This window comes from Cupressus sempervirens, chromosome 11 (assembly GCF_028749045.1).
Source record: "Cupressus sempervirens isolate cs-2001-9-10 chromosome 11, ASM2874904v1, whole genome shotgun sequence".
In the NCBI taxonomy this organism is placed as follows: domain Eukaryota; kingdom Viridiplantae; phylum Streptophyta; class Pinopsida; order Cupressales; family Cupressaceae; genus Cupressus; species Cupressus sempervirens.
The window spans coordinates 542,075,708-542,219,886 of NC_143128.1; the positions used below are offsets into that span (position 1 = coordinate 542,075,708).

At 35.9% G+C, this 144,179-nt stretch overlaps 1 protein-coding gene across 2 annotated transcripts; it reads left to right on the top strand.

Annotated features, from left to right (window-relative positions):
- The first annotated feature begins 19,907 nt into the window (after positions 1-19,907).
- Positions 19,908-103,248, top strand: LOC149530774 (uncharacterized). Of its 2 annotated transcripts, XM_089809613.1 has the most exons (7): positions 19,908-20,586; positions 22,553-22,582; positions 40,975-41,073; positions 55,656-55,830; positions 97,733-98,000; positions 98,156-98,210; positions 102,682-103,248. In XM_089809613.1, exons 1-7 carry the CDS (start codon positions 20,458-20,460, stop codon positions 102,754-102,756), a joined length of 831 nt encoding a protein of 276 aa, XP_089665739.1. In that variant the 5' UTR covers positions 19,908-20,457; the 3' UTR covers positions 102,757-103,248. The 2 variants fall into 2 exon arrangements, with proteins under 2 accessions (XP_089665739.1, XP_089665740.1); XM_089809614.1 differs by lacking the exon at positions 22,553-22,582 and having other exon boundaries at positions 20,034-20,586.
- Positions 103,249-144,179: the final 40,931 nt, after the last annotated feature.

Sequence of the window (144,179 nt, forward strand, 5' to 3'; positions counted from 1 at the left end):
ATCTTATGAAAGATTACATCAAGGGGATTTGATAATGGTGTATAATCCCATTTTAGTTGAGGTAAATTGTAGATTATGTATGAGAAATAAGCTAAAACTTTGGGTGATTGTATAAATTTGTTTAGAGTTGAGGATTAAAATTCCTTTGCTAGTCCTTGGTCAAAATCATGGCTAGGATTGGGAATATATAGAGATTGAAGATTAGATGGAGGATTGGGATTGGAATTGGCATTGGCATTGGAATTATATGGAGGATGGTATTATGTTTTTAAGCCAATAGAAAATAGAATATTTCTTTGTAGGTAAGCCCTTTATTTTGACATTGATAATCATCAAGTTCCTTTTAAAGTTATTTAATCTTTTTAGAAAATTCTTCTTCTTATTGAGCGAGTTATGATGTGTCAAAGACACTAATGACTTTTTTAAGGTCCTCAGTTGTCAATTTGAATGCTTGTTGTTGAGATACTACAACACATTGCGATGATGTAATACCTTAAGATGTAGGATCTTATTGTGATGATAATGTGAATTGATCTTGTAATGTAGGTATAGGGACATTCAATATGTATGGGCTAGCCTGACATTGCACTTGAATTTTCCTAACCATTTCATGAAACCGGTCAATATTCATTATGGTTGAATGATGTATTTTGAATTTGAATTAGAAATTAAAGTGGACGAGGATCTAAATTGATAATGGATGAAATGAAAGATTCAATAATCAATGAAATATGATGAACTTAAGACTAGGAACAACTTTGGATTTTGTTTTCATTGGATCAGCCGATATATTGATTGGATAGATTGACTTGACTGAGAGGATTAAGTGATTGATTGATTAGATTAGTTAAGAGGGAGAGGCCTAAAAAAATAATTTTATTAGGTTGATTAAGAGGGAAATGCCTTAAATATTGATTGGATTAGGATTAATGATGAAGGTTTGAGATGTACCTTAGTGAAAGAGGATCCTTGTTAAGTGCAAACAATAGAAATAGATGATGAGGACAATTTCCTACTAAAAAATATAGATTGATTATCGTGAACAAGACAGGATAGGATGGGATATGATTGATCACCCAAGATAGGTTGTTATCTTGAATTGATAAGATTGGATTATTTTCTAAGGATGGGGTTCTTTCTAACACTTTGATAAATGTCCAAACCTGGGATTAATGATGGAATTTTATTGAAGGAATGATAATGATTTGGTAAGGACTGGTTTTGGATTTTAATGATTTTGAAGATAAGTCCAAAGGAATGATGGTTCTCCTAAATCCCAAGTGGAAGATTAAAAAAAATATTGAATTGGAAGATAATGTGATTAAGATTAGGATTAAGAATGGATAAAATTTGGAAGAAAAATTTGGGATGCTTGAATAGAGGTGAATGACTAATTGATAATTAGGTTTTGGATGAAGAGGTGATATGGAATAAATAATACGAGGTTGACAAGTGGATTCATTAGGTTGATGAGGTGATTGCATTGAAATGAAGGAACATTGGATTAAGGAAGTGGATATTGATATGGACTATGGAAGATAATTAGGATAAAGATTTGGACCTTGATGGAATGATTAGAAAAATTATGAAATTATTAGGATGATTAAGATAACTTGGATGATTAGGACCTTAGAGTACTAGGAAAATTGATTAGAACAATGATCCTAAATGATAAATTATAAATGAAAGAGATGATCATGCTCGGATAAATAATTGGAAGGATTTAAAAAGTGTTTGGGATAAGAGATATAATGATGATGAGGTTGTTGATAGATAAAAGAGATGACATGAAGATGACATGGGAAGATTGACTTGGAGGAGTGTAGGGGGAAATGTGAAGCAAGGAAATAAACCTAAGCTCATTACATAACCTAACACCTCAAAATGGGAGTTAAGGAAATTGATCCTGTCAATTACAATTGTAAGGTAACTAGATCTAAGAAAATTAGTATCAACCAAGTGATAAAAGAGCACTAATGCAAGAAAATATCTAATGACTACATATTGAGAGAAAGAATGAAAGACCCTTAAAACTCCAGTGTAGCAAAAGATATGAAAGATAATAGATTTAGAAAGTAAATATGCTGAAATAAAGAAAACAATTAAATGACTCACCTTGAAAATGATGAGGAATATTGCATATGATTTTATGATGTTTGTGCAGCTCAATTCAATAAATGGTCCTAGGCCCAAACCTAAAACTATGGGATCTCCAAAACCTAAAAATCATTCAGTTGTTTAATAGGGTCAACTTTTGTCAATAGGGTCAACTTTATAGGGTTGCAATGTGTCCCTACTTAGCAACGCCTAACCATGAAATGATTTTTGAATCTCTGAAGTTTGATGAAAAGGGTTTATGAATCTATAACCCATTTTTCCTTCCAAGATCTGCACCCTATAATAAAAATGATTCTGTTTTGTCAATTGGGGTTTGGCTTGGGCAAACCCTAGTTAAGGAATTAACCTTGAAATTGAAATAATTCAAATGGTAGAAATGTAAAGTAAATACATGAATTCACCTTACAATAGTAGGATCTCTCAAATCAAGTGTAATGAGTTCACTTTACCAATTGAATCATATCAAGAGGACTATGAATATGAAAGAAGAATGAAAGTAGAGACCCTCCCTTGATGACAAGCTCCACTATCATCAATGAAGGAAGCTAGATCTTGAAAGGTTGTAGCATGAATATGGAAGATAGATGATGAAGTCCCCAAATTAACTCCTTATAGATCATTTAAAGCACCTTGAATGAAAGAGACCTCCTCTCCAATGGCTTGCAAGAGGATCTTCTTGAATATACTTGAAGATATCTTGAGTACTTGAAGCCTTAAAGGCTTGAGTGCTAGTGCACATGAAAATGATGATATGTTTCATGGATAAAAAATGAGGCAAATGGGTGGGCTTATAAAAGACTTGAAATAAAAGTTCTCTCAATGACCAACCGAGCATCAAAATTAACATCTCAAATTCACCCCAAAATAGGGCCATAGAAAGGAACAAAAAATGGGACCTAAGTAGGGACACATTGCATCTTTGATTGGATATATAGGGATGCACTACATCCTTGATTGAGTAGGGACACACAATATCCAGGATACACTACGTTGCTACTAACAGGGTCTCATAATCTCTGGGAATCCTTCAAGGTCCCATAACAGGTCCCAATTTTGAGAAATAAGGTGCAAGTTTCAAGAAATATTTATTTTGGTGCGAAAAATAGATTGTAATTGATTGGAGGAAGGAAAGGGAGGACCCAAGTGGATAGATCCTATATTGAGATTTGTACCATGAAATAGGAATACTAAGGAGGATCTATTAGGTCCTGCCCTATTTTCATCTAGGAGAAATGAGAAGAAATGAGAAAAAATGGAAGAAATACAAATTAAATGCAAGTCTAGCATTAAATATCACTAAACAGGTCCTAAATAATCATTAAATTGAAGTGCTTCCAATTTTAGATGGTACATTTGGCCCCCATTTTAGCAAGAGTATGTACTCAATCCAAACTCTTGGTAAAGTAGAACATAGTAAATGAGATAGTCTTATCACAATCAAGGAGACAAAGAATCCATCAAGCCCTGAAGGGATTGTGTATTTGATAACTCCAAGATCATAACAAGAGAGAAATCACTAGCCGCAACACAATAATGGGTATGATTATTTCATCCAATGAAAAGTGTACATCTCACTGTGAATCATGAAGGAACATTAAAAATGTGTTACTCGTGTATGGGATTTGGCATGTGCTTGAATGTGTTACCCATATATGCGATTTATCATTTATCTATATGTGAAAAAGAAAGAGAGACCCAATCTTAAGGATGTTCACATCCTAAATTGAAGGTGTGCATAGAGAACCCATTCCTTAGGATTATGTGTAATTCATAAAGGGATTCACAAGATGTTATGCAAAAAGGTGATGAAGCAACAATGCATAGATTTGAGGATAACAAAGAAATCATATCAAGTCCCCAAGGCTAAAAATACTCTAAGTCATACTCATAATCCATATTTTCTATTCTATGATTACAAGTAAAAGGTGAGCAGGGTGTATGCCCCATATTAAAGTCATTGCTAACTCTTAAACATGAGCAATGACTTTAATAGAGTATACATACATCTACTTAGAGATGTTTCCACTATGAAATGCCCCCAAGAAAAGATAGATCAAGGGAAATAATCAGATAACATATAGACTGTACAAGAGGTATCTACTAACTTTGGGGTTAGCATGATCATATGATAATATTTAAGTATTATATCAAGTATGAAATATCATCATTCTCCAAAGGAAGTAGAACTGCAACAAAATGGAAGAAAGACACCTAAGAGTTATGAAGAAGAGTATTTTTGGACTACCATAATGGAGACTAAAAATAATTAATACTACCATGTCCCACATCCAAGAGGACAAACACAAGGATGTAATTATGAACACTAGCACATGTACAACATAAAAAATAACAACATATAGAAGAATTGAGATACATATACAAGAGTGATACGAAAATTTGATTCCTTTATCACCTCATGCCAATGTAGCAACACGGATCTATAAAGAAATCTAAATAAACATATAGAAATAACAATACATGTAAGCACGTCACAACAAGAAAATACACAAAAAGATACTATGCTAGAGCACTCACTCAAATATATTTTCCCCCTCCCCAATCTTGCCATGTAGTATTTAGAGAAGGTGGATAAATTGCAAGAGGAGCAACATCCAATATAGTAGGCACAATGGTTAAGTATGAACAAGGAGCATTTGAAGTTCACTATGCTCGAGACTAAGTGCAAGTAGAAGTTGTTTTGAAAGCATGTTATGAAAATCATTATCAAGATCAATAATCTCATCATCATCATCAATAAGATAATCTAATGTATCTTCTTCATCAAGATTAATAGCAATAGAACCTAAAATATGAATATAAAATTTATCTATCTCATTATTATGATTAATTTCCTCCGTAGACATGGGCTAATTAAAGGAAGGAGAAGAAGAATGGGGAGCATGCACAAATGGCTTAGCTTGAGCTTAATGCTTCTTTAGATAATCATAGGAATGTTAATAGCATTTAGTTTTGGTTGAAACTGGTTGGGAAGAAGAAGGATCAATAGCCATAGGTCCTTGCCTTCGTTAGATGGGATAACAAAAGGAATGAGTTAGGTTAGAAAGTAGAAGAAATCTAACCACACTAGAAGGATAATTAAATGTAGGAGGTGGCGGGCCATTGCAAATGGAGAATTCAAAGAAATAGGTGTAGAAGGTATAAGAAAAAGACCATGAGTAATATCCTTGGGCATACTCAACCCAATAATTTTATGACATTTATGAGATTGATATGATTGGAAAGGATAATTAGGAAAATTAGGAGTTGTAGTAAGAATAAAAGGAAAAAAACAAGTTGAGGGTAGCACAATGCCTATGCCTAGAAGGATGGTAAAGACTATTATTGATCGTCTCAATCTCATCATCATGAGGGAATTTAATGCACTAATAGATAGGAGAAGCAATGTATTACATGGAAGTAAACCAAGCTTTAATTATAATTTATCAGAAGTAGGAATGACAACAAAGGTACTATTCACCACTTTACCATAGAGTTCAACAGTTAAGGAAATAGAACCGTGCGGTGAATACAAGAAACCATTACAAGTAAGAATCCAAATATCAATTGAATCATAAAAATCATGGAGCAATTATTTAGAAAACAAATGCTCCTTAGTGATAACATTAACCATAGAAGTAGGATCAATAAGACAACCATAAGAAGGGTACTTAGCAACCCTATTAGAAATATGAAGAGGACTCTCAAGAGCAAGAAAATTATTGAAATCATCAAATAAAATAGTAAGGTCTCTAACATGCTTAAGAGAGAGTTTACGCTTAGGTTGATAATGAGATTTATATGGAATCTTAGGTTTAGGTTGAGGTGGAGGTTGAGGTAAATGTTCCAAAATGTTAATGGCATGGTCATTATCTCCCCATTATTTATCACAAGTGATGTTTGTATCAGATGAAGAAGAAGGTTGAGAAATCATATTAGTAGTTTGTTGAGGTAAAGGGTTGGTGTATATTTAAAGATTTTGATTGGGAGGTGCCACATATTTTTTTCACTATCATAATTATCAACACATAGAGAATTGGAATCAATCAAATCTTGAATCTTATGCTTCAAAGTATAACACTGCTCAATATCATGGCCAGGATGATGATGATGTTAACAAAAGGCTTTGGAATCAAAGTGTGGACTGATGCGGTAGAAGGAAGAAGTGGTCTAACAGGAGGAAGTGTGATAATATCAACACTTAATAACCTTCCCATTATTTAATGCAAAGACTTAAAGATAGGATTAAACTTATAGCTCATCTGAAAAATAGAGGAAGAAGCAATGACACTTTTGAATGCAACAACAACTCATTTATTAACTGTATTTGTGGCTTTATTGACATTGACAAATTTGTTAGGTTTTTGGAGTTTTTTGTGACTAGCCATAAAATCACTCTTATCAAAAAGTACAAGAGCCATTGGAGTGGTGCTCCCAAATTGGTTCACTTGTAATTGATAATGATGAAGTGTTGCACAAAGTTGTGAAAACGAGGTAAACTCAACAAACAAAATCTTATCTCTAATGTATTTTTTGTAAATTATCAATAAACATATGTTAAATATCAATATCATGCACATGATAAGAGATACGAGCATGCAAATGCTTGAATCTACTAATAAAATTGATCACTCTATCCTTGGGACCTTGTTTATAATGCATCAAATCAGTTAAAGACACTTGAGGACCAATGATATTTTGAAACTGTTAGATAAAAGTATTAGCAATTTTGTGTATTAAATCAATAGAATAAGATGGCAAAGAACAATGACATTGCAAGGACTTGTCATGAAAATTACAAGAAAACACCTTGGCTAAAGTCCTTTGATCACAAGCATAATAACTACACAAAACTTAAAAAGTTTTAAGATGAGTCATACGATTGCCTTTACCATTATCAATATCAAGGTAAAGCATATCAACTTGTTCAGGGGCAACAATATGGATAATGTCTAAGGATAAAGGGATAACCATATCACATGTAACTACATTGAACTTGAAATGAATTAAGGATAAAAGTTGTTGTTGTGAGGAAGAAATAATTCAAGCAAGACTAATAATAGTAGTCATTAGAGAAAATAGTTAGCAATGATGTATTCAACACATTGGGAAGAGTGTATGAATTAGCTAGAATAGAAAGTGTTAAAAGTGGAACAGTAGGAACCACAATAGTAGGAGGATTAGGATAAGTGCAAGAAATACTATTGTACGAAGGTTGTGAGATAGGAAATGAAGCATGCAAAATACTCATGCGTATGGAAGGTATAGAAAAAATCATGATATGAGGATTGGATGGTGAAATAGAAGTAGTCACGATACAAGGAATATATGGAGGAATGCTAAATAAAAACATGGAAATAGGCAAGGAGGGCTCAACATTAGTGACAGGTGGAGATATTCTTATCTAAGATGTGGCTTGTGCCAAAGGCTTAACAAGTCAATGGATAAGGTGAGTAATACTACATGAAATATTGACACCATGCTCATCATTATGTATCACTTTCTTAAGGGCATCAAAATTAGAAATAGTATTGGTATTGTGATTCTCTCGAATAAGTCAATCACTCATCTTCTCAATCTTAGTAGCAAGCTTAGGAACTTGTTAATTTTGAACTCTTAAAGCCTCATCTTCATCATGAGATGAATTGAGAGAGTAATTCTCCATGGAAGGATTAGGACCATGGGAAACCATAGGGCCAATAAGGTTCCTGAAGAGAGGAGAAGAAGATTTTGGATCAAAGGAAGCCATGAGTCTATGACTTCTCCTAACAAGAAGGCTATAGGTAGGGCTTAAAGTAATAAAGTTCATACACCAAGCAAGGCATGATATGAAATAAATCACAAAGCATACAATGTAAGAGTTAAATAGTTAATATGTTCACCAAGATAACACAAGCTAACATATAATTGAATGCAACAATATAACTCCAAAATGAAAAAGAAGGGCGCAATAAGTTGGGTTCACCAAAAATTTGTTAGGTGAACACACAATTTCACTCTAATGTAAAGGGAAATCTAACACCAAAATAAAAAATGGAAATATCACCAATCAAGTTCACCAAAGATGTGTAGGGTGACATGTGAAGCAAGCAAATAAACTTAAGTTCATCACATAATCTAACACCTCAAAAGGGCAGTTAAGGAAATCGATCCTTTTAATTCCAATTATATGGTAACTAGATCTAAGAAGATTAGTGCTAACTAAGTGATAAAGGAGCACTAATGCAAGCAAAGATCTAATGATTATAAAATTAGAGAAAGAATGCAAGACCCTTAAAACCATTAGCAAGAGCTATGAAAGACAATAGATGTAGAAAGAAAACATGGTGAAATAAATAAAGCAATTAAACGAGTTAGCTTAAAAATGTAGAGGAATATTAGATTTGATTTTCTAATTTACGTGAAACTCCAATCAACGAATAGTCTGAACTCCAAACCTAAAACTACGAGATATTTAAAACCCAAAAAATTGTTTAGCTATCTAGAAAGGTCAAATTTTGTCAATATGGTTGACTTCAGTAGCATGGTTTACTTTGTATGGCCATAGTGAATCCCTTTTCAATAGTGCCTGATTGCAAAACAATTTCTAAATCTCTAAAGTTCAACAAAAAGGGTATACCAATTTGCAACCTATTTTCCATTCCAAGATATGTATTCTGTGCAATAAAAAATGGTTTTGTTTTGTTGATGGGGGGTTTGCCTTGATCAAACCCTAGTTTAGGAATTAATATTGAAATTGAAATTGGAATGCAAAAATGTAAATGAAATGCATGAATTCACCTTATAATAGTAGGATCTCTCTAATAAAATGTAATAAGCCCAATTTACTAATTGAATCAAATCAAGAGGAACGTGAATATTGAAGAAGAATGCAAGTAGAGACCCTCCCTTGATGACAAGCTCCACTATCATCAATGCAAGAAGCTAGATCTTGAAAGGTTGTAGCATGACTATGGAAGACAGATAATGAAGCCCCCAAATAAACTCCTAAAATCTCCTTGAAAGAACCTTGAATGCAAGAGATCTACTTTCCAATGGCTTGCAAAAGGATCTTCTTGAATGTATTTGGAGATAGTTTGAATGCTTGAACACTTGAAGGCTTCAGTGCTAGTGCACCCAAAAATGATGATATAAATTTGGGATGTGAAATGAGGCAAATGAATGGGCTTATAAAGGCACCCGAATAAACTTTCTCCTGGTGGTCAATCGAGCATCAAAATTAACACCTCAAACTAACCCCAAAATAGAGCCTAGGAAGGGGACTAAAAATGGGTCCTAAGTAGGGACACACTGCATCCTTGATTGACCACGTAGGGATCCACTACGCCCTTGATTCAATAAGGACTCACTACATCCTTTCTAACCAGGTCCCATAATCTCTAGAAATCTCTTGGGGTCCCATAATAGGTCATAATTTTGGGTGCAAAAAATAGATTCCAACTGATTAGAGGAAGGCAAGGAGGACTTGAGTGGATAGATCCTGCCTCAAGATTTATGCCATAGAATAGGAATATTAAGGAGGATCCATTAGGTCAAACCCTATTTCATTTAGGAGAAATGAGAATAAATGCAAATAAAATACAATTCTAACATTAAATATCACTAAATAGGTTCTAAATCATCATTAAATTGCTTCCAAGTTATCTATATATATATATATATATATATATATATTTTTTTTTTTTTTTTTTTTGTATTTGAAATGTTTTATTTTTTGTTGTTGAAATTTTTGAGTTTATTTTTTTTATTTTTGGATTTTTTATATTATTTTTTGGGTTTTCAAATTTTATAATTATTATTTTTGTATTTGTGAGATTTTATGATTTTAATTTTTTTTTCAATTTAAAAATGTAAAACACACAATGAAATTATGCAAAAGACAAAATTTCTAAGGTTCAATTTGGTTGATTTGTCCCATTTTTATTTTAGGTCAAGAAGGTTTGAAATGTTCAAGCACAAAAAATACATGAAAAACCTATATTCAAGTTTCAACTAGGATGTACAAGGTGAACTCAGGGATGCCCTTGATATACACAAAGAACGTGAGACCCAAAACTATATGAAAGAGAATGCTACTAAATAGTCGAGAGGAAACAATAACCCAATCTCCAGCTTCACTTCCCAAAGAAATAAAGTTCTTTCGAGCTTAGCCAATATTGATAATATTATACTTTCAAGAGGCATAACTTTATATTCAAGCCCCTCTATTTATACTTCATGAGAACACATAAGTTGAGGTTGTCCCCTAGAGTGATCACTTCTCTAAGAAAGCCCCCTAAAATAGAAAAAGCAAAACCCTTTATTTGTGTTCCCCTCAAATTCCTTGACAAGGATGAAAGAGGAAAGCACAAATAAGAAAATCTTAAGGATTAAAAGATAAAGGGGTTCATTTTAAGCCCAAATCCAAATGTGGATGATTGATTTTAAGCCCTTTTTTCCAATGTAAGGAAGACACACCAAACAAGTTGACTGAAAGAAAGAAATGATTTATGATGAAAATAAATATGAAAATTATCACTTTTTAGAATGCAAATAAGAAGGTTTGGAATATGTCCACCTTAATTTCATGCTTTTCAATTTTATTTTATTTTATACTCCTTTGACCCACTATGATGAGCTCCAAGTTGCCTTCACAAACTCTAATCAAGTGTATGAAATCATGAAAAACTATGATGATTAAAATAAAATACATTGCATTAGTTGATTCCACATGAATTAACAACTCACAATTGATTGATTTTATCATGCATTGAACTATGTGCGAATAAAGTGCAAGTTCATCACAAAATACTTTTCATTGATTTTTTGCTTTTGACATAGTCAACAAGATCTGATTTGTTTGCTATCATTTTGGTCCCAAAACATAAATGCAAAGAAATGACCCTTACCAAAAATCAGAGAGCTTCCAAAAATGTAAGAATTTTAGTAGTATCCCTTAATTCAAACCCCATAGACTTAATTTACCAAAAAACACAAGTTTCCACAAATTGACTTTTTGAGACATATTTGATCATCCAAATAAAAAACACAAAGAACTAACTCCCTGTATAATTCTCAGACCTTTCCAAAAATGTACTATTAAAATGAAAAAATCACTAATTTGTGACCAATTTTAAAATTTTTTAATTTTTTTATGAAAGATGGTAAAAAAATTATAACTCGCAAAAAAATGATCATAAAGAAATGATGTTTGGACTGAGACATCTTTGACTCATCCCAAACTTGCAAAAAACATTTCAAAGAAAAACTCTAAGTTATTTGCAATATATGATCAATTCTTTCAAAAACCTAGGTTTCCCCCTCCAACTTAACCTAAAAAAGGGTTAACCTTGAAAAATCAAAGAAAAAAGAGATGCAAATCAAGACATGGATCCCACTAAGTGTACAAAGTGTATGTAGTAAAAATATCCACCCACTTGCTTTAAGTAGAAATACCAAAACATCAAACAAAACCACATTAGATGTTAGTCATTTCTAAAATGTAACAAAATAAGTAATTCTTACTACAACCTCTAATGAGCTAAAACAAGGGCACCAAATAACCTTATTTGATTTTCTCTTTAAGATTATTGTGGGTATTCTCTCCCGACTCAATGAAATGAAATCTATTGTGCAAAGTAGTTAGAAATATAAAGACTGAAGGATTTGAGAACAAGCATGAGAAACTTTCTCCAAATCTTGCAATGATGTGCAAGTGCAAGATCTATTGAGGAGATAATAAACAAGCAAGATGATGCAAACTAACTAAGAATAAAAATGCACATCCAAACTAAGCTATAAAGTCAAAACTACACTACCATACAAGAATTGAAACCTAAGTTAAGAATGAAAGTGCAACAACTATGCTCTAGAATTGAAATCGTGAGATGTTAATGCTTGAATGCTAGCATGCTAAGTGCTCAAGTGCTTGATGATTATTCTTACAATATTATGAATATGATGACTATTAGCGTAATAAAGAAGGAGATGTTAATGGAAAGAAATGAGTAGTTGAGATTAAGGGGCAAAAGAATGAAGGGGTAAGATGAAGAGGCAAAAGTGCGAAAGCTAAGATTAAAAGACAAAAAAGAATAAGTGGCTAGGATGACGAAGCAAAAGAGAAGAAAATAAGATTAAGAGGTAAAAAAGAATGAGTGGGTAGGATTAAGAGGCAAAACCATGCAAATGTCAAAGATTCCAACTTAATGGAGAAAAGAGAAAAAAATGAAATGATAGGGGGAGAAAAAAGATAGAGATGCGGCTACCTTGGAAAGGTGATTGTGCACATGATTAAATAATAACACAAATTTGATGCACTTAAATCAAGATTAAGAAGATGATTAAGGTGTAGACAATAATTAGTGAATCTAAGAAAAACAGGTTTAGAAGAATGTTAGCCAAGTGAGGGTAATTAAATAAATAAAATTTATTTAAACAAAGAAGACAAATGAATCATATACTAAAATACTTTTAATTTATTAAAAGGATAATATTTAAATACAAAAGGGGCAATGGATTTATTTAGTTTAAATAAATTTAATTAAATAAATAGAACAATATAATAATATAGCTAATTAATACAATCAATTATAATGTTAAGGACAAATATTAAAAAATAATAATATTAGAGTGTAAAGAATAATTTTAGTTGTCAACATTAATAAGATAATTATGTTCCTCGATCATGTGTTGAGTACTTGTACCAACTCAGATGGGAATGGGAGAATATGCTTACAGTCCATAAAGGACTTGAATATAACATAGTAACCTTGTTTGTATGAGAGGTTGCAAATGCCGCATAAAAGTCACTAGGGGGGTGAGGTCTAGAGAGTCTGCCAAGGTAACTCTAGAGTTGACTCGTGTGATGACACTTCCCTATATGCATCTTAGATTTTCTACATATTTTGGTTGACTATGGGATTAGTTGTATCGCCTTTGTTGTAGGTGTTCTACTGGTCAAGGTAGAGAGCTTTTAGGATTCCTTACCTAGGTTTTGTATTATTATTGATCTTGTGATTTAATATCCAAGTACAACATAATATTATCTCCTTAGCAAAATGGGAGTGGACGTTTGGTCCCATGTGGCTAGGTGGTAGTGATCTTATTACCATTGAGTTTCTGATGTACTTGTACCAGTGCTAGATGATCCTTGTAGCAATTACACTTTCTCACTCATCATTATTGGAGACTTATTTTTATCTCTCATATATTGTATATTGTTTCATGTATCCTTGCATCAGTTGTGATGCTTATGAGATTTGTATTATATTTGTACTTGGATTATTATTACATATTTTGCGACTTGTGTAGCAGATGTTGTATCATTGTGTATATCTTATGGTATTAGTTGCATCTATGTATTCATGTATGTGATGACGTACTTGATTTCTATTCATGGATAGGAAACTTTGTGCGTGTGGTTAATCTAAATAATTAATTGACAGATACACGATTCTATGTTATGGAACCCTTTAGAAATATGATATGTGTTTGAATTGCATGTATGTGTATGTAATATATTTCATTGTATTGCTTCCACATTGTTATCATTATCGTTAAAAATATTTGAAGGAAAAAAAAATGTTCTATAAACTTAGTAACATGTTTAGGTTAATGTCTTCTGGGTTCTTTAGCGGGACGTTACAACCTGACCCTTTAAATCTTGAAATTAGGCAATGCTGAAACTAATAACCCAAACTATTCTAAATCCTTTAAACTCCATGAAATTCACAAATTTGGACTACCACCTAGAAGGTTAAGTGTCTTTATCCTTGTTCTTTGCTTCAGATGCCTAAGGGTTTTCATCTGTGGTCTCTATTTGAGATGCGTAAGGCTTCTGTCATTGTTTGATTTTATATGATATATGTACACTTCCCAACAATGCGCTTTAATTTCAATATAATCACAAATATAATAAACTAACATATTGATATTTTACATATGTACATCACAATTTATCTAACGAAGCTTATTTGTCCTTTTAAAATATATACTTGTAGAATTTAACTAATGCATATGAAATAATCAAATGCCATCTTGGAAAATATTTGAAACAAGCATTTTTAGAAATCATTAGTAATAAAAAGAATTATAATTGAAAAAAATAAATTTAAAATTGAGTGTTAGAAAATAAGCAAAATTATTAATGAGACAGGGTAAGACAAAATGCACTAAAGACAAAACAAAGTCAAACTTTTTTTTCCCAAAAAAACTCACAGTGATTTTTTTTCAAGTTTTTTGTTATTTTTGATTACAAACTGTACAGATCATTAAATGCTAATTTTTTTCTGAAAAATTCATGACGTTTTATGTTTTGAAAATTGGTCATCTCTACACTTTGTAAGGAGGATAGCCGTGTCCCACATTAATGTGCCACTCCTCCACAAAATGGTTTTTAAAATGTCAGCAATTAGCTTCTAGTTCGGAAAAAAAATAATGAACTTGAGAATGAAAAGCCGCACTTAGAATCTGTGACCCGAAAATACCTAACGTCAGAGTCTATATCTAATCACAAACTACCGCTGTTTTTGCATATATCGTGCCCGGGAAGTATTCTTGTGAGAACAAAACAATTGATATGATATGATATGATAGATTTTAATGACGTCCACGAGACTAAAGTAGTCTATGGGACCTATGCGATCACCCTCCCGAGTCAGGAGCGGAACTAGTCAGTTGTAAAGTTTTGGATAACTTGTCTCTCCTTCTCTGAAGTTTGGTAATCAAATCCGCTGCTCTCTTCACTTGATCTTCCTTGAATAAATAGTTGAAGTCCTTGTTCTGCAATATTTTTGTATAATCAAATCTGATGTCATTGTAAGCCAGGTAGTCGTTGACAAAGTGCTACTCTGTCTCAACTATTCTCATATTACAAAATAAACATGTTCTGTCTGCCCACTCTTCCTTTGGAACTTGCCACCGACCAGTTTCACATCGCAGTTGATGTGAACTAGTTCTAAGTTGTGTCATCAACATTTTTGCTTTCCAGTTAATAGGTGCTCTTATATAGGCCTTTTCATCATGACTATAAGTGGGATTAAATTATTTAATGTAATAGGATTTTTTCCGCCCTATGCGTCTTGTCCACAGAATATTGTGAAAATTTTCATTGACAAACTTTTTTATTTTTGTAATGTTATCCGGGCAAATTTGGATGTTGATATCCCATTTTCGCATCCATTTGTCATTTTGCTTCATCCATGTGCTTTTTCGCCTCACAAGTTTTTCCTCTATGATCAACTTGGGCCAACGATGTGTTTCCAGACCTTGGGTTTTCTTTAAGTAGCTTATCATTTGGACCAAAGCAACGGCTTCTAATGGATAGGAACCCACCTCTGCCAAAAGGATCTCATACGGAACTGTGGTCTTGACTTTAAGATTGCATGTGATGAAGTGTTTTTGAATTCTTTCTACTTGCTGCCATTTCTGTTCGGAAATACTACCTCCCCACACTTCACATCCGTATAAAATAACCGGAGTGATCAACAAACCAAAAAAAAATTTCATGGTCGTCCAATCCCATAATTCTGCGTTCCTGCACTTGTTTTGTAAAGAGTATAATGCCTTCCAGCCCCCTTGGATCCTTTTTGATCTGCAAGTATCCTAATTGAATTTGTTATGAAAATCGATGCCCAAGTATTTGTACTCTTCCACAATCTCAAGTGGGCTATTTTCCAATAGAAACTCGTCTTGTATGCTCCTATTCTTCTTCAGCGAGAAGATCATAATTTTGGTTTTACTAGTGTTAACTTGCATTCCTACTTCATGACAAAAATTTTCTAGTGCTGTCAAGTGCTCTTTCAAACCTTTAGTTGTTCTAGCAAGAATTATGAGATCATCTGCATATAAGAGCAATCTTATCACAAAGTGGGCTAGTTGCACCCCCTCACCATTGGTCTTGTTTATCCATTCTTCTAACTTGTCAATATAGAGCCCGAATAATGTTGGAGATAGTGAACACCCTTGCTTAACCCCGATCTTGCTATTAAAATTTTCTGATAGCCCTTCTGTCATTCTGATTTTAGCTTTGACCTGCTCATATAATCTGTAAATTGCTGACCTAAGTTCTTTAGGAACTTCCAACTCTTCCATTCTATCCCATAATTTATTACGTGGCACTGTGTCGAATGATTTTTTAAAGTTCACAAAACAACAAAAAGCCTCGTTCCCCGAAGTGTCCCAAACTTTCTCAATCAAGTATCTAAGAGTGATGCCATGATCTATAGTAGAGTGCTTTGGTCTAAAGCCCGCTTGCCCTATTGCACATTTGCCTTCTGTTTCAGCCTAGTTGCTGATTTTTTGTTCTACCAAGCTGCCAAATAACTTGCCAAAAAGTGGATTGATCATGATGGTTCGGTAATTAGAAGGATTATTTATATCTCCACTTTTGTGGAGTGGGATCACCACACTTGTTGTCCATTTTACAAGGAAACCTTCTCTATTGACAGCGTTGAAAATTTTAGTGATGTGTGGTGTGAGGGTTTCAACACCCCATTTTAAGTATTCAGCTTGAAGCCCATCTATATCTTGCGCTTTACCGGCAGCTAACCTCCTTATGCCTTGGATAATATCCTTTTCGCTGAATAACTCCCCTGTAGTCTTTGTTTCCATGGTTCTACGTTCTCCTAGATCACACTCATAGAAAGTCTTGGCATATTCCAGCCATTTGGTTCCTGTTATGTTGTTCTCTATTTGAGTTTTTCAATTCTGAAGTTCTTTCCAAAACTTTCTGGGGTTGTTTTTACCAAGATTAATCAACTCGATTCTTCTCTTATTTACATACTCTCCTTTCTTCTTTTTAATCAGCTGATCATACTCCTTTCTACTTTCTTTATTTATGTTCTTTTTCCAATTTCTTTTTACTGTTTTGCATTCTTCATCAAACCATGGATTAGCCGGAAAAGTGTTCTTGGCTTCTCTTGTGGCCTTAGATCTTTTACACTCCTCCAGTGCTTTAATGATAGTAAGAACAAGATTATCCTTGTCCATGAAATGTTGTTTATCAGACTCGGGATGGTTTCCCGGAACTCTAGATAGCCGCAAAAGAGAGTTTTGGAAAGTAGCATGGTTTTCTTGTGTCATTAAAACTTTGTCGATCGAAATCCTCTTCCTCTTTTGTAAAGGTTTTGGGACAATATGTTGATCTTTAAAGTGAGTGGCCACCCTTATCAAAATGGGGTTATGATCAGATTTTAGCTCCATGGGGTAGTCCTCTATCTCAAAGTTAATTATCTTTGCGACATATTCTTGCGAGCATATTACATAGTCAACAACACTTTGTCCATTGTATCTTTTGCATGTGATTCCACCTGATTTAGGCCACTTTTCCAAACCATTACATATGACCATGTTATATAGGCAGCATAAACTTAGTAATTCAACACCAAAATGATTAATCTTTCCCATGCTATCCTGCGAAGATCTTTCCCATTTTTGTGTCCCTTCTTCTTCAAGCCAAACTGGGTTTCTGCTTTCATTGTAGCTCTCCTTAAGATTGAGAGTTTGGTTGTTTGCTGTTCTAGCATTGAAATCCCCTATTATCATTATTTCCCCTAGAGAGCTAAAGGCTGCTATGTCTTTTTTGAGTGCAGCGAATGGGTCTTCTCGATCCAATCTATGCTTTTTATACATTTTTGAGCCTTTTGGGGTGAAGTAACAGACAACCACCCTCGTAGTAATCTGATTCTCTATTATTTTAATCCAAATATACTGCTTATTTACATCTTCTTTCTCTAAGTTTACAAATCTGCTCCAAGTTTCTTTTATTAGAATGGTGATGCCTCCATGCCATTTACCATTATCTATCTTTTCATTCCATAGTGATACCTTCTTATACCCTTCAAAATCTGGAACCCTACATCCATCATGCTCATGTGTCTCGGTAAGCATAATGATGTCATTATCTTTAGCTATCGGCCCTAACCTAGGTCCTCTTCTCCAAGGATAACCTCTACAGTTCCAACTAACTATAGTTAAATGTTCTTGGGTGGGCTCGAGTTCCTATTTATTGCGTGTGATTTTGTCGCTAATTTGGGATTTGCCATTTTGTAGCCATGCCCACTTGCCATTTTCTCTCGCTGTTTTCACTTTTTCCCATTCCTTCCTCCTTTCTTCTTGCTGAGTTACGGTGAGGTCATCATCAAGATATATGTGTGTGCCTCTAAGAAACTTCCTCTTGCCGAAAATGCTGTTTTTACCTCTTGTATTCCTCATTGTCACTCTAACATGTCTGTCTTTGCCTCCTCTAATCCATTTTCCGATTCTTTGTGCTTGTATGGTTGTTCCATACCAGTCTAATTGGTCTTTAAAGAAGTCTTTAACTAAATCCGTTGTTTTCTCCTGTTCTCCATAGTCTCGTAGTCCTTTGATGATAATATTTGCTGCTTTCTCATTTCTTTCTTTTTCCTCTCTAATTGTCTCCGAACTTGCTTTTCTATGTTGTCAATAGGAGTATTTGCTGGTCCTTTTACTATGTTAGCCCATGATCTAACTTCTTCAATTTGTTCTCTGAGTTGATTCTCTTTTATTTCCATATTGGCCATGGCATCTTGTATATTTTTCATTTGCGGAGTTTTATCTCTTTCCGTAGCCTCTCCTTCTCCCATAGTACTTGCTGCTGTCCTCTTTTCTCCTACTTCTTTCTTTAACAATATTAATTCATACTCTCCCTTTTCCATATTAAATTGCAATTTTTGAATTTGTTCTCTAAGTGACTTGACCTCCGCTGTCAATTTGCAGTTATCCTCAGTAACTCTTTTCATTGTGATACTTTCTATCTGGCTCCTCTCTTCAAAGGCCCACACCCTCTCCTTCATAGCTACCAAATCGTTTACAAAGATGTCTGGATACCACGTCATAGGTGTCCTTGTGGGGCTGTAACTATTTGGTAGCCCATCTTCCACTGTGTCTATCACCTGAGAATTATTTGTCTTCTCTTTACCGTTAGTATCTCTGATATTATCAAATCACTTAATTGTTTTAGAGATTTCAGTCAGTCTCATATTTATTTCTGCCTCCCTTGAGCTGTCTGAGGTATGTGGAATCAGTTTCGGAAGTAAAGTTGCTAACTTCCCTCTTTTTGCATTTTTAAACTTTCGTATCTTTCTCCACCTAATTATTCTTTTATATTGCTTGGCATTCACATAGGTGTAATTTCCTCCTATGGGCGGTCCACTGGCTTGTGAGAAGCTCAAAGTGTTTGTGGATAAATTACCATTTGTTCCTCCAAGATTGAATGAACTTGCGTGTCCGGCTGAGGGTCCTGGAAGAATGAGGAAGCTCCCTTGATTCCACTTGATGATGCTGCTGTGCTTTAAACTATCCCCGTATGTCAAGACCAAGCCATTGTTTCCAGAGATGTCATTGTGTTTCGTAGCTTCTCCCAGATTAGTTTGTTGTTCTGCTGTTACAGGTGCCCTGACTATCAGATTCTCTACCACCCTGTTACTGACAGATCCTGTGTTTTGCAAGGTGGACCCACCAAGTTCTAGGTGTGTCTCTATTATCTTTGGTTGATCAATCAATGATACTTGTACAAGTATCTTCTCTGCAGGTGTTTTTGTGATTTCCTCATTTGTTCCTTCCATGAGGGCACACTGGTGCCTTGATATAGATTCTTTATGTTGTTTTACCGTTGTAAATTTACCAAAGCCAGGAGCAATAATAAAGGAAGCCCAAACAGGGGTACACTGAAATGTAAGAGGTAAAAATAAAAGAAAAGGCGTACCTGGAATCTACCTCTAGAAGCTCGCAAATATGGACCCACTAGTAATAACAAAGCCTTTAGCACTAGTTGAATGGGCCCACTGGTTGTCAAGACTGCCGACCAAACCAAATCTGCCCCTGCACCGATTGCCGCTGTTGTCGACCCTACCTTGAGAGAAGAAACCCTTGATACCTGCGCTACCTATGTAATGTGATCCTGCCTACGTAATGCACCTGTTTTATCCGCTCCTTTTATCCCCTACTGCCTACTGCCTACTCGTTGCTTAGCAGCATTCTTTGCCAATTTGGACGAGTCCGATTCACCGTGTGGACGAGTCCGATTCTCCTCTGTTACAATATGCCTATAGTCGAAATACATTTTGAACGGTTTGCTTGACTTATTACTTTTCCTGAAAATGAACCGGAGAATCAGAAATTGCTTGCTTTCGAAGAGATTTATGACATCAGATATTTCCAAGTTCTCCGCTTGTGCCATTTATTGAATACTAACTTTGCTGTGAATTTGTGGGCAATGACGAGAATCGAACCAACGTGCATACCATTTTAATTTATCAGTAGATTTGCTACTGAAATTTGAGGCAGCACGAAACGAAAACGAAATGTTATAAATAGCTTTTTGTCTAGGAAGAGAGAAAGACAATGCTGCTTGGAAGATTGAAGGAGAAAGCCACTTATCAAAGGAACCCTCTATTCAGCGGCATCTCTTTTGCATTCTTCAATTCGACGGTCCCATCCCAAGAAAAATGGTGGAAGAACCAATGGGGTGCTGTAAGTACAATTTTTGCGTCTTTGTTTTTTCCAACAAATTTTGTATTGCATTACCACTCTTAAAGAAAGCGAGTTTACGAATCCCTTTGCTTGGCTCATGGTTACACTCTATATTGGTTGAAGATTACCAATTACTTGAGCGTCTATAACCTAAAGATCCACGTTTTCATTTTGCCACTCCGTTTTACTTTAATCAATAATGACTTAATAAGCATAGTTGAACATAACCAGCTCAGAGAATGGTATTAGCATGTATTTTGAATTAAAATTTTCCCAATATGACTTAAGTTGATTTCTTCTATTTTTCTCTTCTTTTGTAAATGATTAATGCGGGGCTAGAGAATAAAACTATTAGATTTGTGATTCTTGAATGCTAATACAGTGAAAGCTCATTTTTAAAAATTTATGTAAACCCTAAATTTAATCTAACTGAGACAGGATCAGTTGTCAAATCCCAGTAATGCAAAATTGAATCAAATATCTGCAAAAATTCTTGTAGGGTATTTTCCCACAAGGTTGATTTTACCGTGAATAAATCCACAAAAGTCCCAAGGGATGTCCTCCAGCAAACCCAAATCCTAAAGCATGCCAGTTTTATGATGGATGAAAGTAGGAAGGTGTCGATGATCCCTGTTTGGATGTCTAGCAAATTGCTGGACCAATATGGCAGAGTGGAGTAGACAGTCTTAGACCAGCGAGGGAAGATCAATAAACAGAAGATTGCCAAGCTAGCCTTGACGCAGAATAAGAGTTGACTTGTGGGCTTCCTTAATTTTTCCTGGGATGAAAATAATTGCAGGAGCTAAATTTACATAATATGAAAGTATAATCTTAACAGCAATAAGAAAGAACCCTTACTAGTTTGCTTTAAGGATGCAAATGGCCTCAGTTATTGCTGTAGGGGGTCATGCGCTAGAGTGTTTTGTAGAAATGATTCAAATTGGTTAGGATAATAAGGTTTAAAACAATTTATAGGTTGATTATATATCAAGTGGGAGGCAATGATGTCACACCTTGTTCAAAGAAATCCCTAATATCCAAGACTACAGAAAGAGAGCCTTTAAAGCACCACAGAGATGCCCAAGGTGCGAATTGTGGTGATGCCATGAATACTTCAAAGGACACCACAGATTCTTTGAAATTCATTTGATGGCATCACAGATAGGTCCTGGGAGGTATTAAAAGAGCTGAAATGATCATACAGAGTAAGAAGGTGAAACCTATTTCCTAGGTTGTTATATGACAAGTTGGATATGCCTAGGAGAATGATTGAAAGCCATGATGCAGCTTGGTAAAATGACGGTGGACATGCTTGCAACAAAGTTGCTATGTATGTTTAAGAGTCATCTTGGGGTTTCTATCATTAGGTCAGAATACTACGAAATTCTGATCAGAATATAAAAATGCCATAAACAAAGTACACACAAATCACTCAGTTAACACTAAGGACTGCAAAAAAGAATACTTAACTTTTTCTGCTAGACAAGGTATGCATTTGCATATGTTATCTAGTTGAAGATGGATGCAAGTTAATCGTGCTACTGAAATGTAGAAGAATGATATCAAACATAATTACTGTAATTTCTGGAATCAAGACCTTTGCAGTTAAGAAATTTTTGTTTATGAGGGAATGTGTTGAAGTTGTGCTTACGACCACAGGCATGCGAATATTAATGTTTTCACTTTTCAGATACGGTCAAAGATGCAAACTGTTGCTTTTATAGAGCACGTTTTTACAGAACATTTATTTCATTTTTAGTCTCTGTTAGTGCCTGGAAATTGCTATTACAGAAGTGTTATATACTGTTTAGTGATGAGGAATTTAAAAAATAGTAAAATAAATGCATCCATTTGTAAGCTGTCTTTGTTTATTTAAGTCATTGTCAAACATTTCCAGGCAAATGTGTTTTTAGTGTGGCAAATGTTTTTAATTTTTATTAGTCATTTACATTAAATTTGTGTGCAGGATGTACCTGGGAATAAAGATGCATCAAAGGTATGCTGTTTATGAAATTTATTACAACTTTTAGTCTTTCCCACCCATTAATATGTAATTTATGCATGCTCGATGAAGTGATTTGCAAAGATATGATCATTTGATGTAGCTTGTAGCTTTTTTTCCAATTGTTTATTTGATTATAGTATGTACTGTAAAATTCTTATCATCAAATATTCATTTTAATATGAAAAATATTGAGGATTGTTGTCCATTGCTTGAATTTTTATGGGTGGTTTTCAATTCTTCTGAATTAAAATCATTTTTGGCCATTGTGGATAATCTTCAACCTTTGTTGTAGGTATGAATATTATTCAAGATTGGGTAATGAATACAAAACAAGTTTATGATCTATCTCTTAATACTAATTTAGTTATAACATATGAATTTTAAGTGGTTAGTCTTCTTGATAATAGTTTAATATACATACATACATGCATGTATGTATACATATATACACACACATTTGTATGCTTTGACAACTAATAGTGCATCAAATAGTAAGACACTTTGACATCGAAAGTATGGGCACCTAAACATAATTTACCTTTCTTAGTTAGCTTGCGATTATGTTAAAAAGGAATCACTTGACATAGAGTAGGAATTCCAAGGTGTTCATTAAGCTTGCCAAATAGGGAAATAGAACAAAGATGGATATGCTTGGAGATTCTGAAGAATCCTATACCTAGCCCAGGTATATGTTAGGCATGAATGCTTGATATTGTTGTATGGGGGAGTTTGTTAGTCTACCAGAGAGATGATTGAGTGCTTATGTGTCGCATTCATGACTGTGTTTTTCATTAATGTCAACATATCAGTTTTCTGGATAGTTCAGCCAGAGTTGCAGAGGAAAATTCGTTCGGGGAGGTTCGTGGTCAGAGAGTTATGTTTTGCATACTTTGAGGAGAATTTAGGAACATGTTTTGATGCCATGTCTTATGTTTGCGGAAAGAGATATGTAGATTTGCATGAGTTACAAAAGTTTTTGTGGAGATTGCTCTCAGAGTGAGTTTCTAGTGAGTACTGGTAATTGTGTTTTATCTTTTTGGTTAGGTTGAAGATCGATTAACGGGCTTGGATTATGGTAGAAGACATGTTCAGGATGCTATGGTTAACATGGCAAAATCAGATTATCATTCTGTGATGAGTTGTGAAGATTGTTCAACGTGTTGCTCATAGGGGGCCGACTATTGTTAATATCATTCTGGGAAGTGTTATTTGTGATGTAACATACAATGTAATATCTTAATGAGGTCCTATACTATTTATTGTAAATTGAGAAAGCCTCAAGGCCGACTCAATACTTGTTTTAGGACTTGGTATAAAGGAAAGTTTGTTTCCTTAGTTGTAAGTGTGGGATTAGATCAAGTAAGATCATTATGTTGCATATAGGAGCTTGAATGCGAGTTTGGCTGTGATCTGAGCATAAATTGATGTTGAGGATGTACTATGAACTTCAAAGGAACTATTTTGGCAAAGGAGTTGCCATTTAGTTAGTTCATGCACTTGGATATGCTATCCTAAAGATTGTTTAGTGAAGATAGACTTGAGGCTATTTGAACAATGGGTTCAGTCGTCCTTCTTTCAGCTACTAATAGGGTTGGTACAACTCCTAACAGAGTTGGAATCTCTTGTTAGGGATTCAAAGTCTCCCAATAGGGACTTATATGTACTGATTGTATTTCATTGGCTCTTAACAGAGTACATCCTTTCACAAGGAACTTTATATTAGCGCATCATCTTGCAGGCATTGTTCCCACCGAGGTTTTCCCTTTGATAAGGGGTTTCCTAGTTAACAAATTTGGTGTTATTGTGCATGGTTATCTTTTTGTTGTTATTGGATCTTTTGATTACATGTTTCAGATTTGATAAAGTTATTAAGATATGCTTTGAGCACATAACTAATTCACCCTCAATCAGTTATCTTGGTGGACTTTACTTTCTAACAATCAAGTCCTTGAAGGAAAAGTTTAACAACTTAAGGAGATCTATGGCAACTTCTTATTTCATGAAAGTAAGTTTGAAGTTTGATGGAGTATGTTATGACAGTTGGAAGGAAAAGATGAAGACTTACTTGATGTGCATGGGTCTAGAATTTTGGTTAGTTATACTTAAGCAAAAGACTATGATAGATGGAAATAAGCTTGACTCCTGTGAACAAGATGGTAAACATCTGTTTATGCAAAACATGCTTGCTAAAGAAGCACTATTGTTAGCTCTTCCAGAATTCGAATATGTAGAGGTAAAAACTTTTTGCACATGAAATTTGGCTTAAATTGTTGAATATGTTTGAAGGTGATGAATATGCAAAGAAGTCTAGATTGCAAAGTTGGATATGTATGTTTCAAAGTGCTAAAATGCAGGAAGATGAAATTATAAGAGAATACTTTAATTGGATATATGAGATTGTTGCAGGAATTAGAAGTTGTGGTGGAACAAAGATAGAAGATGAGATTGTGTGGAAGATTCTGAAAACCTTGACACCTGCTTATCATCAGAAGGCACAAATGATTGAAGAAGTTATTCCTTGCACACCTAACTTTATCAAATAAACTTTCCTTGGAAAGTTGTAGGCATTTGAATTATGGATAAAATAGAATAAGTTACTACCTAGAGTTGAGATTGCTTTTAGCGTGCATAGAGACAAATTTACACTTACAAGAAGTGTGAGTACAAGTGGAGATTATGCTAGAGTGAAAGAAGAAGAAGACAAGAAGATTGATGAAGGACTTGCATTGCTTATGAAGAGGGAACGTAAAGGTAAGAAAATTCTTGTTTGTTTGATATGTAAGGAACTTGTTATTTATTCATCTAAATGTCCTAAGAGAGCAAAGAAGAACAAGCCTTACATATCTAGAATTTCAAAAGATTGCTTCTTTGTTAATGAAGATGATGAAGTTGATTTTATGATGGTAAATTTCCTAGATGATAGTGACGATGAAGATGATGAGATAGGATTTTTTGCTATTAAGGAAGAAAGTTATGAGAAAGAAGAAGTAAGAGAAGAAAAAGCCTTGGTATCACATGTTGAAAAGAAAAAGTCTGATTGGATTATAGATAGTGGATGTTCTCATCATATGACTGGAGACATGAACAAATTTGTTGAATTCAATAGTTATGATGAAGGAATAGTTAGAGTTGGAAATAATGCAACATGTCACACTAAAGGAGAAGGATCTATTATTCTTGATGAAAAGACTAACATTGAGGACGCTTACTTTGTAGATGGATTGAAACATAATATTTTAAGTACTGGACAACTTATTGACAAGGGATATCAGTTGCAGTTTACAGAGAAGACTTGCATTATCAAAGATAAATATGGCACACTAATTGGTATAGGTACAAGAACAAGAGGAATTTTTTTTTCTTCAGTTGGACCCTATTGAAATGACATGTTTAGTTGCTAAAGTGGATGGCAGTTGGTTATACTATAAGAGATTTTGTCTCATTGACTTTGATAACATTGTGAAGAGCAGTGCTACACTTGCAATTAGAGATTTGCCTAAGATTGTGAAACCTTCTAATATGATTTGCAAAGAATTTGTGATGGCAAAGTAGAAGAAAAGCTTATTTTCAAGAAGAATGTTTCTACTACAACGAGGTTGGAGGTTGTGCATACAAATTTGAGTGGTCCTACAAGGACAAGAGCATATAATGGTGAAAGGTACTTTATGCTTCTTATTGATGATTTTACTAAAATGATGTGGGTAGCATTTCTTAGAGAAAAGTTTGAAGCTTTTGAAAAATTTAAGATATTTAAGAGTAGAGTTGAGAATGAATCTAGTTTGAAGATTAAGTGTTTGAGATCAAATAGAGATGGAGAAATTATTTCAAATGAATTTAACATCTTTTGTGAGGTTAATGGTATAAAGAGACAATTTTCAGCTCCTAAGACACTGCAACAGAATGAGATAGCAGAAAGAAGGAACAAATCAGTGACTGAAGCAACTAGTGCAATGATGTTTGAGAATAATGTATCACATATCTTTTGGAGAGAAGCAGTGAACAATGCAATATGCACAATGAATAGAGTGTAGATTAGACAAGGCCTAGCAAGACATCTTATGAACTTTGGTTTGGACATACACCTACTGTGAAATACTTTAGAATCTTTGGAAGTAAGTGCTATATTAAAAGAGATGATAATATTGGAAAGTTTGATTCTAGAAGTGATGAAGGAATGTTTATTGGATATTCATTGAAGAGTAAAGCATATAGATGTTTAAATCAAAGATTGAAGACTATTATTGAGAGTGCTAATGTGAGAGGTGATGAAAAGTCTAGAATTCAAGGAATAATGCTTGATTCTGATTTCGATGGAGAGACTAATCAAAGGACTAAGAATCTGAATGTTAAGTGATAATTTTTTTATGAAACTGATACTGATTTACAAACTGAATTACAAAGAGAAGAACCAAGAACTAAACCAAGAGAAGAAATCAAAATTGGACAAGGAACACCTAATGTAAATGTTGCAAAGAATCACCTTGTGAACCAAATCATTGGAAGTGTAAACAAAGGAGTGATGACAAGAAATAAGGTTAGTGAAGAATTATGTTTAATATCTCAAGTTGAACCTAAGAGTGCCGACGAAGCTTGTAAAGATGATTATTGGATAAAAGCTATGATAGAGAAATCAAAGCAGATTAAAAAGAACAAAACTTGGGAATTGGTTCCTAGACTCAAACGCAAGAATGTTATTGGAACTGAGTGGGTATTCAGAAATAAGATGAATGAGCAAGGTAAAGTAGTGAGAAACAAAACAAGGTTAGTTTGCAAAGGTTATATTCACAACAAGAAGTAATTGATTTTGAGGAAACTTTTGCATTTATTGCTAAATTAGAGGTAGTTAGAATGTTTTTGGCTTATGCAGCTAACAAGAATTTCAAGGTTTATCAAATGGATGTTAAGTCAGTCTTTTTTAATGGAGAACTTGAAGAAGAGGTATACATTGAACAACCTGATGGCTTTCCTTTAACAATAGAAAAGGATATGGTTTGTAGATTGAAGAAAGCATTATATGGACTGAAACAAGTATTTAGAGCTTGGTATGCAAGGTTGGACAAACATTTGATCGATTTGGGATTTGTGAAAGGTAATGCAGATAGATTGTTGTACTTAAGGAAGAATGGAGATGGTTTGCTATTTATTGTAATATTTATGGATGACATCATTTTTGGAGGTAATGATGAAGTTAGCAAGACAAATCCAGAAGAGATGAAGAAAGAACTTGAGATGAGTATGATTGGTGAGATGAAATATTTCTTGGGATTGCAGATTGTTTAGAATAAAGATGGCATTTTCATTTAACAAACTAAGTATCTTAAAGACTTATTGGCAAGATTTGGATTGGAGAATTGTAAACCTGTTGGAACACCTATGGTGACTGTATGTAAGTTATCAAAGCAAAGATGAAGCTACTAGTGCATTGCAAATGAGATACATATCTATGGTTGGAGGATTGCAATATTTGACATATACTAGGCCTAACATAGCTAATGCATTTGGAATTGTGGCAAGATTTCAAGCTGATCCTAAAGAGATACATCTTGCAATAGTAAAAAGAATATTTAGATATTTCAAAGAAACTTCAGATTATGGGCTATGGTATGACAAATCACATGATATCACATAATGTGCATACACTGATGCTAATTGGGCAAGAAGTGTAGATGATAGAAAAAACACCAGTGGTGGAGCATTGTTCTTGAGAGGAAGATTGGTTTCTTGGCTAAGCAAGAAATGAGATTGCATTTCACAAAGTACAACAAAGGCATAATATGTAGCAGCCACAAACAATTGTAATCATATAATTTGGATGAAGCAAATGTTGAAGGATATTGGAATTGAGTTTGCTGAGCATATTATCATACATTGTGATAACACAAGTACAATTAACATGTCAAAGAATCCAGTGTTACATTAAAAAATAAAGCACATTTTAATTATCACATTTTGAGAGAAAAAGTAGCAGAGAAAGAGATCAGGTTGGAGTATGTTAGCACAAAGGAGCAGATAGCTGACATATTTACTAAGGCTAAGGATACATTTGAGTACTTGAGAGGTATGCTTGGGGTCATGCTCGAACCTTCTTCAAAGTAGTTGATGCAGAGATTGCATCAGTCCAATATAAATCAGAGCACTATTCTTTTGTTTGGATTTGATGCTTGATGCTTCTTCTAAGGGGGAGTCTCTGTGTCTGAGCAGAGTCATTAAGGGCTCTTGGTAAAGGTTTTTAATAGCATCTTTGGGCATTTGAGCTTTTGTAGATTGGATTAGAGATGATTGAACTTTGAGAATTGGCATAATGACATCCTTTGTCATTGATGTCAATGGGGGAGAGTAATACATGAAAAACCTTCTTCGTGCATGAGGGAGAGTAATATCTTAGAGCTAGCGGGGGAGAGATGTACATTGCTGAGGAGAGAAGAACACGAATAAATCTTTACAAATTGTTTGTTTACATTCATGGGCAACATGAATAGGGAGTAAATGCAGATGACAAAGAAATATATTTTTGGTATTCATGGTACTTTGATGTTTTTCATCATATGTTGCCATCAATGGCAAAGGGGGAGATTGTTAAGCATGAATGATTGATGTTGTTGTATGGGGGAGTTTGTCAGTATGCCAAAGAGATGATTGAGTGCTTATGTGTTGCATTCATGACGGTGTTTGTCATTGATGTCAACATATCAGTTTTCTGGATAGTTCAGCCAGAGTTGCAGAGGAAGATTTGTTCGGTGAGGTTTGTGGTCAGAGAGTTATGTTCTGCACACTTAGAGGAAACTTCAAGAACTTGTATAGATGCTATGTTAATGTTTGCGGAAAGAGATTCAAATTTGCATGAGCTACAAAAGTTTTTGTGGAGATTTCTCTTAGAGCGAGTTTCTAGTAAGCGAGTATTGATAATTGTGTTATATCTTTCTGGTGAGATTGAATATCGTTCAACAGGCATGGATTATGGTAGAAGACATGTTCAAGATGCTATGGTTAACATGGCGGAATCATATGTTTATTCTATGATGAGTTGTGAAGATTGTTCAACGTGTTGTTCCCAGGAGGCCGACTATTGTTGATATCATCATGGGAAGGGTTATTTGTGATGTAACATGTAATGTAATATCTTAATGAGGTCCTATACTATGTATTGTAAATTGAGGAAGCCTCAAAGCTGACCCAATACTTGTTTTAGGACTTTGGTAGAAAGGAAAGTTTGTTTCCTTGGTTGTAAGTGTGGCACTGGCAATAGATCAAGTGAGATCATTATGTTGTATATGCAAGCTTGAGTGCAAATTTGGCTGTGATTAGAGCAGAAATTGATGTTGAGGATGTATTGTGAACTTCAAAGGTACTGTATTGGCAAAGGAGTTGCTGTTTAGTCACTTCATGCACTTGGATATGTTATCCTAAAGATTGTTTAGTGAAGATACTCTTGAGGCTATTTGAACAGTGGGTTGAATTATTCTCGTTTCAGCTCTTAACAAGGTTGGCACAACTCCTAACAGGGTTGGAATCTCCTAACAGGGATTCAAAGTCTTCTACCAAGGACTCATATGTACTGATTGTATTGTGCATGGTTATCTTTTTGTTGTTATTGCATCTTTTGATTACATGTTTCAGATTTGATAAAGTTATTAAAATATTCTTTGAGCACATAACTGATTCACCACCTCCCCCACCCCCCAGTTATCTTGGTGGACTTTGCTTTCTAACAATATATGCTTGTATTAATGAGTAAGGCATTGATTATTGGCACTAAGTAGTCCCTTTGATGATCCTAGTAAGAAAATGTAGGTGCTTTTCTTGAAATCAAAGTCAAATGTTATTAAGGAATTTCAAAATTTTAGATCCTTAGTAGAGGAAGAGTTTGGATGTGACATCATGACTCATAAACTAAAGACACCAAGCATCTCCAAGATAAATATTAAAGAGTTAGAAAGCAAGGTGAGGACAAGTTTTTGTAGCTTAGTATTTATCTACTTATCATGCATGTGAAAGACTCCAAATTCCAAATATTGTACTTAGGGTTTGAGTCTGTCTGCCTCTCTTTGCCAAGGTTGAGGAGAATATTTTGCCAGTTGCATTTTGATGCACTTCCATCTCGGCACAATGAGGCCTCTCACTGCAATGTTAGGTACCATCATTTGCATGCATTCATTGAAGCCCTCCATGACCTCTCCATTAGGATCTGCATATGATGGAAGAAGCGGTAACAAGGGTTGAGGAAATATCCCGCTACATGAATGGGTTGGTGGAGTTGATGGCTTCACCTCCTATCAATAATATCCCATATGGGCTGAAATTTTGGGGATGATATTCTAACATTCACTGAGAATAAGGAAGAAACCTTAAGTATATTAGACAATTATTACATAGATTGAAAGAAAAAGAGTTGATTAATTTGAAGAAGTGTTCATTCATGAAGGAGGAAATTGTGTATTTCGGATTTGTGATTTCTGCTGATGGGTTGAAGATGGATTCTGAGAAGGTAAAAGCAATTCTTGATTGGTCTACACTTGAGAACGTTGGGGAAGTTAGATCATTTCATGGATCGACAAGTTTCTATAGGAAGTTTATCAGAAATTTGAGTTCAATTTGTAATGCTATGACTGAGACAATGCAAGGAGATAAAAAGGAATTCAAGTGGACACATGGTGTTGATAAGAGTTTTGAGACTTTAAAACATAAGGTTGTTGAATTACATATGTTAGCTTTGCTTGATTTCAATAAAGTATTTCAAGTGGAATATGAGCAAGTGGTAATGCAAGTTAGGAAGGTAAACCTGTTGCTCTCTTAATGAGAAACTGAATGATGCTAAAAGGAAGTATTTTGTTTATGATCAAGAGTTCTATGCTATTGTTCAACCTTTGAAGAAGTAGAGACATTATTTGATTCCTAAGGAGTTTGTGTTGTACACTGCTCATAAGGCTTTATAGTATTTGGGAAGTCAACATAAGTTGAATCAGAGAAATATGAAGTGGGTTGAGTACTCGCAAAATTTCACATTTGTGATCAGGCATAAGAGTGGAGTATCTAACCGAGTTACAAATGCATTGAGCAAAAGGTCTTTGTTACCCAAGATGAAAGTTGAAGTTCTTAGCTTTGATGAGATGAAGGATTTGTATGAGACTGACCCTAATTTTTTTGAGGCAAGGAGAGAGTGCGGAGGACCAGTACTAGATCAACCGAGCAAGTATGAAGATTATCTCATTGAAGAAGGTATGTTGTTCAAAGGAATTTAGTTATGTATACTCTATGAAAGTTAATTTGATAAAGGAAAAACATAGCGGTGTCTTGGCAGGACATTTTGTTATAATTAAGACATTTGGTTTGGTTAAGGAGAAGTACTATTGGCCTTAGTTGTACAAGGATGTTCGGAAGTTTGTCAAGTTGCAAAAGGAGTAAGTTAGAATATTGGGTTGGATACACCTATTTCAGTACCCAAGAAACCTTGGAGTGATATTAGTATGGATTGTGTTCTTGGCTTACTAAGGACATCAAGAGGGAGTGATTCTATCTTTGTTGTTGTGGATAGATTTTCTAAGATGACACATTTCATACCTTGTAAAAAGACTTCAGATGCTATGGATATTGCAGATATTTTCTTTAAGGAGATTGTTAGATTGCATGGATTACTGAAGAGCATCATATCCAATAGAGATAGTAAGTTTGTTGGTTATTTTCAGAAGACTTTGTGGATAAAGATGGATGCTAAGCTGAAGTTTAGTTCTACATTTCATCCACGGACTGATGGTCAAACGGAGGTTGTGAACTGAAGCTTGGGTAATTTGTTGAGATGCTTAGTTGGAGATAAACTAAGTAATTGTAATTTGGCATAAGAAGAGTTTGCATACAATAATTCTGTGAATAGGAGTATTGGGAAGACACCTTTTGAGATTGTTACTGTAATGCAACCTAGAGGTATATCAGATTTGAGGAATGTTACTGGTGAAACAAAGAGAAGTGTTGAAGGTGATGAATTTGCAGAATTTATGAAGTCTTTGCATGAGGAAGCGAAACGTAAGTTGGAACAAAGTAATTAGAATTACAAGGAGAATGCATCTAAGGCAAGAAGACATGATTTTTGAAATTGGTGATGAGATGATGATTCATTTGAAGAAGGGTAGATTTCCTGTTGGCACGTATAGTAAGTTGAAGATGAAGAAGTTTGGTCCTTGCAAAATCTTGAGGAAATTATGAAGTTGAGTTACCTACTGACATGGATATATCTCCTATATTCAATGTTGTCGATCTGTACAAGTATCATGAATCGGATGATGAGTTGACAATACCTATTGATTATCCTAAGAAGCAAATTGGAGAGCTAGAACAGATTTTGGATCAAAAAGTTGGTAAGAGGACAAGAGGAAAGGATTACTTTGAGTATTTGGTAAAGTGGAAGAATGGGCCAGTTGAAGATTTTGCATAGATTTCTCAATTTGAGTTGGATTCAACTCATATTGTGACACACTCATGGTTCAGGAGGATTTTTTTTAAACCCTGGTTGTTTGATGCAGGAGCATCTTGGGTTACATTGCTATCGTGCTTGGTTATCATCATGAACTTGTTCGGTGTCTTTGTTGTTGTGGCTCGGTGGATGTGTTTCTGTTTTCGTTCACAAAGTGGCTTGGGTTTCTTGTTCATTGAGTGATTTATGTTCTGTGTTCACTAAGTGCCTCGATGACTCTTTGTATCTGTTGTTCGGTGATGCCTTGTTCTTCTTTCACCAAGTTGTCTATTTGGGTTCTTATTTGAGAGCCGACCTTTGTATTCAATTCTTGGTAGTGATTTAATGTATTGGATCAATGATTGGGATGCGTGTAGACTGTTTTTTGGTCAACCTTCTCGAATATGATGATCTAGAAACTTCTGTAAGTTGCTTTGGCAAGTATAAATAAAGGGGTTGAGTCTTAGGTTTAAGTAGGAAAGTAGCATAGGAGATGAGGATTAGATTTGGAATCTAGAAATTGTGGATCATGTGTGATACAAGAAAGATATGTTCTGTAATTGAATCTTCGTATTTGGCCACAACCAGGAAGGCCTTACAACTTGGCATGTATGAAGTAAATTGCTGAATCAATAAAGATCTCTTGTTCTCTCCTTTCTAGTGTTGTCTCTTGGTTGATTTGCTTCCATTATGTAACTTTGCGAGGTTGCATGGTAACTAGGTGAGCCTTTGGCCCTAGTTATCATCCCGCCTTGCATCATATATATAATATACATATATTATATATATGAGATACATTATATATAAATACTATCTATCTATCTATCTATATATATATATATCATTTACTACTATTATCATGCAGCATTATGATTATTAAGTTTATATATATATATATATATATATATATATATTATCTATATATATATTATCTATATATTAATAATTATCATATATTACAATCATGTTAATACATTGAGCAAATATCAATTGTAATATATGTTAAAGCAATAATTAATGCAAGTTAAGATATTAACAAGAGACATGCCTCTTTATATCATATATGTATGTATGTATGTATTCAAAGAAAGAGTAACTTGAAACACACAGAAATCAATAAGGGTTATTACAAGTTACAATAGAGATGTATCATATCATCTTAAGTGTAAAGCATAACATTATTAGGGAGACGTAAATTAAAATGAAAATTTCCTAAACCTAAATCTGATCAAACTTTAATAGATACATAGATACATACATACATACATACATACATATTTGTATGCTTATAGTGGAAGGAATAGATTGGTTTGGGATTCAGGATTTGACATGATTGGTGCATTGTTTCTTATGGATCATGGTGAGTTGCACTGCAACTCCAGACATAGTGATGTTTTTATCAGAGGTTGATTTAGGATCTTAGTATCATCATACAGATTCTGATAGCTCGAGAAAAATCAATCTTTTGGGAAGGGGGGACTACAATGTTTCCTTCTAATGCGACCTTGGCATATAAATAATTATTAAGGTCATTAAAGTTAAATGATTTAATTTTTTTATTTTCTCCCCCAAAAATTAAAACAAAAGGATAATATTTTTTTAAAAAAAAATTGTTCCCTCAGAAAGTAATACATAAGGATAATACTATTTAATTAGCTTACTGATGTATTAAAGTGGCTTAATGGTGAGTTAAGTGAAAAGTTAATTAAGTTGCTTTATTTTTGTTATTTTCCAAAGTTTAAATCAAATTAAAGAGGGACAATGAAAAGACAAAAGAAAGGAAAATGAAGAGATAAGCAGAGGGTAAGCCAAAAGTCTTTGCAGTTAGTTATAAATGGTTATAAAAAAAGAACGAGAGGCACATTTCGTTTATGCTTGGTTATGCTATTTCTTTGGAGAGCTTGAGAGTATTGGAACTTGAGGACAAAAGTTCCTAGGATTTCTTGCGAACTAGACAAAACTCAGTTCTAGTTGGAGGGTTTCATTCGAAAATCTCATAGAAGCTTTTCATAGATAAGTATAAATTTTTTGAAGTCCCTTGGAGAGGCAAATCCACAGGATCTAAAAGTATTTTTATATTATAGATAAAGTACAAACTATGATGTCCCCTCTATTGGTATAAGGAATGAATGCTGGAACTTGCAACAAATCATTAGTACAATATAGAAAATGCATATTATAATATGTTAGCTATATGTAATTAAATATTAATCTAAATGCTACCCTTGTCTAACCCATCCTAATCCCTCAAAAGAAATTCTTCTTGGATTACCTAATCCCTTGATGAACTAATTCTCGATTAGGCAATCATCATGTGAAGAGTGTTGCTCTAGGCCTCTGGGATCTCTGCATTCATTGCAACAGTACATGTTAGAGATCCCACCTCTAACTAAGTTTCTAATCTCTGACATATGCATATGATTGACCACTGCAATATATATTGCCCATGAGAGATTCTCTACAAATCTCTCCCTTAGAATTCCTATTTGGGATTCAACATTCATTCTAGAATGTCCTCTGTCTTTGAGCTCTCTTTCCTAGAGAAACTTGGCATCCATAATAGATGCCCTTTACCAAGATGAGCTTGGTCTCTACAAGAAGTACATAGTTCTTATCTCATTCCGCTATCACATAATTTTTTAAAAAGAAAATAAATTTAGTATACCTCTCTGTTGCCTTGTGTTTACATCTTACTTTCTCTATAGTTTTATCCATAATTCTAAGAATCATAGCAATTCATGCGATTTGATTCAAGCCAAATGATTTTTTTGTGAATCGGTAAATCGAATCAGTGATAAAGGGTTTATGAAATAAGTTACTAAATTTCAAGGATTTTTTAATTTCCCAATTTATGGCCGATTCGATTTCGATTCATGACCAATTCACGATTCGATTTGGCCTTTCCGATTCCGATCTGATTCCAATTCTTGTTACTTTGGTTTTATCAGAATAGTAGACTATCATATAACAACTAGTCCTCTGATGGTTTTAGCTAATTGTCACTATTCCTTCTATATTATAATTGCCATTGAGTGATTATTCTGTGGTCTACTTTGTAGTAAGGTATTTACTATCCATGATCCTTAGTTTATAATACTGCCCATGCCATTATCTATATTCTCTGTGTGTCACCAAACATATTAGCGCTAACACCTTTTCTTTCGTGTTACTTGTTTAGCATGGGTCTTCGTTGCGAGGCTGACTCCACGTCCTCATGTAGTTTGCGATCTCTTCTACACGTCAATAATATATTTGGGTTGTGTATGTTTGTTTTGCTTCTTCTTGACTTGTCCGCTTACGTTCACTTGTTAGACTTACTATATTTTTTATTCTATATTTAGGACAGAGTCTATCGTTTGTGCGTATTGGAAAGTGTCCACCTGTTGCCTTAGCTTGTTGTGGATTAAGTCTCCTATCCACATTGGTAAGGATTCTTATTGAACTGTATTGCTTTTCTTCTATATGGCTTCTCCCTATTGGTAGATGCTTTGATGATTTCCTACGGTACCCGTCTTTGCTATGATATGCGTATATGGAGTATTTGTTTGTTCTCTCCTCATATATTTAATCAATGGTAATTACAACTGCTTCCTTGCGTGACATATATTTTATTTGCGGTTTATCTTCCTTAGATATCTTCAAACTGATATGGTTCAATGATTTCTCTCATCATATATCCCCTTTTCTCTCTCGATGACATTGCAAATATATACTCATCCAAAAGGTATGAGTCTCTCAAACATTGTGAATATTTGTTAATGTGAAAACATAATATAGTAGGGTAACTATTAGCTAAACTAGAGATATCTAGTTTAATTGTATTTATCTAATTATCTTGTATTAGTTATTTGTTTAGTTATTTAATTGATGTCTATTATAAATATTAATTTATTTATATTGAAAGTGTGATTTTCCTTTGATTATATATAAATAATTACCTATTTTGTTAAATAATTATTTAATATATATCTAACATATATATTTGTTTATTCAACAATCAAGTAGCTATTACATGTGTAAATCCCTTTAATTAGTTACAATTTGAGATATCAATTTTGATTTAGTATTAGATTTCCTTATAGAGGGGATATTACACAACATGAGACCATTACAATCTAATTTAATAATCAAATTACGACAAATTCGAGCTCCTTACAAGCAATCACACTAGAAACAACATTTGGAAGACCAATAGTCCCAACTTAGAATCCACCTTTTATAATGAAAAAAATACTATTATGGTAAAATAATGAGTGTGTTATAAAACAAAGATCATAAATGATCTACATATACAAGTATACACAAGAATGTTTCTATAACAAACAAAGAGAGAGAAATAGAAAGTTTCCATACCAAACAAAGAGAGAATATGGAAACATAGAAGAGGAGTGACCATTAGAAATAGAAGTAAATCTATGGAAGAGAGAGAAACAAAAATAGAGAGGTTTAACTCTAATACCCTCCCTTAATGGTCAACCTAACTTCAAAACAAAAAAGCTGCAAGTGAATCCTCAAAAGGAGTAGCAGACTCAGGCTAATCAGTGAGCTTTGCATGTTCTGCAATATTGGCCTATGACTGAGACTCTTCCTGCTTCCACTATTCAAAAGCAATGCAAGTCCTGCATTCTCAGATGACATGACCAAATTTGTGGCAGTAGTTGCACCGGATTTGCTTCTTGGAGCTATCTTGAGATTGAGCGAATGCCTAAGATGTGCCTTTATCCTTATGAAAGGATTTGGCTGAAAATGCTTGTTTAGAGGAGGATGAAGTAGCATTGTTATCAAACTGTTGTTTACAATGGTCCTACTGCAGAAGTTTGGTGCACAAATCTTGAAATTTGAGGTCAATAGTAGTGGTAGTAAAGCGTCTCAATAAAGTGCTCATAGGATGGTGGTAGACTTTTTAGAGTAATGACCATGATATCCTCTTCCTCCATTGTACGACCTCCGGCCTCAAGCTAATCTCTGATATCCTTATTCTTTAGAAGATGTTCTTGTAAGGACATGTGCTCATCCATAATAATAGAGAATAGCTGATTCTTTAGTAAAAAGAAAGAAAGCTCTGCTTTTCTTTGATGTCGTGTGGAGATCCTTCAATGTTTTCCAGATCTCTGTAGCTATCTTGCCTTAACAAAACTTGAGGCAACTGACCATTAGTAATTGCAAGCTTAATAAGCATAATCGCTTCATGATTACGCTCATCAAACTTCTCTTGAGTAGCATCGACTATGGTAGGATGAGTCTTGGTACCCAAAACAAGTGCCTCAAGGTGACGACACTCGAAAATCGTCAACATTCTCTGCTTCTAGGTGTTGTAGTTCTTTCCATTGAATTGCTAACTGCCTTAAAAGAGAAGGTTGGTGAGAGATGTCATGACGTGTTTTTTAATGCAAAAAATTGTGTATCTGAAAATGCATGAATTTCAAGGTAGATTAATAGAAGACCTAGAAAAAATGAAAGGACACCCAAAAAGAGAGCTCAAAAGACCCAAAAAAATTCTAAAATTAGATTTTGAATCCACTGGCTCAAAAAACGAGGCACCTAGAAAAAATGGAGACCAACCTAGTTGAGATTTGCAAAAACCCACAAAACTTGCAAAAAGTTTTTCCTTGCAAAAAGTTTTTCTAAACGGCGAATAATCTTAAGAGTTTCATAGGAAACCCTAGCTGTTTTTGGAAAAAACAAGAAAGTGCAGGTTTGACTGTAAAAATGGTGGAAAAACAAATACTGCTGGACAAAAACCAGAGACAAATGGTTTAAATTTTAAAACACCCTAGATACCACCCTTTGTAGAAGATTTGCAGAAACAAAAGGTCGGAAATGCCCAAAAAGGTGGTCACAAAATTGCATAAAAAAGGCTTACAAAAAAATGTCAAATGCAAGCCCAAAAATGCCAAAATACCAGTCATTTTTCAGAGGAAGCTAGTCATGCAGGCAAGGGAAAGGCAGATGACACATGAGTTGCAAGAGAAAAGCTGCCTAGAGAAATTAAAATACATAAACCCTAGATGAATTTTAGAAAATATCCCTACGAACAAATTTTTGAACACACCCAGGCAAAGGATGTTGAAAATCTTGAGTCTAAAATTTCATGAAGAAATTAAAGATTTTCAAAACCTATTTCAAAAAATAACTGAGAAAATTTCAATAATGAAATTATTATTTTTTCAAAAAAAAAGCTCTGATACTGTATTATGGTAAAATAATGAATGTGTGATTAAACAGAGATCATAAATGATCTACATATACAAGTATACACAAAAATGTTTTCATAATGAACAAAGAGAGACGTAGAAACATTCTGAAGAGAGAAAGAGAAAGTTTCCATATTGAATAGAGATAGAATATGGAAACATAGAAGAGGAGTGACCATTAGAAATAGAAGTAAGTCTATGGAAGAGAGAGAAACAAAAATGGAGATATTTAACTCTAATAAAATACAACCAATGGAAGACCAATAGTCAGAACTCAAAATTCCACAAAGTTGTTCTTTGGTTTTGACCTAGGGTCTCCACAATGAGGATTCATTGCTTCAACCAAGCTAAACTTCTTGGACAGGATCTGAAAATATTATTAAATAATTGTTGGAGAAATTATGAATGCTATTTTGAGTCTATATTTTTATTGTGATCAAATATGATATAGGAATATTAATGAAAGCTTTTTGAACTGAAGTTATGAACTCTGTATTGAATGCATTAATGTGAGTTTATAATTTTTACGGAAGTAAAAAGGAAAGATTTGTGTATGAAGATTTGTGATTTTTCCGCTAAGGCTTAAATCAAATTGTTGAGGTACATGAAACCAAATAAATCTGGAGATCATGGGTTTAAGCTGGGAGAATTTGGAATACATTACGGGCTGCCATTTTAAGGGTAAGGCATGGAGGGAAGAGATGATGGAAAAATTGAATCCAAACCCCAAATCAGTCTGAATACTGCCCTTGGCCACTACATTTCTCCCATTACTTAAGGTGCATGGTTGTTGGTCCAGATCACGGGCTCAATAGGAGCCATTTTTAATGAGAATGCACTCAGATTTGGAGCCATGGAGTGACTCACATTAACGTATCTGCCCTCATTGTTGTGCATAGGAAATATACATATGAAATCTGGAAACTTAATTACAGTTTGCTTTTCATAGCAGAATGTCTATGGCCTTGCCTGCAATATTCACAAGGTAATAGAGGTGTTGAGGAATTTTTGTTCAATTCTGAGCAAGTACAAAATTAAATTGAAGGCTGGCCATTTGTTCTTCTCTTGGTGTTGAATTTCTGCAATCTAGCATTATGAGAAGGAAATAAGGATTCATGGTACCGTAGATTACATACAATTCCTTCTACTGTAGAGATGTCTTGTGCACAGTCATATCTTTGGGAGGAGATTGGGGAACAACCAAATCCTCCAAGATGTAAATTTTTGTTTGTTTTGTGAAGCCACTGCCTGGGGACCGCTCGTCAGATGACTGTAGAGAACTGTTGTCCTGTCTGTCAGAAGATATAGATACCAGACACTGAACAATTAAAAGGGACAGCAAACTCCTTTACCCATTTGGTCTTTAGCTGATATTCAGGTTTTGGCTTTATAATTACTTGCAATATGACAGACCATGTATCATATATTTTGTATAAAGTTTCTTTATAATTACTTGTAATATGACAGACCATGTATCATCTCTATATTCATTTTCTATCAATATTTTGTTTGCATCTTTTTAGTAATTTTCTGCATTTTCTAAAGCTTTTTGGATGCAGGTCCATAATTTTAAGCAAGCAACATTTTTTAGACCCATCAAAAACTACTATTGCTCTCTCTTTTAGAGAACTAATATTTATAATAATCAAACTCTGTCTTGTAATCATTTTGGAAATTATTTCATCAAATGCATTTTCATTCATAGGGTGATTCTTGTTTGCATCGTTGTTTACTGTCAAATGCAGACTTATGGAAAATATTTAAAACGAGCACAGAGGGCTGAAGCAAAGAGAACTCTGAAACGAGTCCAGGCTATCAACAAGGCTCCAAAGAAATTATTTCAGGTTTTGTCACTTCTGATGTTTGTTTTGTGATTGATCGCCTTGCCTATATGCATTGTGGCTGTCTTTGACAAAAAATTGATGGAAAAGTTATTTTCTTTGGTTTAATGATCCATTTAGCATTTTCTTTGATGATTTTCTTCTATGTTAGAATACTAGAAGGATAACACTTAATATTAGGGTATCGTTTTCTAAGAGATTGTATTTTGAATGTGGACCTGAGATAAGCGGAATTTTATGTTCTCATATTCATCTGCTTCTGTTATTGCCCCATGTTTTGAAAATGAATGAGAAAATGTTGAGAGTTGATTGAAAACTAACAAACCCTTTATATTCAACATTTTGCAAATGCAATGAAAAAATCATTCTTTTGACAAATCTCTGATTGCATGTCTACCATGGTGTTTACATTTTGTTTCAGTATTTGGTTGATAACATGTCAAAATTAGTTATCTACTTGATTTTAATCCTACCAACTTATTACAGAGATAATTGGTAAAATCTTTGATGTATTAATGAATGAGCAAGACACTCATAGATAGCTTTCAAAGACAATGTTTATATTACAAAACAATCGTATTTAGAAATATTCTAATAATGGAGGAATAAAAGAATATTAGAAACATTTAAATATTTATAAGATACACAATATTGAACATTAAAAGATGAATAAATAAGATACTCAAAAGAAATTATTCTAATACCCTCATTTAATGGTCAATCTGTCAACTATACCAAGGAACCCCCTGAATTTAACAATATATCTAGGAGTGACTTAGTGAGAATATTGGTAGTCCTGTCCACTGTAGGAACATACTGCAAATCCATGGATCCATCTTCAACCAGCTGACAGATGAAGTGACAGTGAATTTCAATATGCTTGGTCTGCTCATGGAAGACGGGTTTTTCGTTAAGTTTGAGCACCCCTTGATTTTCACAAATTAGTGGTGATGGGTCTGCCTAAGACATAAAGATGTCAGAAAACACCATTCGAAGCCAAACTGCCTCACAACCTACTTTGATTGTTCCCCAATACTCAAATCCAAATGAGGAAATACATACTACTTGCTGTGTCTTACTAGTCCAAGTGATAGCATCTCTGCCCAAACTAAAGACATACCCAAAGGTGAACTTTTTGTTATCAACAGAGCCTTGGATTAGCCTCCCCAATCCAAGTATATGTAGCCGATGAGTCAGGGATCTTTAGTTTGTCCATAAGGGTTACCGAAGTCTTGTGTGCCCTTGACATAGCGCAAGATGCGCTTCCCTGCAATCCAGTGATCTGAAGTAGAAGCTTTCGAAGTGAGATATATGTAACTCATTGCAAAGTTGAGATTAGGTTGAGTGGTGGTGAGATGGATCAAACTGTCTATTAGTTGCCTGAATGTGGATTCATTCTCAATAGGAGAACCAGATTTAGCTGACAACTTTGGACCAAAATTCATAGGTGTAGATGCAGGTTTGCAATCTTGCTCTGTGAATTTGTTAAGCAGAGCACGTGCATACTTAGACTAAGGGATAAAGATGCCATGTGACTGTTGCCAAATCTTGACACCTGCATAGTAGTGCAGAAGCTCAAGGTTGGTCATGTCAAAAGAAAGTGGCGTAAATTCAGTTTGATTTCTTGAATCAAAGAGGCCAAACTGCTAATGATGATTTTCAAATCATCAACATAAAGAACCAGAAGGATGATGTCACTGCCAAAAGGATGACGTCTTGACGTACATATTCAAGTCAGGAGGACTCCTCAGGAAACTCTACTTTGTGAGGTACTTATCAATTTTTACGTACCATTTGAGGCCATAGAGTGCTTTCACCAGTTTGAGTACCTGTTGTTCTTTACCAACAACCTTGACTCTAGGAGATTGCGTCATGTACACCTCTACCTGTAAATACTATTTAGGAAGGCTCTTTTGGCATCCATTTGATGGACCTTCTAGGCACACTGAGCTGCCATCCCTAGGACTAATTCGATGATGCTCATCTTTGCTGTTGGAGCAAAAGTCTCCTCATAATCAATCGCTTCACACTGAGAGAAACCTTGGACTTTTCTAAAGTACCATCAGCCTTTTATTTGACATTGTAGATCCATTTGCATTCGATGGTTTCTTTCTTGACGAAAGATCTGACAGAACCCAAATGTTATTTTTCAAAGGACTATGATGCTCATTTATGTAGGCTATTGGTTCGTCCGACCATATCCTTGGTTGTTTCTCTCTTCCAACCGGTTTTTTGAGATGTTTCTTCTTGCAAACAATGACCAGCATGTGCATTGCTTGGTGTGACTTTTAACCCACACTATATTTTGCAGTCACGTTTTCTGATTTTTGGCCCTTTTTTACACTTTCAGGCTCGAACTTGGGTTTCAACATCAAGCTTCTGTGTGTTCCTAGCATTTTTCCAAAGACTCTTCAGATGCCCTACAAGACCTTAAGCACTCGCTTGATGTGTTGATAGTCTTCTATTTAGTGGGGCAAGTTTTATAATGATGATTTATTGGTCCTAAGTAATTTGAAACCTTTTTTGCTAAAGGTAACACAACATCATCCTCTTTGTCTAAATTTAATATAAATCACTTTTACAATCCATCCACATTGATGATTTTCATGTATATAGGCAGGTCCAACAAAAAGACATATTGTTGTCATTTTCAGTTATTTAAATAGGTTCTTGTCTTATTGGTTTATATTTTTTATGTTGTTCTTTGAGTGTTTCACTGCCTATTTATTGCCTATACTTTGTTTCTAGAAGCCATTATTGATGTCAAGGAGAAAGGGTTTTAAAACATGAGTATTCTGAAGTACTGGATTAGATGGAAGGTTTTGTTAGGAGAAGATGCCACTCAGGGAGAAGAGCAGATACTTTAGGACTCAAATCTGCAATTGTTGAAGGACAAGCAATTTTGAGAAAGTATTGTAATATACGCTTCCTTGACAAAGGTGTTCGAGATGGATCCCTCAACCTACTTTATTCTTGTAGGGTAATTCTAGGCCTTGGGAAGGGAATATATTATATTAATTAAATTTAATTTTTCTAGCATTGCTATTTTCAGACAACTTAGTCGAATTAATTATTTGATTGAAAAGATGACCTTATGTGTTAAAGCCTTTTAGGGTCCAAAGTTAATAATAAATTAAAAGGTAACTTTATTGTAATGCCCTGCTTATGGTCTTTCTAGTTTCTCTAGAGGACTCCTATTTTCTAGGATAACTATCTTCTTGAATTTGTTTTCATTACCATCAACGCTATTCTAAGCGCATGTAAATATAAAAGTGTATGTTTTGTTATGGTAGATCGATGTTGTATTAAACAAAGGCGATGAAAGCTCGTTATAGAGATTTACAAAGATGGTGTTTCTAAAAGAAACAATTGTGAACTAAAGAAGAAAATAGAAACTATTTAATAAATTAAAACAAACTAAGAGGACTAATAAAAGAAACATCATAATAATAATCTAACACCCTTCCTTAATGGTCATTGTCTAATTGCTGTCTTTTGGTCACAACATCTGCAAAACATTTTGCTGCTGCTGAGACCCTCCTTGGATTTACAAAATGGTAGTGACCAAGAAACCATCAAAAACAAGAAACAAGGAAGGGTGCCCGTTTCTTTAGAATGCTCTGCAACAAAAGACAAGAGCTTGCCACTAAGATGAGTATGCCACTAACCCTCCCAGAATCAACAAAACATCTGACTAGAAATCATAGAAACTCGAACTTGATGTTGGATAACAAAGCTGCTCTTCCCTGGAGACAGAGACAAACATTGAGAACACCACATGCAATTACGTGCAACAAACTTGCAAGTGCACATAGCCCTTGAAAATTAGAGACATTTGGGTAAACTAAGAAATTGCACAATCAAAACTCTCGATTAGGCTCCCAATTTTGAGCAAAAATCATCAAAGACAGACCACAAAACTTGCCATAAAATACCTTTGACAATTTTTATTTCAAAAAATCGAAAGATAAATTTTTGGAAAGAATGCCAGATTAGAAGAGGCTCAAATTTTTCGCTAAAGTTTATGAAATCCCATTGACTCGCTCTAATTCCATGTTATGGTAATTGATATTGTTGTATTGAAAGGATATGAAAGCTCCTTACATAGATTTACAAAGGTGATGTTTGTAAAAGAAACAATTGTGAACTAAAGACGAAAATAGAAAGTACTTAAACTAAAAACTGACTAAGATGACCGTTCAATAAACATTATAATATTCTAATATGTTCTTCATCAAGGCCCATGTGCATCCGCAAAGAGAAACAACAACATTTTTCCATTAACTTATTGGTCTCATCAAAATGTTCAATGGCTCCAATAATTTGGTTTTCATTTACCATGAATTGCCCTACCAAATGATAGACTTATGAGATCTATGAAGTTATGAACACCATACAAATTCTCTGATTTGTGATCAGCATCATGCAACTTGGAAGATCCCAAATTTGATGAGGAATTCAATTCAAACGAGGATGCTTAGATGGTGCATTTGGAAACGAGAAGAATCTGTTGGCAATATGGCTAAGGGTAGTTGATAGGGTTGTTATTTATGGCAACATATCACTCATTTTGATATGGCAGAAGTTTCGGTTAAGTTTGATGAAGGTATACATAGAAAATTGACTAAGTATAAAGCAGGAATACAAGCTACATGCTACTCATTTTGTTCGACAAGCTTCACTGGAAGCACAAGAAGTAATGCGGGCTTAGAGGAAGGTAGTGAGGATACCAGAGAGCATGTGTGCAATCCCGTGGAAGCAAATGATAAGTTTTGGGTGAGTTATGGGTAGTTTACTAGAGACACGCTTGATAGGATAGAACATGGTAAACAATAGAGTATTGGTATTTTGGTTATAGAATTATTTTGTCTTGGCAAAATAATTAGTTAACAAGGTTGGGATGACATCCTAGGTGTTAACATCCCTATCCCCCTAGTATTCATCTTATTCCCTATTTCTAACAAAAGCAACAGGTTGCTGGAAAGAGATTTTACAAATGAATTTGATTTTGTTGCAGCAAAATGGATATCCTTTTGACCAAGATTCCATTCTAACTTGTGAGCTAAACTATGCAAAGAAGATAACATTATGTGAGCTGATTCAGAGGATCAAACAGAAAATATGTTTCAAGGTGCGGGTTTTGAGACACATAGTTTGAAGAATCCATAGAAGCTGAAAGAAGATACAATTGTTGCAGCTTTAGACAAGATCACTGAAGACCTCTGCTAGAAGACCTAGATTGATAGGAGACAAAAGGGCATGGAAGGTGAATTCTCTCTTGCAGATTCGTAGGCAGTCAAAGAAGCTTGGGAGTCAATGAAATCTGACTATTTGCAATTACATTTAGACAGGGACCTTATTTTGAAGATTGCTTAAGCAGTGTCATTGAAAGGAAAATAAGGAGTTAATAAGCTCACATTGGAGCTAAGGTATACTAAGGATGCCTCGGAGAAAACTCGAATGGCTTTTCTAGAGCAGAAATCTTGTTGTTACTGAACAATTCAGGGAGCAAGAAACAGAGAAAAGGTAAAGGAACTCAAGCAAGTGATTATAAGAGCTTGACAGATTTCAAGAATACTTTGATTTAGAGCAGACTCCCAAATTTGCAGTTTAAGAGATGGTACAATAAGATGGTTGGACTAATTAAAGGTGAGGATGATTTTCAATTTATTGATAACCCATTTAGTTGAAATGAATGCTGATTTAACTTTTTATATTCCACTGCAAAGTGAAAGAGATAGCAAATCTTAAGTATTTTAATTCATTGCCAATGGGATGATAGGTACTTCTGTTTTTGATAATGAGATGTGGGCTAGCCGTGGTGTGTGATTATGAGATGGAACCAGCTGAGTTTTCTATTGGGCCATTCATGATAGTTTATGGTTTACTTCCTATAAGGAACTATGATGGATTGGATTAATATAGTTTGATGATGGGCCTTGTAAGTTTACCACAAGGAAAGAGGTGCTAGGGTGGCCTATAGACTATTGGGGTGGATACCATTGATGTTGAATTTGCAAATGTCGTCAAATGCACTTTTGATGGGATCAACATGGAAATTAAAGTAGGGCAACATCAACATGGTTAAGTCACTCTTTTGGTTGGTATCTATGCACGCGATATTTTTCAAGGGCTATTGGTGATCAATGATGATATAAGATACATACCATGGGAAATAGTGAACCTTAAAAGTGATAATAATGTTACTGTTACATCTTACATAGTCACCATATGAATCCATTTGGGCTCTTGCAAGTGGATTGGAGAGAGATTGTTAGAAAAACCTAGTATTCTACCGAATTGGTGACTTATAGAAATACATTTCTGACCAAGGGAATGATAAAATGTTTTATTTTGGCCAAGGTTTATCATCAAGGATAAAAACATTTCATGTTGGCCAAGGGGTATCAGTTGTTGAGTAACATGGATCGTTTCTGCAAATGTAATTATATTGCCATTGTTATAGATGTTTTACGAAATGCAGATTTGTGGACTCATAAATATGAGAGAAGACATGTCTCATGAAGAGACATGTCTCTATAGTTAATCATCATTAGTTAGTATATCAATAATATAAATAATTATATGTATAATATATATATTACTATATATATGATATAATATATGTAATATATATTATATATATAATAATATATATATGAGAATATTTATCTAAAGACGATTTATTATCAATAATGAATCTCATGATCATATCAATTTGACTGAACTACAAACTTAACACTCCCTCTTAGTTAGGGAGGATTGATATAAAACACATTATGCTCTTGAGTATATGAAGAGACATCATCTCATTATGATATTTCTAGAATGGCATATTTAAGGATATCAACATAAATCCATCAACACACACTGATATATATATATTAACATATACTACATATGGAATTTGCTTCGATTCACAATGAGGCAAAATTTCTCAATACTCCCTCTTTAGCAAGAGGGGAATTGAAGCACATATAATACAAGATTAAATACCACCTTAAGTGTGGTCTATAATAGACTTAAGTTATGGTGTCTAGCAAGATCTAGCCCAAAGAACCACAACAACTTTTATGGTGTCCAACAGAATTTGGCCCGAAGAACCATGATAAGTTGGTTATCAAGGTCTCTGGAAAAATCCGGCCCGAAGAACCATGATAACAGGTCTACCATTTATAAGATCGCCACCTTATAATGTTTACCTTTTGTTTGTTTATTATCATGACTTCTAGCACTCTGGGACAACAATTTAATGAAGTCTGTCATGATAATAGGTCCAACTATTGATAAGATCGTGACCTTTCAATAGCTCCCCTCTTAAATATATACATCAATGAAAGATCATCACCTTTCATGACATAATCAAAACAACATCATGTAATAACTCACATGATATCCACCATGAACCAAGTTAGAGGGTGGACCCACCATAGCTGCCATGAGAGGGTGGAACAAAGGTTTTCACCTTAAACTTCTCTCTCATAAAGGGGAGCACATTACAAAGAATCTCACTTAGAACTTTTCCTTATAGAGAAGATATCATCCACAAAGGATTTCATCTCAAAATTTCTCCCTCTGAAAAATGATTCTGGGAAGGTAGGTCCTGTAGTTACTCCCTTTGAGACTCTCTTTACCCAAGGATGCCTCTCGGACTCTTTGAATTTGATATTAATCTTTCAACCTTCAGTGATAAGTCAATACTTATGCACTCAAGAGTAGGCACATCAAAATCATGTAGTCACACACATGTATTTCTAGACTCCCTCTGAGTATCAATATTCTAAGCTCTCTAGACTCCCTCTAAGTATCAATATTCTAAGCTCTTGTCTTGACTTCGAAGAAGTGTCATACTTGCTCTTAATGTAGAAGGCTACTCATAATCTCAATTATTAAAGATATTTGCTTTGTGAACCTCACTTTATCCTGCCTACATAATGATTTCTCGATCACAGTTTCTTTAGAGCTATTATCATAAGATTGAGTCTGCACAATATTTGGTAGCATGTGCAAAGTATCAAACCTCCTGCAAGAACATCCTCAAACATAAAGGAAAAAGATCAAGGCAAATAAATCTTATAGTATGCATAGAATTATAAGTAGGAAAGAGACTATGGTGAGTAGATAAACGTAAAAATTAAGAATACTTATTTGCACATGAGGGTCCATAGATATTTGAGAATGAAACATCTCCTTTGTAAAGATGGTCCAAGTGGAAATGGAACATTGGTTATTATTATCCTTCCCCACAATGTGAAGTTCCCACTCTAGATTTCCATGTGGCTATAAGAATGTTTTGGATCATCTCTTAATTAATTTAACTTTGCACGAGTCTTTGCAACAACAATTATAGTCTTCTGATTAAGGAATATAATCTCAGGTGTTATCAAAACTTGAATTATTTGATATCTTCCTTTTAACACCCACAATTTATGGTGGCCCACTTCATACAATTCATCAAGAGTTGCCTCATTAGTATTCGCAATGAAAAGTATTTCTTATTACACTTCCATAATATCGAGTGCCTTTAGATGTTTAGCAATCCACTTAAGATCCGTCAACGATTTTCTCCATACGGATGCATAGATATGTATTTCCCTAATACTCTGTTATTATTCATAAATTTGTCTTATGTTGTCGTGGGAATCAGTTTAAGTTTGGTGAAGTCCCGACTATCCACATCATGACTCCTGAATTCATACATCTCCGCTCTACCATGCTCGTGGTCTATGGAATGACAAGGATCCCTCCACAAGAATGATTGAGATAGATCTCTTGGTAACTTCTGAACTTCTTTGACCGCCGTTCACCTTGGAGCCCACAATGTCTTTATGGTCAATGTATATAAAAAGAAATTGTGATCAATAGTAATGCCTTCTCAATGCGAGGGGACTGATGGTACTTCCCACGTCACCTCTATCTGTCAAATGGAGGGTACTTCGTTCATTCCATGTTCGGGGGTGATTAATGTATATACTCCTTACTCGTGCTTACAATCGCTATCTTTGTAGGTTGACTCTTGGTTATGTGGATGCCTCATCACAAGGTTATAAAATAGACACTTGCCTTATTGGGTATAGGAGACCTGATCCCATTAATATTGCTTTGCTTCTTCCTTACAGTGGTGTCAACCTTCCTAAATGCTGTCGTACTTCATTTAGAGTGACGAATCAGATTGTGTCACTTTCTGACCTTTCCATGCATATGTGGGGACTACCCCCTCGGTCACGCTTCCTTTTGCACGGTTTGACTGTTATTGATCAATAGTGCTGCCTGAATCAACTCCACCCTTCCACGTGGCATGTGAACTCTACGGTTTCATTGTGGATTTCTTTTTGCCCGACGCCAATCTATGGGGTAGTGTACGTTGTCTTTGCGTATGTATCAATTATAGATCTACCCTCATTTTATACTTTGCTGACATGGATAATGTTTGCCATCAATAATTCTCCTTATTACTCTATTGATGCATTAAATACATGTGTATATAGATTCCATGTTATGGCGGTATAGGACTACCATGCTAGTTTCATGGATGTATATAAATTCTTCCCTCTTCATATATTTGTATGTCGGGTATTGACCAATAATAAGTCATTCATTTAAATATAGATTTTTCTTATCACCTTTGTAATTGCAGTTTATGGCATTGCCTTGAATTGAATTTATTATTTGTTTCTTATGTTCGGGGTCTTCCTATAGATTCTCCCGAGTAAACTACTTCCTTTCCAACCTTTCTTCGTTGTCTCCCTCCAGTTTTCCCATGGCATGCGAAATTGTGTTTCTCAAATATCTTGACGAATGATGCAGAATATATATATTTGGGAGATTCATGTGATGGTCTGTAAGAAGGGTATGGACCAGGTGGAAATAGTCAGTATAATATATATTGGGTGCCGGATATCTCTAGTGTATTCATGAGGAATGGTGACAGTCTAGGCTTAAGCATTATTCTTCAACTTATTTAGATTGGTGGGTTTGTCACTGAATGCCGCCATTGTTTCACATTTCATATGCTTTTGCAATCAGAGGTCAAACCAATGATCATCGCCTTTTTAAAAATCATTTACATTATTCATTCGTTTTTCATCAGTAATGGTGATTTTTCATGCTTACATCAATATCTGACATAGAGACACAGATTCTGCGAGGGTTGGCTCTCTCGTGTTTCATAGCTCTACTTATCGCTTCCAATATATATCACTTCTTATGAAAAAAATGTTGTCGTATATTATTTAATCAATGTTTTATTTACCAAAGCTGACCACTACTGACCACTGTATTTGCTTTGAAGAACGGATGAGTGACATCCAACGTCAAAGTGAAGACCGACAATTACTTCGCCTTAAAGTGATGATCTCACCCTTACCTCTTTGTATGCATTGTGCCGTGGAAGGATTCACGTGTGTCATAACATAAAAGTTGTTTAGACAGACCTTTATATAGTTTTAAAACATTTGCGAAGAACTAGAAAATGACAAATATCTTCAAGGTCATTGCCTCTCTTTTCTAATGGAGGAAGGTGTCCAGTGTTTTCATTGCAATTTGGCAATTTGTTTGTCTGACATTTCTGGAGAGGAAGTCAATGCCCGAATCATTACCCTTTCTGATTGGTGAAGCACATGCATGTATAAACTTGGGTATACCGGCTCTCCCTTTCTGCAATTTAAAAAAAATAAAAATTTGGACTGTGCATGATAAAGGAAAATCTTGAGAGCTTTACCACATGGCAAGGATATAATCTGTGCTGCATTCTTGACTCCCCCCTGAAAGCTGACAAGGCCCTTTCTTTCAATCGACGGCCCGATCTATTTTTATAATATTAGGTTTGTCCACTTTTTCTCAATTTTCTCCTTAAACTATATGCAACTGCTGTGACATGACGGATGCTTGTACCATTTCTGCCATCAATTGAAACTGGTGCTTTTTGTTTTTTCAAATGTATTTAAACAATTTATTACATATGCAGTTGGCTCTGATACCATGTTGAGTAACATGGATTGTTTCTGCAAATGTAATTATATTGCCATTGTTATAGATGTTTTACAAAATGCAGATTTGTGGACTCATAAATATGAGAGGGGAAACATGTCTCATGAAGAGACATGTCTCTATAGTTAATCATCATTAGTTAATATATCAATAATATAAATAGCTATCTGTATAATATATATATTATTATATATGATATAATATATGTAATATATATTACATATATAATAATATATATATGACAATATTTATCTAAAGATGATTTATCATCAGTAATGAATCTCACGATCATATCAATCTGACTGAACTACAAACTTAACATCAGTAAGGTGATGTTTTTTGAAAAATCATACTTGAACAATCATAGGTTTGATTGATTTCTACACAATCAATTTTGGGCCATACTTTGAGAGAAAATCAAGTAAGCATAACTCATTTGAATATTGGTTAGATTCTCAGGTACCAAACAATTATTTTGGCTTATATTCAGCTTGCAGTTATGGTTGGGGTAACAGATTACATTTTAGTTGCAATTATTGTGGGAGTGCAAGGTGTTGGGAATGAGAGCTAATGTTCAACTTCTTGAGTTTATTTATATTACTATTATGCCTTGGCTAGGTTTTTTTGAAGAGCAATGCTCTGCAGAGTTGACTGAATTTTGGTAGTATTTGATTGCTTTTCTTACAAGTGGTTTTTTGGAGGTCTCTTGCGCTAGTACCCAACACGTGTGTTGGTACTGAATAAGATATGCTTTGAGTAGATGGAGCTGCAGATCTCCCAAGTTAGCTTGAGACCATGGGATCATAATTGGTTCTATTTTGGACTAGTTTAGTGATTTTGGGGTTGAGTTGGCATTGCTTGAGGGCAGGCAATCTTTGGGAAGGGAGGATTATAATTTCCCCTTGTTTGAGTTTTCTTGCTTTCTAGGTGGCTCTAACCTTCTAGGTGGGTACTAGCCTTACCAAAGTGGTTATTTGATGTTACTGGGAGGAGCTTGACTGATCTAGAGGATTCAAAGGACAGTTTTTGACGTATTTCCAGGTTTTGGCACATTCTCCAAGATTCTTGGAGAGAGCATCTATTTATAGTCACATAGTTGGGTCCTATTGTCATCATTAATCATTGGTATCACTTCAACATAGTCAATTTTTTGATACCTTTAAACCATTTCCACAGCTCGGGTGTAATCTTGAGCCTTGTTCTAATTAAAATTATTTAATAGGTGCTTTATTGTTATAGCTTTTAATGGACACTTTGGTGTTATAGCTGATTTGAGTAAGATTGAAAAGTTTTAAATGTTGGATGCTTAACCATGTGACTAAATTGCCCAGAACATGACTGAAATAAACAACTTTTAGGGATATAAGGCTTTATTAAGTTATGAAGTGATTTAATATTGCCCTTCTGAGAAAAATCTTGGGATGGTTATAAATGAATGTTGGGGTCTTGTTTGTTACATTCAGAAGATTGAAAAGCTTGTTTTACTTCTCTATGGAGATCCGGAGATATGTGCTTGTGGCCAAATGCTTTCCAGTGGGACGAAAACCCCAATGGTTTCTTGGAGCTAAGTACAAAAGCAGTCAGCCTTCACGGGAGTGGTTCTTCACAAAGATCAGTAAGGGGCTGAAGAATCGAGCAGGTATGAAAATCCCCATTTGTGGTGCATCTTTTTAGGTAAATCCAGATAGGGTGTGCATTAATGCAAAAAAAGATTCAGGTTTCCTTTTATAATTTTATGATCAATTGAAGTCGTTGAAATTTAAGATGACATTTTCAAAGATAAATCCTGAAATACATAGTTGTTAAAACTAAAGACTCTGGACACTACATATTAGTTTATTGTTTTGTTTCTTGATTTGGGTGAGGATTTAATTCAGGATTCTGGATATGGGCAATTGATTGAGTACCTAGTTTGACTTATCATTATGTATTGGTATGGAGTAGGGTTTTTCTTGATTCTCAGTCATGTCTGAATTGATTTGCTGGCCATTGTTTCATCTGGTGGTCACTTGAAATAGATGGACATTTGGACAGTGTGCTGGGTGTATGGATTTATTAACTGTGTGAATCTTTACTCTAATGTTCGTTGCTTGGAAACATCCTCCGTTGGTTTGGAGACTGAGTGCTGGGTGCATATGTGATGCAACCTGAGCGTTTGAGCTTGTATTTGCCGATTGACTAGATCTTTTATCAACGATGTATTTACAACTCTTCTGGCATTGGATTATTATCTTTGTATTGGTATGAGAAATAGGGAAACTCTTCTTCTGCAGCACAGACCAGATATATCTATAGAAAATTCTATATTGTTTACTGATTGCTGATGAAAACCTGGTGTAGCGAATGGCTGATCAGAAGGTCAGAAATGTTCTAATTTATTTGTATCATCTTCTGTACTTATAACTGAAAATCTTAATAACAGTAGCACATTGTACTCTTTGCAATGACATTTCGCATGTAAGGTTTAAAATTTTCCTTGCCCAACATTGTATTCCATGATTGTTTAGTTTGTTGGAATGTATTTGAGAATGATTGAAAATAAACTCCATCAAGTAAATTGCAAAACAGAGAACCTGCATTTCTTTACATATTACAAACTGTTTTACAAATTGTCTAGGGAAGAAGAGTTTAAAAAAAAAAGCTTGTAGCTCAGGGGTGGTATCTTAATTTCCATTGCTAAATTTCACACAGACAATAATGGAAGGGACAAGAAGTAAAGAACTAAGGAGGCTGTCTGTAAAACTTAGATGATCCAAATGGCCAAACGATGCTTGTGGTTTGATGTACAGTTCAATGAGATTTTTTTTGCAAGGAATAGGCTATATTCAGGAGGATTCACTCAATAAAATGATGGGAAGAAGCAAGATAAATATGGTAGAGGAAACATAAGAGATGGATTAATTGAAAATGAGACACAGGATTCAAATGACGATTCTCTTTATGGTACTTGTTCTACAACTTTGGCCCACCTTATGGGAAAGTAGTCCAACTCTAGACTAAGATTGGCTTAAAAGTAGTAATGGTTGTTGATGTCTGAATGGTTTCATACTAAAGAGTGTAAACTTTAATGAGGTCCCTCTCAATCATTTTTTTGTTCTAATTAACACCATACCGGGTCTTGTTTTTTGCCGACCCTTTACAAAAAGATCTCAATAGGATATCTTACTCCACTGTCAAAAATATGTAGGCACTATCTTGAGGAGTCTTTACACTAGTCAGCCTTTTAGAGTCAGGATCTACTCCCATTTCATAGATGCATTAGTAGGCTGAGGCAACTCTATAATCTATAATTAGGTCTGACTAAACAAACGATTAAATTGTAGAAGACTACAGACTTAATGTTTTGTACTTTTAAAGTCTCGTTGACATTCTTCAGTCAGTTGTCAATTCGATCTAATTTATTTCTTCTTTTATTCTAGACAGTTCTTACTTGGTGCTGAAATTTTCTTATCTATTCTTTATATACTAATTACTTTCTTAAAAGCTTTGGAATTTTTGCATTAATGAAGTGAATTGTCTCCATCATGTCTATTTTTGTTCTGTAACTTATATAAGCAGTTTTTTGACTTAAATGTTTGAAAATCTTAAATGTTCAGGGAGGAACTTCAGGCTGGGAGGCATGGAGAAAGCTAAACCAACAAGCATGGGAAAATGCCAATACTTGGAAAAACTTTAATAATGAAGTGAATTCGAAAGGAAGGACCAAAGTGAAAGCCAATGCAAATCCCTCAGCCAGATCAAGAGAGAGGGTAAAAGAAAATAAGGGGAAAAGTATGTTGTACATCTTTATAATTTGTATGTGTTGGAGGCTCAAGCGTCAATGTTCAGTTGTTGATAAATACCATCAAATAGATAATTTTCAATGACTAATAAAATAAAATGTTTCTAGATCAGCTAAATTGGAATCTTTCTATTTAGGTTTTATCTTGCCACAATGGATGAAGCATGAGCCGGGAACTCCATTAATAGACTAGTTTTCTCTATCCCTCCGATAGCAAACCAACAGGGGGTTTTTGTTCCCCATAGAATTGTAGGGCTGTCCCATCCTCTCCCCATAGAATTGTAGGGCCAAGCGAGTGCAGACGAATTGGGGGTGTAGGTGGGTGGTTGATCTTACCATGCAACCTTCCTTCCGGTTGCCTCGGCTGCTAATATATAAATAAGACCTCACTTAGTTGTGGATCCTCATTGAAGTAAAAGTCATAAAACTGCTTTTAGGAACACCAATGCGGAAAGGTCTTTTCTTTGTATCAACATGTTGGTGGTGAGTGTAAGGTGTGGGAGCTTTAGAAACATCGCATGGTATTTAAACGACATCAAATTGTAATGGCACATTTTTAACATGTATTTCTACGAGTAAAGTCAATTTTACGGGAGATTTCTTATCATATGATCTGGAAAATGCTTATCTAATCGTGACATAGTTATGATTTTAACTTGGTTATATTAAGTTGGAGTCACCTGGATATCTGATTGTAGCAGGATGACATGTTGTCTATGGAAATGCAGATTTAAAATTCATTCATTTGATTCCTCAAAAGAGAAGACACTGTTTACTGTTCTCTGTTATTGAGTAAATGACCCCAAATGAATGAAATTGAAACTGGAGCATAGTGACATTGATACACGTCTACATTCCCCACCAAAAAAATTGGGTTCATTCATTCTTCCAATATCAGGTGTCAAACAACTGTTTAGAATTTTTCTTGCTTTCCTGGAAGAACAAAAACATTAAGAAATGAAAGGCTGGAAGTCTAATTAGCATTTAAATCTCATTAAATATATCTCTCTAGTTGGTTCTTAGGAGTTCTTGGCAAAGCAAAGAGATGAGAGATTACTGCATGAGTATTGACTATAGACCACAATGATCCAATCACTGCATTAGCTGGGCAACTCCTATTGTCTGCTTTACAATATATGGAATCATTATAAATCAGAGATATTCTACAGCTCATGTTGGAGTTTGGTCATGTTTTTTGCCAGGGTAAATATCTATGTTGTCAGCTCATTTATATCTGTTTACATTAAAATTTATTTTTCCAGTGTCCATATGATGCAGGAGCACCCTGGGGTAGTTAGCAATCCTCTATGTTGAAGTGGTTTTGACCTTGGAGTTGGTGAACTCGGTTGAAGGAGGTGATGCTCGATCACTACTGGGGTAGTTCTCAGTTGTAGTTTCACTTGGGGGACTTGCTGACTAAAGGAACTCAGTTATGCTTATCGTGCTTGGTTGATGATTTGCTCTGTGGAACTCATACTTGGTAAGGAGCTCGGTGGACGTGCTTGCTAGGTATGTTCGGCGTATAGTTGGCATGCTCGGTGCTTGCTACTGTTGCTCGGTGGTTTGCTTCACCGACCAGGTGTTCTTGCGCGATTTGATTGCCTCACTGGTGCATTTAATTTGCATTGCATGTGATCATGATGTGGATCGATCGTGGGATGTTTGAGGACCTATTTAGGGTCGTGGTTCTTTCTCCTATGTGCATTTAATGATTGTAAGCTGACTATTGCATGTTGTGTTTGTTTTGGGTTCTAGATGATTCTATTTGCGACAGGCCAACTTGTGGCCATGCAAATATAAAAAGAGGGGTTTGGGTAGTGTTTTAGGCAGTGGAGTCAGTGGAAGTAGCATAGATTTAGGAAGGAATCTGGAGTATGAATTTGAGAGCAGAGCTAGTATGTGAGTGTGAGCTTAGGAAACAAGGGGATCGCTTGTTGGTTTGCGAGCACAAGTTTATATCTTTCTTGGTGTTTCTACCAGATTGTGGTACTGTTATAGATATGGGCTAGCTAGGAAGGGTTGGATCTTGTGAGATCTTGGAGAACCATTACTTTAATTGTTTTAAATTGGCCATAACCAGGAAGGCCTTACCGCTCAACACATTGCATGTACTCAGTTGTTTATGAATGAATGAGTTGGATTTTCTATCAGATCTTGTGTTGTGTTTCTGCTGTGTGGTTATTTGCTAGGGGCTTGGTCACCTCCATTGGGGATTCACTTGGCCTTGCACTGCGTCAGGTGGTATTAGAGCTTAGTTTGATCTGGTTGGAGATTGATAGAGCATGGGTTATAGAGATTTCATGCAATTCTTATTGCAAATCTGTGTACCTAGACTTGTAAAACCCTTCCTTGTTCATGCAAGGTGGCAGGTTGCGATCTGACTTACAAGCAACTTGGGTTTGTCACAAGGTGCTCGGGTAGGATTTGTTGTAGAGGGTTTTCAAAGATCTTGAAAGATGCCTCCAAGAAGATTGGACCCTAGGGAGATTGCAAATCTCTTTGACACGGTGGAGACTAAGATTTCAGAGAAGGTTAGATCAGATTTTAGATCTGAGATGGAGTTGACGAGGAATAATATGGTCGTTGAGATCATGAGAGCCATATTTGGTGTGTTGAGGAACGTGGGTACGAAAGATGGTTATGAGGAAGTTGCTGGAGAATTTGAGGTTGTTGGATCTAGTGGTGAGGATAGAACCGATCAGATGGAGAGATTTGTGGAAGACAGAACTGGGTGATTGGATAGATCTAGAGGTCAGTTGCAATTGAAGCATAAAATGGATGTTTTTGATTTCTCAAGCACAAATTAAGTTAAAAGGACATGTTACTTTGTGGTGGAAAGAATTGCAGCGAGATAGACAAGATGAAGGTGAAATGAAAATCACTAGGTGGAGATTGATGGTGATGAAACTGAAGGTTAACTTCATTCCTGCGGATTATGAACTCGAGTTGTTTAAGAGATTGTAGATTCTGAAACAAAAGGATATCTCTGTGAAGGATTTGGTTTGGACACAGAGAACTTTCAAAGGAAAAGGTGGCTAGATATATTAATTGTCTGAGATTCAATATTCAGGATGAGATTGGTATGCTGAAGATTGATTCGGTTAAGGATGCTTATTAGTATGCTCTGAAGGTAGAAGATAAATTGAAGAGAAGCCATCAAAGTAATTCCTGAGGGAAGTAGAAGCAGGAAAACTTGGTGAAGGATAAAATGATTGTTGAGGATGAATCGAATTCTGTTTAACCAAGGAGAAGAACAGGTAGATGTGGATTTAAAGGCACTTGCTACATATGTGGTGAAGGACATGGATCATTTGAATATCCCAATGCTTACAGGAAGGTCGGTGACAAAAGTGTTGTGGTAAATGACAATGAGGACTTGCTGAATGAGCCTGTGGTGGGAGGTAGTTTTCTGTTTTGGTGAGTATTGTTTGGTACGAAGGTGTTGGCACTTTGTCAAAGGAGGAATTTGTTTAGGACTTGATGCAAGTCTGGACGTAGATGATTCAATTTGCAATAGGCCGATTTATGGCCGCGCAAGTATAAAAGGAGGGGTTTGGGTAGTGTTTTAGGTGGTGGAGTTAGTGGATGTAGTACAGATTCAGGAAGGAATCTGGAATGCAAATTTGAGAGCAAAGCTAGTAGCTGTGTGAGTTTAGGAAACAAGGGGATTTCTTGGTGGCTTGCGAGCACAAGTTTAGATCTTTCTTGGTGTTTCTACCAAATTGCGGTGCTATTACAGATTTGGGCTAGCTAGGGAGGGTTGGATCTTGTGAGATCTTGCAGAACCGTTATTGTAATTGCTTTGTATTGGCCGTAACTAGGAAGGCTTTATAGCTCGACACATTGCATGTAATCAGTTTTTTATGAATTAAAGAGTCGGATTTTCTGTTAGATCTTGTGTTGGGTGTTGTATTTTGCGCTGTGTGGTTATTTGCTGGGGACTCATTCACCTCCATTTGGGGGTTCACTCAGCCTTGCACCACATCACAAGATGTTATAGATTAGCATAGAATGCATGCACTGTTGTAAAATGATACCACCTTGAGCAAATGTGCTTACAGTAGCATTTGTAGTAGACAAACTTATTAGTGTTTATGTGATGTGTGTGCACATTCACCTTCAATTCTGTATAAAGGATTCTTATTGCAGACATAAATTGTGCTGGCCATTGAATTTCATTAGAATTGAGAGGACATATGGATTTGTAGCTATCATAGTTTGGTAAACTCACAGATCCTATTTGTTATCAGACGAGTAAAGCTAATTGTGGCCTACGTAGAGGGTTTTGCTGACACATTTAGAGTTGCCTATATTACCAAGTTGCATGGCAATAGTAAGCACAGATGCTGTGGAATCATAGAAGAATGCAGAGACCATCTGCAGGAAAGTCTTCAAAACCATAGACTTGAAGAACTCTAAGTTTGCGGTCTGCAAATGAAAGAATAAAATGTGTCCTAACGTAAACGATCACATCACTTGGAAGAAGATATAGATGAACAACAAGATAGAGTGGCTGGCTACTGTCATCATCATTAGACATTAGTTTCATGGGGGTGGAGAATGTAGAGCTCAATTATTTTGTTTTTGAAGAGATTATGTTTGAAGGTATAGGAAAAATAAAGGAAGGAAATTATTAATTCATAGACAGATTGCAATAGAAGCTAGTTATAGAGGGAAATATTCCCCAATTTTCAGACCTATGTGAAGTAACAAAGAGGAAAGAGGGTTGATAATTAGGAAAGAGGGTTCACATGGAGTCTATCACCATATAAGAAGTTCAATCAATGAAGAGAAAATCTAGGTAACCACATCATCCCTTATCGAGTCCACCAATGAGACAATGCAGAATTCCTTGATAACATTGAGTGGCATACAAAAGAGGCAACATCTAAACAGCAAACTAAAACAGTCTTACCAAGTGGGACACCTAGATTTTGCCAAACTCATATATATTTTATAGTTTAGTTTTCTGTTTAGCCAATTCCTACAAAAGACATTAAGTCAATGCTCTTGAAGATGGGGACATAGTGACAAAGGTGTGGCAAGGATGGCCAAGAAATAATCAATACCATAAATTTGAGGAAAGAGTGTAATATGCAACTGTGTTCAGCCCGTGGCGAACAAGAAAAAAAACAGATACTCAATGCAAATCACTATTCATTATCAAAATGTTTCTGTACACAACAATGATATTCCTTACAATGATAATGACGTTGATACTGATGCCAAATACAAAAGTGTTCGCAACATTTAGAATGTACGAAACGGTGCAATGAAACGACACAACCGTCACCTCACCGGTAACTGTCTAACTACCCTTTTTTCGGACATCATCCCCTCGAAAAAAGAAAAGTTGTCTCTTGGCGACTTCAGAAACTAACAAAATAGGAGATAACAACATACAACATAGAAATAATATACACTAGGGAGGAGGTTGCGTCCTCGAAGAGCTTTGCTATCGGCGCAACTCGTACACTTAATTTGTCTGGATGCATAAATCCTTCTGAGTGCGCGTATTAACCTCTACTGCTTCCTTCAGAAGAAGCGCTGCATCCATAGCCTGGGCCTTAGCTGTTTGCAATTCCTACTCGACCGTCTATAGTCTTTGTTTGGCCATCTCCTTGTCTCGCAAAAGCGCTACGCACTTGGCTGCCCACGTTGCTTGTTAGCTAACCAAGTCCGCAGCTAGCTTCTCTCTAGTCTCCCTCTCTACTGTCAGAGATTTCTCGACTGTGATCTTTTTTGATGCCCTATCCACCTTTGCATGCCTTTGAGCATATTAGACGCCTTTATACAACCCCACTATCTCGTGCGCTAGCTTCTCCATCGGAGTGTTGCATGGTCCTCGTGCTCAGGCTTTGTGGCCCAATCAATCAACATCTTTGGTATCTCAATTGCTGGCCATCCCCTGTGCTCAAAATAGGAACGAAACTGCTTAGGACAAACCCCCCAAATATAAGCTTGGATCAAATGCAACTCTCTCCTATGAGTCAAAGCCTGTCATGCAACGACGCATCCTTTCTCCACCACAACGGCATAGATTTGAGGTATTCCCTGCATCTATCCTCATCCGACCCATAGTCCTCCTTCGCCACATCGTCAAGCGTCCAGTACCCATCAGTATCCATCTCTACTTGTCCTGCCGTAGCCACTTCCACATTTGGTGCTGCCGCCTCCTCTCCGGGTGCATCCTAGGACTGTGGTACTCCCACCTTTTGTGGCTCTAAAACGACAACTGGTCTTGGGGATACCCCTCCATGCCTTGGGGACTGAATGGAAGGACTGACCTTTGTAGGAATGAGTCGGAATTACTGTCGTAGTAATGCACTAGCTCTGTCCATCACCTCAATCTTCTCGGGCTGAGTTGCTTGCATCGGTTGCATGCTCTCATCGGGCCGTGCTAGCTGTATCAGTGAAATTGGTTGTACTGGCACAACTGGCTGAGGTGGCGAAATTGGCTGGGCAGTGTTGGCCAACAAAGAGGAAGAGATAGTGACCACAACGTCAGAGCCAATCACATCTAATCAAACCTGAGGTTCGGGCTCTGGCGCTAGCAACTTTACTATCTCTGTGGCTAGCTCTGATGGTGCAACTGAGTCTCGCAAAAAAAACTGTGAAGACATAACCTCTTTGTTGTGGCCGTCGGTGGAATCACATCTGTCTTGGCCATCCGCGGAATAACATCTGCCGTGGCTGTCGATGGGGTCATATTTGCCGCGGTCGGCGGTGGAGTCATGACGATTGGCGCATGTCTCTGGCCAAACAGAGGAATGAGTGAAGTGGTGGCGGTCAAGTGTGCCAAAGTTGGCAATTGGGGAGGGGTAAAAAATGTGGACCCACGGGCCATCGCGTCACTGCCAACTTCCGTCAAAGTACTTTCTTTTGCAGATTTGGCCCCACTGCTCTCTGTAGTGTCCTCCCTTTCGCTGTCAGTGTCTCCATATGCCTCCAACCCTTGTAACACCTTTTGTCTGGCGATGGTCCCACCTATGTCTAAATGTCTCAAATAGAATATTGGGAGTTCTCGTGGCGCCAACTTCCCCCTTGGTGGGACTTCAAAATCGTCAAGCGGAACTTGATGAAGGGTTGCCTCCAAAAACAAACCGATGGCATGGTGCAGCATGAAGAATATCTGGTGCTGGAGTGTCATAAACTCCATTTTGTTGGCGAGGACTGTGGCCCAGTCGTACACGGTACCATTCATGATGCCATTCATGAATGTAATCTGCGACAAAGCTATATTTGAGGCCCGACTTGCCCTCGTCAACCTGCTTTTAATTACATCCATGATACACCTCCAGTGGCCCTCTCGAATAAAATCTCTCTGGAGTCGTCGGCTCTTGCCATCCTTCACCACAGACTCCATTTCCTTTGGTGTGAGGTCGCGGCCTACTAATTTCAGCCAATACTCTTTTCGTTCCTGTGACAACTTGTGAGTCTTGGTCTCCACTTTTTGTCCTCCTTGGCTAGGAATGCCAAAGACCCTACTGAAATCCCTCGGTTTGAAGGAAACTATCATACGGTGTTGCTTGCAAACAAATGTACTAGTTTTGATGTTCCTATTGTACGATTCTATCATAGTTCGTAAAATCAATTCAAATAGCCAAATCGAAAATATTGGAAGTTGTATTGCCCAATGTACTTACGGTCATATCAGAATTTGTTTAATTACCTCTATGTCTGGAGTTTCTTGCCACCATTTCCGACACTCACTGTCGTTCAGTCCTTCAAACTAGACCATGAGGTGTGAGAGGTCAGCCCTGCACTTTTTGTTTCTTACTGCTGGATGCTATTGGCCTTGCAACTCGGATTCTAGAAGCCAACACTCTCGCATTCTTTTCCATGTTTGCTTTCAACTGGTTTTTCCATTGCTTTCTTTTCCCCGTGGATTCCATAATAACGGTTTCTTGCTTTGTCTTTTTATGTACCTAAAAGAAACGGTTAGGGTTTCTCTTACTCTTTTTCTCTTGTCTCTTGCGGCAATGATTCCCACGCTGGATGCCTTTGTTGTCTTTCACTTGTCCGTGGATATTCTTTTTCTTCTCGCAGATGATATGTATTGAAATATGGTTCCTGTAGCTTCTCTTATCGACACCAATAAGTACCGCGGACTGCCCTTCTCTCCTCCGTAAACTTCCTTGTTCCTCCCATGGCTGACCTACTTGCACTGATTAACCTTGGCAAGAAAAACGTTCTTCATGGCATGTATTTAGGAGACTCTACGGCTGCGATTTGTTGCTGACTCCTACGGCTGCGATTTCCCTTCAAAACCTTGACTCATTATGATGTCTGATTTCTTTTATCCAGTAGCTGCATATTGCAAGTCTTCATTACGCGGCCTCTTATAACCCTTGGTTGAGAATTTACTTGTGTCGATAGAATTTTGAATGCCATCTGCTATGTGTCCACAGCAGTTTTTAATGCTGTCCGCGAGAGTTTAGAACTCTGTCTGCGGGACACCTTGCATCCGCGGGACCTGTGTTCGTGGGACACACTTCTTTATTTTATTTTATTTATTTATTTTATTTATTATTTTAATTTTTTTTCCAAATTAATTAATTTATTATTATTATTTTTTAACTCGGTTTGATTGGGCGATTATTACTTCGCCTTCTTATCGTTCCCGATAGATTTTTAGCTTCGATCCATTGATGGCCTCGAGAATCTCATGCCCGTCCAAGGTCCATAGTTTGATGGATCTGTTGTCCCAGACTTCTCTTACTTTATATGGTCCCAACCACTTAACCTTGAACTTGCATGGTTTTATCTTGTTAAGGTCATTGTATCGAAGCACGAGTTGGCTTGGTTGGAACCTCGTCCTTTTCAAATGTTTTTCATGCCATGCTTTCCGACGGGTCTACGCTACTTCTGTTGCCCATTGTGCTGTTAATCTGAGCTCATCCAGTTTGTTCAATTGGTATAGGCATTCGCGTAAACTCTCCATATCTCCTAGTTTATTGTCAATTGCAATTTGCAAGCTTGGGACCATGAATTCGGTTGGTACCATAACTTCTTGACCAAACATCAATTGGAACGACGTTTGTCCCGTTGTGACTTTAAATGCGGTACGGTAGGTCCATAACGTCAAAGGTAGCTTCTCCTAGTCGGCCTGTTCGACGCCACATGATTTGTATATGATGCCCACCAGAATTTTATTTGTGGCTTCTGCCTGACAATTGGCTCGCGAATAGTATAGACTTGATAATGAATGAAATTTTTTGAATTCTGTTGTCAATAATCTAATCATGTGGTTGATGAAGTGACCTTTGTCACTCGTCAATTGAATAAGTATACCGTACCGGGTGATGATTTGCTCGTACAAGAACTTGGCTGTGTTGACTATAAAATTATTAGGTAGTGCCTGTGCTTCTACCCACTTTGTTAGATACTCCATGGCTACCACTATGTATCAGCAGCGTCGAGCCCTACTCGCCTTCAGGGGACCCACAAAGTCTAGTCCCCAATGTTCAAACAACTCCTGGACGTGGGATGGGTTTAATGGCATGAAGTTCCTCTTGAGTGGTTTGCCGACTCTCTGGCATGTGTCGCAGCTCAATACCCATTCCCGTGCATCATTGTACAGTGTGGGCCACAATAACCCGGCAAGCAGAACCTTCTATATTGTTGTGTTAGGTCCCATGTGGCCACCTGTCGGTCCTTCATGTGCTTCCCTTAGAACATTTTGTACTTCTTCCTCCATGGCACATCGCCGTAGTATTTGATCAGGACCCATCTTATAGAGAAGACCATTTATTAACTAAAACGCTCAGCTTTTGAGAACTAACTTCCTTCGTTCGCTTGGCGACATCTCTCTTGGAAATTGAGACATTGACAGGTACTCTTTGATAGATTTGTACCATTTCGAAAGAATGGTGATTCTGAATAGATGTGCATCCGGAAAGTTGTCATTGATCCCTTTTGGTGGTTCCTTGGACTTGAACCGAGAGAGCTGGTTGGCAATGACATGACTCTTCCCGGGTCGCACGATGATGGAGAAGGTAAATTCTTGGAGCAGCAACAACCATCTGCTGATTCTACCTTGGATGATTGGTTTGTTCACTAGGTACATCAACGCATGGTGATCCACGTAAAAGGTAAATGGTGTGGCCAACCGGTAATGTTTGAACTTTTGTATCGAATACACCATCCCAAGAGCCTCCCTTTTAGTGGTACTATAATTCCTCTCGGCTTTTGACAGTAGCTGACTTGCAAAATACACTGGGTGATCGAGACCATGATCACCAGTTTGTGCCAAAGTCGCATCGATAGCGAAGTTTGATGTGTCCATGTGGACGTGGAACTCCCTATCCCAGTTAGGATATGCCAGTATGGGTGCTCCCAACAATCTGTTCTTTAGTTCCAAAAAGGCGGTCTCCTGCTTGGAAGTCTAGATGTATGGTTCTCCTTTTCGTGTTAGCTTGTCTACAGGCAGAGCAATTCTGGCATAGTTCTTTATAAATCGTCTGTAATACCCAATGTGCCTGAGGAAGGACTTTAATCTAGATATGTCCGTTAGGGTTCCATTTCTACTTGACCCTTACTTTATCCGAGTCGGTCTTTAATCCCATCTTGTAGACGATATTTCCAAGTAGTTTCCCTTGAGGAACCATGAACTGACATTTCTTTGGATTTAATGCCAGCCTCGCTCGTCGACACCTCTCCATACATTCTTGAAGTGCCTTTAAATGGTTGTCTTGTCCACTAAAAATGGACCAATCATCCAGAAAGGCACGGAAGTTGCCGACCGACATTTTGTCAAATATATGCAAAATGATCCTCTAGAATGTGGCGGGTGCATTACACAATCCAAAGGGCATTCTGTTGTACGCATACACGCCATGCTCCACCACAAAAGTAGTCTTCAGTTTATCTTCCTTCACGATGGAAATCTGGTTATAGCCAAAAAATCCATCCATGAAGGAATACATTTCGTGTCCAGCCACTTCCTCCAGAATCATGTCGGTGAATGGAATCGGAAAGGGATCCTTTATTGTGACCACGTTGAGGCACCGAAAGTCCACGCATATCCGGATTTGGATCTCGTCCTCCATCGATATCACAATAGGTGACACCCATTCGCTTGTTTGGACCTTGAATATTATGTCGGCCTCCAGCATGCACTATATCTCCTCATCCATGCGGGCTGCGTAGTTTTTGTTCATTCGGTACGGGTGTTTCCGCACAAGTATGGCTTCGGGTACTAGCTGTATGCGGTGGACACACATCTCCGGTGGGATTCCCTTTAAATCTTTGAACGTTCATGCGAATACATCTTTGTACTCGAGAAAGATTTTGATTGTCGCGACCTTCAATACTGGGTTCCAGTTGTCCACCACGAGTATGTACCTTGGATTCTCCGCGTCTCCAAGATTTGTAACTTCTACGGATGGCTCTTCGTATCTCATCTCCTTTCCTTCGAAGCAATGGGTGGGACTCTCATTGATCTCCACATCTCCCTCTCTGTACTCCACGAACTGTGGTGGAAATACCTCCTCATCTTCGAGTTCTTCGACACCAAGCATGTACGTATGGAAGAGTTCATAGTCTTCCATCTGCCAATGAAAAATCCCATTTAGTGAACTTTTCTCATCTTCTGAGCACTCCAATTCTAAGACGCTGTCATCGTTTGGATTCATTTAGCTTTCCTCTCTCTGGTGCTCTTCGTTTGACTCAGATTTCGACGACGAGGCCATTTCTTCACTTATCGCTTGGGTTCAGAGATCAATTGCAAACTTCCACCCCCCACTTTCCATTGACAAAATATTCTTCTTCTAGTTATGATTTACCTTCGTGGCCAACAACCATCCTCTTGCAAGAATGGCGTCATATCCCTTTTTCTTTAATGGGTTTACTACGAAATCCAACACAAATGGCTGTGTCCTTATAGTTACTTGTTGGGCCACCAGGGTCCCGAGGGGTTTTATCCCCTGCTAGTCAGTGCCAAGTAGGTTGTACGTAGACGACAATAGGGTTTGCTTCCCCAATTTCCTCCACGTCTCCTTAGGGAGAATGTTCACCCTGAACCCACCATCCACAATGGTGTGTGTCAGGATGGTTTTGAGGATTCCCATCTCGACCATCGCCAGATGTTGGCCACTGCTTACTGTGAGCAACATGGGGTTTGTTGCCGACCCTCTTGGTACCGTTGGTTGTCCTTTCATCTCTGCTGTGGTTGCATGGGTGTTCAACAATGTCGTTTTGAGTTGCGGTACTACTTGTAATAGATCCTAAACTCTGAGGGCACCTCCATTTGCAAGATCTAGTTGACCAAACTGTTTTCTCCCTACGATTGCCGAGGGATAGCATCTTTACCGTCCTTCATAGCCTTCATTGCTTTTTCTACATCCTCCCGTGCTTCCCTTAGCCTTTGCTTCTCCGTGCAGGGGTTAGGGTAAGTGGCCTACTTAGCCTGGTTGTGGGTGACGACCAATACTTTTTCTTCGTTGATGTTAATGAGATTTACTTGTTTTGGGCAATTAGCATCTTTGTAATGTCTTGGACCACACCATCGACATAATTTTTGTGGAGTGTCGCTCTTTGGACACTCTCTGGCGAAGTGGCCCCACTGGTTACATGCCTGGGATTGGATTATTGGCCTTCCTTTCAAATCATATTGAATTCGATTTCTATTGTCATTTTTGCCTCGTCTTCCTCGGCGGTTGTTTCGGTAGCTGTTGGATGTGGCATTAGTGTTGCCTTGAGTCTCATTGTTTGTGCCGAAAGTGGATGGTTGTTCTTGTTTGAACAATATCTGTTGGCTTCTAGTCCTAATGTTGAATGGACATTCTTTTGTAGAATGCCCTAGGACCTGATAGATATCACACATTGCCTTCTTTGGGCATGCTCCCTTTGAATGGCCCTTTTCTCTGCAATCCGTGCACCAAATTTCTCCTTCCTCCATGCGGCCACCTATTCCCATCATTGATTTGAATTCCTTGCACATCCGCTCCAAGTCTTTCTGTAGTGCTTGCACTTTCTTGCTGGGCTCCTCCTCGCTATCGACACTACTTCCCTCGTCAGATGATTCATCACTTTCAGAGGATGATGACGATTTACTTCTCTTCTTCTTTTCCTTTGCCTTTTTTCTTTCGTTTTCCAGATTCAGGGCACGATCATATGCGTCAGTGTATGAGGTGGGTGGAACTATCTTCATTTTTCTTCTTAATGCCCCGCAGAGGCCTTCTACAAACTAGTGTTTCTTTAACTCATCTACTGGCTGAGTTCCCATTCGGCTAACAAGATCTTTAAGCCTTCAATTGTAGGCTTGAACCGTATCCTTATTCCCTTGTTTGCAGTTGTAGATTTCTGCTACAACCTCGTTATCATCACAGAGCAGTCGGAATTCAGCTTGGAACTCTTTCTTCAAATCATCCCATGTGGAGATCTTTGCTTTGTCCATGTCAGAGAACCAATCCACCACCACTCCTTGTAGGCTGGCGGGAAATTGATTCAACCATTCATTCGCATCCATGACCGAATTGGCCGTTCATATTGTTTTGCATGTATGACAATGCTGCACAGGATCCTCCTCGTCGCCTGTGAACTTCGGGAGTTTTTGTTTTTTAGACATTGTGCTTCTTGTCTGTTGATTAACACTAGATCGTGTTGCTGAACTATCTTGGCGCGTTACTTTGACCACCGTACAGTGCCACTCCGGCACTTCCTTTCGCCTCGGTGTCCTTTGTCGGCCTCGCCTCTTCTCCCACTTCTTTAGAGGTTCGCTCTCGTAGGGGGGTGTGTGATAAATGTAGAAATTGCTCCTTTGTCTCCTCAAGCATTGCCAATCAATGCTGTGTTTCCTCAAGCAACTCCTCATTGCTCTGTCCGCGCTGTTCAGGCGAACTGAGGCACCCTTCGTTGGTTCCTGTGAACCCTGCTACAACCACCACACTAGGTGATTCCTTCAGCTGCCCCTCAGTCCGTTCCTCAACGAGTTGTCTTATCCTCTGTCGGTGTTCAGCTTCCCTATGTACAATTTGTAATTCGTCGATTTCTTTTCTCAAATTCCTATTCTTATTCAAAAGATTGGGCATTTGGCATATAGTACCATTATAAAAGAAAATCAAACAGAACACTCTTTTATTTATTTATTCTGTATACATCATGTGTCGACTTATGGGACAATTATAGATTTATGAGTGCCCTTGAGACCATGGCCCCACGGTTCATGGTTCATTTTTTTGTCACCATGCGGCTCGTTCCTCATAGAATTTCTTCAGAGTCTCTTGACAGTGTTCCTCCTGTTCTGCTTCTGACGTCTCTTCTATGCCACATAGGCTTGTGCAATCAGACGGGGAAGTTGGTTTAGAAATTTATTTTTGGTGGGCCTTGCGTGCATATCATCCCACACACTATCTGTTGTAACACCGTTCTCGGTGGCTTCCTTCCGTACGGAAGTTTCCAAGCCTACGTGGTACAGAATGTGAAAGTTCTGTGCTGCCTCGTGCTCTCCTTCAAAAATTTCTGTCTAGCCGTCATCATTTGTCTTCAGGTTGTCTTGTACTATTCTTCCCATTTATGTTCGTCCTTCCATACTATCCTAAATTCGAACTAGCAATGGTGCCAAATGTTCGGCCCGTGGCAAATAGGAAAGAAAACAGATACTCAATGCAAATCACTGTTCATTATCAAAATGTTTTCGTACATAGCAATGATATTCCTTACAATGATAATGACGCTAATACTGATGCCAAATACAAAAGTGTCCGTAGCATTTATAATTTACGAAACGGTGCAATGAAATAACACAACCGTCGCCACACCGGTAACTGTCTAACTACCCTTTTTCTGGACAACAAACTATAGGGTTTTCTGGTGATTGTGGCAGTGTAGGAGAATGCTTTCATGCAATCAAAGTATGTTTTATGTGTTATCTTCCAAATGGAAGGAGTCCAACCTAGCTATACACCGAAATATGCCCAGAGTTCGTAATAACAACAAAACAAATTGTTTATACAAAGGTTCAAGAAGAATGCAACTTTTCATCAAGGAATGGAAGCCATTCCAAAGAAGAGGAAGATATTGTTCACCACCTTAAATTGTTGAAGAAGTATGCTGAACTTCTCTGAAGTCAGCGACCTTAAGTAATGAAGGAGGAGAAGGTAGCACATCACATTCCAACGACATTGTAAGCTCAAAAAGGTTGGCTAAAGAAAGTTCATGGATCCCTAAGTGCTTCACCTCTCGAAATTTCTTGCAAGTTCACAAGAAAGTACAAGAAAGCCAAAAAAGTAAAGCAAAAGAGAAACTTTGTATTAGTTACATTTAATGTAAGAAAGAGGACGTGCAACATATAGTTCATATGATCTATATCTATACATTTTGTTGGAACGGTAAATAATGTGTATTCATATATGAAATGTCCCTTTTCTGATTTTTCATGATATTTCCAACCTCTAATCAGATCTTTGAAATCAAACAACTGCTATCACAAAGATCCACCAAATTCCTTAAGAAACCCCAAATCGGGTATGTTGAAAATAGGGCTAAAAGCTTCACAACTTCACAAATTATTAATGAATCTGAAAATGGAAATTTTTACAGAACTTTCAGCAGCATAACAGCCTACAAATTGATATTTCCAGATCCGTATAGCCTTTACACAACAGCTCGAAAATGTAGGACCAAAACTATGCTCATCGGGCTCCCGAAATAGCACAAAATATGCTCGGAAACACCACAAGAACACTAATAATCTATCTCAGAATTTTAATCACGTCCCAATATATATATTCAGCTCTATTTTAACAGCTTAAAGTATAAAATACAGCAGCAACCAAAACTGATATGAAATACTCAACCGGAAACACCAAACTCTTACAAAAATACACCCGGAAACTCACAAATCTGCACTGTTCAGCACAAAGGCAAACTCTGTATGAGCATGCACATGGAATGGCTTCAAACTCCCGTCCTTAGCCTTCCTGGAAACCTGCAAACTCCCGTTCTTGGGTCTCCCTGGAAACCTGCAAACTCCCGTTCTTGGGTCTCCTTCTCCACAGGTTTGGCAGCCTCTGAAGAATAACAAAGAATGAGTGAAAATCAAGTCTGGAATCCCCCCAAAATGCCTCCAAACCTCTTTAAAAAGGGCATAACTGTAACTCACGTCCAAGAGAGGTTAATGAAACATATTTTAATAATAATTATCATTTATTAGTCCAACGGTTTCCAAAGATTAACTCCCTTTTTCCGAAACTTCACTTTCTTGGGCCTGCCTGTCTTAGCAAAGATTATTATTTTTTAATTATTTGAAAAGGGGACATGACAAGTCCTCCCCTCCCAAACATTGCTTGTCCTCAAGCAATGGCTGAACAATAAACCAATCAATCCTCCTGGATCCCAAATGTAGTCATGAACTATACTACTACCAATTAACACAGACTCCTGCAAGATCCTCTGCAATATGACCAAGAGGAATCCATAATCAAACTGGCAATTATAGCTCAACCAAACTCTAAAATCACCATTACCACAGTCAAAAACCCATGAGACACAAACTCTTAGAATATCAAAACCCAAGTAAAGTGGACTACCAACATAGTAAATACCATCAATGCATTCCACTGGCCTATATGGAATGTACAATCCAACTCTGCAACAATGGTGAATGCTCTCAAATGAAACTATACCAAGTATGGAGAATCCACACACTATACAACTCCTGCAGTCAACACAACTCTGTAGATCATTGGCCACTGTCTCATAACCATAACTCCCATGCACCCCTGATGGTGAAAAGCCATCACAAGATAAACAACAAGAGATGGAACCCAAACCAAATTTTCCTGCCATCAACTCCTCAGCATAAGGATCAATTGTTAACTGATGTACAGACCTTGCAATATAATGTTGATTAAAAAAACCAACCTCAGTCAACAACTCACCATGAACAAGTGATACAACCCACTGTGACTGATCACTAGCTAAGTCAGGAGATGTCATAGCCAAAGGAGTAGAATCAATAACAACACTTGCTGAAGCATCACTCCAAAACTCCTGCTCTAAGTCATGTATTATCAAGCTATCAACTACAAAACCTGTCGCCATGTCGTGCCCATCACAACTCTCATCTCGAGGCATCAAACTATTCCATAATTGATGATAAGCACTAGGAACCAAAGTACATCTCTGTATCATAATCTCATCAACATGGTCATCAAAGGTAAATTGATGAGCGTACCTCACAGTGTAATGCCGATAGAATGCGCCAATCTCAGTCAGTGGCTCAGACTGTAATCCAGATGAAACTAACTGCAATTGATCATCAACCATGTTGGAACTGACTACTACCTCCAAAGATATCACCAAGGGAGTAGTATTACTATCAGGAACCATGCCAACTGTCGACTCACCAACATCACACATGACCTTTGATACATCTCTAGTCTCTGTGCCTTCAGTACTAGAGGCCACCACCCTGTCAGGCATACAATAATCTGCTACAATACCCAACTCAACTAAACCTGACTCTAGTGGGAATGAACCTGATATGCCAATGTTAGTATCAAGGATGGATGCATCCCCATCTCCATTGTCTCTGACAATCTCAGTCATGGACATCCTCGAATCACCAAACACCATAGCTTGTGATTGTATAGAATCAGATAAAGACTGTAGTCGCTCTAACTCCATGGTCACCTTAGCCAAATGAAACTGTGACTCCTTGAAAGCCAACTGTGTACTCTCAAGAATCTCAAAAGTCACCTCAAGCTGCTCAGTAAGCTCACTCACCTCATCTTCCTTGGCCAACAATGCATCATATGTTGTACTACCCCACTCCATAAGATAATCTCTATCAGCTACCAACTGCATATAATTCTGTCTCAAAATCTGAATAGCCTCCCATAAAGAGTGGATCTCTGTCAAGGAAAGATAACTTCCTTCCTGCTCATCACTAGTAGGAGAACCCCATCCATAAACTGCTAATAATTGACGAGCAGCATCAAAATGTTGGCAAGTGATAGCAATGTCTCGGTCACTAACTCTCAACTGATTAGACACATGATGGCATTGGCTTGACTGTCTCCTACAAACCTCCTTTGATGCACTGTCTAAAGGAGTATCCTCAAAGTTACTAGTCTCTAGAGTATTACCATCCATGTCCTGTGAATCAACTCTAAAGCTCATATCAACATACAGAGTATCAAAATTTGTAGCACTGCTGTCCAACTCCTCTGTACCCAAAGAAACTAAGTCTTCAAAATTGCCCACTACATCCTCCTGGATGTCATCGATGCCAATATGATCCTGGGACTCATCTGTACACACTGCCAAATATGAAAGATCATCAACACATTCCAGCAAGTATGGTCGACTGGATATATGAACAAAGCCCAACACCGGTGTATAAAAACTAATACCAACATCAGACAAGATACTGGCACAAGAAAAGACAACACCGTGTAATCTGCTAATCAAATCCATGATAGCACCCAAACAAACACTGCGACCAAAAAGTGTTAAAGATCTCCAGTCAACTGAATCCCAAACACCAATATAACAATCTCGTGTCCATATCCGTAAACTAGAATCAACTGGTAACTCAAGCAAACTCCTCACCTGAGTAATATGACCAATACCAACTAACTCCACATACCTGTCATGATAAGGTAATGAAGTCACAATACTATCTTCACTCACCTTCAGCTGGCGGGATAAATCATGTGAAGTACTACCTGCCTCAACCTCATGTGATGAAGCATCTAACTGCGCCTGGTACTCTTTCTCAGCAAATTCATGAATGCTCAATGTCTGCTCATCTCTACTAGGTATCTCACCATCCTGCACAACAACATCCTCATAATCATCATCTGAACCCACTACACTGTAGTCACTGCCTGTTGTAACTATACCATCCTGAATACCTGTGGCATCACCCTTTGACAACCTATAAACAATTGTCTCAATTTGAGTATCAAGTTGACTGTTACTATCAATCTGTGTAATATCCTTTCCCACCACCTCCTGTGGCAAAGTAGAATCTGAGACCACTACCTGGCTATCAGCTAGTTTCTCAAACTCCTCATGCAAGTTCTTGGGAATTGTGTCATCTGTCCTGTGAGAAAATCTGCCAAATAGAAATCCAGTCAACTTATCCACCTTAGCTGGGTCAGATAACATGTCATTTATACGGTGGTGCTCAACCAACTGTTTAGACATGTCATGGCTTATTTTCATAAGTTTATCTCGAATGTCTAAATAACCATCCTTTCTACTATTTTGACTCTGGCTATCAATTGTCCAAGATCGTTCCCTCTGAGACTCTGTACTATACCTGTCCATTCTGGATAAAGTAGAGTGTAACCCCAATAGGATATAACTTCTTCAAGAACCAAGAACTAACATGCAAATGATTAGAAGTAGCATGCAACCATAGATTTGGACATGCAACTGATTAGAAGCAACATGCAACCACCAAATTATGACATGCAAGATCTGGGTAGTTGTCAAAACTGACATGCAAACTTCTACAACCGCCAAATTCACCAAGAACTAATAGGCAAATGATTAGAAGTAGCATGAAACCATAGATTTGGACATGCAACTGATTAGAAGCAACATGCAACCACCAAATTATGACATGCAAGATCTGGGTAGTTGTCAAAACTGACATGGAAGATCTGGGTACTTGTCAAAACTGAAATGCAAACTTCTACAACCACCAAATTCACCAAGAACTAACATGAAAATGATTAGAAGTAGCATGCAACCATAAATTTTTACATGCAGCTGATTAGAAGCAACATGCAATCATAAATTATGACATGCAAGATTTGGGTAGTTCTCAAAACTGAAATGCAATATCTGGGTAGTTGTCAAAACTGACCTGCAACTTCTACAAACCCTCAGGCTGGCAAGATCATGGCTCTGATACCACTGAAATGTCCCTTTTCTGATTTTTCATGATATTTCCAACCTCTAATCAGATCTTTGAAATCAAACAACTGCTATCACAAAGATCCACCAAATTCCTTAAGAAACCCCAAATCGGGTATGTTGAAAATAGGGCTAAAAGCTTCACAACTTCACAAATTATTAATGAATCTGAAAATGGAAATTTTTACAGAACTTTCAGCAGCATAACAGCCTACAAATTGATATTTTCAGATCCGTATAGCCTTTACACAACAGCTCGAAAATGTAGGACCAAAACTATGCTCATCGGGCTCCCGAAATAGCACAAAATATGCTCGGAAACACCACAAGAACACTAATAATCTATCTCAGAATTTTAATCACGTCCCAATATATATATTCAGCTCTATTTTAACAGCTTAAAGTATAAAATACAGCAGCAACCAAAACTGATATGAAATACTCAACCGGAAACACCAAACTCTTACAAAAATACACCCGGAAACTCACAAATCTGCACTGTTCAGCACAAAGGCAAACTCTGTATGAGCATGCACATGGAATGGCTTCAAACTCCCGTCCTTAGCCTTCCTGGAAACCTGCAAACTCCCGTTCTTGGGTCTCCCTGGAAACCTGCAAACTCCCGTTCTTGGGTCTCCTTCTCCACAGGTTTGGCAGCCTCTGAAGAATAACAAAGAATGAGTGAAAATCAAGTCTGGAATCCCCCCAAAATGCCTCCAAACCTCTTTAAAAAGGGCATAACTGTAACTCACGTCCAAGAGAGGTTAATGAAACATATTTTAATAATAATTATCATTTATTAGTCCAACGGTTTCCAAAGATTAACTCCCTTTTTCCGAAACTTCACTTTCTTGGGCCTGCCTGTCTTAGCAAAGATTATTATTTTTTAATTATTTGAAAAGGGGACATGACAATATATTTGAGGAAACAGGCTATTTAATGAATTATGAAACATTGTCCAATTTTGGATCCTTGTTGATTAAAGAGAAGCTAGCACTTTGACTGACTCTCAATATAATGATGTTACTCAGCCATAGGCCAAGTTTACCCTGTGACATATAATTGGGAACATGTATACGTGTATTTGACTTGATGCTTTAAATCGCCTTGGGGTAATTCCTGCAAGTTTTCCTTTGCAACATTCTCCAATCTTATATACAAAGTTTGGAATTAATGAATATAATCTCGAGTCTTTAAAGTAGCTATCCATGAGATTGTCATCATAATATGCAATGAGTTTAGAAATTAGACCATGCGGCCACACTTCCTTCTTTTTCTTCATTTCTCCAAGCCAATTACAGGTATAAAAATGCCACTGCAACTTTTTGTTGACATAGAACATGATCAATATCAAAGAATATGGTAACTTGATAATAAGTGAGAATAATTAGTGACTTAAAGGGGGCAAAACTCCAAATATCTCCAATAAGAACACAATTTGCAATATTATGATAATAATCGATTACTAGCTTCTACGTATATCCTACTTATGCTTTGGATGCCACACAGATTGACTTAGATACCTAAATACAACACCAAGGATGACCTAATTGTCTAATAAATATATAATAATGATCATATCGTTTAAGAGTTAATGCAGTCACAATCTTTTTACTCAACCCTATTTTGATCAAGGGTGCAGCAAGATTGAAAAGCAATGATGCAGGCAACACAAGTGCACCATTTAACTAAAATGTTTGATAAGCTCACGGGGAATTAAGAAGTAAAGAAAGTATACAAAGATCAAAAGTTTATTCAGTACCTGAAATGTTTGCAACTTTGATACTTCTAAGTGTTAGGGAAATAGAGAGTGGAAACATAAGCAAGGTTTGCATAATATGCATGACTACATTTGTAGTCTGCAATCTCAATGCATAAACATAGCAGAGTTACAGGGCACCAAAACATGAGAGTTATTTGCAAACATTGAGTTTCACGCATGCCAATAGAAGTTCACACAAAGCTTTGGTTAGCATGCATAGAGCTTTCATTAATATGCAGAGGAGGCAGGGTACAGAAGCCAAAAGACAGTTTGCAAGGTTTGAGAGCATTTGCAAGTGTAACACAAATCCATGCAACATCTTAGGCCTTTTGTACAATGCTTTGTAAACTTATAACAAGCAGGTACAAGCTAGGATAGCATCATTTCTTTGCAGTTGTAAAATAACTTTGCAATTCGAGTCCTGTATTAGTTAGTCTACTTGGGGCTAATAATCAAGACTACATGTGCTCAAATTTTCAAACTTCAAAACTCCACAAATACTCAAGATTTTACTATTCTCTTGAAGCTTTGGACAAACTTGGGAATCGGCCATCTCCTTAGCAAAGGTAATGAATTTGAATCACCTTGAAGGTCAATGATTTCAAAGATATCTATTCAAGCACTATTGAACAAGACATGAGGAAGAAATCACTTCAAAAAGGAACTGTAATGCCCCCTCATGTAGGCCTCACGACAAGGAGAAAATATACATCAAACATGCGGAATAATTTTTTAAAGACAATAATGTACTGCATTATGCCACACATTATAATCTTATTTAGTTTATCACCTACAATAGAAGCCAAGAGGATAAAAATTAAAACCTATTGCCATGCTTGATTAACCTATAATTATTACTGCATACTTGGGTTTCCCCTTTCATGTTTCTTCACATTTCCTGACACCTATATCTATACATGTCTTTGCAACTAGAAGCACATTATTATACTCATTATATTAGATATATAATCATAATACAAACTTTCTCATAACTATCTAGAAGCATGCCCATCAATAAACAAATCCTAAGGGGCCAAACCTACGTTTTGGGGGCTCATTTCTGTTGGCCTTGCCTATACTCACACTCAGAGACTTTGTAGTTTGACTTTTCAATCTTGAACTATATCCCTTTTTAATACCAAGTTCCATAACATAAATATTAGACGAATCTCATAAAACATAATAATATCAATGTTTTCGAAGACATTATCATATATTTCTATTGATAAAAAGAAGCAATAAACACAACTAGTTGTGCATTCTACACAAACACGCCTGTCCACATCACTGAGATTACACATTGCAAGGCTCAGGAGTGGTTATTGTTGTCTGACAAAAAGGGTAGTTAGATATTTACTAGTGTAGACACGGTTGTGTAATTTTGTTGGCACTGTTTCAGACATTATAAATGTCATGAACACTTATGTATTTTGGCATCATTATCATTGTTGATATATCATTGTTGTGTACGGAAGGCATTTGATAATGAATAGTATTTTGCATTAATTATATTTTGTGTATGGAAGGCATTTGATAATGAATAGTATTTTGCATTGATTATAGTATTTTGCTTTGATTGTATTTTGCTAGTTTGAATTCGGTAGTATGGAAGGACGGCAATAAATGGGAAGAATAGTACAAGACAATCGGAGGACAAATGACGACAGTGAACCAGAAATTTTTGGAGAGCACGAGGCAGCGTAGAACTTTTACATTTTGTATCGCGTAGGTTTGGAAACCACGAACAAATTTTTAGACCAACTTCCCTGTCTGATCGCACAAGCCTACGTGACACAGAAGAGATGCTGGGAGGAAGCAGAATGCGAGGAACGCTGTCAAGAGAGCCTCAAGAAATTCTACAAGCAAAGAGATGCACAATGTCGAAAAACTGAACCATGAGCTATTGTGCTGTGGTGTCAAGAACACTCAGAAGTCTGTAATTGTTGTCGCATAAGTCGACATATTATGTATACACAGTAAGTAAATAAAAGAGTGTTTTGTTTTGTTTTGTTTTATAATGGTATATGTTAAATGCCCAATCTTTTAACTAAGAATAGGAATTAGAGGAAAGAAATTGACGAATTACAAACTGTGCATGGCAAAGCCGAACGACGGTGGAGAATAAGACAAGTCATCGGGGAACGGGCTGAGGGGTAGTTGGAGGAATCACCTAGTGTGGTGGTCGTAGCGGGGTTCACAATGACCAACGAAGGGTGTCACAGTACGTCGGAACGACGGGGATGGAGCAACGAGGAGTTACTCGAGGAAACTTGACATAGATTAGCAATGCTTGAGGAGACAAAGGAGCAATTTTTATATTCATCACATACACCACTATGAGAGGAAATTTGTGAAGAAGTAGGAGAAGAGGTGTGACCAATAGAAGACACCGGGGCAAGAGGAAGTGCCAGAGCGACATTGCACAGTGGTCAGAGTAACCCGCTGCAACCAACTTCAAATAGTTCAGCGACATGATCTAGTGGTAATCAACGGGCAAGAAACTCAATGTCTCAAAAGCAAAACCTCTCGAAGTTCATAGGCGATAGGAAGGAGGATCCCGTGCGGCATTGCTGTACGTGTGAGACAATATGGACCACCAACTCGGTCACGGATGTAGATGAATGGTTGAACCAATTTCCTGCCAACCTACGGGGAGTGGCAGTGGATTCGTTCTCTGACATGGACAAGGAAAAGATCTCCACATGGGATGATCTGAAGAAAGAATTCCAAGTAGAATTCCGACTACTCCGGCATGAGAACAAGGTTGTAGCAGAAATCTACAACTATAAACAAGGGAAGGACACTGTTTGAGCCTACAATCGAAGGCTTAAAGATCTTCTTAGCCGGATGGGTACCCAACTTACGAATGAACTAAATAAATGTTGGTTTGTAGAAGGCCTCCACGGGGTATTGCGAAGAAAAATGAAGATAGTTCCACCCACATCATACACAGATGCATATGATTGTGCCCTAAATTTAGAAAGTGAAAACAAAACAACAAAGAAGAAGAAGAAGAAGAGAAGTAAATCTTCATCCTCCTCTGAGAGTGATGAATCCTCCGACGGGGGAAGCAGTGTAGACAGTGAGGAGGAGCCTAGCAAGAAAGTACAAGCACTTCAAAAAGACTTAGAGTGGATGAGAAAGGAATTCAAATCCATGATGGGAACCAGTGGCCGCATGGAGGAAGGAGAAATTTGGTGCACGGATTGCAAAGAGAAGGGTCATTCAAAATGTGTGATATCTGTTAGGTCTTAGGTCATTCTACAAAGGAATGCCCATTCAACATGAAGACTAGAAGCCAATAAATACTGTTCACGCGGGAACAACCATCCACTTCTGGCACAAACAATGAGACCCAAGGCAACAATAATGCCACATCTAGCGGCTACCAGAACAACCGCTGAGGCGGAAGGGGCGAGAATGACAATAGGAATCAGATACAATATGATTCCAAGGGAAGGCCCATAATCCAATGTCGGGTATGTAACGAGTGGGGCCACTTCGCCAGAGAGTGTTCGAAGAACGACACTCCACAAAAATTATGTCGATGGTGTGGTCTAGGGGACCACAAAGATGCTAATTGCCTGAAACAAGTAAACCTCATTAACATCGACGAGGAAAAAGTTCTGGTTGTCACCTGTAACCAGGCTAAGCAGGGCACCTATCTTGACCCCCACACGGAGAAGCAAAGGCTGTGGGAGGCACGAAAAGATGTAGAAAAAGCAATGAAAGGCTACGAAGGATATGAAAGATATTATTACTCAACGATCGGAGGGAGAGAGCAACCTGGTCAATTAGATCTTGCAAATGGAGGTGTCCATCAGAGAAGGAAATGAGGAGATCAATGAGAATCCTGCCCATTGCTTTGAAGGAAAAGAGATAAGATACAAAGAGCTGTCCATAGAGGTTACTAATCATGGAGACATAGTGAATCTGAGGAACATACTTGTGGGAGGCGACTGGAATCCAATACTGAAGGCCGCGGCATTTAAAATCTTTCTGGAGTACAAAGATGTATTTGCATGGACTTACAAGGATTTAAAGGGAATCTTGCTGGAGATGTGTCCATTGCATATAGTTGGTACTCGCCCGTATAGAATGAACAAAAGCTACGCAACCTACATAGATGAGGAAATACAACGAATGCTAGAAGCCGACATAATATTCAAAGTTCAAACAAGTGAGTGGGTGTCACCAATTGTGATATCAACAAAGAAGGACAAGATTCAAATCCGGATGTGTGGACTTACGGTGCCTCAATGCGGTCATAATAAAAGATCCCTTGCCAATTCTGTTCACCGACACGATTCTAGAAGAAGTGGCTAGACATGAGATGTATTCCTTCATGGATGGATTCTCTGGCTATAACCAGAGCTTCATTGCTAAGGAAGACAAACTAAAAACCACTTTTGTGGTGGAGAATGGAGTATATGTGTACAACCGAATGCCATTCGGATTGTGTAACGCACTTGCCATGTTTCAGAGGATCATTTTGCGCATATTTGACAAAATGTCGGTAGGCAACTTCCGTGCATTCCTAGATGATTGGTCCATTTTCAGTGGACAAGACAACCACTTGAAGGCACTTCAGGAATGTATGGAAAGGTGTCGATGGGCAAGGTTGGCACTGAATCCAAAGAAATGTCGGTTCACGATTCCTCAGGGAAAACTACTTGGGCACATTGTTTGCAAGATAGGATTAAAGACCGACCTCGATAAAGTAAGGGTGATAGTGGAAATGGAAGTCCTGATGGATGTATCTAGAGTAGTGTAACAAGATTTAGACTCGGCTTAGACTCGGTAAGGGTAACTTGACTCGTGACCCGGCTCGGCGGTGACTCGGCAAAGTGAAAAAACTTAGAAATTTTGAGATTTTTTAGGATTTAAAGAACATTCCATGCACCCATTATTGAATAAAGCGTAAAGACACAATAACATCATTAAATAGAAGATAATTTGATCATAATGCACATGCCACATACTTAAAGTTAAAAACTTAAAACTTAAAAGTCAAACATCGATTACATAAGTACAATACTACAAACTTACAAAGGTAAATTGCTAAAAGTAAATACTATATTACTAGTAATTAAAGTCAAACTAAGATAAATCCATGCAAACCATCAAAATGTATATGTATTATCATTTATGCATTATGAAATCCAACACATCAAGATTCAATAGTCATCATCAAATTCAAGTGTTCCAAATGCTGATCATATATTAAGTTAAACTGTTAAACAAAAAGTTAAAACAAGACTATAAGTCTACAGCTATGGCTCCTAGTCGGAGTCCTCATCATCATCATCATCGTCATCGTCATCCTCATCCCCAACCTCAGCCTCAACATCAGGCTCAGGCTCAGTATAATCTATAAAATGCCTCTTAGTAAGGTGTCTAAGGTAGGTCCTGGATGTCTCAGTAGCCATAGCATCAGCTCGTGAGGTGCCTCTTTGATCAACTGTACTCTCTGCCTCTGGCTCTGCCAATGTCTGTGAGGTGCCACTAGGAACAACTGGAGCTCTCTGGTCCTCTGCTACCATAGCCACAGCCTCAGCCTGGCCCTCTCTATCTGTTTGGTTAAGCCACTGTAGGTCCTCATCATCAAAGACAGGATCAGTAGCCTTAGTGATCCAATCAGACTCTGGATCAACCTCCTCTAGAGTAATCAGAGAGGTGTCACTATCCAAAATCTCCTTGATCCTAATGCGCAGGTTGTAGTGCACAAAGACTAGACTATTCATTTTCTGCACAGACAACTTGTTACGCCTCTTCAAGTGGATGTGCTCGAACATGCTCCAGTTGCGCTCACATCCAGAAGTGCTACTTGGCTGGCTCAAAATGTGGATGGCGATTTGCTGAAGGTTTTTGGTTAAGGCCCAAACATTTGCCACCATCTATTTGAATTTTGAAAAAAGGAAAACTAAAAAATATTAGTCTCATTTCAAAATTTGAACTTTAAGTTTAAAGCTAGAAATTTAGAAACTAGATTGTATAAGGCTTAAGCTGCAATCTTTACCTGGCTGCAATTTTGTACGACCTTCTTTGCAAATTTGACTTGAAAAAATGGGCCCTGATGCATTATTATAGGCATCCATCTCAAGCAATATATCTGTGGGATTAGGGGACATCTTCGATATCACTGTGTTTAGGCCACTAAGAACCTCCTCATCTGCCTTGAAATCATCACAGAAACGGTATGCCGGATTGAGGTAATAGGCTGCTGTGTGGATGGGCTTATGAAGCTGATTTTGCCATCTTCTATCAATTATGTCCCAAATAGGGCCACAGTTTTCCTCAACTCCTACATATTTGGCCTTAATAGTCTCCTTGACCCTATCCATGCCCTCATAAATGTAGCCCATAGAGGGCTTCTTGCCATCAGCAACTCGTAGGAGGGCTACAAGGGGCTCAGTGATCTACAAAACAATTAAACAAAAAAACAATTTAGTGAATGATGAAACTTTGCAAAGTTGCACAATGAAAATAAAACAAAAATATGTATGAGACAAATTAATTTATAAAATTTAAAGACAAGCTTTTAAAATTTAAAATTTAAATTTAAAATTACCTCCACAATCTTCGAACATGGCTCTCAAAAATCATCATCATCATAAATGCATTTTGTTGCATCTATCTCTACAGGGCTGCTCGCAAAGGAGGAGGAACTCCATTCTAGACCAACAAATATGCACCTCAACTCTAACCTTGAACTCAGCAAGGATTTTGGTGTGATAAAGTTAGAGGCAAATCTTGTGGTACCAGGACGAGCCAACTCCTTTCCCTTCGTGTATTTCTTCATAGTGCTGAGGACCAAGGCATGATTATAGATGAACTTACAAAGATTTTTGGCCTTGGTAACACATGATTTCACCCATACAAGCTTGCCAATATCTTCTAACATGAGGTCGATGCAATGGGCTGCACATGGAGTCCAAAAGATTTTTGGGTGTCTCTCCATCAATAGTTTTCCTGCAGCAATTTTAAATTAGTTAGTAAACAATGAAAATTTTTGATGTATTAAATTTTTTTTAATTTTCAAAATTTAATGAAAAACTAAAACAAATTTTTTAGAAGTAGAACTTAGAAAGTTAGAAGTTAACATTTTATCTGCAGCAACATAATTAGCTGCATTATCTGTCACCACTTGGACAACATTGTCTTCCCCCATCTCCCTTAGGACTTCCTCAATAGTCTTACATAAGAATTTTGCATTTTTCACACATGAGGAAGCATCTATGGACCTCAAAAACATGGTGGATCCTGAAAGTGAAAATTAAACAAAATAATTATCATTCAAGAATCAATACTCAATAAAACAAAATTTTCGTTATTCAATAATATTATACATTAAATTTTAGACTTCAAGAAGTAGAGCATGATGAATTACCTCCACTAGAAACAAGAAAATTTAGGAGGGTTCTGGACCTCCTATCTGCCCATCCATCTATCATGATGGTACACCCCTTTTGGCTCCAAATCTTTTTGTGGTCCTCCAACTCAAGTTTCATCTCCTCAACCATATCTAGCAAGAGGGGGCCACTCAACTCATCTTCAGTGGGGGCTTTGAACCCCGCACCACAGATGGAAACTGCATCAATCATCCTCTGCCAATAAGGAGTCCTATTACATTTATAAAAACATTTTAATTAATATATTTCAAATTTTCAACATCAAGTTAAAAGTATAAAATTGAATATAAATTTTAAAACTTAAAACGTAAAACAATCAAATATAAATGAAGTTGAAAACTTGAAGTACCTGGCTGCTATAAATGGAATGTCGCAGAAACACCAAAACTTGCAAATTGCTCTTACTCCAGCTTCATGTATCTCCCTATACCAGCCCATGCTCTCAAGTGAGGGTTGTGCACCAGGAGTGGTACGTGGTACAAAAAAGTTGTCCAACTTACTAGATTTTCTGACTCTAGGACGAAAGATAAAGCAAGCGCTACTAGAAGGGGCAGCAGCAGTAGCATCACTAGAAGTGTAAGGAATAGATGTAGAAGAAGCACGAGCAACAAAAGCACTAGGACGATAGGGGGGACGGGAAGAACCTTCTCCAACATAGCCTACTGACTTAGAAACATTTGCAGATGAGCATGGAAGGGAACTAGAACCAATCTGAGCTAACTCTTCTAATTGTTTTCTTTTTAATTCTATTTCTTGTTCATATTTTTCCAAGGCTATATAACAAAAACGTTGAGCCTCAACAGTTGCAGCTCCACAAGGCTCAATATCATGACCACGTAAGCCAACAATATGGTATTTTAATCTATTTATCCCCCCACTATTAATGGTTTTGCAAAATAGGCATTTTGTTTGAGTTCTCTTTCTACCCGATAATTCTATTGTGAACTTCCAACACTCATCTTTTTTGTTGCCTTTAGAGAGCTTGGGTTTTTTTACCTCTGGAAGCCATTATGACTTAAGGAAAAATGTAAAGGTTGCTGCAATAAGACATTTTAAACCAAATATTACCATTTCAGCATTGCATTTTATGAAGATCTAAAGTTATAAAAAAGTTCATAAACAAACAAAAAAAATTCATGCAAAAAACCCATAAGCATAGACAAAAAAATCATCAAAATCTAAACAATCAAGTCTTACCTCTTTCAAATGCTTTGGGAAGTGTTGAGAAGAGCTCCTATAAACTCCTTGATGATCTAAATGTAAGCTCCAATGCCACAAATGCGAGCTTTTCTCCTCCTTTCAGGTGGTTGCAAAACAAGAAAACTCTATTTCTCTTTTACCTCTCTCTCTCTTTCTTCTTTTTACTATAGACTGTTATGGGAGCCCTTTTAGGGTTATATGAGTGAGAAATGTAAAAAAAAAAAAAGACATAAAAAAAAATGTTAAAATTTATATTTTAATAGCCGGTTTTAGAGCCTGTCGCGGCCAGGTCACGCGAGTCACTCCTCGTGACTCGCCGCTCGCGGGTCATGAGTCATTGTGACTCGGTGAGGTCAGCTCGGCTCGCTGACTTGCGTGACTCACCGCAAGTCACGTTACCCTGATCTAGAGTCAAGTCCTTTCTCAAGCACATTGGTTACTATAGACAGTTTATAAAGAACTATGCCCGAATTGCTTTGCCCTTGGACAAGTTGACACGAAAGGGAGAACCATACATTTGGACTTCCAAGCAAGAGACTGCCTTCACAGAACTGAAGAATAAATTGTTGGGAGTGCCCATATTGGTGTATCCAAATTGGGATAAGGAGTTGCATGTCCACATGGACGCATCAAACTTCGCTATAGGTGCAACGTTGGCACAGACTGGTGATCATGGTCTTGATCACCCAGTGTATTTCCGAATTTTGCAAGTTGGCTACTGTCAAAAGCTGAGAGGAATTATAGCACCACTGAAAGGGAGGCTCTTGGGATGGTGTACTCGGTACAAAAGTTTAGACATTACCTATTGGCTACACCATTTACCTTTTATGTGGATCACTAGGTGTTGATGTACCTGGTGAACAAACCAATCATCCAAGGCAGAATTAGCAGATGGTTATTGCTACTATAGGAATTCACCTTCACCATCATTGTGTGACCTAGGAAGAGTCATGTCATTGCCGACCAGCTCTCCTGAATCAGGTTTGGGGAGCTGCCGGAAGGGCTCAGTGATGATTTTCTGGGTGCACACTTATTCATAATCGCCATTCTTCCAAGATGGTACAAGTCTATAGGGGAGTATCTATCAACGTCTCAATTTTCCAGTGAAATGTCGCCGGGCGAACAACAAAAGCTAGTTTTAAGAAGCCAGACTTTTCATCTACTAAATGGTCTTCTCTATAAGATGGGTCCTAATCAAGTACTACGACGATGTGTAATGGAAGAAGAAGTGCAAAGTGTTCTAAGGGAAGCACATGAAGCTCCGGTAGGTGGCCACATGGGACCCGACACAACAACACGGAAGGTTCTACTTGTTGGGTTACAATGGCCCACACTTTACAACAATGCGCGGGAATGGCTGTTGAGTTGCGATACATGCCAGAGAGCCGGCAAACCACTCGAGAGGGATTTCATGCCATCAAACCCATCCCATGCCCAGGAGTTGTTTGAACGTTGGGGACTAGACTTCATCGGTCCACTTAAGGCGACTAGGGCTTGACGCTGCCAATACATAGTGGTAGCCACAGAGTATTTAACAAAGTGGGTAGAGGCACGGGCACTACCTGATAATTCTGCAATAAGTACGGCTAAGTTCTTGTATGAACAAATCATCACACGGTATGACATACCTATTCAGTTGACAAGTGATAGAGGGGGTCACTTTGTTAGCCACGTGATCAAATTATTGACAACAAAATTCAAGATTTTTCATTTGTTATCAAGTCCCTACTACCCACGAGCCAATAGCCAGGTGGAGGCCACAAATAAAATCCTGGTGGCCATCATATACAAATCATGTGGCGTCGAACATGCAAGCTGGGAGGAGAAGTTGCCTTTGACGCTCTGGGCCTACTGTACCACATTCAAAGTCACAATAGGACAGATGCCTTTCTAGTTGATGTTTGGCCAAGATCCCGTGGTACCAGCCGAATTTATGGTCCCAAGCCTGCGAATTGCAATTAACAATAGACTCGGAGATATGGAGAGTTTACGTGAATGCCTATATCAATTCAATAAACTGGATGAATGGAGTTAACAATGCAATGGGTGACAATAGTGGCACAAACCCATCGAAAGGCGTGGCACGACAAACATTTGAAAAGGACAAGGTTCCAGCTAGGCCAACTCGTGCTTTGGTACAATGGCCGCAATGAGCTAAAACCAAGGAAATTTAAGGTTAAATGGCTTGGACCATATAAAGTGAGAGAAGTCGGTGACAATGGATCCATAAAACTGTGGACTTTGGATGGGCGCGAAATTCTTGATGCCATCAACGGATTGAAGTTAAAAATTTATCAAGAACGATAGGGAGGCAAAGTCAAAAATCATTGCTAAATTAGACTTAGGTGAAAAACAAATTTTAAAAAAAAAAAAAAGATTTTTTTTTGTCCCATTGACATGTGGCCGCGAACACAATGTGTCCCGTGGGTGCATGTTTTCGCAGACACCGAGTGGCCACAACTTAAATAAGTCGCAAGCTTAAATTTATATTGCGGTAAGGTTTTTTTTTACCAAGGTTAATCAACAAGAAGTAAAGCCGAGGGAGGAACACAGAAGTTTATGCCGAGCATAGAGAAAGGCAGTTTGTGGAAGCAGATATTGGTGTCGAGATATAGGAAGAGCACCCGTAGGAAGTCATAAGAAGAGTATCCGCTGAAGGAGGAAAGGAAGAAGCTATGTTTCGGGGGGAAGGAACCATAATTCAAAGCATAGCGTTCGCGGGAAGAAAAGAATATCCGCAGGGAAGTAAAGGACAGCAAGGGTATTCAACGTGGGAATCATTGCCGCTGGAGAAGCATTGCCGCGGAAGACACAAAGAGAGAGAAAACCCTAACCATTTCTTTTGGTTACACTAAAAGACAAAACAAGAGACCGTTATTATGGAGTCCGCAGGGAAAAGAAAGTAGTGGAAAAATCAGTTGAAGGCAAATATGGAAAAGAATGTGAGTGTTGGCTTTCGGAGTCCGAGTTGCAGGATCGACAACATCCAGTAGTAAGAAGTAGAAAGTGAAGGCTGACCTATCACACCTCACAGTTCAGTTTGAAGGGTTGAATGGCAGTGAGTGCCAGAAATGGTGGCAAGAGATTGCAGATACAGATTTAATCAAACAAATTCTGATACGAGCACAAGTACATTGGGCAATATGATTTCCGATATTTTCCATTCGGTTGTTTGAATCAATCTTAAGAACTATGATAGAAATGTACAACAAGAACAACAGAACAAATACATTTTTTACAAGAAGCACCGTATGACACTCTTTCAAATCGCGAGATTTCAATAGGGTTTTTGGCATTCCTGGCCAAGGTCGTAAAGTGGAGACCAAGAATCACAAGTTGTCACAAGAACATAAGGAGTACTGGGTGAAATTGGTGGGCCGTGATCTCACACCAAAAGAAATGGAGTTTGTGGTGAAGGGTGCCAAGAGTCGAGGACTATGGAGAGATTTCATTCGAGAGGGCCATTAGAGATGTATTATGGATGTAATTAAAAGCAGGTTGACAAGGGCAAGTAGGGCCTCAGATATAGCCTTGCCATAGATTACATTCATGAACGACATCATGAATGGTATCGTGTATGATTGGGCCACGGTCCTTGCTGACAGGATGGTGGAGTTTATGACATTACAACATCAAACATTTTTCATGCCACATCATGCCATTAGCTTGTTTCTGGAAGCAGCCCTTCATCAAATTCATCAAGTTCCAGTCGATGACTTTGAAGTTCCACAAAGGGGGAAGTTGGTGTCAGGAGGAACCCCTAGTATTCTATTGGAGACATTTAGGTACGGGTGGAATTGCAGCCAATCAGAAGAAATTATTGTAGGGATTAGAGGCATACGGGGACACAGACAACGGAAGGGAGGAAACGACAAAGAGTAGTGGGGCTGATTTCGAGGAAGAGAGTAACTTGGTAGAAGTTGGCAACGATGTGGTGGTTGGTGGATCCACTTTTCTCACCCCTCCCTAGTTGCCAACTTCGGCACACTTGACAACCACTACCTCGCTCATTCCTCATTTGGCCAGAGACATGCGCCAGTCATCGTGACTCCACTAAAGGCCACGATAGATGTTATGACTCCATAGACGGCCACGACAGATGTAATGACTCCATAGAGTGTTTCATCAGATTCAGTTGCACCAGCAGTGCCAGTAGCAGAGATAGTAGAGATGCAAGCGCCAGAGCTTGAACCTCAGGTTCGATTAGATGTGATTGGCTTTGACGCTGTGGTCACCATATCTTCCTTTTTGTTGGCCGACGCCCAGCTGGCCCAGCCAGTACCGCCAACATAGCTAGCATAGCTAGTTAAGAGCATTGAGCCAACACAAGCAGTACAGCCTGAGAAGATTGAGGTGATGGACAAAGCCAGTGCATTCCTATGACAACAGTTCTGACTCATTCCTGTAGAGGTCGGTCCCTCCATTCAGTCCTCGAGGCATGGAGAGGTATCCCTAGGAGTAGCTTCTATGTTAGAGCCACAGGAGGTGGGAGTACCACAGTTCGAGGATGTGCCCAGAGAGGAGGCAGCACCAGATGTGGACGTGGCTACTGCAAGAGGCAAAGATGGATACTGATGGGGAGTGGAATATCGACGATGTGGGAAAAGAGGATTATGGGTCGGATGAGGATAGATGCAAGGCATACATCAAAGCTATGCAGGTTGTGATGGAGAAAGGACACATTGTTGCATACCAGGCTTTGACTCGTAGGAAGGAGCTAACTTTGATCCGAGCCTACATTCGGGGGGTCTGTCCTAAGCATTTTCGCTCCTGCTTTAAGGGCAGGGGATGGCTAGTAGTGGAAACATTAGAGATGTTGGTTGATTGAGTTACAGAGCCTGAGTTGGGACCATGTAACACTCCTATGGAGAAGCTGGCACACGAGATAATGGGGGTATACAAAGGTGTCTACTATGCTCATAGGTGTGTAGAGGCGGACAGGGCATCAGAGAGGATCACAGCTGAGAGCTCTATGACAATTGAGAGAAAAACTAGGGAGAAGTTAGCTGCTGAATTGGTTAGCCATTAGGCAGCATGGGTAGCCGAGCGCACGATGCTTTTGTGAGACAAGGAGAAGGTTGAACAAAGATTACAGGCGGTCGAGCAAGAATTGCAAACAGTTAAGGCCCAGACCATGGACACAACGCTTCTTTTGAAGGAGGCAGTGGAGGTTAACACATGGATGCAAAAAGATTTATGCATCCGCATTGATCAAGTGTATGAGTTGCGCCGATAGCAGAGCACTTCAGGGACGCAACCTCCTCCCTAGTCTATATTGTTTTTATGTTGTATGTTGTTGTCTCCTATTTTTGTTAGTTTTTGAAGTTGCTAGGAGACAACTTTTCTTTTTTGGGGGGATGATGTTGTCCAGCAAAAAGGGTAGTTAGACAATTACTAGTGCAGACATGGTTGTGTCGTTTCATTGGCACCGTTTTAGACATTATAAATGTCACGAACAATTAAGTATTTTGGCATCATTATTATTGTATGAAATATCATTGTTGTGTACGGAAAACAATTGATAATGAATAGTATTTTGCATTGATTATATGTTTTCTTTCCTATTCACCCACAAGCTGAACAGTTACACTTATTTGGATAACTCACTCTAGGGTATAATAATAGTCTCATCTATATTTGTAATCCATAATCCATGCCTCACTTAGTGGCCTGATGGGGTTTGGGCCACTCATGCATGCAATGAGATCCTCCATACAAGACCACATGCTCTATTCCTTGTTTGTGTAAGGGGTTAGCCTCCAGGGAAGAAACACAACACAGCGGCGGGTAGTGGAGACTAGCTGCCTAACAACCCTCACATACCCCCATCCTCAAGGATTCCCCATATTGGCTTCCTCGTATACACTCACCAAGTCTGCCTCATATGTCATTGGCAAGGAATCACATTACAACACAAGACCAACATGCAGAAACACCAAGGAGAAACTAGATTAACCACCAAAGTTTACACATAAGAGAAAATGAATCATTAATCTTAACAATAAGATGAGAACAACCCAATAAATTTGCAAAAAACAAAAACAAAATAAAAATAAAGCTTAAGCTAAATCTTACAAGTTGTAGCTAAAACATCACAAACAAGTATAAACAATTTATTTGTCCACACAACAAAGATAAAGATCATTTATAAATTGCACATCACATAATTGTTTGAATAGAACTAGCCACCTCACAAGGAAGGAGGGAACGATTGTCCTACTATCATAGTAGCCCATCATGTGTTGCACCAAATGCACACTATCCACATGGCATGGGATGTTCACCTCGGTAACACCCTGCATTGGGTAGTATGGAATGAGCATGTCGACACACCTGACATGGTCATACACAAAGTGGAGAAGGCACACATTGGTGGTATGTCGCATGGCAATGTTCCTTTAAGAAAAAAGGAACGGGAGGACAAAACCCGCACAATGATACTTTATGGAGGGCATTTCCGTAGCTAGAGGTATACATGACTAGGGCCCACCCATATGTTCACCGATGCTTGAACAATCAAGCAACCATGGATGTCCCTTTACAAGTATGCAAGCATCTTCTATTGCTCTGCATCAAGTAGGAATACTTAATATACATATACTACGCCTTCACATATCTACATATGTGGCATCGTGTCCTTGAGCTCGGCTCGCTACCAGCAGCAACACAACATCACCACCTCACTATGTTAGAAATTTAGTGGGTGAGGCATCATACTCAATACATCATGTTAGAACATGTGCACAAGGGTATCTATAACAACATGGGTGAAATAATCTCTCATCATGCTTGATCACATAGAAACGCTTACATCCATAAATCATTAAACTCATACATCTCTAAAGAATCTCTAATCAAGTAGTCATATTATGCTCAAAACTGCAGGGATATCACTTGTGAACTACATAGATTGGTCTATCATAAGGGGAAGTATTGATATAGCTCTCCCTTGAGTAGTTGAGCTAAAATTGCTTTGTGCCGCCATTACTCATACATGTTCATTCTACCCAAGAAAGTGGTAATGCTACTAGTATACTACTTCCTCGCATACTGAGTTATTGAGGAAAGTATTGACTACTTGTTTCCTCGAGTAGTCGAAGCTAAGGTCGCTTGGTGCACCATTATTTGTACATCATTCATTCTAACCGAGGAGCTGTAACAATTGCTACCCCTTTATATGATAAAAAACAGTGGGTTGGCACTCAACTAGGTAACACACACGCAAACAACACATAAAGGGGTATGGCTATACCATATCCAAATACCAAATATAGTTTCCATGGATGGTCACTTGATTACTCCACCCCACGGCACACAAATCAATTACTGTTGTTATACAACACCCAGCTTAAGTGCTGGTACTGGTCTCCTCACATTTATAGGAGTGTAAATAATAACATCATGCATTATTCACATTTCTCATTCCATTCATTCACAATTCTCATTGTTTTCTCACTGCACAAAATATCCATGGCATAATTACTTCCAATTTCACCTTCACACAAGCATGCAATATACACATGTTGATTTAATATTTTCTTATTAAATGAGATAATACATCGAGGTAAGATGACTTAACTGCTATAAAATGAGATATTTGTATCCAATCATCATAAATCATTAAGGCATCCAATTTTCAATCACTCTGGGGCATGAAGGATATTCATTGCATCATCTCTTCAAACTATAAAGAGTTAGATAGATACTTCCCATAACAAAACGCATTAAGAAATAATAATTGCCCCTCAAATATATTATTGTGATTTGGATGCCTGGTATGGCTTTTGGGTGCAATGAGTTACTAGTTATAATGTCTCCTTTTTTCCATCTTCTAATTGAGGAAAGTGATTGATTTCTACTTCAAATCAAAACTCTTTTCTTTTCTTTGCTCAAGATTGTAGTATTTAATAGTTTGATGATTTCAATAACTCATAAGGAAATTCATCGAAGTAATTCAACTAGTGGTTCACCAATATTTGTTAGCCTAAAATGTAATTTCCCAATTCTCAATTAAGAACAGTCACATCACTAATATCGACTAGATTTGTCATAGCATTTGTCAAGTAGAGAGGAGAGGAAGATATATTTATTTTCATGTTCAGTGATCACTATCAAACAAAACGTACTATAATTCATTTGAATATACATGTACTAGAACTTTTAAACATAGTCAATTCTATATCCTTTGCATATCACAACAAAAGCATAGGAAACCATATTAACCAGGGATCCCAGTGCTATGCCTGAGCGCTGATACCAGATGTAATGCCTGTTGAGGAGCCCTCGACACAAGGACAAAATACACATCAAACATGCAGAATAAATCTTTTATTTGACAATAATGTACCGCATTAAGCCACACATTATAATCTTATTTAGTTTATCGCATACAATTGAAACCAAGAGGGTACAAATTAAAACCTATTGCCATGCTCGATTAACAGATAATTGTTACTGCATGCCCGAGTTCTTGCTTTCTTGTTTCCTCACATGTCCCAAAACATATATCTGTACTTGTCTTTACAACTAGAAGCACATCATAATAGTTATTAAATAATAGATTTATGATCATGATACAAACTTTCTTATTTAATATCTAGAAGAATTGCAAGCATCAATTAACAAATCCCAAGGGGGTGGATCTAAGTTTCGAGGGATCATCTCTGATGGCTTTGCCTGCGTTCAGGCTTAGAGACTCCCTTGCTTGACTTTTTAATTTTGAACAATATCATACTGGTTCACCATTGGAAGGGTACAAAATACAACATATGATTACTATTATACTCTTTAAAGTACATAAGCCATTGTGCAACCCTTTCAGGGTAGGGTCCCCTGACAGTTTCCTTGTTGGCTACCACCTACTCATGTGAAACAGAGATGAAGTCAAAACTAGCATGGTTAAAAGTATGAACCTCATGTAAATCACATTTAAAGGACTCTCTAGGAGAATGTCTGGCTCAATTAGCCAACCTGTACATCACTAAAGACCTACATCATACATGAAAACAATCTCAACAAAGACACCACACCTATGATGATAAGAATGACTCCCAATTGTAAAACTAACAAGAGATACATGCATTTGACCACAAAAATGAACCCTCAGTAGATCCCTCGTATTGTTTGTCCAATCGCAAGTATAAATTAACACTATATCCAAAACCAGAACATCCAATAAACGAAGACATGTAAATCACAATTAACGTCATATACCACATTAAAACATAACTCATCTGCAAGGCCATAAAATAGAAATCACATATTGGATTGTACCAAATTTCACTACCTATTCTTTAATTAGAAGACTCCTATAAGTGATATAAAAAGGCTGAGTAAACAATTAGAGCAATAAGGTGGTCACCAATTAAAATATAAGTAAACATTAGTTACACAAATAATTCCTACTGCAAACAAAATCCTTGTCTTAGGCCCATAAGCAATCATATAGGAACTAAACAAAGAAGCATCGCAATATGCTAACAACAAATAATATATTGAGACAAGTTCTTCAAGATATACAAAACTTAATTTCAAGGGTGCCAAGACTATAAATTAGTTCACTAAATATAAGTCTTACAATATGCATACATTTAATATTTCATAAAATAAACTACCAAAAAGTGGGGGCAGAAGGAACACTTAAATAGCACTAACCTAAACTTCAATATCAAATTTAATACAAATACAGACCTTGAGATTTCTAACATGTATACCAAACTATCTAGTTAATTAATTGCTAATATATTTCAATTATGAATGACTAAATTATATTTTATGATTAATTATAATAACACCTATGTGTTGTTCTACTACTATGCACGTATTTTCTAACAACACTCCTACACTTATTATAACCAAGTATCTGACATACACTCCCTTTTGCTAACAAACATGTATTGGTATTACAACAAATTTATATCTCATACCAACGGTAACAATAAACTAATACTACTTACTAGTAGCTCATGCTAATAATAGTTCCCAACTTTCACCCTAGAAAATTGAAGGCGATAGGCATATAACATGATGACTTGTATCAAAGCTCAAATTTAATAAATACAACTATCCAAAGTTCCCTACCAAGGATAAAATGCAGCCTTAGTTAATTCCTAAGCCTTTGATAATTATCACATCCTCTTTATGAATCAAGGACACACATGACTAGTTTTTGAAACAGTAATGAAAGTCTACAAGAGATGCTATGGTCGAGAGATCTCTATCAAATATAAATATATATTTGAAACTTTAACATATCAAACCTTTTCTAACAAGCTAGGGTTTCCATTGCACCAGAAGATTGACCTGTCAATGTTCGATACAACAACTAGACTTATAGAACATAGGAGACAGTTAAGCCATGTCATGAATCCCGAACGGGAGCTTTGGCGGTTAGTTCAACAAACCCCCCTCAACATTACTTGAGGAGATTCAAATATGTGACTGAGGTCTAATACCACTTGTTACAAACTAGGGTTACCGTTGCACCAAAAGATCACTGTTAATGCCTGATACAACAACTAGACTTATAGAACACAGGAGGCAGTGAAGCCATGTCATGAATCCGAAGGGGAACTTTGGCGGTTAGTCCAATAATAAGTGAAAACCAATAAATCCAATCCTACTCATTTTTATTAAACTTTTTACACAACAATGTATCCAAAGATAATATCCCTTGAAGAAATATGGACTATTCATAATTTCTCTCTTTATTCTAGGAAATGAATTATATATCTAACACCTTGTGTCATGATACTACATAAAATATTTATTTATTGTTTTCTTTTAAGGTGTATCACGTAGACATCAACAAAAATAATCTTATAATAGAAGAAGTACTAGTTTACACTTCGAAATAGGTCAAGTCTCATAAAACAAAGGCAATATTTAATATAATTGAGGTTTATTGAACACTTGACTACATAATTATATCAATTTGATCTACTTAATAGGTAAGCGTTTCATATCAAAACAATGCCCTCCAGGTTAAGGTAAAATGACATTACACTGGTTCAGACACTCTTATCCTCCACATGCATAGACCCAACTTTCAACAGTACCCCAAGACAAAATCAGGCTGCACAGATATAATCATACCATTACTAAACTGAACAATGCTTTGATACAGTGTGATGAGCAGGGACTAATGGGTAATATTACACGCACACACTCACACCATTTTCTTAGATTTTCACACACACACACACACACCATTTTCTTAGATTTTCACACACACACACACACACACCATTTTCTTAGATTTTCACATATGCACCATTTTCTTAGATTTTTAGGCCTAGATTAAATTATAATAGATAGTGAATTGAGAAATAAATATTTTGGTGATACAGAGAATACACTTTTCTGGAAATAAATGTCACTTGGTGAGGTTAATAACCTCTACTTGTACTCTTAAATATTTATTATATTTTAAATTTTTATGACTAATGTGATAAATCTGAATAATATGGTTGAGTTGTATTTGCATGTCTTTGTTCTGCTGAAACTGTAGTATGAATTAGTAAATATGCAATTTTTTTGTGAAATAAGTACTTATTTGTAAAGTGATGTTATAGTGATTGGAAATATTGAATGACTATTCTAGTTGTATGCTATACACATTGACATTGTTTTAGCTGAATACAGGTAAAAATAAGAAAACTCATTTTCCTTGGGAGGATGATCCAGATGAGAAGGTTTTTCAAGTGAAGCTTGGAGGTAGATGGTTTTATTGGTCATTTAGTAGATTTGACGAGTTCAAGGGCCGAAAATCATGGAATTGGACAGGCAGAACAACATATTCAGAGGGTGATGTGAGTGACGATGAGATTCTCAGTATAGGATCAGCTTCTGACAGAACGACTCTTGGTTTAGCTCCCAATGGCCCTTTGAAATTAGACGATGTCAAGAAAGCGTAAGTCGAGTTCTTTAATTGTGTTATATAAAGTCAACTTCACAATCATAAAATTTTAATTGCCATAAGATTCATTATAAGGAACCAGAATTGGATTAATTATCACTTCTTTTTTCTTAAAGACATGATGGGCTTCTTTTCTGATATCTTTTCAGGTTTCGCCAATGTGCTCTCAAATGGCATCCTGATAAGAATCCAGGTCCTTCAAAGGTTAGCTTCCAATGTGATTAAAAAATCAACAATTGTATTCCAGAATGTAGAAATGCAATTGCATATCTTAATGAATCCCAGTAAAATGGTTCTTAGATACCTCTTCTACATTCCCACTAGATAAGTCGAAATGAACACAGAAAACAAGTAACAACATAGGAATGTTCATGAAATAGAGTAGCTTACCTAACCAAGTAAAATGAGTAAAAATTGTTAAGGTTGTAGCTTCAGTTGGATTGATTCAATCTGAGATACATTATTGTTATTGATAAATCGTCATTTCTTATATATACTTATTCATGTTATATATATATATATATATTGTTATACATATTATTATTTTTGTTATTATTACTAATTAAATGATGATTAAACCAGAGAGACTTGTCTCTTCTTGAGACATGTCTCCTCTCATATTTATGCGAGATTCAAATCTGCATTTGGAACACATCAATATGATGGCAATGTTATTACATTTGCAGAGGTGATCCCAGTTAGTCAACATGGTATTAGAGCCAAACTGCAAATGAATACAATATATATACTCTAATATTCAAAGGGAGTCTAAAAATACATGTGTGTGATTGCATAATTTTAATGAGCCTACCTCTGTATACATTATGAGGAAGTAACAACTTATCATGAGAAAGTCGAAAGATTGATATTAGATTCAGAAGGGAGTCCGACAGGCATCCCTGGGTAAAGAGAACCTCTAAGAAACTAGAGCACCTAACTTCCCAAGATCGTTGTTCAAAGGGAGAATTTTGAGGTGCGATCCCTTGTTAATGATCTCTTTTCCATAAGGGAGAAGTTCAAAGTGAAATTCTTTGTAATGTACTCTCCTCTGTTAGAGAAAAGTCTGAGGTGAAAACCCTTGTTCCACCCTCTGACTTGGTTCATGTTGGATATCATTTGAGTTACTACGTGATGCTATTGTGATTTATGTTATGAAAGGTGATGATCTTTCATTTGATATATGTGTGAGGTTGCTATTGTAAGATGGCGATCTTAGCAGTTACTTGACCATGTTATCATGATAAACTTTGTTAAGTTGTCCTAGATTGTGCCAGTAATCATGTTAACAAAATGTATCATGATTGACTACATTAAATTGTTGTCCTAGAATATGCCGGAAATCATGATACTGTGGTTGTGTTGTATTCTTGATCCATTGTTATGATAAACTACATTAAACCTGCTGTCCCAGATTGTGCCGGAAGGCATGGCAATAAGTAAATCATGATAGTCCTGGATTCAGCCAGAAATGATGAGATCAAGATTGACTATTTGATCAACTATGTTTGTGTCCTAGAATGTGTTAGAAATCAAATAGTATATATATTCTTAAAGGGATACAATTGTGTATAAATGTTTTTGATGCAAACTCAAATATGAGATTAAGAAATTGATCATATCCTCCCTTGCTAAGAGGGGTTGTTAAAGTAATAGCTTTGGTTGGATTTGATAAAATTGATATCTGTATATGGAACAGGTTTACACATATATACACATATGTATATATATACATATATACACATATGTATATATATACATATATATATGTATTTATGTATATACATTCACATATGCATAGATTTGATTTCCTCCACATACTGATATCACAAGCTATTTGATACTTTATGATCATGCCTAGTTCTTCACTACATTTGTTGTTCTTGTTCTTGCTCTATTATCATGATAACAAATGTATCATGATAGGCTACATTAAGTTGATGTCCCTAAGTGTGTCGGAGGTCATGATACTTGTCATAATGGAGACTATATTAAGTTGATGTAACTACGATCATGTTGTAATCTGATTGACGATATTCAGTTCTCCCACAGTGTGCCAGAGATCAGATAACTTATATTCTTCTCAGAAATATAATAATATAACTGTTGACAGGCATCTTGGTGTTGATGCTAGTGCTCATATCATAAGGATGTGAGATTGACAAGATTGTTCAGAATCAGATCACCATTTTATGAGATGGTTGTGTTGTTTAAATCCTCCCTCACTAAGAGGGAGTGTTGATGAAATAACATTAGTTGAATTACATCTGATTTGATGGGTATATGTTATATCCCTAAATATGGGCCATTCCAGGAATATCATATTGAGATGATATCTCTCCATATGCTTGAGAGCATGATGCAGAGCCCTCTGTATTTACTTTCAAGGAATCTTAGTTCAACTAAAGGGATTCACAATAGGCTGGTACACCCTCAAGGAACCAAGAACATCCCAAAGATTTCAACAGAGAACCTGACATTTAGGCAACTAAGACAACATCTTCATTCACACAATCAAATTTCTATATTTGATTGCATTATTCATAACTTTTAATCCTTAATGTTTCTTGCCAAACCCTTTGGTGAAATCTGTCCAAATTAGTAATATTAAAACATATCCAAAACTGAGAGAAAAACAATAAATCCATTACAAATTCAGTGTCTTCAGTTAGACCCATTTTCTCTGTCATAAATCAGAAGTAAAACCAGTAACCCTGCCTAGGGAATCCAATAACTTTCTCAAGATAATTCCAAATAACACTAAACCAATTTCCACTCAACCTTATATGAGTCTAGTTTTTGAATCTATAAGCCATTAATTCTTACAATGCATAAATAATTGTACAAGTATCAATTCATTGTCTGCAACTTCAACAGAGATCCTTAAAAACCAGTCTTTACTCAATTACACATAACTTACACAAATCCGAATGAAAACAACTCAAACCAATTGGAAATGAACACTAGTTCACATATCTTTCCAATGAATATAAATAGAATACCTGTTTCATCCACATGTGTCCATATCAAACATTGCAATCTGACTGTAGTTGGGCATCCTCAAATCTGCAAATAACCACTTTTACCAAAACTTGCATAGCTCTTCAAAACTTAATGAAATTGATCCAAACCAAAAAGAGAGAAGATTATTCATCCTACTATTCCAATGTACAGAATACACATGGGTTCTAGGCTGTAAATTGCTGTACAAGACCTGGGACCAACACAGAAACAGTTAACACCAATCAAGATGACAAGTTCTTAAGAAACCAATTGATTCAAAATGATCTCTTCTTCTCATTCATACATCTCTATTTGGAATGACCAATACAATTCTTTTGTAGTGGTTGTGGTGGTTAACAACTTCCCAACCACCTTTTAAACCAACCCATTACATTCTTTTAACCCTTTTGTATTTTTGACAACATTTTATGCACTTTATGCGCTTTTGCATTACAAATTTCATATAAACCCAACTTAGACCAAAATTATGACTCAAATGAATTTAGATCTCTCACATTAAGATTTTTAACCTCCATTTTTATTTTACTTTAGGTGCCTCTGCACTAGAGTATAATGTGTTCTATAAATCCTCCCTAGCTAAGAGGGAGTGTTAAAGTTGTAGGTTCAGTCAGATTGATTCGATTTGAGATACATTATTGTTATTGGTAAATCGTCATTTCTTTTATATACTTATTCATCTTATATGTATGTATGTATGTATTATAGTATATATATTGTTATACATATTATTGTTTTTGTTAATTATTACAAATTAAATGATGATTAAACCATAGAGACATGTCTCTCCTCTCATATTTATATACTTATATGAGATTCAAATCTGCATTTCGAAAACACATCAATATGATGGCAATGTTATTACATTTGTAGAGGCGATCCTAATTACTCAACAAAAATAAGGTGCAAGGAGAAGGATTACATATGACTTTAATTGAAGTAACCAATTTCTCCGTGCCAACCTTATTTCGTTTTTGTATTATAAGCAATCATATCATCTAAAAGATAACCCAATTAAGAACTCAAATGAATTGGTAAAGTATATTATCTTGCTTCATTTCCCTGGCTTAACTTAGGGTATATCTTTTTTATAATTTAAATAACCAGATAATGCATTATCCATAATAAGACATGTTGGTGAAGGAAAGGCATGGAGAAATTACACTTTTTTGCCCTTATCCATACATTCTTTTTAATTTAAGTTTCCAGGCCTATTTCATATGTCAATACATTAATAGCAAGAAAGATCCTTTTGTGAAGAGTTCTCACAACTTGAATCATATTTCTCTCCCAAGAGTACTGTCCAAGTGTTTTACTCTTTAATTTCTGCTCAAGTAACCTATTTGATGTCTCTGATCAGAAGTGGCAATTAAAATTTCTCAAAAATAGAACAAGCATATGTAAACGTTGTTTGTAATGTTCCAGCTGTCAATTTTTTAACAGAATAATCTTTTGAGCAGATTATCATGTTGAGTACTCTTTTAGAATTCTGACATTTTAATAACCCACAGTAACTGGTTATTATAGCTTGTGTCCCTCATGGGTCTTCACGCTTTTCCTTTTCTGGGGTATTAATTTCCTAGGAAGTTGCTTTCATATTGCACGAGTTGTATTTGTTGTAGACAAATGCTAATCGTTATTGGTGGTTTCCTAACAGGTAATAGCCGAGGAGAATTTTAAACGTTGTGGTGCTGCATACAAAGCATTATGTGATGCTTTCTCAGCCATTTAATAATTTTATTTTTTAACAATAGAATGTGCGGGTTTAAGTACCCAGTACAGGTAAGAGCAGGATTTTTGTAAAATAACAATAGAAAGCTACCAAATAATTGCTTATTGTCCTTGCTGGCGAGCCTGGGATCCTCTCTGGCTTGCGGGTTTTATTATTTGAATGTGCATTTACAGGCTGTTTACTAGAGTTGCTTATAGAGTTTATGGTAGAATTATGTTCTCCTCAAATAGCTCTATTGAAATTGCGATGGTATTCTTAATAAACACTTTGAACTGAATGGCCATTTTTGGCCTGTGCAACTTACTATAGAAAAAATATGCATGCCTTGTAATTGTTCTACACTAACAACAGTGACCTCAGTTATTTGAAATGGAAAACTTTCTACTCAAATACAGAAGGTTCATTAAGTCTTGCAGCAGCCAGGCTGCCCAGAGCTAATGGCCACGCTTTTGTAAGATTCCAAGCTTTTGAATAATAAAAGAGATTACACCATGAAGATCTTCAGTCAAATAAGAGGATATTGCCCATCTAATGAAATTCAACGTCAAATATAGTTGCCAACTACAACATATAGATTTATAAGTGAAAAATGAACACAATCAAGAACACAATCAAATGACCATGCATTAAAATAGTTTTCACGTTGAAGAAAACCAACTGCGAAAAAGAAGATCAATGCCAACCCAAATATTTTTTTTTCCAGAAAATGGCCCAATTGATAGCTTTCCAAGGCATTGTGCCACATGTTAGGCAGTTATACTTGAAGGCGAAAAATACAAAATAATTGCTTACAATGACATGTAGAATGATGATTGAAATTACGAGTATACAAATAAGACAACGAAGACATGAATGCAAAGAAAAACTAATAATTTTTAGTACAATTAGCAATCATAAAATCTGGTTTAATGTCAATATAATTTAGATGTATAAAATGGAAGATAACTGGAAAAATTACAAGATGTATGAGTCTTGCAGCAGCCAGGCTGCCCAGAGCTAATGGCCATGCTTTTGTTAGATGCCAAGCTTTTGAATAATAAAAGAGATTACACCATTAAGATCTTCACTCAAACAAGAGGTTATTGCACATGTAATGAAATTCAAAGCCAAATATACTTGCCAACTACAACATATAGATTTATTTGTTAGTGAAAAATGAATGCAATCAACAGCACAATCAAATGACCTAGCATTAAAGTAGTTTTCACATTGAAGAAAGACAACTGCGAAAAGGAAGACTTATGCCAAACCAATTTTTTTTTTCCAGAAAATGGCCCAATTGATAGCTCGCCAAGGCATTGTGCCATATGTTAGGCAATTATACTCATAGAGAAAAATACAACAATAATTGCTTACTATGACATGTAGAAGATGATTGGAGTTACGAGTACACAAATAAGACAACTAAGACATGAATGCGAAGAAAAACTAATAATTTATATTGATAATTCTTAGTACAATTAGTAATCATAAAATCTGGTTTAGTGTAAATATAAATTGGATGTATAAAATAGAAGATATCCGGAAAATTTACGAGCATATAATGATGGTTGAGTTGCGACGGTAATTGAATAAAATAGTAGGTTCGATCCTAGGAAGGCTAAGAGCTTGGAGCACGTAGAAAAGCAATGAATGCACTTTATGACACTTTTCTAGATTTTCAACAGTGTCAATAGATATAGATGGGCTACAAGCGGAATACTTAAAATGGGGTGCTGAAATCCTCACACCACACATCACTAAGATTTTCAACAGTGTCAATAGAGAGGGTTTCCCTGTAAAATGGACTACAAGTGTGGTGATCCCACTCCACAAAAGTGGAGATATAAACAATCCTTCTAATTACCGAACCATCATGATCAATCCACTATTTGGCAAGTTATTTGGTAGTTTGGTAGAACAAAAAATCAGCAACTGGGCTGAAACAGAAGGCAAACGTGCAAAAGGGCAAGCAGGCTTTAGACCAAAACACTCTACTATAGATCACGGCATCATTCTCAGGCATTTGATTGAGAAAGTTTGGGACACTCTGGGGAACGAGGCTTTTTGTTGTTTCGTGGACTTTAAAAAAGCTTTCGACACAGTGCCACGTAATAAACTATGGGATAGAATGGTAGAGCTGGATGTCCCTAAAGAACTTAGGTTAGCGGTTTACATATTATATGAGCAGGTCAAAGCAAAAATCAGAACGACAGAAGGGATATCAGAAGATTTTGACAGCAACATCGGGGTTAAGCAAGGGTGTTCGCTTTCTCCAACACTATTCGGGCTTTATATTGACAAGTTAGAAGAGTGGATAAACAAGACCAATGGTGAGGGGGTGCAGCTGGCCCACTTCGTGATAAGATTGCTCTTATATGCAGATGATCTCATAATTCTTGCTAGAACAGCTAAAGGTTTGAAAGAGCACTTGAAAGCACTAGAATTTTTTTGCCATGATGTAGGAATGCAAGTTAACACTAGCAAAACCAAAATTATGATCTTCTCACTAAAGAAGAATAGGGGCATACAAGACAAGTTTCTGTTTGAAAATAGCCCCCTTGAGATTGTGGAAGAGTACAAATACTTGGGCATCGATTTTCATAACAAACTCAATTGGGATACTTGTAGATCGAAAAAGATCCAAGGGGGCTGGAAGGCGTTATACTCTTTACAAAACAAGTGCAGGAACGCAGAATTATGGGATTGGACGACCATGAAAACTCTGTTTGGTTTGCTGGTCACTCTGGTTATCCTATACGGATGTGAAGTGTGGGGCGGTAGTATGTCCAAACAGAAATGGCGGCAAGTAGAAAGAATTCAAAAACACTTTATCACATGCAATCTTAAAGTCAAGACCACAGTTCCGTATGAAATCCTTTTGGCGGAGGTGGGTTCCTTTCCATTAGAAGCCGTCGCATTGATCCGAATGCTAAGCTATTTAAAGAAAACCCAAGGTCTAGAAACACATCGTTGGCCCAAGTTGGTAATAGAAGAAAAACTTGTGAGGCGAAAAAGCACATGGATGAAACAAAATGACAAATGGATGCAAAAATGGGATATCAACATCCAAGCTTGCCTGGATAACATTAAAGAAATAAAAAAGTTTGTCAATGAAAAATTTTGCAATATTCTGTGGACAAGACACATAGGGAGGAAAAAATCTTATTACATTAAAGAATTTAATCCCACTTCTAGTCATGATGAAAAGGCCTATATAAGGGCACCTATTAATTGGAAAGCAAAAATGTTGATGGCACAAATTAGAACTAGTTCACATCAGCTGCGATGTGAAACTGGTAGATGGCAAGTTCCAAAGGAAGAGTGGGCAGACAGAACATGTTTATTCTGCAATATGGGAACAGTGGAGACAGAGCAACACTTTGTCATGGAATGCTTGGCTTACAACGACATTAGATCTGATTATACAAAAATTCTGTAGAACAAGGACTTCAACTATTTATTTGAGGAAGATCAAGTGAAGAGAACAGCGGAGTTGATTATCAAAATTCAGAGAAGAAGAGACAAGTTAACCAAAACTTTGCAACTGACTAGTTTGGCTCCTGACTCGGGAGGGCGATTGCATGGGTCCCATAGACTACTTTAGTCTCGTGGATGTCATTAAAATCTATCATATCATATCATATCATAGACCTAGTTCATATAATTAGTTGCAACAAAGTGTGTGGTGTAAAAAGTATAGTGTGGATTGGGCGCATCTTCAACGCTTGAACAAGTTAATACAAGTGTAGGTTAAGTAGGAAATAAAAAGAACACTTGCAATCGTGTTTTTAGAGTAGAAACAAAAATGTAAGAGGATGAGATGTTAAATACAACTTTTTACGTTTGAAAGTCCCATAAAAAAAAGTTAGCAAGACAGGCGAAAATTCTTTGATTTTCCCTTAGAAAAAAAAAGAAAGAGTACAACGACTGTCATGAAAAATTTGTCATTCTGATAATCTGGGTTTCACACAATCTACTCGGCCTCTTTCTTCCTTTTTTCGTAAACTCAAACTCACTCTTAGTAGCCATAATGGGTAGATGTGCCTTTCAATGTACTAAACTTTAGTGCTAGACTTGGGAAATTGAAAGACGAAGAGATGTGGAATTGGAGTGTTTTTATTGGTGATAGTGGGCAATGGAAACAACATGTAAGTAAATATTTGATAAAGAAGTATTTGACAAAGAAACTATTTACAAAGGCATGGATCACTTATTAACATGAAGTCAAGCGAATTTTGTTCACTAGAATTATTATAAGTGCTTTGCCCCTACTTACATCTAGCTCTCTAAGAGAGAATCTAGCTTTGCCCTACTCTTCTACATAAGTACAAAATGACTGACCTTGCAGCTTTGAGCTATGGTTTGCTTGTCAAACTACCTTTTTATTATGGTTTGACGATTACATATTTGGTTTTGTGTAGTAGTCTTTTGTTCTTTTAATTACAAGGATTTGGCTATTTTGGTAGTAATTTCTACAATATCATTATTTTCTAGTTGGTGGATGATGCTTAGTGTTAGGAGCTCTATGGAGATTGGTAATTTGGTTTCTATTTGATAGACCAAAGAGTGCAGGGTGTGTTTGTATATCTCTTTGGAGTTACTAGTAAGAGAGTTTATATATGGAGCCTAATTAGACTTATAGGTTATCTTCCCCCACTTATCAATGTGGGTTTCCTCTAGACTTTTTCTATGGGTATTAGGGGCAGCAGCCCCAAGATGGGGCTAAGTGGTAGTGTTTGTTGTGGAGTCTAGGGGCCAAAAAATGATAGTAAAAAAATAAAATAAAAATAAAACCTATTTGTTGATATATTCTAATTCTAATTTTGTAACTGACATAAGTCTTGTTAAAATGACTTAGGGTTGGAGATTTTCATATGATATTTTTGTAGCTTCTTGGAACAATATTGAGTTGCAAGGTATTGCAGATTGTATCAAGTTAATTCATTGGATAATAGTACTGGACTCTTTCCTTGGTGGACATAGCATATGATTGTGTGAACATCTTGGTATTTTATTATTTTATTAATGTGTTTTATTTCTTTGATTTATTATTGGTAGTCTAATTATTGCACCTGGTAAGTCATTGTGCTAGGTTCCAAACACACATGTTGATTAAGTTTACTTGGGGACTACATAGGAAACTTTCCACTTTGATTAGTGTTATCACATTATCACTCTTCCGCTTTTGGTGGACTTACCACTATAGCTTTTCCACCTTTCGTGGATGTGTTGCACATACTTCGATTCATTTTATTAGGTGATATGCCTTTAATGAATGTGTGACACAAACATCTTTCTATATTGGAGGACGATCCACCATTAGTGGACATGGGACTTTCACTTTTCCACAGTATGTGGGTAATAAGACATCACTGTATGTACCATGTCATAAGATTAAGGCACATCATTATCTTATGCACTCCTATTTCTCATCTTTGTCTATTTAACCAAGGAATGTCCTTTGTAATATAATTGCATTTGGGTTAAATGAAATGAATTCAATTTCATCTATTATATTGTATTCTTGATGAAAATAGAATTTATTCGTCATATTATTTCTCTCTTGTTATTGTGCTTTACATGAGGTCTTTAGATCTTGGATAGTTGTATTCATAGCCAATTATTATAACTTCACTTACTCTGCAAAATTATTTTTTGATTATTTTTTCGTTTCCTTTGGAGCAAGGAAGTCCTTTGCTAAGTATTGACAAATTTCTCTTCCTCTGATCAATTTTGTGGGCTTGTGTAATATCCCTTGTACAATTTAGTCAGAATATTCAACAAAATGCTACCATCTCTTGGACTAGAGATTTTATTCAGCTCAAAGTATTTTGATGTGTATATTGATATGTCAAGACTTACTATGATGACAGGTTGTATATAGAAACTAGAATAAATCTTTTCTTGTCAAGCCCTTGTAGATATTGTAGTGATTGAGTGCTGACTTACCCATGAGAAAAGAAATTATACGATTACTATAATGCCCTAAAGTAGATAACTTTCTCTTTTTTAATTATGATATATTGGTATGTTGTTTCTTCCTTAAGTATCTTATCAAGCCTCATCTTTGATGATTCATCTATTTGGAATGTATATCCCATAGTCTATGTTTTGATGTCATTGATGCCTATTGCTTTTCCATCTTTATATTGATTACATTACTTCTCAGGCCTTTTGTATCTCTTTGACTACCGTACATGTGAATTGTTGACTATAACTTCTTCTAAACTTGAAGTTTGATATGCTCATCATTGCCTCATATTTATGTTTAGCTTCACTTTTGCGATGATCTTTTTAAGATGCCATCGTTTGTGCCCCACTATTATTATGGTAGTAATCTCAACTATTCATACTCCAAAATTGATATCAGCTCCACTATTATAGCACTTGTACCAAGTAAATACTAACAAAAATCTACTTGAACATTGTCACTTATGTATAAATGTAATCACTGTTGTCCAAAAATGATCCTCTCAATAATCTTAGGTCGTTGCTGATTGAACTGTTCCTTAAACATTGTGTGTCAACTCTTATTGCTCTTTCCTTCTCTTTATCGCAAGTTGTGTATATCCTCTTCTCCAAATATTTTCAATCTCTTATATATGATGATCATTTCCCATTTGATGCCAGGTCCTATATCAACGAATCTGAATGATCTGATGTTACCATATCGATCTACATGTACATATTGGTCTGGTGTCGAATGACACAACACATATTGCTAATCAATATCATCATTATTGGCTTGTAATAGATGTCATGTTTATAATAAATATGGCATCAACTTCTCCTCTTTAACACTGATTATAATGTAACTTGTCTGCTACAAAGATCCTTTTGCTAATTGGATTTTACTATATGTTTTCTCTGTGCCCCTCCTCTTCATATTCCTTGTGACACACACACACACACACACACACACACACACACACACACACACACACACACAATGTGTATGTGTATGTGTACATGTATATATGTATATGTGTATAATGTGTATGTGTGTGTGTGTGTGTGTGTGTGTGTGTGTGTGTGTGTGTGTTGATTGCGAAGAGTAGTGACTTCTCCTAGGTGGTGACTTAAGTTCACTTAAATATGTATTAGTTATTATTTATTTTTGTGACTGGGAAGAGTTGTGACTCCTCTTGGGTGGTGACTTAAGTTCACTTAAATAGGTATTTGTTATTATTTATTTTTTATATTATCATAAATTGATACACATATTTCATGTATTCAAATTATAATTATTATTCTTTAGAATATATGATTCAATATATATGATTATTTATTTAATATCCATTGTATCATACCTATAATAGTTGTTTATCAACTATTTAGTTGAGTTATAAAAGATAATTGCCCATTCTACATATTTTAGTTAACTATTATTTATTTATTGATAATACTGAATTATAATATACTATAATTTATTCTTTTGTCATATTATGGTATTCATCATATTAATCACATTATAACCATATAAGTATCTAGTATGATTATATCAATCAATATATATTATATGTTATTAATTTTCTATTATATTTCTAATAATAAGTTATATTATTATTTATTATTAATTAATTTATTAATAAATCTTATAAATATGGGGACATGGCAGCTTGACTTCTATTTCATATTTAAGAATCTTTGTGATCAAGTTTTCCTTTTTCTCACTAATGTCTTCACTTGTAATCAACTACGTAATATTTGAGTGAACCACCATGGTTTTTACCTTATTTGCATGCAACATATTTCTAAATTTATTTATCTCTTTTGTTGGGATGCATGCTTCCTTCTTCACAAAATGATCTCTCCTTTACATCCTCAAAAAAAATACTATAAAAGTTTGTGGTGTGTTCTTTAGTATCGTTCTCTTTGTTCTTTTGAGAATTGCTAGTACAAAGATATTTTTATCCATTGATAGAATAATAGAATCTTAAAATAATTAAAATAGATTTATACAAGGGCCTTAGTGATTGCTTATTCGAGGAGCTCAAATGCACATCATTTATGTCCATTTGAATGTTGTTACCTTTTAATCATGGGGATGATAAGCCATATGGTGCCTACAAAGTTTAGATTACAAGGTCTTCTTATGTATTGGAGGTATAACTCTAGCATGGCTTCGATTCTTTCCAAGTCTATAAAAAAAATATCTTTAGAGAAAATAAGTCCTAGTATGTACATTGTGGTATACTAAATATGCATTTCATCATATTGAAGGAGATAAAAACTACTAAAACCTTTCATAAGACTTCTTGAACTAGTCTAATTCATTTTTTTCTTCGAGATACAATTAAAGTTTTTGAATAATTTTGAAATTTAATTGATTAGTTCCTTAAAATAAATAACCATTTCTCTTTAAAGTGTAGTCCTATCACACGATGAACCAAAAATCATCTTTTTACAAGCATGGATGTTCCATTTGTTGCAAATGTGTTACATTGATCTTCTTCCTTTACTAGTAGTTGATTATAGCCAAACAAAACATCCATCATGGACAATTAGTTAGAACTTGCAATCATTTACAAGGTTTTATCCATGGATGGTGGTGAATGGTTATCCTTAGGATATGCTCTATATAGGTATCTAAAACTCGTACATAACCTAATCCCTTCATTCTTTTATTTACTATGACCAAGCTAGAGATTCGTGTTCGATGTTGTACCCAATATATAATTTTTGATTTGCTCTGCTCCACCCACTTCTTCCTCCTCTTCCTCTCAGTTGAGGCTTGACTACCGTTGTTTTCTTCACCACAAGAAACAAAAGTTCACTTTATTGCATTGCAGATCCCTTTGTGCCATGCTCTTCCAGTCTCCAAAGCTCTTTTGGCACTCTGGAGCATCACTCCCTTGCCTCCCACACCTCCACCCTCTAATGATATTCCTTGCCAGCCCACTCTCCATCTCATCTCGCTCCCACCCATTGTCACCTCTTCTCCTTCTCCCAAATTAGTGAGGCAGTTAGAGTTATGAACAGTAGCAAAACACTGGATGAGGAAGGGTTCCAAGCTGAATTCTTCAAGTTGGGTATCTCTGTCCTGGGCTCCTTTCTTACAATTCTCTTTAATTGAGTGGTTTGCATTGGCTTCCTTGACTCTTGGTCACAACATGTTATCTATTTGATCCATAAGTCTAGGCTAGCTTCCAACCCCGAGAACTACAGGACCATTATGGTTGGGCATACCTTCACCAAACTCTGTGCGACTGTGCTAAACAATATCCTGTCCAGAGAGCTCGATCAACGACATTGTCGAGCTATAGGTTAGGCTGGGTTTCATATAGATTTTAAAATCACTAATCATATTTTGACTTTATGGACCATCATAGAGGAGGCTCGCCACTGCTCGACAAAATTTTATTGCTATTTTGTTGACTTTCACAAAGCCTTCAACTCTATTCCTTGGGCGGCTCTCTTTCAGTGTCTTAGGGACATCAGGATCTCAGAGATTTACCTTACAGCTATTATGAGGTTATATGAGTGTGTTGTGGGCAGATTGAAGACTCCACAAGGCTTCTCTAACCAAATCTAGAGCACTATTAGGGTGAAACAGGGCTGCCCTCTCTCCCCCATTCTTTTTGGCATCTACATCAACGAGCTTCAGGCATTCCTTCGTGATTTCTCACTCCCTGGTGATGGTTGTTACTTACATTAGGTGTCGATCTCAATTCTCCTATTTGTTGATGATGTGATTCTCCTAGTGTCTTCCCTCGATGGTCTTTAATGACTCCTTAATGGCTTAACCTCTTTCTGCAACTCAAGTGAGCTAGTTGTGAACTTGGGAAAGACTCAAGTCATGGTCTTCAATTGTTTGAAGACCTCACACCTCTGTTTTTACTTCCAGGGTACCAAGATCGAGATTGCATCTACATATACATACTTGGGGGTTAAGTTTTCTAGACTCACTTTAGCCTAAGACTAGCCATGCAACCCCGAGTCAACAAGGTACTCTGCTCCCTCACCATTCTTGAGCAATAATGCTTTCGACACCACTTCTAGGACACCATGACTAAGACGTCCCTTCTTGACTTTGGTCAAGCTGATTGTCCTCTATGGCTCTACTGTTTTGGACCCCTCCCTCTTGGAGTCTGATTGGGCCTCTATTGAGAGAGTCCAAACTCTTTTTCTTCGATGCATTATTAGATGCCACCGATCCACATTGCACAACATCGTTCTGGCAGAGTTTGGTGCTCACCTTTTCAGATTGGGAACTAGCTTTGATTTAGTTTGGCTTCTTCACCGACTCCAGAGCTTTGCTGATTCCCTCGACGGTTGTCACAAATAGTCCTACTTGGCTTATTGTTCCTCTAAGGAGGCTGTAGTTCAGACTCTGGTCACAAGTCTTGTTGCTGGTATGCCCAGGCCTCTATCCTCTTGGGCTTGATTGGTATTAGTATGGATTGTCTTTCCCCCTTATAGTTTTCTGTGGATGCTCCAGCCCACCTTCTTCTACCTTAGCGGGAGTTGAACAAGCATGTTAGACTTGACATCTATAGATAGTATGTTATCACGATTTGGAGGAATCCTCCAGGTGGGCTTCGTCTGTGTATGGCCTTCTATGCTGAGCACTTCCTTGATATCCAGGATGAGATCATCCAATGCTCCTAGTACCTCACTCATCCTTGGACTCACGCTCTTCGCATCTCCTTGGCATCCTTTAGAGTAGTATCCTGCCAACTATGTATTTAGATAGATCACCAAATCGACAGGGAGGACAAGATCTGTTACCTTTGATACCTCGGAGAGGTTGAGACTGAGTCTCACTTTATCTTTTGTTGCCCCATTCACTATGAGACTCGAGGGAGATTTTATTATCTGTTCAGAGAGTGTCGGTCTCTTCGGTCTCTTCCCTCATTTTTTAGATAAATTGACCAGCATTGTCTTGCACTTTACCTTCAGGAGACCATGTGGCTTTGTGAGCACACTCTACATGCTCCAAATTTGCTTGACATTGACCCCTATGCATCTCATCACCTCCTTTTTCAGTCCTACGGTTCCTGCCCAAGGATTGAAGCGGCCTATCTGCACTATCTCAATTCACACCAAATCTATGAGACCCCATAGAGATCACACTCGACAATGCCTCTCTACTACTACTACTTCCTCTAGGCCTCAGAGGTGACCTTCTAGAGCACCTAATTGTTTTAGTGCACACCTTTCCATTATTGACTACTTCTTGCCTATAAGGAGTTCTTAGTTGTTGCTCTTCCTTCCCTAGGTTCTTTTGTTGTTTTCCTTTCATGCTCTTTCCGCAGATACCATTTGGTGCTCCCCCTTGCTGATGTTTTCCCTATGTACTATTTCCAGTCCCTTAGGTCCTCATTGGTCTCTTGTTGAACATTAATAAATTTATCTTATCTTATCTCACTAGCTTGGAGGCCTTTTGTTTCATAAGAGGATCAATTTTTGGATTTGCTTCCATTTGCTTCTAACTAGTGTGATCTTACGTTAGGTCAGAAGTATGTGTTGCATCACTTGTTTGGACTGGGCCTTTAATCTTTCTAAAAAAGTCACAGACTTGTAATTCCCTAATACTTATATAATATGAGATTTTTTTATTCTTTTGTTTCAACTATGTTCAAGTGATAAACTATTGATAAATTTAAAAGACGATGTTGCAAGTATCGTCTAGCTTCATTAAATTTTAGTTTATTTCTTTTTGAAATTATTCTCAATTTTTGGTGTGAGTGGCTTAACTTTGTTTCACTTTCATATTCTACTGCGATTTGTGCTTTATGATATTTTTCTTGCTTGAAATCAATTTTTGATTGATCAATATGATACCTTCTTTTTGAGTTGTTCATACATTTCTACTTACAATGCATTATGTTTTAAAATTTGGAGCATCATTATTAACACTTTCTTTTATATAACACTTGAGTGCATGCAATTATGCTTCACATTATAGGTAAATTCATTTTTTAATTTGGTGATACTTGAGGGAAATCAGTTTAGTTTCCTATAGAAGCATGCATGAAAATATTTTGACATATTATTGTTGAAGTCGAGTGTTATTGTTTGTTTGCTAAAATCAAGATTGATTGGTTATAATGTTGTCTAGTTAGAACCAAAAATGTGCTCCAATTAGTTAAGAATATGACAAACTAGACATTATAATTAAAAGATGTGCAAAAAATCCAACACTGTGAACTTCTATCTTAGTGTTGCACAATCCAAGATCTAGTATAAATATAGAGTCAACAAGGTCTAAAGATTTCTCCATAAATGCAGGTTGAAACTGTATGCACCCTAAAATGGTTGCCTAGACTATGGGCCCCAATTCTTCAATTTATCAATTTCCTGAATCAATTTATTAATTTCTTGAATCAATGCATTACAATATTTTATTGAATCAATTCAAATCATTTTCCTTGATCAAATTGCAATTAATTTAATTATTTCAATATTTCCTGATGTTTGATCATTTCATCAAGAATCTTATTTAATTAAAAGAAACCATCCTTTTAAATAAATAAAATAATCTTATTTAATTTAAAGAAAATTTCTCTTTGGTTTTATCCTATTTAATTGAAATCTTTCTTTTTATTAAATAATCTTATCTTATTTAATTAAAAGAAAACATCCTTTTAAATAAATAAAATAAACTTATTTTATTAAAATAAAATCTCTCTTTTAATTAGATAGTTTTATTTTATTTAATTAAATTTTTTATTTTTATTAGATAATCTTATCTTATTTAATTAAAAGAAAACATCCTTTTAAATAAATAAAATAATCTTATTTAATTAAAAGAAAATCTCTCTTTTTATAAATAGTTTTATCTTATTTAATTAAGATCTTTCTTTTTGTTAAATAATTTTATCTTTTTTTTTTAAATTTATTTTTTGATCGGTAAGAGGCCAAAGCCAAGGTTAATTATTATTATTTTTTGTGATTAATTATTTCAATTATTAGTTAATCTTGAGTAGGCTTGAACCCAAGGCCTCCCAATTAAGAGGCTCACAATTCACCATTGTGTTGTAGGCTCTTTCCTATTAATCGTATCTTATTTAATTAAAAGAAAATATCCGTTTAAATAAATAAAATAATCTTATTTAATTAAAGAAAACATCTTTTTAAATAAATAAAATAATCTTATTTAATTAAAAGAAAATCTCTCTTTTAATTAAATAGTTTTATCTTATTTAATTAAAATCTCTCTTTCAATTAAATAATCTTATCTTATTTAACTAAAAAAAAATCCCTCTTTTAACTAAATAAATAAATCCCCATTTAAAGCTTTCTTTTTGATGAAAAATGAAAAAATCAAATAAGTCAAATAAAGATTCCTTTTATTTTGCACATATCTCAAAGTGGTGAGCTTTTTCCTCTTACTTGCCTTTTTAGGGATTTATCCCACATTGCTCTTGTGAGAAGTCTCCCACCTCCACAGTTTCTTTTATAAGGAGCCCTCTCCTTCTCATTTGGATAGATATTAGTTGCTATAGTATTGTTATGCTGCAGGTTGGAGAGCGATTTTGGAGGAGTTTGAGCCTTAGAGTTTGGACATTGGAGCTTCATTGCAACTTCTCTCTTCTTGTCTTCTTCTCTCATGCATCTATGGCTTCAATCATCATGCTTCATCCTTGCATTTTCATATTAGCTTAAAGTCATATTTTCTTTCATAGACTAATCTTGCATTGTTATTTCCTTTCATAGATTAGATTTCCTTTCTTGCATTGCTTTGCATTGTTATCATTTAGATTAGCTTGCATCTTCATTTGCATTTATATTTTGATCTTTGAATCTCTCATTTTATGGTGTACTTGTATGGGCACGAACTAGGTCAAACTGAGGGTTTCCATTACAAACCCTTGCACTCCATGAATAGAGAGCTATAAGTCACCATTTAAGACCTCATTCTTGAGAAATCTTGGATATAGTGACTCATAAAAGTGTATCAACTTTTTATCACACAAAAGCTAATACAATAGGCATTGGATGCCCTCTCCCAAGGTTTATTTTTTGAATTTGTGACGATGGTCTTTGTTACTATTCAATCCATATTCCCATGCCTTCACTTTGTCATAAAAATCTAGACGTGTACTTGCAAAATGATGAATAGAGGAGAAAATGGTTGTGACTATATAAGAGTTTTCCTTAGTCAAGCAATTATTTTAGTATTTATATGTCCATAAATAGTTAATTTGATGATTGATTGTGGCTAACAATGCTAAATGTATATACTAACTCAACCCAAGAGAACATACTATACTTAAGCATGTCAAATAATATAAATTCAAATCAAGAGATTAAACCATAATATAATGAAAATAACATAAGAAACATGTCTTATAATAATGTTGAATAAAAATAAAATAAAAAATAATGTTAAATGATATATGTAGGTAATTTTTTCATAATATTGAATATGTGTGTGTGTGTGTAGAGAGAGAGAGAGAGAGAGAGAGAGAGAGAGAGAGAGAGAGAGAGAGAGAGAGAGAGAGAGGTTTGCATATCCAACTGTTACAAAGTTTCACATTTAGTTGCACTAGTGTAGGAGAAACTCTGCTTTAGATTGTCATATGGTTACCACTTTCCACATTATGTGTTATCTACACCTTTAGTGCACATATCGCTCTCCAAGCTATACATTTTTACACATACTTCATTACACAATGGAGGAATGATCCACCTTTGGTCATCATGAGATTTCACCTTATGTGGATGTTAAGTTACCTCTTGGCTATCATGTTCTCCTATATCCTTTCCAATATCTCCTATTTATCAAATGATGAGCTTAAGGGGCTTTCTAATGAATCGTTCATAAGGCACGATACTTGGTGAACATTTTGTAAATGGGGTTACAAGCAAAGTGGGTTTAACCATGGAGGAAACTTCATAGTTAAGCGCACTCAAGCTGGAGTAGTATTGGGATGGTTGACCTCCTGGGAAGTCTTGACGCTTCACCTCTATGACAATCACTAAGATCCAATGTGTTTTAATTGTTCCATTTTTTCTCATGAGAGATGAGTTCTATGAACCACTACTCATGAAACATGGGGTCAATTTGTTTCACTCTAAAAAAACTCACAGTTCAATCTTGATAGTAATATCACAATTTAACTTGCTATGGAAAATATCCCCTATTTATCAAGAAAGTAATTTTTTTGGGGTCTATTTTCTCTTTTTTTCTTTTGTTTTATTCATTGGTCTTTAGATCTTGGGTTGTTTCTATTGGAAAATTCCTACATGATATCAAATCCATCAAACTGCCATCAAGTGTTCTTCATGGAGAGTCTTGATGCATTTGAGGTTGGCATATTAGCAGATCCAAGTAGCAATAATTTTAAAATAAATTAGGCCAAATTAGAGCACACCATTATATTTGGGAGGTTATTTCAATGAATTTTGACTATAATTCTACCTATTTCAAGGAATTCTAACTTGGAGTTTGACTATAAATTGGGCTATTTCAAAATTGCTCCAACTACTCCAAGGGGAAATGGAGTGGCTTAAGGCATGAACATGACATAATGGAGCATGTAAGGAGCATAAGGTTGCATGTTGGGCTACCGTTATACATGTGGGAATAGGCTATCAATAATGTTGTATATTTAATCAATAGAGGTCCCTCATGGATTGGTAAAAAGGTTAGTTATTCATTTCTCAAAACCTTCGGTTGTGAAGTATTTGCACATATAGATTATGAAAATATAATCAAGTTGGGAGCTAAATCTAAGAAATCTATATGTGTTGGATATGCTATTGATGAATTTGGTTATAAACTTTGGGATTTCAAAAATCATGAAATTTTAAGAAGGGATGTCATATTCAATGAGAAAGTGTTGTGCAAAGATAGGTTACAACATCATGAGAAAAAAAAAATGACTATATAGTGTTGGATGATATTCAAAAGGATGTTGTTCCAGTTGTCCCTCATGCTTCACAACAATAGAAACAACAAATCCCACAAACCGCAATGAATGTTAGACAATCAACAAGGCTACGTAGACCTCCAAAAATATTTTCTCCCTCTTTGTATTCTATTTTATTAATAGATGGAGGTGAACCAAAATGTTATGATGTAGTTATGCAGATGGATATAAAGTTTTAGGAGTCTGCAATGACAAAAGAAATGGACTCCTTACTAAAAAATCAAACTTGGGATTTTTGTAAGTTGTCTTCCGGTAAAAGGGATTTATAGAATAAATGGGTTTGCAGATTGAAAGAAGAAGACGGAGGTAAGAAAAGATTTAAGTCCAAGTTAGTTGTAAAAGGATTTGCACATAAAAAGGGCATTGATTTTTGATGAGATATTTTCTCCAGTTGTTAAAATGACTTCCATTCATACTATTTTAAGTATTGTGACTATTGAATATATTCATTTGGAGTAGCTTGATGTTAAAACAATTTTCTTTCATGGTGATTTACATTAAGAGATATATATGGAACAATCATAGGGATTTGAGTTCAAAGTTAAGGATAACTTAGTGTGTAGATTGAAGAAATGTTGATATGGATTGTAGCAAACACCTTGACAATGGTATCTTAAATTTGATAGTTTTATGAATGAGTATGGTTACACTAGGTGTCATTTAGACCATAGCTACAATATTTTATGTCTATATGTTGATGATAGCTACAACATTTCAACAAAGTATTATGAATTTCTCTATCCATGACCCATATATCAACCTTCGTCATTTCAAGATCTTCAAAATTAAAATCTTGAGATTCTCCTTTGGGTTTGTATATAAAAACCTCTATAATCTAGTGGCCAGTCTTTGATTTGGCTATCACCCTTATTGTAGTTTTCATATTATTTACTTTAGAGGCTTTCACTACATACTTACCATATATTTAATGGGGAAAGGAATTGTTACAAGGTTGTTTTCCTATTTACTAATTTTGTCAGCCATTATGGTGCAATGACATATACTATTTTCTCTTTAGTGGACTTCAAGGGAGTACACAAAGCATCCAAAGTACAATCATCAAAGTCAAGCAATTCTTCCTTGTTCTGTATCTAGGGAGGGAGAATCAAGGTTCTTTTCCTTCTCCTTGTCCAAATCCACATAAACTATTTCTTCAATGGCCATTTTTTTTGTTTCTAAGAATTGGTTCTAGATCTGGTTGTCTGCACCAAAGGATGAATGGTAATAGATTCTACAATGTATTTGTGGGGGGTAGATTTCCTATCTTTGGTTTTAGGTTGACCTGCATCATCAATGCAGACAAAGGTGTTAGAAGTACATGTATGAGAAGAAAAATAAATCTCTTAAGGTGCACTCTATAGAACCATCTATGATTTCATCTCTCTTTTCCACTTCAACCATCTTTTGGTGCATCTAATCACAAACCTAAATTCTATTTTGTATATTTGCCTCTTCTTCTTGAGTTCGGTCTATTGTGGACAATAAATGTTTTGACAACTTTTCACATTTTGGTTAAATGATGTCATAACCATCATCTTCAATTCCTTCCAAATTCATTTTTATTTTCAAAGCACCAATTCAAGATAATTGCAATCTAGAGTAATGTCTCTTTTTACCTTTGCTTCAACAAAGTAGTCCTCCTAAAAATCTTCAATGTTGGAAAGGGGTAAGAACTAATAATTTAACCCCAAGGTTCACTTGGAAAAAACCTTGTTGTCAAATCCTTTCCTTTCATACTAATATTTAAAACTGAAGTTGCGTAGATCACAACCCACATTGATCATATCCTCCGTAGACTTGCATGAATATCAACCCAATTTAATAGGGAGATCATGCTCTCATTTCTCTTCAGGGAGGAATCTCCTTATCAAAAAAAAAAAAAATCCTGCACACTTAATCTAGCTAGCACAAAATAGTATAATGAGTACCTTGACAATTTTATTAGCTCATCTTTGAACCTATTGAATTGAATATATCTAAAGTGTGGGTATTGATTATAGAAAATACCATATGTTTGTACTAACTTTTGAGATTCTTTCATCATCCTCTTATCTGAGAGCCTTACCAATTCAAAACTCAAACTCCCCATGAACATCATGTATATGTTTGTAGTTTTCTAGAACTCTTCTTTTTTGTAGCATAGGGTAGTGCTAAAGAATAGAGAGGTCTTTGGCCCAAGGTCCATGCACAATTCCTGCCAAATCCTTCATACATGCCAGGCAATACATGGGGTAAGAGGATATCAAGATATATTTTCCATTTGAATAGGACAATTTGAGTTGTTCCCTTGTTGAATCTGTGATAACCCCCCCAATCTAAATATTTTTTACCCACCAAAATGATTTGAATATAGAAGTACATCCACTCTACAAACTAGTGAGCCTCAGAAGAACCCCCAATTCTTTATAGGAAAATGATTAAGTCATGTACACATGGCTTCATATGGTCTTTGGTATGGGATTTTGGTAACCGAGATCCTCCCTTCTTGAACTTTAATAACTAGATTCTTGCAAGGACACTGTGATGCTTATTAACAAACTCATTGAACTTGAGAATAGTCTGAATAGGTGTAAACTCAAAGTATTCTTGTTCAATAATTCTAAGCACAAAGACTATAGTTTCTCTATTAATGGGGAATAAGAATTCACCATTTTTCTTCCTTATAATTTTGGTTCTGACATCATACCAATTTATACATTCCCAAATTAATTCTAGATAAAAAACAACTAGGAGAAAGATTTTTTTTTTATTAAACCACTCGCCAAAATTTCCAAGGTAAAGGGTTCTGCTAATTAGTTTTTCATTCGTTCTTTTAATTCATCAACATAAAACCCCTTTAAATATGTATCATTTACTACCAAACCTTAAAAAATTAGGCTAGTAACATTACCAAAGAATGCAAACTTCATGGTATCTCATCTTCTACTTCAAACAAATTTATCTTTTCTAGACTCATAAAAACTTGAAAGCACAGACAAAGAAGGGCTAGCAGAACTCACCTGGGAAATACAGACGCCCTAAAAAAATTTCTTGTACTCTGTCATCCTACCTTCACAACTTCGCCTTAAAAAATTAATTACTCATAGTCTCTTAACATCAACCCTTTTAAAAATAGACGAGGTAAAGGAAATGTTGCAATTTATTTACTACATCTTTTGGCTATGGTGAAAATATTTTGATTTGATGTTTTCATGACAAGTTTAATTAATATTCATCATGTCACACACACAATCTTACAAAGTCATGATTATAGTGCTTATGCTAGCTAATCTTTCTTACATCATCCCATTAAGTACAAAACATTCCCAGAATACACATCTTTTGATGAGTATCGTACATTAATTTTTTTCCACATGTGGAACCACATTGACCCTTCTTAAACTCCTACGAACCCATCAAACCTAGTAGAACTTGGTCTTACTTGGTTCAAGAGGTTCTAGATATATTTCATTATTCCTTTTTCAACTTCAAATTTTGTGAAAGTGCATGTTCATATAGCTTGCACAATGGGCCTGTTAGATTATTGAGATGGGCGGGTTGGGGGGGGGGGGTGTTGAATCAGTTATCCTCAAGTCCTTTCAAAAAATCACCACACTTATAACAACTTTAATTGACCAATAAACCAACTTAGTAATCACATAAAAAATAATCTTTCTTATGAATCACAAGGGATGCTATTGGGGATTTCTAGATGGTTGATATAGATTCTTCTAATATTTTTATGATGATGTATGCTTATATTCTTGTGGAGGTGGACGTTTCTAAGGGTCTCCCTACACAAATTACTTTGGATTCTTCAAATGGTTCTTGGACTGAGAATCTTGATTATGAGGGTATTCCATTCCGATGCAGGAAATGTCATAAGACTGGCTATCTTATTGTTTGGTGTTCCTCTCATAAGGTTAGATCGAAGAAATCACCTTCTTGGTGGTTGGGGGTTTTAGACCATTGTAATATGGTTCGAAAAGTTTCCAAGGAAGGGGGTGTGGCAAATTGCTCACCTCAGATTGATCATTCTTTGGCAATTTCTATTGTTGTTGTCTTGGATGCTACAGATGTTGTCTCTAAGGTGGCTTTGGTTCATAATGTTAAGGCTACCCCTTCTATTGTTGATGTCCCTATCTAGAACATAGTTGTTGGCATTGGTTCAACTATCTTATCTCCTATTGTTATGGGTATTGATGCCCATGTTTCTCTTAGGAGGGTTTTGGGGGTTGGTTGTGGTGCTACCCCTTTCCTTTATATGGTTACTAATGTTGTCTTCCCTTTAGTGGGGCCTTTGGGTTTTTCTCTAGATTGGCAGATGGCTGCTGAAAAGGTGGAGGATGGATGGACATCAGTAAAAAGAAAAAAAAGTCAAATCGTCCAAACCTTCATTTGATGTCTTCATGTTCTCACAAGATTGGGCTAAAATGATCTTTCATTGCTTTATCTTTCTTTTCTCTTTGTACAAGGTTTCAGGTCCTTTCAAAACTTATTTTTACTTAATCAAAACATATTTTATTTTTAGTACCAAATATCAATAACATTAATTGACTTATAGAAATAACAATACTTGTAACATGTAAACGAAAATAACATGCAAAACATCCATACACATGTTGACACCATGAAAATCAATGTGGTAGGGTAAAAACCACTTGGGACTAGTCACCCAAAATAGTCACACTCTTCTAAAGTGATCTTGGTTAAGAGCCAACTCTATTAAAGGTTACAAGTACACTGTTAGGTGTGACCTTGTTAGTAGATTTTCACCAAAGATCATCTAGACCTTATCACCCTTCAATGAATGAGTTGTCTAAAGGACTTACAAACATTCAATGTAATGCCAACTTACAATAAGAATTTACAAATAAAAATATTGTTAAGTCCACTTGGTTAAGAGACTTTCCGCTACAATGGTTAGAGAGTAACATTCAAATGATCTGATAAAATACAACTCACTTTTCTTGTTTCAATGTCCATTATTCTCAATATCTTTGTTCATTGACTGACTGTCACATCAAATCTTCCATACACTTCAAGTCATTTGCATTCACTTCTCAATTAATTGGACTAGGAGAATTTACCTTCTTGTCTCTCCCTTAAATAGAAAACTTGTTGTTACTTCATCTCATGAATTAGGGTTTCCATGAATTAATCTCGTCCACATGATCTCAGGTGCATTGAATTTTTTCTAGATTAAAAAGATTTTGGATCTTTCCAACTGTAACTCCTCCTTGGAACTTGTACTTTTCTTGGATCTCAAAGCACTTTTCAAACCCTTACCATCAAATCTATCTTGAATTATTCTTGACATTGATCTTGCTAATAAACTTTTTCCTTATCTTGGAATCTTCTAGAATGGTCTTGATCTTCTTTTATGTCATCCCTTAATCAATCATTCACAAATTTTTATTCATTTATTGAATGGTGTTCTTCTTCCATCAACCTTATTCATGCTTGGTTAATATTGTACTCGGTTTAATACTAGATATGTTCAATTAACACTATCCTTACTTTTGCACCTTTCATCCTCTTCATTTACCCACCAATATCTCTAGCTCGGTATACCTTGTCTTTTCTCTTGCCAATTTTATTTGTTCTCTTACCAACCAAACTTACTTATACTACACTTAACACTTCATGAAACTATGTAAAATAATCAAACCGACATTATAGTGCCATAGATTGATTCACTAGTTTCCTAATTAGGTTCATATACTTATCATCACTTCTTCATTCTCATCGTTGTACTTTGTCTTCAAATTATTTATCCAACATTAGATCCTTCATATGATTGCAACTTACATGAAATAGTATTGTCAAATAGTTTGACATCAATGCCAATATGACAACTAATCTAGTTCTTTCACATATACTTTGTAACTCGATTCTAACTTGTGAGGCCTCGCCCCGACCCATCCTAACATCGATGATACATTATTATTTTGATACTCATGACTCGATATGTTAGAACATTATTTGATGCACTGAACATTATTATGCGATTTTACGATGTGTGATGCTTTACTTCAGTTATTTGATTTCATCAATTAATGCTTTATGAACATGTATAATGATGAAGTAAATGAATGCAAAAACTAGCACTTTGATTATGCAATTCTAATGGTCGAAAATATGAGTAGAATTAGATAAACAATTGATTATTAAAAAATGGATGTTTTAATTTACATTAATTTCTTGATACGTATTTTTACATATATGGGTGTGTGTATTTCTTGAACTACTGATGTGTGCAATGAGTGTGCAGAAAATTTAGCCAGAAAATTCAATGAAAAGACGGAACTAAAACCCTTGTTAAATTGTGCTAGCTTTGTATTGTAATTCTTTAAAGGTTGTTATTTGGTCTTACTATTCTCCTAGCTTTTAAATTGTTCCTATTAAGTCTTTAAGGCCTAAAAAAATTAAATTTAAGTACCCTAGGGGTAAGGATGTGGGTGGGGAGCACTTTCCAACCCCTTAGTCTCTTTGGTTGACTTTTAGGGTCACTCAAAAAGCCTACTTTTGGTTGATTGCGAAAATTGATTGTCTCCTCCATGTGTTGGTGACTCAAACTCCATCTTGAGTTTGCTTGAAGCCTAGTTGAGTTTAGGATCATACTTAGAGGCATTTTGGAGTAGTTTTGGTTTTTGTTACTCAATCTCTAGTTTTGGAGAAAGTTGGAAGATTGAAGGAAGAAAAGGAAAAGCTCTTCTCAACTGACCATTTTTGCCATAACTTTTTTGGTGAAGGTAGGATTTCTTCACTTCTTTGAATTGTTTTCTTCATTTGTTCATGCTTGAATCATGCATAAGGCATTGTGTTGTTTTTGTATTGCTTGCTTGTGTGTTGGGGTTGATTGGGAGGGATCTTAACTTATTTTTCTTTTGATGTTATTCTCATGCTTGCTTTGATGTTTTGTGTTTTGAGGGGATTTCATGGAGATTTTTTTGGCATCACTCACCCTTGGTTAGGGAAGAAGTGGCCATGTATGGGGGAAGAGCCTTAGTTGGACCTCAATAGTGTAGTCTCCTCTCATGGTGAGAGGAGGGAAAGAGGGTAGGGTGTATGGGCCCCTACTTGTCATCCCATACCTTGCCCCTACTTGTCATCCCATACCTTGTATGAAAGTTTTTGAATTCTTGAAGAAGGGAAGAAATGAATACCCTTGTTAAATTGGCCTCGAAAGGGCATTTATAGAAGAATGGAAGTTCTTGAATGTTGGCCCCGAAAGGGCTATGTTATGGTATGGTGATTGACATCTCCTATTGAGAAAATCCACCTCCCCCCTATTTTGGTTCATTATTGAACTGATTGTGCAAAATCGGGTTGGGAATGCATGCTTGAATTGTTCATCTTATTGTGTTGTTTTACCTTCATGTTGGTTCTTGTCTCTCCCATGGTTCCCTTGATGCATTGATGACTTTGGTAAAGCTATCTTATGAAAGCCCTTGAAGAGAATTCAATTGAATTGTAATATTTGTAAAATTGTATTTTAAACTTTGATGTATTGGCAAAGATGTTGGGTTTTCTTACTGGTTCTTTCTAGATGGAGCCTTGAACCAGGATGAATAATAGAGAAAGAAAAATATTATGAAAATATCCTTGCATTGCTTTTATGTGATTTCAAGTTTTGCATATGTATGTGAGAAAGTAGGTTAATATATTATGTTTTCAAATTATGAATTCTCAAGTTTTCAATTATGTAATGAAAAGTAATTTGATATGATGAAGTTTCCAATTCAAGGCTTATGTATCAAGAGGAAATAAAAATCCTACATTGTGGTCACAAAGTTAGCTCTCTCCTTGTTAAATTTCCTAATTGACAAAATCAATTTGATTAAGAATTATGCATCACCTTGAGTTCTGAATAAAAAAGGAACATACACCTTGCTATATGATGATTGATAAAACATAAATTATAAGGGAGAAGAAAAGAATAACCTTATGCACTTCTTTGTATTAGTATGCTTGCTAATGGGAATTAATGTTGTCATTAGGTTAGAAATCATTCCTTGTATATATATAAATATATATATATATATATATATATATATATATATATATATATATATATATATATATATATATATATATATATATATATATATATATATATATATATATATATATATATATATATATATATAAGAAAAACATGTCAACACTTTGACAAAATTGGCTTCAAAAAAAAGAGTGCACCTCCAAGAGTTAAAAACCTCTTTGGAAAATGTATGGGGAAAATTTTAATTCCCCCAAAGTCACAGAGAATATTCTTTGAACTATTCTTTCGTATTGCAATCAAAAATCAATGCTAAATCTTTTAAAAAAGGATTTTAAATTAAATGCATTTAAAATTAAAATATTTAAATGGACATCTTGTTGACATATCTCAACCATAAAACTTTTGTATTAAAACTCCTAGTAGCTAAGAAGGCAAGGTACTTGCCTAAGACTTTATGTCCATTCTTATTAAATCAAAAAAAATTTAAAAGTTCACCCACTAAAATTAATACCCCATCTCTTAATTTTATCCACTCTCCTATCTAAGGCCAGGCATTGTCGCACTCAACCCCCACTACTGCGAGTACGCATGTCAAGTCATTAGAGGGGGGGAGTAGAAGTTTGTTTAAAAAAAAAAACATGATTTTTTTCTAAACCTTAAGCCTTCCTCTCCATTTTTCATGCGCTGGCCTCCAACTCACGCAAAGTGAGAGTGGGGACAGGTTTGCCATGCGCAAGCCTTGGGCAACGCAATGGCCCATGCATGTGGGCAGGCCTATGTAGGTGGATAGGAGAGGAGGGTAGGTATAGGGTGGGGGGGGGGGGGGGGGGGGGAAATAATATTTAGTGATATTATATGTTTCCTTTTTTTGTGTAGTGTGTGTTGGGGATAGACTAGGTTAGTATAGGTATGGGTTATTTTTTTATAAATAATTTTATTGATTAGTTTTAAATTAGATTAGCATTAATTTAGTATTTAGATCATAGTTGCTTTATGTTATTAGATAGTAGAATTATGTTCTATGTGCTTGTTAACTAAGTGTTTTTATTTCATAAATACATTCTTAACTTGGTTAGTTATACTTTATACCTAATGTTTTAAAATGATGTTAATATTAAATAGTGTTTTAGAGGTTAGAGTATTAAATTAGTTTTAATTTAAAAAAGTTTTAACTTGAAAGTAGAATATTTTAATTAAATTTTTTTTAATGTTTTATTAATTAGTTTTATACTATTGTGAGCTTTGTAGATTGATTTTAATATGGACTTAATTTTATGATAGTTTCAAATAAAGTTTACATTAAATTATAGATTTATTGAATTTATTCTAGTCATCAATTTTTATGGTAAACAATAAATAAATAAATTAGATTGTTATAAGTATGTTGGAGAAAATTTTAAAGTTAGTTTAAACTTGGGAATTAAAGTTTAAGAACGTAGTTAGCATGCTTAGAACAGATGAATTTTTAATTAATCTTCTAGAATTTTGAATTCTCTTAATGTTAGATGATCTAAATCATAATGACATTCAAGTTATCAAGTTAATGAAAGGATCTAGTTAATTAGATCATTTTTAGGGTTAGTGGTATGTTACTCTTAATTAAATTGTGTCTAAAACAAGAATGTGTAATTAAGAGATAGACGTCATTCTATTAGCATGTCAGTTTAAATGTTTCGAATAAGATGTTGTGTCATATCTATCGTCATCCTTAGGAGGTATAATTTTAAGAAATTATTAAAGTAAATTTGATGGATTAGGACCTTAGTTAAATGGGCTAGTCGTTTAATTTAATTAATTGATTTACTAGAGACTTTTGGTTCACCCAAATAATCTCTTTTACAAAAATGATCAAACTAAGTCGTAACCCTGTTATTTATCAATGGTAACCTTGCATCTAGCTTCAAGGTAACTATGACTCTGAATTTTAAACTACTTGAACAACTGGTTCCATCATAGATTAAACATCTAAATCTTTGACGATCATATTATCTTAATTAATTCAAAAAAAATTGTGCATTTTTTTTGCCCCTTATATTTTGGGCATGACATAACCTTCATCTTCATTTGCTTTACTTCTATCCAACAACATCAATTGTGTCCAACAAGGCCCACCTTTATTGGTCCAAGAACCTCCTTGAACCTCACTGAACCTATTTGAACCCTTTGGGACTTTTCAAAGTGGCTCAAAAAGATCACAATGGTTCACAAGTACAAGGTTATTTATCTTCTTTAAAAATCAAAATGTTTACATACATGACAGGAAAAGGGACAAAAACACAAGATGCAAACTAACTCAATGCACTTGAAACGAAGTTAATAAAAGAGGAATCATTATGAAATTAAGTTATGCATAAATATTGAGGGGCTATGAACATGTGTTTGTAGACTGGTTGAACTCTTTAAAATAAAATAGGGAGATTCTAAAAATGGGGACTAACATAGCTTGAGGGAGATCACAAGGAATTCAAAATATTTTCAAAGAAATTGTAAAGAAACTCTTGAGGAGTTAGATTAAGGTAATGATGAAAAAGATAGATTTGAAGATTGAGCTTAGAGATGCACAATATTCCATCAAGAAGTTGAAAGATTGTATTGAAAATTCAAGATCCAAGAGGAAATAACTAATAAACCAAGTCAAGGAATAAAATTCAGCCATCAAGCCAAAGAAAAAAATGAAACATTAAAGCATGAACTTGAAATCACATCACTAAAGATGAGTATGATGATAGATGAGAGAAAAGCATAATAAAATATAAATATTGAGGTTACAAATTTGAAGTCGCAATTTACTAAGGTAACATCTAAACTTGAAGATACAAAGTTGAAGTACATATAATTTGAGAACAATAATAGCATTGTGAAAGGAGAACTTGTTCAAACAATGTAAAATCTTGAGAAACTATATTCAAGCACATAAAAACTTGATGAGTAATTATTGAAACAAAAACCTAAAGGTGATATGACAGAGATTGGCTACATTAATGGTGAATCATCTAAAGGATAAAAAATAATAGTTGAACATGGACTTGAACAATAAAAAAACTAGTCATCAGATCATGTCAGTCAAACCAAAGATCGAATAGACCAACCTAGAGATCATAGGAAACTATTCAAAGGAAGATTTTATACATGTAACAAGTATGGAAACATAAAGAAGGATTGCAGAGGTAACTTTGATGCTAAAACCTTTACTGGATATTGTTTCAATTGCTTTCTCTATAGACACAAATCACTTGAATGCAATAGTCCTTATCAAAGATCAAATATGAGGACAAATAAAAGGACTAACATGACATCTAGAAGATCTTTGAGAATGAATAAAATCATCAACAATGGAATTATGTGATACATATGCAACAACTTTGAACACATTTCTAGGGATTTTATATTATACTTTAACTAGTATGGACCAAGGTATGGAAATCAATTATTACATGTCATATTTGCAATAACTTGGGGAATGTGGCTAGATTCTATAGATTTAATGGATTCATGAACACTATGAGGAAACTTAATGTGAGAAGGAACAACTTTGGAGGAAGAAGAAATGATAATGCAAATAAAACACAATATGATAGTATTGATAAGACATTTGAAAGAGAAGGAGGTATGGCGAACACAAGAGTATGGAAGGAAAAGATACATGATTTCACATCGAACAAGGTAGATGCAGTGCCCAAAACTGGTCCCTCAACTTTAGCATGAATTATCTATTTATAACATAAAAGGAGAAAACCTCACCATTAAATTTTTAGACTCTTGAATGGAGGAATTAATATATGCAAAGTTAGTGTTAGGTACGTCAAGCATTCTAGACCCTAAATCTAAGTTTATAGATGTTAATTCAAAGATAGAGAAGATCATTGTAGATTTTAGTGTAAACTATGAGTCTTATCATATTTTTGTACTTTCATAGTTTAAATTAATGATAAAGTATGTATGTGGGGATCTAAGGGAAATTTGGAATCATTCTTCACCATTGAGCTAAGAGACTAGTAGGGAACTTGAAGTGTGTTTGCAAAGATATTTGAATGAGTTTGGGGCAATTTTATTAGATGCTCTAGTGAGATCGTAAAAAGGTATTTATTTAACATATTGTGAAATAATCTTAAGATTTCATTTGTATTTTTTTTTGGAATTAAAGAGTCATGGATATGCCTTAGCTTTGAGATATTAAGGATAGGCCAAGATATTAGTTTAAGAAGCATCCTTTTATACTAATGGAAGACGACATTGCAAGAAATTTTTCTTAAACCCCTAAAGGTGTACTACACGTGGAAGATATTAGGACCTACATAAATTTAAAATTATATTGAATTGGAGATGGAGTCATAGGTTCATAGCAAGACAAGGTTTACAATGATGACAAAACACTCAAACCAAGATTTAAACATCTAACAAACCCAAACATCCAACAATATGTTGATTGTAAGAATTTTAGGAACAAGAATAGATAAGATTTATTTTTAAGTAGAATCCATGATGATGTGTTCTATATTTTTGAATAATCTATTATGATAACTAAGGGATTGACATACTTAGTGATTATTTTAAACAATGTTGGCACAATTCCAATGGCTACTAAGCTAGTGAAGAAGGAAGTTGAGAATAACACAAGCACTAAGTGGGATAGAAGAACTATGACATTACCGTATGTAAGGAAAACATATGTGAGGTTAATTGCAAAGATACCTAGGTATACTATACATTACAACACTAGACATAATTTAGTTGGAGCAGGAGTAATTCAAACTATTTATAAGATGGTAATTGATAGGGAACACTTTGATGTATGTGAGATTCTTAGGTAATAGATACTTGAGAACTCGAGGACAATAAAAATTGAAAAACATCAACCTTTTAGATTTGGATCATTGACCATGCATATGTTCTTTCATATGATGCAAAAATTTCCTAACATGACTCCTACAAAATGGGTAACTAATGAATGTACTATGGAAATTATCACTAATTACTATAACATGTAGTTCAAAGGTGATTTCACAACATACATAAATTAAATGATCAAGAAATTTCAAATAGAGATGAAACAAAGGTATATAATTCCAAGGATAGTAGTAGAAAAATATACAGAGACCATGTGATGTCCCCATATTAGTATATAATTTAAATAATAAATAAATGTTTTATATAAAGTAATATTAATCATGATATTAAAATAATAATATTTTTATAAAGTGATATTACATTCTAATTATATAATAATATCATATCGTGTTATAATAATAATAATAATCTAATATAATATATCAACGCACTATATTAATAAGTATTATAATCTAATAATATAGTTGATATATATATATATATATATATTTTGTGATATTATTATATATAAATAAAATTATAATTATATTGATGATGTTAAAATAACTAATAATATTATCTTAAAGAATATTATTACCCAAATTATTATATTTTGAAAGATATAAATATTAATTAGTATAATATAAGCAAATATAATGTTACCATTTATTTTTTATTAAGAGTGATTGAAAATATAACCTAAATATTAAATATAATTATATTAAGTATCAAAATATAATAATTATAATTAATTTGTAGTATATTATAAATAAATTCAAATATTATATGTGATTACAATCTAATGACCGTAATGTTCCCATTTCTATAATAAAATTTAATAATCAATAAAAAAATAAAATAATAATATCCTATGAAATAAATAATAATTTTCTAATGAATAGTATAAATACATATCCAAAATAATTTGTCATTGATCTATTATACAAAGTGAAACATTATCATAACAATAATAATAATTATTATTCTTATAATGATAATAACAATAAGATTATAAATCAACCTATGATATGAATATAAACCAATTTGAATAGGACCAAAATCATTTTAATAAAGGAGATAACAATTATATTCGAGTAGTTATAATACACATCTAATGACCTTGGACATAAGCAAATCAATGAATTTGCTTCTTACTGACCATCACCAAGAGATCAATATATGCAATAATAGAAATTGATGTGAACTGGTCGATAATTGCAATTAATGGATAACCAATATAGAACTATTTATGTTAGGATGTGGTGCAGGAGCACGTCTGTGATAGGAAGGCAACCTGAAATATTAGTAAAATACACCAGTTTTGCCACAGGAGATTGTAGAAAATATTATGCAAAAGTTTTATAATGTTGAAAATATTTATTTATGAGAGAAATATGCACGATGGATGTGCCATATGTAATGAGAAATCTTTTGTAACTGAAAAGGAATCCATAGAATCATGCAACCGACAAGAATATGAAGAGTCATTTGTAACTGCCCAAAAAATAATTATAAAAAGGACATGATCGATAGAGAGAAAGAGAGAGCTCAGAGGGAGAAGAGAAAAAATGTAAAAATTTATCCCACCTTCTGGCTGTTGACAGTCATGGTGATAGTTGTAGTTGTTTTAAGTATTTTCAATAAATCTTAGAGTTCTATGTTATTGCATTTTCTATTTTTTATATACTCTCTATGATTCACGTTATCAGTTTAATGTATTTTTTGGGCAAATTTCATTTAGTATTGATTGAAGATTTCAAGTTTATCGATTTGGCATTCCATTTTATAATATGGAGAGAATCCATTTTTTTTCTAACCAAGGAATTGATTTCAATATGATTTACAAAAGGATGGAAAATGTGATCGGGTACTAAGAGTTTGGTAATTAAATTTGTCAAGTGATATAAAATTCAAATTTGAGCGTTTGGAAAGTTATGATTTCTTTCTAATTTGGCACAAGGAAAAATCAGATTTGGAAATAATATTCAGATTTGAGGTTTACCGGTTATATAGCATTGTGTTGATTAATAATCAGTTTGCAGTCAGTTTGTTGTTCCATTTTTTGTATTTGTAGATGACCAAGGCATCCATGTATTTTAATATAAATGAGGAAGTGGTCAGGTTGCACTAAGTTTCTACAGGAAACTGAAATGTGGTGACAGGAGGTTAAGAGAGTTCATGTCGCCTGACAGTTTTCACTGGGTATTGAGAAAGTTAGATGTTTAATAGTCTGAATGAGTTTATAATAGTTCTTGGAAGGTGTATGTGCCCCTTGAAGCAACTCAGTTGAGAGATTAATTTCCTCCTGAGTTTTCCAAGGTGAGGCTCTGCATCAAGATGCATATCTAATTAATTGCTTACATCTCTAATCCATGAATAGGGGTGTGTCTCTTCCAACTTGTCAATTCATCTTCACCTCAAGATATAACTGGTTAATCCCATATTTTAACAAAAATCATCAAATCAAAAGAAAGGACCAGGGAAACAATCATTGGAGAACACAAAATCGTTAAGGAGCATCTAATGATCGAGTGATGTTGGAAGACAGTACGAAGGCTCAAAGACATCAAACTTAGGAATACATAGTAGATGATAGCTATGCCCATAAACAAGTACAAGAGGTCTGAGTTATATTGAACTATTATGAAAACACTTGGTGACTGATTCAATAATGCAGAGGTAGCTAGAACAAATAAAAACAATCAAATGAAAAGAATAGGAAGCACACGTCAATAAGTTACTACAATTCACGTGAAGGCAATATGAAATCTAAACCTTTAACAAAAAGCCATCCGAAGAGACAAGGAAATCAATGGTGCAAGTATTTATTTGCATGATTAGGAAAAGTACATACGACAAAAAGGATACAATAAAAAAAAAAGTGAATGACCAAAAAAGGGTCTTTACAATTGGTATCAGAGTTGGTTTTCCTATTATCCTATAAGATTAGTATAAATTCACTCTTGTGTTAGATTGATAAAATCTTTTTTACAACTTGCAGTTAAGGTTGTTGTAGAAAATATGGTGGGCAATGACAAGTCCTTGTCAGGAATACACTTACTTTGTACAGTTGGTTGTTATCAAGAACCTTGCTCATGACTTCAAGATGCTGGTTGTTGGGCAGATGCCACGACACTAGTTGCGTCACATTTCGAAGGATTTGATTATGCAAGAGTATTGCAGAGATGGGCTGATCATGTCCTCTACAATGAACATAACATTTGGAGGGCACTCATTCTGTATGTATCAGCTGATGCTTTACATAAAGCTTTGGCAGTTCGCTGTGATTCACATGAACCTGACATAGAAACCATGTTTCTACTTACTTTCCATAAAATCAAAGCAAAAAATCATGTCTAAAAGGTCTGTAGATGGAAGAGTTACTGCACTGAATTTAGACAATTGTCAACAAGATGCCAAGTCCCTAGATTTGTCTAGTGAAAAGAACACAATGACTTCTTCCATTTGTTTACTACTTAAACAATTTCTACTTAACATGAATAAACCCTAACTAAGAAAATAGAAACCATACAACACTCTGAAATAATAGAAGTAATTCACCATGAAATCAACAATGAATCTGTGATTACGTTGACAAAATTTACACAATAATTTCACCAAATATCTTTTACAAATGATTTGAACATTAAGGCTTCAAGTACAACGAATGACACAGAATGATTCCATATCAACAACCCAAATTGTTTTGGATAAACCTAATAGGGATTTTGCCTTAACTACCCCTTGCAAGCATTAAATGCTGACCAATGATAAAATTGCAATGCATTGAATACATACTCTTGAGGATGGACCAATGAGAAATTAATCTAAAGAGTACTACAAAAAACTGTGAGGAGAGTCATAATAATGGAAGATGAGATACATTGTATTCCTCATAGCAGAGGCTATATGAGTGTTGTATGGAAACCAAAACAATGGCATGGAGACCTAAAATTGCACTAATAATTTCAATCATGTCTGAGAAATACAAATGAAGTCATGATGTTAAAATTTGATAAATATTAACTCAACTATATGCATTGAATTGACCATACTAGCTAGCTAAAGATAGTAAAGGAGGATAATAATTTTTTATTTTTATTTTTTTAGAGAAAAAAAAGAGACCCACCTTTTATATAACATATGCGCCATATTTTTCATTCATAGGAGAGGGAAATATTGAAGATTTTTTAATATGATCCTATATCTAGTGTATGCAGCGTCTTCATTAGAAGTCCTTGCTTAGCAGTGATTAACATTCAATTTATGGTATACAACACTTTTGATAAAGATAGGTGCTAATCAGAACTTGACAGATGATTATATTCATTAAGATACCGTGATATACATGCATTGGTATAGTAACTTTAGAGTATTGAAGGTTTCCATAGTGAGCATACGAGGGCAACACATGTATAAAATAAAATGAGCGACTACAAATGCCACAACTGGGAGTGGGACCTGCCTCCCAAGCCAGTGAGAGCCATTACATGGAGTAGGGAAAGTGAAACTTTGTTGAAAACAAGCAATCAAATTGAAGTTTGTTGAGAGTAAGAAGAAGATTGCAACTCTCTTTATCCGATTTGAGAAACAAAAATACGTTCCTCTATTAAAAATAATGAAATTATGATAAATCAACTCTGTATGAGATCATCATATGAGATTAAGATGTCAATCCATTAAAAGATGCAAAGATTGCATATCTGTCCATCAACAACATACAATATTAAAAGTATTGATGAACAAAAGGTTTCCATATATAAAATAGCAATTTGTGAAATTAAGTGGATATACGATGCGCCAACAATCTTTGCCTTCTTTCGAAATCCATTCCAGATAGCAACCTCAGTTCGTGCACTCATTTATATAGTGTTCAACAACTATAGGTGGTGTAATATGAGACCAATGGGCATATTCATGTTTACTTAAGGAATACTCAGGGAATATTGTAATCTCAATTGATGGTAGGTAAAGAAGAGAGTGGCACTCGGATGTTTATCTTTGGCTTATATTTATGTAGTTCAAAAAAGATACAATCACATGGATATTTAAGACAACAATCGATAAACACATGAACCATATAAAGGAATGCATGGATGAAATGATCCATCAACTAGAAAACTACCACCAAGAAAACAACAAATATTATTAACTCACATATTAGGAGGAATGGTAAGAGTTAGGGTGCCGATTCCTTTAAGAGAATGCTATTTAATAAATCTGATATTATATATCAAATGGTATAAGCAAGACTATATGGAGGCAATTTATGATTTGATGCATATGAGATAAGTATTTGTCATTATTGAGTATTGCATTTATTTACTCATCAGTTGAATCTCATTACTTACTATTTAAGTTATTTACTTGATCTATTCCTCTGAGATGTTAATGTGGAATATGAGAGGCAAATTATTATGAAATTCCACATCATCACCCTATCACACAAGGTGTGAGGTAAGCTATATATTGGCTTATATTGTTGTTTTGAATTTTTCTTATTAATATGAAATGTTGCAATGAAGTTTATATAACACAAGGAAATACAAAAAAGGAAAGATTCTATTAAGACATAGGCATTTTTGAGGTAAGTATATTATCCATTATAATGACTCAAATAAATTCATATCCATGCTCAATCTCCTTGTATAGAAGAAAAGAATAGGGATGCAATATGGGGAAGGCTTGTATAAACCCTGCCAACAAATCATTCCGAGATGGGTGGGATCAGCACCCCTATAGTAGCCTTGAGGTTTGACTAAGATGGGATCACATTGCCTTGAGGCCATTCCAATATGGGATCTTGCACTTGGATCCACAGAAACCTTGAGGAAGACCATTGAGTGTGGCTCTTAAGCAATTTTTTTACATCCCTTAAGTGTTCTACTTGAATAAATAATGATAATAAGGGTCTATTTCTCATCCACATTATGATCTCTTAAGATAGGGAGTTGGTGGAGGGAGAGGCAGAGTAAATTCGAGCACCTGACAGATATCCTCCAGGGAACCGCTTGTAGCTAGTTTCACGCACCCTCTACATCGTCAATCTACCATCTCAAGATGATCATAATAAGGAGAGAGAAAGATTCTTGTGCCAAATAATTATGTTCATTTGATTAATGTTCTCGTCCACATTATGATCTCTTAAGATAGAGAGTTGGTGGAGGGAGAGTTAGAGTAAATTCAAGCACCTAATGGATATCCTCTAGGGAATTTCTTGTAGCTTGTTTCATGTGCCCTTTGCACCGTCAATCTACCATCTCAAGATTATTGTAATAAGGAGAGAAAGTTTTCTATGTATTATAGAAGAAATCTTTTAGATGATCTAAGTAAATTAAATTTAACACTCATCTTCTCATCCACATTATGATATCCTAAGGTAGGGAGCTGGTGGAGTTAGAGGTGGAGTAATTTTGGACACATGACAGATATCCTCCAAGGAATCGATTGTAGCCTGTTTCACACGCCCTCTGCATCTTAAATCTACCATCTTATGATGATCATAATAAGGAGGGAAAAAATCACCATGAGACTCATCTTATTTTGGAGCTCTTATATGCTAATAATTATTTGTGTGTGCAGGATCCATGATCAAAAGGCCTATTGGGGAAGTATATTTTAAATCCTTCCCTTTACTCTACTTCATTGTGAAAATTTATAAAGAATGTATGATGTGTCTACCTCGTGTATGCTTCATGTCTTCATCTGTCTTCATCGTGTCTACTTTGTGCCTTCATTCATCATCTGTCTACATCGTGTATGCTTTGTGTTTTCATGCATTCATGTGTCTACTTCATGTTTGCTTCGTGTATTTATGCGTCAATACTTATATTCAATATATGCTTATATTTTCCTACATCATAAGGATATTAACATTACAAGTAGATAAAAAGGAACTTGTCAACAAAGAAGACAATAATCAAAATTGAAGAAACAAAAATTCTAAATAATAAAATTTTCTTATTAATTAAAGTTTTGATATATGCGAAAATGCCGATTTCTTCCCTGCCTGCGAAAAACCCTCGAAGGAGATTTTTGAAAAAACATAGACATGGAAACCCCAGCGGCCAAGGGCCAAATTGGCAAAAATTTTCATCAGACATTACTTTGCATTGGCAATAGAAGAATCATCAAAGCTCACTTGATGATAGATACACAATAATCACAGCTAATAGATTTGAAATTTTCAAACACAACTCAGATGTGCCTCACAGCCAGGGACAAACCAGAGGGAATATAGATTGTAAGGATATTAATTCTGCCCAACATCCTCTTCCACAGTTATCTGCCTCCCACATCAAGGTAAATATAAACCCAATTCATCAGATCTTTATCGTAGATCAGCTAGACAATCAAATTCGTATTTTCAACTTGACAAAATATGCCCACCCAAAAATTTCCAAGTCAAGGGTTCCAAAATCTCCACATTCAGGATCACCCTGGGTAGTAAAGCCACCTTCTAAGCCAATTTCTCTAGGATCTTACATCCCCCCACATCGCAGAAACCATTTTTCACCACCCCCATTGAACCCTAGCCCGCACCCTAGGTCATCTCGCAATAGAAGGGATGAAATTGTCAAAATCGCACGCAAAGCAGTTGAAGCCTCTTGGGATAAATGTCTAAAGAGAGGTATCTTTGCTTTATGGAATGGACCATGGGACGATTTCCCTCTGGTTCTTGACTAGTTGGAGGAGCATTGTGAGGACCAGGTAAGTATTACTACCTTCTTAGATAATATTCTATTCTTGCAATGTTCAAATGAGTCCATTAAAAAGGAATTTCTGTTAGTATCTGAATATTGTTTTAATGGTCACTATGTTAAATTCATAGAATGGTCTCACAATTTTAAAATAGAACAATTAGAATGTTATCTGCCCTCCTAGTTTGTTTTGCCATCCTTGCCTCCAGAGCTCTGTCATGAAGATATTATTAAAGCTATAGGGTCTGAGGTAGGAGAAGTCAGAGGCATTGATGCATCTTTTTACTACTGTAATGATGTTAAGGTGCTGATCAATGTTAGGTTTAATCATCCTATGGAATTCAATAAAAAACTTAAAAATAGTAAAGCATCCTATGATATTAAATTTTAGATATATAAAAGAAGAATAGTGAACATATTAAGATTTGATGAAGTCCATAAAATTATGCCCAAGATCCTCCCCCTGACCTCAGATTTTAGTATCAATTTCCCTTGGTTAAGAGCAATGGAAGAAAAAAAAATAGAACAATGGAGGAGTAGATCTCATCGTCAGAAATGTAGAGTCAGGATGTTAAAAAAAAATGGTCAATATCCAAAGCCTCAGACAAGGTCTTATCTGATAAAAGAAGGCTTAATTTTTTTATAGTATCTAATACTAAAGAGGATACAGAAATGGGACAGGATGAAATTTTCCCAAAAGACAGAAAGGAAAGAAGAAAAAATTTGCAGATAAGCATAATAAGGAAAATTTCTCAAAGAAAAGAGCTTCAACTTCTATAGGGAATACAGATAAAGATCTAGAGCAAGAAATAGTGATACATAAGGACACTACAGAACACAAGGAAAGGTGCAACTCGAAGATTGGATTTGAATGGAATCATGGAGAAATAGATGATATAAAGGGGTCCTCCGCACAAATAAATCAGAAGGAGCTTGTTGGGAACAAGGGAACTGAAGGACAAGATAAGATACAGATTAGAACTATAGAACCAGTGGGTTATCAAGATCTAGGGGAGGTAGAAAATGATTTTCTCTTCTCCTCTCCCATGGTTAGGATGGAAAAAAGAGATTCAAGGACAGATAAACAAGACTCACTGCAGATGGAAAATGAGGCAGAGATATCCACCCCAATAACTAAAGAATTCAGAGGATTTTCAAAATTTTGGCAGACACCTAGTGAGTTCCCAACCTCACCTCTCACCCCAGTAGAGGTCCAGTCACAAACACAGATTGAAGGTAAAAATCTAGTAGGATCTATTGTCGAAGACTTTCAGTTTTTTCTAAATAAGGACTTAGAATTCACACCAGAGGCTGGAGTGATAGAATATAAAGATAATAGTCTTGAACAACTATCAGAGGAGCTTATATAGGTCTTTGATCATGATGACTTAGAGGAAAACACCACCCCACAAAAAGAGACGTTGATTCAAAAACTCATCAAATTGGGAGGAGATGGCTACACAACTGAGGACCTCCAAAGGGACATTAGAGGGATCCAGTTGGAGGACAGATTAATGAAATAGGACAAACAAATCAGGGATAAAACAAAACTTAGTCAGACAGGGGACAGGACAAACATGGAAGATGTGACAGAAATAGAGATTAATGAATTGGAAAAGGATGGACTAGGGAATAAAATATGCAGGGAATTAGAACTGAAGAGTTTGATAAAATAGAGGAATGTACCTCATCAACAACACAAGAACAGGACATACTTCAGCAAGAGTTTGGCATTCATATGAATCAGGAAGGAATGAATTCTCCAATTTATGGTAAGCCTAAAGGAAAAAGGGGTAGGAAATCATTGAAGGAAGTTAGAGAGTCTTAAGGTCTAGCTAGGGAACAGAGGAAAATTGATGAGATTCTAAATATGGGGAAGGGGAAGGACCTTCCCAAGGCATCATGGAGATAACAACATGGAACGCTAGGGGTCTAAATTCCCCCAGCAAAAAAAGATTAATTAAAGAATATTTAAAAAGCTTTAATTCAGATATAATTTTAATTCAAGAAACAAAACTTAATAAGGTAGAGGGTTCTAAACTAAGTACAATGATAGGTTTGTGGGATTCCATCTTCATAGAAGCAATAGGTGCTTCAGGTGGCATGGGAATTATCTGGAACTCAAGGAAAGTAGCTTTAACGAATCTAGTGAATAATAATAACTGGCTGTGTGCAAGTGTACAGAGTCTAAAATCAAATATGAAATTTATTCTTATCAATGTGTATGGACCTAACAATATGATAGGGAAAAAAGCTGTTTGGGATGAACCAAGCTCAGTTATTACAGAGTTCAAAGATAGTCCTATTATATTAGGAGGTGATTTCAACACGATTTTAAGTTTGGATGAAAAAGTAGGGGGTACTCAACACCTTTCTCTTTCTTCTGCAGATTTCAAATTTTGGATTGATAAACATAGTTTATTAGAAATCTCATTAAATAATGGTATATTCACGTGGAATAATAGAAGAAAGGATAATGATTATTTTGCAAAAAAACTTGATAGATTCTTTTTTATAGGAAATCTCACTGACTATAATAAGGAATTTCAGTCCTCCATCTTGCCTCTCACAGGATCGGACCATTTTCCAGTTTGTATGGAGATTTTTGAACCCTCTAAACCACCTAGGAACCCGTTTAAGTGTGAAAAGATGTGGTTTCAAGATCCAAAATTTCTTGAACTTGTCAAGATATGGTGGAATCAAGTGAAATTTACTGGGTCCAAAATGTTCATTTTTGTCTCCAAACTCAAACTGCTGAAAGAAAATATGTTAAGATGGAATAGAGAGCACTTCAACAATATTTTTAGAGAAAAATTGGAAACTAAAGAAAAACTGACAAATCTGAATCAAGAAATTATAAAACATGGTATGAATTATGAGAAATATATTTTAGAAAAAGAACTCCTCATGAAATAGGAAGATATCCTTTCAAAAGAAGAAACTTTCTGGAGACAGAAATCCAGGGAAAAATGGCTAGAGGAGGGAGATAGGAACTCAAAGTTCTTTCACAACTCAACGATTTATAATTGATCCCTAAAAAAGATTACTAGTAGTATGACTCCATAGGGATCGCACACAGAAAACCCACAAGAGATAGTAGATATGATAATAAGATATTTCAAAAATTTACTTAACAATTTTGAAGGCTCCAAAAGGGTGGCCCAGTCCTGAATGCTTGAATTCATCCCAAAGCTGGTCACTACGGAAGACAATAAAAATCTAAATAGACTAATTACTTTGGAGGAGGTTAGGACTGTGGTCTTTAGTATGAGCCCAAAAAAATCCCCTGGACCTAATGGGTTCCAAGCTTTTTTCTTCCAAAAATGTTGGGACATATTAGGGGAAGGCTTATGGAGAGCGATTAAAGCCTCACAGAATGGCGATTACTTATTAGCGGAAATCAATTTCTCCTTCTTCACACTAATCCCTAAGAAGGAGGATTCGAAACATCCTGGAGACTTCCACCCTACAGCTTTGTGTAACATGATTTACAAAATATTTTCAAAAGTTATTGCTAATCGGCTCAAGGTAATCATGCCAAGATTGATCTCTGAAGAACAAACAAGCTTTTTTCTAGGAAGATCTATCTTGGATGAAATACTCATAATTCAGGAAGCCATCCACTTGGCTGTTATAGATAAAGAAGCATGTATGTTTATGAAACTAGATATACAGAAGGCCTACGATATGGTGGATTGGCATTTTCTTTGTAAGGTCTTAGAAGCCTTCGACTTTTCTCAACAATTGGTAAATCTCAATTTTAAATTTATCTCTACTCCAAAAATCTCAGTTCTTATAAATGGGATGCCTGAAGGCTTTTTTGAAATCTCTAGGGGCATTAGGTAGGGAGATCCCTTATCTCCCTCTCTCTTCATCCTAATGGATGAAGCTTTCAGGAGAGTAATCTCCGACGCTTACCAGAAAAGGAAAATATTTGGTATTTTTATAACCAGAAATCTCCCTAACATTATGCATCAATAGTATGCAGATGACACTATTTTACCTAGCAAGAGCTCAGTCCAAGAGGCTATAGGGTTTTAAAATATACTTCAACATTATACAGATGCTTCAGGTTAGAAGGTAAATAAAGAAAAATCGAAAATATTCTTCTTGAATACGTCGCCTAAAATGGAAAATAGGATATGTGGGATCATGGGATATAAAAAAGGTAAGTTCCCATGCAAGTATTTGGGTATATCTTTGGAAAAGAATTTGAGATTCAACAAAGTTTGGCAGGACACAATCGAAAAGGTGGATAAGCGGATTGGAAGTTGGAAAAATAAGTGGCTCTCCAAGGCTGGCAAGATCACTAAGATCAGATCAGTCCTTTCAGCCATTCCAATTTTTCCTATGACATGCTTTCCTCTAACCAATTGGATGTCTAAAGGATTTGAATCCAAACTCAAGAACTTCCTTTGGAAGGACAAAGAAGATGACAAAAAACTTGCCCTTATTAAATGAGACAATTTATGCAAACCTATAGAATTTGGTGGTTTAGGGATAAAGAAGCCTCAATGGAAAAATGAGGCCTTGGGAGCTAAATTAGTGTGGAGGTTATATCAAGAATGTGATAAAAAATGGGCCAAAATTTTATTTCATAAATATTTGGATCTGAGGGACCCAGAATCGCTGTTCAGAACGAGAAAAATAACTAAAGGTTCAGATTTTTGGAATTTCATATCAAAATGTCGAGGAATTATCAGCAAATATCTAACTTGGGATGTAGCGGCAGGGGATAAAGCCTTGTTCTGCGAAGACTCTTGGGATGGCTACCCCTCTATTCACGCTTCCTCCAACTTAGAGAACCTTATAATTAAGCTGAAATCATTATGGGGTAGTAAGATAAAAGATTATAAAGTTAAAGAAATGTCGGATGGGGAATTGAGATGGAGATGGCGCACTTTGGATGGCTTAGATCTTGATCCAGATTCAGTTGCAACCTTTGAAAAGATTATCTCTACTAGGAAAATTAAATAGTCTGAAAGGCTAGATAGTCTTATATGGCTTGGAGCAAAGGATGGAATTTACAGAGTGAAACAAGGGTAT

What these genes read in the sequence shown, in the direction of transcription:
- LOC149530774 (XM_089809613.1), top strand. Translation starts at nt 20,458, where the DNA reads ATGCTGCTTGGAAGATTGAAGGAGAAAGCCACTTATCAAAGGAACCCT. An exon ending in CTCCAAAGAAATTATTTCAG is followed by an intron (nt 41,074 to 55,655) that starts GTTTTGTCACTT and finishes TTAAATGTTCAG; the next exon opens with GGAGGAACTTCAGGCTGGGA. An exon ending in AGAATCCAGGTCCTTCAAAG is followed by an intron (nt 98,211 to 102,681) that starts GTTAGCTTCCAA and finishes GTTTCCTAACAG; the next exon opens with GTAATAGCCGAGGAGAATTT.